Genomic DNA, 144,179 nt, shown 5'->3' with positions numbered 1-144,179 from the left:
TCGTCTGCTGATGGCCAGTCTGGGGAACGTAGACATTCACAAAGTGAAGTACCTCGACCCACTGGCTCACCGTCAGTGCAGCAACCGGACTGGCACTGGCTCCTTGACCCCCATGATCTCCGGCTGAAAATGTGGGGCCAACAAGATAGTCTCCCCGCCTAAATGTGAGGTTGGGTGACTCATGTAGACCCTCCCCTCGCCAGTCCAGGAGCCATGTGGCTCCGTCTCCCGGAGCGGTGTGGGTTTCCTGCAGGAAGTGCGCCACATCCTTCCTGTTCCGGAGGACCGAGAATTTCTGGAACCTGTGCAGCGCGTCCCTGCTGTCTTTATTGTTAAGGCTGGCTTTGGTCACCTCCATGTCAGCAGTAAAGTGCTACCTTCTCCTTTTCAGTGCTCGGAAGGAGGAGAGGTGCGCGGGCCCCTCTGTTCCCTCAGGAGTCCGGCGAGGAAAGATTTCTGCCAACGATGCTCAGTTGTTTCCGCGTCTCCCACCTCTTTAACGTGGGTGCGGGAAGACCGGATGAACAGGGCCATGTCAGACCACCGGTCGAGGGCTGGCTGCACCTGATTTTGGCGACCGCGGTTTACACGCAGAAAATACCGCGGTACCCCTCAGGGGATGAGGGACGACTCGGTGTCGGACACGAGGGAGTCCACCGCCTCACTGCAGATGGAGCCAAAATCATCCCCCATGCGCCCCACCGAGCAGCCGTCCTCCCCCGGGCAGTCACCGACTGGGACCGAGTCCTCCGTCACATTGAGTGTGGCAGACGGCACGGTCCCACCAACGAGCCCTGGATCTGTCTCAATCTCACCCCCGGATCGTGGACAGACGGGTTCCTCGCAGGCTCCTCTTTTTTTTTTAGAATATATTTGATTGAGGCATTTATAATTTTAACATTTTAAACAAAGAGATCCAACACACACAAAATCCCCACAATAACATCCCAACTCCCCCTCCCTGCCCCATCCTTCCCGCTACCAAACACAGACCCAAATTATCCATACATTAGATTCCCTGCCCTTATTCGTCACTTCCGTGCCTCCACTACCCTCCCCGCCCCGTTCCCCCCTCCACCCTGTTGACGGTCAATTTTCCTTGAAGAAGTTTAAGGGCAGCACGGTAGCATAGTGGTTAGCATCAATGCTTCACAGCTCCAGGGTCCCAGGTTCGGTTCCCGGCTGGGTCACTGTCTGTGCGGAGTCTGCACGTCCTCCCTGTGTGTGCGTGGGTTTCCTCCGGGTGCTCCGGTTTCCTCCCACAGTCCAAAGATGTGCGGGTTAGGTGGATTGGCCATGCTAAATTGCCCGTAGTGTCCTAAAAAGTAAGGTTAAGGGGGAGTTGTTGGGTTACTGGTATAGGGTGGATACGTGAGTTTGAGTAGGGTGATCATTGCTCGGCACAACATCGAGGGCCGAAGGGCCTGTTCTGTGCTGTACTGTTCTAAAGTCGATGAACGGCTGCCACCTCCGAACAAACCCCTGTAGTGAACCCCTTAAGGTGAATTTAATTTTCTCTAGCCTCAGAAACCATGCCATATCACTAACCCAAACACCACACTGGAAGCTTCGAGTCCCTCCATCCCAACAAAATCCGTCTCCGGGAAACCAGGGAGGCAAAGGCCAAAACGCCAGACTGTCCCCCCACTCCCGGGTTCCCGGATCTTCCGACACTCCAAATATTGCCCCCTCTGGACTCGGAGTCACCCTCCCTTCCAGGACATCTGACATGATTGATGTACCATCAATTAAGAACATAAGAACATAAGAACTAGGAGCAGGAGTAGGCCATCTGGCCCCTCGAGCCTGCTCCGCCATTCAATTAGATCATGGCTGATCTTTTGTGGACTCAGCTCCACTTTCCGGCCCGAACACCATAACCCTTAATCCCTTTATTCTTCAAAAAACTATCTATCTTTACCTTAAAAACATGTAATGAAGGAGCCTCAACTGCTTCACTGGGCAAGGAATTCCATAGATTCACAACCCTTTGGGTGAAGAAGTTCCTCCTAAACTCAGTCCTAAATCTACTTCCCCTTATTTTGAGGCTATGCCCCCTAGTTCTGCTGTCACCCGCCAGCGGAAACAACCTGCCCGCATCTATCCTATCTATTCCCTTCATAATTTTAAATGTTTCTATAAGATCCCCCCTCATCCTTCTAAATTCCAACGAGTACAGTCCCAGTCTACTCAACCTCTCCTCATAATCCAACCCCTTCAGCTCTGGGATTAACCTAGTGAATCTCCTCTGCACACCCTCCAGCGCCAGTACGTCCTTTCTCAAGTAAGGATTCCGAAACTGAACACAATACTCCAGGTGTGGCCGCACTAACACCTTATACAATTGCAACATAACCTCCCTAGTCTTAAACTCCATCCCTCTAGCAATGAAGGACAAAATTCCATTTGCCTTCTTAATCACCTGTTGCACTTGTAAACCAACCTTCTGTGACTCATGCACTAGCACACCCAAGTCTCTCTGAACAGCGGCATGCTTAATATTTTATCGTTTAAATAATAATCCCGTTTGCTGTTATTCCTACCAAAATGGATAATCTCACATTTGTCAACATTGTATTCCATCTGCCAGACCCGAGCCCATTCACTTAACCTATCCAAATCCCTCTGCAGACTTCCAGTATCCTCTGCACTTTTCGCTTTACCACTCATCTTAGTGTCATCTGCAAACTTGGACACATTGCCCTTGGTCCCCAACTCCAAATCATCAATGTAAATTGTGAACAATTGTGGGCCCAACACGGATCCCTGAGGGACACCACTAGCTACTGATTGCCAACCAGAGAAACACCCATTTATCCCAACTCTTTGCTTTCTATTAATTAACCAATCCTCTATCCATGCTACTACTTTACCCTTAATGCCATGCATCTTTATCTTATGCAGCAACCTTTGTGTGGCACCTTGTCAAAGGCTTTCTGGAAATCCAGATATACCACATCCATCGGCTCCCCGTTATCTACTGCACTGGTAATGTCCTCAAAAAATTCCACTAAATTAGTTAGGCATGACCTGCCTTTTACGAACCCATGGTGCGTCTGCCCAATGGGACTATTTCTATCCAAATGCCTCGCAATTTCTTCCTTGATGATAGATTCCAGCATCTTCCCTATTACCGAAGTTAAACTCACTGGCCTATAATTTCCTGCTTTCTGCCTACCTCCTTTTTTAAACAGTGGCGTCACGTTTGCTAATTTCCAATCCACCGGGACCACCCCAGAGTCTAGTGAATTTCGGTAAATTATCACTAGTGCATCTGCAATTTCCCTAGCCATCTCTTTTAGCACTCTGGGATGCATTCCATCAGGGCCAGGAGACTTGTCTCCCTTTAGCCCCATTAGCTTGCCCATCACTCCCTCCTTAGTGATAACAATCCTCTCAAGGTCCTCACCTGTCATAGCCTCATTTCTATCAGTCGCTGGCATGTTATTTGTGTCTTCCACTGTGAAGACCGACCCAAAAAATCTGTTCAGTTCCTCAGCCATTTCCTCATTTCCCATTATTAAAACTCCCTTCTCATCCTCTAAAGGACCAATATTTACCTTAGCCACTCTTTTTTGTCTTATATATTTGTAAAAACTTTTACTGTCTGTTTTTATATTCTGAGCAAGTTTACTCTCATACTCTATCTTACTCTTCTTTATAGCTTTTTTAGTAGCTTTCTGTTGCCCCCTAAAGATTTCCCAGTCCTCTAATCTCCCAGCAATCTTTGCCACTTTATATGCTTTTTCCTTCAATTTGATACTCTCCCTTATTTCCTTAGATATCCACGGTCGATTTTCCCTCTTTCTTCCGTCCTTCCTTTTTGTTGGTATAAACCTTTGCTGAGCACTGTGAAAAACCGCTTGGAAGGTTCTCCACTGTTCCTCAACTGTTCCACCATAAAGTCTTAGCTCCCAGTCTACCTTAGCTAGTTCTTCTCTCATCCCCTTGTAATCTCCTTTGTTTAAACACAAAACACTAGTATTTGATTTTACTTTCTCACCCTCCATCTGTATTTTAAATTCCACCATATTGTGATCGCTCCTTCCGGGAGGATCCCTAACTATGAGATCATGAATCAATCCTGTCTCATTACACAGGACAAGATCTAGGACCGCTTGTTCCCTCATAGGTTCCATTACATACTGTTCTAGGAAACTATCGCGGATACATTCTATAAACTCCTCCTCACGGTTGCCTTGACCGACCTGGTTAAACCAATCGACATGTAGATTAAAATCCCCCATGATAACTGCTGTACCATTTCTACATGCATCAGTTATTTCTTTGTTTATTGCCTGCCCCACCATATCGTTACTATTTGGTGGCCGATAGACTACTCCTATCAGTGACTTTTTCGCCTTACTATTCCTGATTTCCACCCAAATGGATTCAACCTTATCCTCCATAGCACCGATGTCATCCCTTACTATTGCCCGGATGTCATCCTTAAATAACAGAGCAACACCACCTCCCTTACCATCCACTCTGTCCTTCCGAATAGTTTGATACCCTTGGATATTTAACTCCCAGTCGTGACCATCCTTTAACCATGTTTCAGTAATGGCCACTAAATCATAGTCATTTACGATGATTTGTGCCACCAACTCATTTACTTTATTCCGAATACTACGAGCATTCAGGTAAAGTACACTTATGTTGGTTTTTTTTACCTCTGTTTTGAATCTTAACATCTCCAGTTTTATTCCTTTTGTTATTACTGGGCCTATTCACTGTGCTCCCCTCATTCACTGTACCTTGTACTGTCGCCCTTATGGATTTCTGACTATGTCTTCTCTGCCTTGCACTTTTCCCCTTACTTCCTTTTGTTTCTGTCCCTGTTTTACTACCTTCCAACTTCCAGCATTGGTTCCCATCCCCCTGCCACATTAGTTTAAACCCTCCCCAACAGCTCTAGAAAACACCCCCCCTAGGACATCGGTTCCAGTCCTGCCCAAGTGCAGACCGTCCGGTTTGTACTGGTCCCACCTCCCCCAGAACCGGTCCCAATGCCCCAGGAATTTGAATCCCTCCCTCTTGCACCATCTCTCGAGCCACGCATTCATCCTATCTATCCTGACATTCCTACTCTGACTAGCTCGTGGCACTGGTAGTAATCCTGAGATTACTACCTTTGAGGTCCTACTTTTTAGTTTAACTCCTAACTCCCTGAATTCCGCTTGTAGGACCTCATCCCGTTTTTTACCTATATCGTTGGTGCCTATGTGCACCACGGCAGCTGGCTGTTCACCCTCTCCCCCCCAGAATGTCCTGCAGCCGCTCCGAGACATCCTTGACCCTTGCACCAGGGAGGCAACATACCATCCTGGAGTCTCGATTGCGTCCACAGAACCGCCTATCTATTCCCCTTACGATCGAGTCCCCTATCACTATAGCCCTGCCATTTTTCTTCCTGCCCTGCTGTGCAGCAGAGCCAGCCACGGTGCCATGAACCTGGCTGCTGCTGCCTTCCCCTGGTGAGCCATCTTCCTCAACAGTATCCAAAGCGGTATATCTGTTTTGCAGGGAGATGACCGCAGGGGACACCTGCACTGCCTTCCTACTCTTGCTCTTTCTTTTGGTCACCCATTTTCTATCTCCCTCAGTAACCTTCACCTGCGGTGTGACCAACTCGCTAAACGTGCTATCCACGACCTCCTCAGCATCGCGGATGCTCCAAAGTGACTCCATCCGCAGCTCCAGAGCCGTCAAGCGGTCTAACAAGAGCTGCAACTGAACACACTTCTTGCACGTGAAGGAGCCAGGGACAGTGGACGTGTCCCTGAGCTCCCACATCGCACACGAGGAGCATGACACGGGTCTGGGATCTCCTGCCATGTCTTAAACCCTTGGTAAACTTAAACAACTAGAATTTCAAAATAAAAATAAATAAATTAGACATTGAAAAGAAAAAGAGAGACTACTTACCAGTCACTTACCAGGGTTAAAGAGCACCTCCTCACACTCTGCACCGAATTACCTCACTGCACCAAATTACCAAGTTTCAATCTCCCACTCTGTATGAGTCTCACCCCAGATGAGTCTCCTGGAAAAGTGCTCGCTTACTGTGTGCGCTCTCTGTCTGTCTTTTATACAGACCTCAGCTAACCGATGACACAAAAAAAAACCTTAACTTCAAAGAGAATAATACAATAATTGAATGTGAGACGAGTTGCTGGACAAAAGTATGGCTTTAATCTGCTAGATGTTAGCCCTGCGGTTGATTACAGTATAAGGACGACCGCAGGGAGTACTGGGTATTTATACCCCGCCCTGGAGGCGGGGTTAACTCAGCCTCTCGACCAATCGGGGAGCCGTCACATGACTGGTCTCAACCAACCGGTCGAGAGGCACATGACCGACCAGGGCCAATGGTAAGCCGGTGTTCTGCACCAATGGCAGGCAGCTATGCTAATCATACCACCACAATGACATCTGCGAATCCCTGCCAAAATCCCCTCAGCAATCGCTTCTGCTGGTCTCGCATTAGCCCAATCTCTGCTGCCACCTGCTCCCCCGCCAGCTCCTCCAACCTCCACATCGCCTGTTCCTTGGCTGCCAGTCCCATCTCCACGCGGTCAACCACCGTCTTGATCGAGTCCACCACCCGGGCCAGGTCCTCCGCACTTTCCTTCTGCTGCTGGGTCAACGTCTCATTCAAGAAGCTCACCAACTGGTCCATCGACCACCGGGCTGCAGGGCCGGACCCTGCCCCACCTCATCCGCCATCTCCGCTTGCGTTGCCCGCTCCTCACTCGTCTCAAACAACTGGTTTGCTTTTTTCTGGGCACTTCTGATCGGCAGCTCCATAAACTGGAGGTTACTCTTTTCTGGTCTCATTCCTACACCTTTTTCCTCCAAAATCCCTGCTACAAACCGCGGTAAAGGCCACAAAAAGACCCCCAGGAGCGGGAGCTGACAAATATGCGACCACTCACTCCATGGCTGCCACCTGAATCCCTCACAGGCTCCTCTACAGGTGTCAGGCCAGAGGGAAGGAGCGGCTCAGACCCTCCCTCCTCTTGCGACGGCAGACCACCGGATAGATCCAGGAACAGCACCGGGAAAGGCTCCGGGCTGCAGATGGGGACGTCCAGCGTTGGAGGCTGGGGCGGAGAGGGGGCCCCTCCTCACCACCATCGCCCAAGGACCCTGAGGTCAGGGAGCCACCACAGCCGTCCGGCGTTGTGGAAAAGGAAAGCCTCGGGGTGCAAAATTGCACCCGGCGGAACGAGCCCTTGGGGGTCTCGCTTGTACACGGCTCCGAGGCGACCTGCTCTGGGGGCTGCGACAGGGGTTGAAAGGTGATGGACTTTGTCTAATCTCTTTCAGGGGCGCGGTGTGATGTCAATGACCAGAGGTCAGGTCTTCACTCTTCTGCACCGGGGGGGAGGGGTCATGTTTTTCTCTCCCCTCTCCAAGGAGTGGCGCCACTTGCGGGGAGGGGGGGGGGGGCGTGTCCTGCGCTAAAGAAACCTCCATCTTCGCCTCGGCCCCCCCCTTCCCAAACACTCTGCCCCCGGGTTCATGATTTGGGGGTCTGCCGCACCAGCCTGGGATCACGGGCACCACCATCCCCACCTCACCCTTGCTGACCTGCACCGAAACCCGAGGCTGAGGCGTCAATGGGCCCTGGATGAGATGGAGTGTCTGCGGTGCCAGGTGTATCAGTGGCCCCCAGGCTGGAGTTCTGGGGCGTAGGGGTCTCTAGGCTGACGGGTTCGGGGTTACCTGGAGCCAATACCCGTCTTGCCGTCATTCGGGCCTAGCAGCCTGGTGGATGCCCTCCCTCCTCCACGCTGGCACCCGATTGGCCAGTAGGCGCTGGCGTGGTGTCCCCCTGCAGGGTAGGGGTGGTAACGCCAAGGGAGGGAGAGGGGGCGGCGGTGCCAGCCACAGCCGCCTTGGTGTATGTGGTGGCTTTGGAGACGGAGCAGTTCTTCCTCACATCCCCCACTTTCTTGCAGGCGTGGCTCCGCCTACCATCCGCAGACCAAAACATGCAGGTCTCTCCGAGATGGGAGACCTTGAATAATAATGTTTATTATTGACACAAGTAGGCTTACATTCACACTACAATAAAGTTACCGTGAAAAGCCCCTAGTTGCCATATTCCGGTGCCTGTTCAGGTACACAGAGGGAAAATTTGGATTGTCCAATTCAGCTAACAAGCACGTCTTTCAGGACTTTTGGGAGGAAACTGGAGTACCCGGAGGAAACCCACTCAGACGCAGGGAGAATGTGAAGACTCCGCACAGACAGTGACCCAAGCTGGGAATTGAATCTGGGACTCTGGCGCTGTGAAGCAACAGTGCTGACCACTGTGCTACCGTGCTGCCCCCCCCCCCCTCTAATACATCCTCACGGGTCAGGAAGATGAAAGCCTGGTGCCAGAAGGTGTAGATGTGCCTGAGGGAGGCGTCCTTCAGACCAAGAGGGAGCGGCACCACCTCAGAACCAACCTCCCCCAGCAGTTTGAGGTGGGGGAGGTGGACCTCCCGAGGGAGGTAGGGCGGGACATTGCAGAGTATGCCCCTCTCGACGGTGACCTCAAGGGGGTCCACCGCCACGGACGTCCTGCCCACTGTGAGCCCCTTTTCAAGGGCGAGATGGAGCCTCTCTCAGCTATATGGAGGGTCGAGACAAGGAAAGGAAGAGAGAGTCAGGGACACAGTGAGAGGAGGGCAGCAACACAGAAAAATCGGGCACCGCAGATTGTAGGATGCCTGAGGTGGGAGACTCCTGAGATACCGGTGAAGCTGAAGGGTGGGAGGATTGGGGAGTAGAGGCAGATCTTCAGCCCAGGAGGGGGCCCAGCAAAAAACACAGTCCGTGCTCCCAGCCTAGGACGCCCACACCGGGGTAAGTGCCGCTGGTTTGCGAGGTCTTTGGCCCAAGTAGAGCTCAGCAAAAACACAGTCCGTGTTCCCACCCTGGAAAGATCACTCAATGTAAACAACCTCCTCCCTGCAGAAAGAAGCCACTTGGGGCAGCAGTGGCACACTCGTATTGTCACTACCCTAATAACCCAGAGACCCAGGATGATGCTTTGGGATCCTGGGATCAAATCCCACCAGGGCAGATGGTGAATGTATTATGGCAAAGGTTGGCATCATGATTCTGCACAAGACAGTGACCCAAGCCGGGAATCGAACCTGGGAGCCTGGAGCTGTGAAGCAACAGTGCTAACCACTGTGCTAGGTGCCACCCACAAAGGCACCTGAAACCTTTGCGCTTCAACCAAAAACTATTTTCAAAACATGAAGGCAGGAGCCACATACACTCCAACTCAGGCTTTTAACTCTTTACTGCACCAAATGTTTATAATACAATGGGCAGGATTCTCCCATTGTCCAACGCTGAAATCGGGAACGGCGATCAGGTGGACAAAGGCTCCTGACGCCGAAATCGCGGCAGGCGGAGGTTTGACTCCAGGTCACGGTGCTTCGCCCCCTTCAAATCAGCGTCACCAAGACGCGCACCTCTCTGCCTTTCTCTCACACACTCCCTCTCTCACACATTCACTCTCTGCCTTTCTCTCAAACACTCCCTCTCTCACACATTCACTCTCTGCCTTTTTCTCACACACTCCCTCTCTCACACATTCACTCTCTGCCTCTCTCTCACACACTCCCTCTCTCACGCATTCACTCTCTGCCTTTTTCTCACACACTCCCTCTCTCACACATTCACTCTCTGCCTCTCTCTCACACACTCCCTCTCTCACACATTCACTCTCTGCCTTTCTCTCACACACTCCCTCTCTCACACATTCACTCTCTGCCTTTTTCTCACACACTCCCTCTCTCACACATTCACTCTGCCTTTCTCTCGCACACTGCCTCTCTCACACGTTCACTCTCTGTCTTTCTCTCGCACACTGCCTCTCTCACACGTTCACTCTCTGCCTTTCTCTCACACACTCCCTCTCTCACACATTCACTCTGCCTTTCTTTCACACACTCCCTCTCTCACACATTCACTCTCTGCCTTTCTCTCACACACTCCCTCTCTCACACATTCACTCTCTGCCTTTCTCTCAAACACTCCCTCTCTCACACATTCACTCTCTGCCTTTTTCTCACACACTCCCTCTCTCACACATTCACTCTCTGCCTTTCTCTCAAACACTCCCTCTCTCACACATTCACTCTCTGCCTTTCTCTCGCACACTGCCTCTCTCACACATTCACTCTCTGCCTTTCTTTCACACACTCCCTCTCTCACACATTCACTCTCTGCCTTTCTCTCACACAATCCCTCTCTCACACATTCACTCTGCCTGTCTTTCACACACTCCCTCTCACGCATTCACTCTCTGCCTTTCGCTCACACAATCCCTCTCTCACACACTCCCTCTCTCCCTCTCACATACACACACACATTAACTCACACAATCTCTTACATACTCTCAGAATCTCACTCTCTCCTTCTCTCACACTCTCTCTCCCTCTCACACACAGACACACACACACTAACACTCCCAATCTCTCATATACCCCCACTCCCTCTTTCTCTCACACACTCACTCTCTCCCTCTCACTTACTCACTCTATCCCTCTCACACACACTCTCTCCCTCTCATACTCACTCCCTCCTTCTCTCACATACTCACTCTCTCCCTCTCACACACTCATTCTCTCCCTCTCTGTCATAGACCTACATTCACTCTCTCACCCTCTCACCCTCTCATACTGACTCACTCGACATCTCCTGCAACAGAGGATCTAACCATCGCCTCTTGTTAGTCAATGGCATTACCATCGCTGAATCCCCCCACAATCAACATCCTGGGGGCTACTATTGATCAGAGACTGAACTGAACGAACCACATTAATACTGTGGCTGCCAGGTGGTCAAAGACAAGGAATCCTTTTTATAAAAATATAATCAGAAATCAAATCAAGCCAACAGGGCTGCAAATAACCAACCCATCAAAATACTCCACCAACCAACCCCCCACTTCCCAACTCCCCAGCTTCCCAACTTCCCCACTTCCCAACTCCCCAGCTTCCCAACTCCCCCACTTCCCAACTCCCCCATTTCCCAACTCCCCCACTTCCCAACTCCCCCACTTCCCAACTCCCCCACTTCCCAACTCCCCCATTTCCCAACTCCCCCACTTCCCAACTCCCCCACTTCCCAACTCCCCCACTTCCCAACTCCCCCATTTCCCAACTCCCCCACTTCCCAACTCCCCAGCTTCCCAACTCCCCCACTTCCCAACTCCCCCACTTCCCAACTCCCCAGCTTCCTCATTTTAACCCTCCCACTGCTGAATCATAGAATCATAGAATTTACAGTGCAAGAGGCCATTCTACCCATCGAGTCTGCACCGGCCCTTGGAAACAGCACCCTACCCAAGCCCACAGCCCCGTAACCCAATAACCCCACCTAGTAACCCCACCCAACCTTAGGTTTTCTCGAAGAAGTCGATAAACGGCTGCCACCTCCATTCAGACCCTTCCACAGACCCCCTCAAGACAAAGTTTATTTTTTTTGTCCTGTGAAATACTGCCAGGGCACTCACCTACACCCCCAGTTTCGGGGGTCCCGTGTTCCTCCATTCCAACAATATCCATCTCCGGGTTACCAGGGAGGCAAAAGCCAAGACATCAGCTTCTCTCACCCCCTGGAATCCCCAGTCTTCTGACACGCCAAAGATCGCCACCTCTCGGCTCGGAACCACCCTTACCTTACCTCTGACATGAAATCAGCAAACCCCAGCCAGAATCCCCCAAGCTTCGGACATGCCCAAAACATGCGGACATGATTTGCAGGCCCACTGCACACCTATCCTTCACCCCTTCAAGAAACCGGGTCACAGTCATATGTGCCCTGTGTACCACCTTAAACTGGATAAGGCACAGTCTAGCGCACAACGACAATGCATTCACTCTCCTCAGGGCATCCTCCCACAACCCAGCCTTCACCCAGCCTCAAACATCCTACCCGAGTCTTCCTCATTGCCCCTATCGAGGCTCCCTCCCAATCCATCAGTTTCTTGTAAATTTCCGATACTTTCCCCTCCCCTACCCCTGTTCTTGACACCATCGTGTCCTGTAGCCCCTGGGGTGGCAGATGAGGAAAGGACGGTACGGGTCTCCGAACAAAGTCCCTTACCTGCAAATACTGGAACCCATTCTCGACAGGCAGTTCAAATTCCTTGTCCAATTCCTGCAGGCTCTGAAAGCTGCCATCAATACGCAGATCCCAAACCGCTCAATCCCCGCCCAATACCACCCCAAAGTCCCCCATCCAGCCCCTCCCCAGAGCAAACCGATGATTCCCGCAAATCAGTGCCCAAACCAAGGCTCCCTCCAGCCCCAGGTGCTGCAGCCACTGTCCCCACACCCTCAGGGCCGCCCCCACCACCGGGCTTGTGGAGTACCTGGCCAGAGAGAACAGCAGAGGCACCGTCAACAGTGCCCCCAAACCCGTGTCTTTACAAGAGGCTGCGTCCATCCACTCCCCCTACCCACCTCTGCACCATAGCTGTGTTCGCTGCCCAGCAATAATTCCTGTGGTTCGGAAGTGCTGACCGCCCTCCCCCCATCCCCCCCCCCACCCCTTCCCGCCCTGTCCCCCTGTCCCCCACCCACCCCGCTCCAGAAGCATCTTTTTCACCCGTGGAGCTTTACCCTCCCAAGCAAACCCTGAAATCACCGCTTTCACCCTCCTAAAAAAAGCCGAAGGAGTGAAAATCTGGAGGTTCTGGAACATAAACAAGAACCTCGGGAGGACCGTCACCATCACTGATTGTACCCGTCCTGCCAATGACAGCGGGAGCACATTCCACCTCCAAAAATCTCCCTTCATCTGTTCCTCCAGCCGAGCCAAATTCAGCTTGTGCAGCTGAAACCACGCCCACGCCAACCGAATGCCCAAACAACTACAGAAACCACCCCCCTCCAACCAGCTCCCAGTAAGACAAAGTTAACTTTAGCCATTGAAACAGCCCCTTATTGCACATAACACTACTTATGCAAACCAGCACGAAAGTGATTTTCAGCAAATCACCACTACAATACTCTCCAAGGATTCAGTGTATTTAACTCACCTCGTCTTTGTTCCTTGATGAAAGTCCAAACATCGTCTGGTGTTTCGAAATAAAAATCCCGTCCTCATATCTGACCCACAGACGGGCTGGGTACAACATCCCGAACTTCACCCTTTCTTAAAGAGGGCCGTTTTTTCCCAATTAAACCCAGCTCGCCTCATGGCCAAATCCGCGCCCAGGTCTTGATAAATGCGCAGCTCACAATTCTCCCACTTGCTGCTCCGTTCTTTCTTGGCCCACCGCAGAGCGTGTTCCTTGTCCAGGAATCAGTGCAAACGTACGACCATTGCCCTTGGCGGCTCGTTCACTCGGGGCTTCTTCGCGAGGACACTATGCGCTCTATCCACCTCCAACGGCCGAGGGAATGCCTCAGCCCCCATTAACTTCTCCAGCATGTTTGTTACAGAGGCCCTCACATCCCTCACTGCCTTCAGGAAGGACGATGATTCTCAGATTCTACCCCCTGGACCTGTTCTCCAGGTCCTCCAGCTTCTCCTGCATTCTTTTCTGGCGGTCATTCATCATCTCCACCTTGGTCTCCAGCAAGGTATTCCTCGTGCTCGGACACCTTTTTCTCCACCTCCTAGATCACATGTCCGTGGGTTTATTGATTCTGCACCGATCGAAGCCTTGATCGGGTCCAGTGTGTCCTTCTTTAGCTTGGCGAAGCATTCTTCAAAAAACCTCACCAGCTGTTCTGTCGGCCACTGTGCCGTCTCCCCACGGCCCTGCTGCTCCGCCATGCTTTCCCGTGTTTCCAGCTCATGAGTACATAAGAACTAGGAGCAGGAGTAGGCCATCTGGCCCCTAGAGCCTGCTCCGCCATTCAATGAGATCATGGCTGAGCTTTTGTGGACTCAGTTCCACCTTCCGGCCCGAAACCATAAACCTTTAATCCCTTTATTCTTCAAAAAACTATCTTTATCTCGAAAACATTTAATGAAGGAGCCTCAACAGTTTCACTGGGCAAGGAATTCCATAGATTCACAACCCTTTAGGTGAAGAAGTTCCTCCTAAACTCAGTCCTAAATCTACTTCCCCTTATTTTGAGGCTATGCCCCCTAGTTCTGCTGTCACCTGCCAGTGGAAACAACCTGCCCGCATCTATCCTATCTATTCCCTTCATAATTTTAGATGTTTCTATAAGACCCCCCTCATCCTTCTCAATTCCAACGATTACAGTTCCAGTCTACTCAACCTCTCCTCGTAATCCAACCCCTTCAGCTCTGGGATTAACCTAGTGAATCTCCTCTGCACACCCTCCAGCGCCAGTACTTCCTTTCTCAGGTAAGGATACCAAAACTGAACACAATACTCCAGGTGTGGCCTCACTAACACCTTATACAATTGCAGCATAACCTCCCTTGTCTTAAACACCATCCCTCCAGCAATGAAGGACAAAATTCCATTCGCCTTCTTACTCACCTGTTGCACCTGTGAACCAACTTCTTGCAACTCATGCACTAGCACACCCAGGTCTCGCTGCACAGAAGAATGTTTTAATATTTTATCATTTAAATAATAATCCCTTTTGCTGTTATTCCTACCAAAATGGATAACCTCACATTTGTCAACATTGTATTCCATCTGCCAGACCCTAGCCCATTCACTTAACCTATCCAAATCCCTCTGCAGACTTCCAGTATCCTCTGCACGTTTTGCTTTACCACTCACCTTAGTGTCATCTGCAAACTTGGACACATTGCCTTTGGTCCCCAACTCCAAATCATCTATGTAAATTGTGAACAATTGTGTGCCCAACACTGATCCCTGAGGGACATCACTAGCTACTGATTGCCAACCAGAGAAACACCCATTCATCCCCACTCTTTGCTTCCTATTAATTAACCAATTCTCTATCCATGCTTTAACCTTAATGCCATGCATCTTTATCTTATGCAGCAACCTTTGGTGTGGCACCTTGTCAAAGGTTTTCTGGAAATCCAGATATACCACATCCATTGTCTCCCCGTTATCTACCGCACTGGTAATGTCCACAAAAAATTCCACTAAATTAGTTAGGCACGACCTGCCCTTTATGAACACTGCTGCGTCTGCCCAATGGGACAATTTCCATCCAGATGCCTCGCTGTTTCTTCCTTGATGATAGATTCCAGCATCTTCCCTTCTACCGAAGTTAAGCTAACTGACCTATAATTACCCGCTTTCTGCCTACCTCCTTTTTTAAACAGTGGTGCCACGTTTGTTAATTTCCAATCCGCTGGGACCACCCCAGAGTCTAGTGAATTTTGGTAAATTATCACTAGTGCATTTGCAATTTCCCTAGCCATCTCTTTTAGTACTCTGGGATGCATTCCATCAGGGCCAGGAGACTTGTCTACCTTTAACTCCATCAGCTTGACCATCACTACGTCCTTAGTGATAGCAATCATCTCAAGGGCCTCACCTGTCATAGCCTCATTTCCATCAGTCACTGGCATGTTATTTGTGGCTTCCACTGTGAAGACCGACCCAAAGCACCTGTTCAGTTCCTCAGCCATTTCCTCATCTCCCATTATTAAATCTCCCTTCTCATCCTCTAAAGGACCAATATTTACCTGAGCCACCCCTTTTTGTTTTACATATCTGTAGAAACTTTTACTATCTGTTTTTATATTCTGAGCAAGTTTACTCTCATAATCCATCTGCTCGCCTCTTTGTCAAACTTTGTCTTCTCACATGGCCACTTCTGGTCCAATTCCTAATACACTGGAGGGGGATTTCTCCTGACTGTCTCACACTTCACCAATTTATCTAATAAAATTCAGAAAACACCGGGGGAAAAAGGTCCAAAAATCCATCACAGGCGGGAACTATCAAATGTGCGACCAACTCCTCCATGGCCGTCACTGAAAGAATGGAAATATTTCTAAGTGTGTGTAAGATCTCTTATTCTTTCTTCTAATAAGAGAGTTGATGGTCTGGTTAATTGGAGGTGTCCAAAATATAACTTCATTGCCAATTATCCACTTTAATACACTTGCATAAGAATTTAGAAACAAAAGATCAAACAATATATTAGTTGGTTAAATACATGGCAAAGGAATGCATCATAAAGCAAAAAGAAATTACTTTGAAACAAATGAATAGAATGATTCAAGAATTTAGGAAGGCAGAAACTTGGGAATGGGTCCTTGATCACGTGGTCTTACTTTTAAGGGAATCCTTATCTATGGTCTAGTTCCTCATTGACTCTCGTTGGTTTCTAATTCATAGTTGAGACCTCCTGGTTCGTTCAAATAGATGTCAGTTACTCAGAGGACAATTTATTAATCAGACATTGGCCTTTACTTAAGATTGACTGGTATCAATCAGGAATAATTCAGTGTCTACGTGCGCCACTTTACTAGAATGGGATTCTCATGCCACAGCTAGCCATCAATCTTGCTGTAACTAATTATTTTACACATTCTTATTACTAAATGCACTGGAATACAATGGTCTATTCGTTTATATGAAACATTCGTCGAAACAATGTCTGAATTTCTGCAGACATGACCCTAAAGTTCAATAGTTTATTCATTACCTGAATCAATTGCTATCTTTTCACTGTCATGGCCTTTTGAATAATTCCATTCTCCAGCTATGCACTCAATCAGTATAAAGACATCAAATAAATCAATGGCTCAATAAATCAATAACCTATCAGTGTGGAAGTGAATGGGAACTGCCATGAGTTCCCCGACGCTCGGCCGTCACCACAATAAAATGTTAATTGATCCACTTAACGAGGCCCCATGGGCATCTCCCTCTCCTCACTCTTTTACACACTCATTCACTTCCTCTCATAGAGACTCACACTCACTCTCTCCCTCACATATACAATCTCACACACTCACACTCTCCCTCTCATATACACTCTCACACACTCACTCTCTCCCTCTCATATACACTCTCTCACACTCACTCTCTCCCTCTCATATACACACTCTCACACTCACTCTCTCCCTCTCATCTCCACTCTCACACTCACTCTCTCCCTCTCATATACACTCTTACACACTCACTCTCTCCCTCTCATATACACTCTCACACACTCACTCTCTCCCTCGCTCACTCATTCCCCACAGACTCATTCACACACATTCATTTGTTTCCTTTCTGCACAATCTCTCCTTCACTCTCTCCCTCAGTCAAACGTTCACTCTCACATTCTCCCTCTCACACATTCACTTTCCCCTTCTCCCTCACACTCACTCTCTCCCTCATTCTCATTTGTTTCCTTCCATACCCATTCTCACTCACTTTCCCTTTCACACACATCTTCTCCCCTTCTCCCACACTCACTCTCTCCCACTCTCAGACAAATATACAATCTCGCTCTGCTTTTCTCTCACATTCACTTTCTCAGTCATTTTCTCTCTCTCTCACACACACATTCATTATTTCTTTCACACACTCTCTCCCTTTCTCTCACACTCTCCCTCCTCTTCTCTCACTCACATTCATTCTCTCCCTCCCTATCTCTTTTGCATACTCCCTCTCTCATACATGAACAATCACTCCCTCTCACGTTTTCCCTCTCACATTTTCCATCCCTTTCTCTCACAGTCACTGTCTCCCTCTCATACATAATCACACCCTCCCTCTCTCACTCACTCTTTCCCTCTCTCCTCCACACAATCTCTCATACACATTCACTTTCCCTTTCTCACTCCCTCTCCCTCTCAGACACACTGTCACGAACACTTTCCTTTTCTCTCTCACACACTCATACAGGATCACCAGCTCACACTCGTTTGCTTTCTCACACTTACTCTCCTTTCTCTCCCTGTCACTTCTGTCACTAACATTCGCCTTTTCTGTCTCTCACACTTTCTCCCTTTCTCTCTTACATACACTGGGTTGGATTCCCCGTTTGCCGGCGGTGAAATCATGAAACGTGATTGGGCGGAGAATAGTCTTCGACGCCAAAATCGGCGGTGGGCATATCATTAACGGGCCTGACACCCGGGGCCTCCGAGATTCACCTCTTCCAATGGGCCACGTTCCCGATGACGTGGTTGACTTGTGCTCGAAAGAGTCGTGAACCTGGCGTCGTAGCTGTTGAGTGAGAGAGAGAGGAGGTAGTGACTGCGGACTGCCGGCCTGGACTTGGCCGTGCTGGCTGCGGTGGGGCCTCCTGCCTGGGCCAGGGGAGGGGAGGAGGAGGAGGGGGACAGCTGAGCAGACGGGGTGACCCCCCACATGACTGGGGCGGGGTCCAGGCACCAACCACCATTTTGCCGGCCTTCTGCCCACATGCTGACCACCCACCTTGGCCCCTGGTTCCACACAGTGGCACCGGCCGTATGGGTGCACCCACCCCGGTGTCATAATATCCACTCATGTATATAATGGACTGCAGCCAGGCAGTGATTGACATACAGGATGACCAGTAAGCACACGACACAGTGCAGCCAATCAGCAGACAGGACACTACCACTATAAAGCCAGAGGGCACTAGGTTTCCCGCTCTCTCTGGACGCAGCCACTGAGACAGTCAGAGTCCATTAGATAGCAAGTGCAAACACCATGCGGTAGCTAGTAAGTCTGGTCAGGCTACTGCTAGGTCTCCAGTCAATTCAGTACAGTGTCGACCCACAGCTGAATGTTTGTCAGTTCTGTAGTTGAATAAAACAGTGTTGGATCTTCTCCAGTGTTAGACTGTTTCTCGCTTCCCTGCATCGAGTGCAGTCCACATCAAACCAACCTGCCTAACACATCATGGTACCAGAGTGTTACTGATCTTGACGGACCTACCTTGAGTGAATCAGCGTCGACCAGCGAGCAGTCATCCGGTGAAATGGAAAACATCCATCCGCCTCCGCAGCTCCGCATCTCCGGCAACCTCGGCACCAATTGGAAGATCTTAAAGCAAAAGTTCCTCTTGTACATCGAGGCCTTCGATCTGGAAGCAGCATCGGATGCCAGGAAGATAGCGCTATTTCTCTCCACCGCGGGGATCACGCCATCCACATCTACAACTCTCTTACGTTCACTGAAGGTGAAGACAAAACAAAATTCAAAACAGTCCTGCTGAGGTTCGACAGCCACTGCGATATTGAGGTGAATGAGAGCTTTGAACGGTACGTTTTCCAGCAGAGGCTTCAGGATAAGGATGAACCTTTTCAGTCCTTCTTGACCCATCTCCGCCTCCTAGCGCAGTCATGTAACTATGACTCGACGGCTGATTCCATGATTCGGGATCAGATTGTTTTTGGGGTTCACTCCGACTCCCTTCGGCAGCAGCTCCTGAAAGTCAAACAGTTGACCCTCCCTGTCGCTATCGAGACGTGCGTTGCCCATGAGCATGCTAAGAATCGTTACTCCCACATCAGGGCGGCAGAGACTGCAAAGCTGGCCTCCCACCAGGCGGAATGGGTGCCGGCCATCGCACAGATGCAGGGCCTGAGCATCGAGGACAGTGGCCATTTTGCGTACTTTTCCCGGGTCCCTGGGCATGCGCGCCATGACCGACTGGACGACGAGACCGGCAACCAGACTGCGCAGGTGGGTACGTCAACCGACTGCACTGCACATGCGCGATGGTGCATGGAACGCGCTGACGTCAGCGTCATGGCGTGTCCGAATTGTGGCTCTGCCCACTTAAAGCAACAATGTCTCGCAAAAGACCGCCGGCGTCTACAGTGTGGCAAGCTTGGCCACGACGCAGCCCTTTGGAGATCTGCTCCACCGCTCAGCAGCCAGCGATCCCAGCTGAGGTGCAGAAGCGTCCGCTCAATACAACAAAGCATGCCTGATTCCGCTCCCGACAGCCCAACAGACCCTAATGCTGAGTGCCTCAAGTCCCCATACCGCGTGGGCATCATAACTACACATACGCTGCCTTCCACCACAATGGCGAAATGCCTCTCGATCCTCAGTGTGGATCCCGACGGCAAGTGGTGTGATGTCCTCACAGTTAACAAGGCTCACATCCGATTTAAACTGGACACCGGTGCATTGGCGAACCTCATCTCAAAATCCAACCTCGGCACTATCCGCACCAGACCAAACATTCTTCCACCAGCCTGCCAGCTCCTTGACTACAATGGCAATGCCATAGCTGCCAGTGGCTCGTGTCAACAAGGGGTATCCAATAAGGCGATCAAGGCAACACTGCGGTTTGAAATCGTCGGGCCTGACAGAGCATCCCTGCTCGGTGCTCCGGCCTGCAAACTCCTGAACCTGGTTCAGCGAGTCCACACCATGTCATCATCACCGGCGACGGCCTCGTCTGATGGAAATTTGCAAGCCGACATAGATGACATTATCACGCAGTACCATAGCGTATTCAATGGAATGGGCACGCTGCCATATTGATATAAAATCCTGCTCAAGCTGAACGCACCCTGTCATTCATGCACCACGCCGGGTGCCGGCACCCCTCAAGGATTGTCTGAAGAAGCAATTACAGGACCTCCAAGACCATGGCATTATATCGAAGGTCACAGAGCCAACAGACTGGGTCAGCTCCATGGTCTGCGCAATGAAGCCGTCAGGGGAACTCCGCATTTGCATTGACCCGAAGGATCTGAACCGCAACATCATGCGGGAGTATTACCCGATACCAAAATGTGAAGAGCTGACCAGTGAGACGGCTCATGCCAAATTCTTTACTCAACTGGACGCCTCAAAGAGTTTTTGGCAAATACAGCTGGACACGTCCAGTCGCAAGCTGTGCACATTCAACACCCCGTTCGGTCGCTACTGCTACAACCGGGTGCCCTTTGGCATCAGATCTGTCTCCGAAGTATTTCACCGCACCATGGAGCAGATGATGGAGGGCATCGAGGGGGTACGAGTATACATTGCCGACATAATTATCTGGTCCACAACGCCCCAGGAACACATCGCTCGCCTCAAGACGGTATTCCAGAGAATTCATGAACATGGTCTCCAGCTCAACAGGGCCAAGTGCTCATTTGGTCAATCGGATATTAAGTTTCTAGGTGACCACATCTCGCAGTTCGGCGTGCGGCTAGATGCTGACAAGGTCTTGGCAATCAAAGCCATGAAGACCCCGGAGGACAAGAAGGCGGTCCTCCACTTCCTCGGGATGGTCAACTTTCTCGGGAAATTCATTCCCAATATGGCATCCCACACCACGGCCCTCCGCCATCTCGTCAAGAAGTTGACGGAATTCCAGTGGCTGCCCACACATAAAGAGGAATGGCGTGAGCTGAAAGCAAAGCTCACCACAGCTCCGGTTCTAGCGTTCTTCGACCCAACCAAGGTAACCAAGATATCAACTGATGCAAGCCAGGACGGCATTGGGGCGGTGCTCCTTCAGCGAGATGACGCCTCGTCCTGGGCTCCAGTGGCATATGCCTCCAGGGCCATGACGCCCACTGAGCAACGGTACGCTCAGATTGAGTGTCTGGGCCTTGTGACAGGGATAGTCAAGTTTCACGACTACGTTTATGGCCTGCCAAAATTCACGGTAGAAACGGACCACAGGCCTCTAGTCCACATAATCCAGAAGGATTTAAATGACATGACACCTCGGTTACAGTGAATTGTTCTGAAACTACGCCGCTACGACTTCAAACTCGTCTACACGCCAGGCAAAGAGCTGATTGTTGCAGATGCCCTATCCAGGTCCATTACCTCACCGTGTGAACAAAGTGACTTCATCTGCCATATAGAAGCGCAAATGCAGTTGTGTACCACCAACCTTCCGACCTCTGACGAACGGGTGGTCCAAATTTGTGAGGAGACGGCCAAGGATCCTCTGCTGCAGCGTGTGATGCAGCACCTTACCAATGCCTGGCAGAAGGGACAATGTCCCCAGTTCTATAACGTAAAAGACGACCTGACGGTGGTGGAGGGAATCCTTCTGAAACTCGACAGGATCGTAATTCCTCAGAGCATGCAGGCTATGCTGCTGGATCAACTCCATAAGGGTCACCTTGGGTCAAGAAATGCCGACGCAGAGCTCGGGAGGCAGTCTATTGGCCGGGCATCAGCCAGGGCATTGCTGACACGGTCCTCAACTGCCCCACCTGTCAGAAGTTTCAACCAGCTCAACCCAAGGAAACACTGCAACGGCATGAGATCGTGACCTCTCCGTGGTCCAAAGTAGGTGTAGACCTTTTGCACGCCAAGGGACGTGACTACGTACTCCTGGTCGACTACTTTCCAGTTACCCAGAAGTGGTGAAACTGTCCGACCTCACGTTGAAGGCGGTACTCAGAGCCTGCAAATAAACGTTCGCCAGGCATGGGATACCGCTCACGGTAATGAGCGACAACAGCCCTTGCTTTTACAGCCAGGAATGGTCTGATTTTGCACAGTCTTACAACTTCTGTCACGTCACCTCCAGTCCCACTACCCTCAGTCAAACGGGAAGGCCGAGAAAGTGGTCCATATTGTAAAGCGGTTGCTGTATAAAGTTGCAGACTCAGGCTCCGACTTCAACCTGGCACTGTTGGCATTCAGGGCAACACCACTGTCCACTGGGTTGTCTCCAGAACAGATGCTCATGAATCGCACTCTGAGGACCACAGTTCCAGACATCCATGTTCCAGACCTTGACCACCTCACGGTCTTATAGAAAATGCAGCAGTCACGAGCCCAATAGAAGGCCACATACGATGCTCATGCCACGGATCTATCCGAGCTGGCCCCAACTGATCATGTTCCTGTCCAGTTGCCTGAGGGCGGCTGGTCAGCCCCAGCTGTTGTGATCAAACAAGTGGCCCCGAGATCGTTCCTTGTCCCCATGGCTGATGGCTCCCTGCTACGGCGCAACAGACGGGCACTGCGGAGAGTTCCACAGCTACCTGACCGAAGTGCCCCACCGCCTAAGATTTTTCCTCTGGATGTACCCTGGCACGAGGCCACTGATCCACCAGCAATCCTGCCGGCCCCCGCGACCACCGCGATGTCAGTGATCCCGCCTATCCACGTGCAGGCGGCTCCTGATCCACCTCTGTGGCGACCGACAAGAATTTGTCGCCCATCACACAGACTGAATCCTTTAGTTGAACTTTTGTACATTTTGTGACTTCATCAATTTATCCTCTGTAAATATTGTTTTGTTTGCCATGTATCTGCACTATAGACACATTCCCATGTATGTACGTTCATTTAGCACCTTTTGTATATAGTCAGGCATATGTATATATATATATGCACGCCAACCTTAGCATTTATTTATCTAAAAAAAAGGGGAGATGTCATAATATCCACTCATGTATATAATGAAGTGCAGACAGGCAATGATTGACACACAGGATGACTAATAAGCACACAACACAGTGCAGCCAATCACCAGACAGGACACTACCACTATAAAGCCAAAGGACACTAGGTTTCCCATTCTCTCTGGACCCAGCCTCTGAGACAGTCAGAGTCCACGAGCTAGCAAGTGCAAACACCATGCGGTAGCTAGTAAGTCTGGTCAGGCTACTACTAGGTCTCCAGTCAGTTCAGTATAGTGTCGACCCACAGCTGAATATGTTTGTCAGTTCTATTGTTGAATAAAACAGTGTTGGATCTTCTCCAGTGTTAGACGACATTGCCAACCGGGGCCACCATGTATCCCATGGAACCTGGCTGGACACGGGGGTATGCACCATGCTAACATGTTGGCCTTCCACTCCCTGCAGACAATGGCGTTTGGCGTTCAACCAGCAATGCTGGCTGCCATTGTGGTAGCTGCAGCTCTGCGAGATGCCCTCCAGCCGCATGAGTGGAAACTGCTCAGAGAGGAGGGAGGAGCTGTAGCAGCGGAGCAGGCAGCAGCGGAACAACCAGCAGAGGACCGGACTGCAGAGGAGCGGGCTGCACAGGAAGGGGCTGCACAGGAAGGGGCTGCAGATGACTGGGCTGCACAGGAAGGGGCTGCAAAGGAAGGGCCTGCAGATGACTGGGCTGCACAGGAAGGGGCTGCAGATGACTGGGCTGCACAGGAAGGGGCTGCAGATGACCGGGCTGCACAGGAAGGGGCTACACAGGAAGGGGCTGCAGATGACCGGGCTGCACAGGAAGGGGCTGCAGATGACCAGGCTGCACAGGAAGGGGCTACACAGGAAGGGGCGGCACAGGAAGGGGCTGCACAGGAAGGGGCTGAAGATGACCGGGCTACACAGGAAGGGGCTATAGAGGTGCAGGTGGTGGCCACACATGTTATGTTCCTTGTACTGTTCTCCAAGATAGCCAAAGTCATAGTGTTCACAAAGAACATAGATCTATATGTTAACACCAAAGCTATTTTATTTTACACTATTTGTAATGGTTCGCCAACTCTACTGAGTAACAGCTGACAAAATAATAGTAATGAATCTATCTTACAGTAATTAATTATTTCTTTCTAATACAACCTACCCTCTAACTCAACCTCACACTAACCTTCTACATCAGCTTCTCCCAGAATGCTTAGAAACGTAGCCTTTTATAAGACTACTCAGTGTTGCCATCTAGTGTTGATATACATCAACATCATCTAGTTAACCCTTTACTCTTCTTAGATTATACAAATCATTACAATACAGGGTGGATGGCCGGCTGCCCACAGGCCGAGGATGAGGAGGAGGTGCCAAGGTGGCGCGGCATCAGGCCTCACGGTTACCGGCACGGCCTGTCATTCGAGGACCTGCCGGACCGGGCATGCCATCAGAGACTCTGGCTGAAAAGAGTGACACTGCGACACATCTGCCAAATGATGGCACACCTGGCATCGTGGGTGTATGGGGGAGGACACACGCTCCTGGTGACCGTCGCCCTGAACTTCTACGTGACGAGGCTCTTCCAGTCGCCAAGTGGGGCCCTCTCCTGGATCTCACAGAACTCGGCACACAGGTGCACCCACACCGGCACGGAGGCCCTATATGCCCAGGCGGAGCAATACATCCACTTCCATATGGACCAACCCCACCAGAATGCCCGGGCATTGGGGGTCGCTGCCATGGCCGGGGTGCCCCAGGTCCAGGGGGCGATAGAGTGGATGCATGTCACCCTCTGGGCACCTGTGGATATCAGGCCGCTCTCCACTAACCAAAGTGGGGATCACTCAAAAACATCCAGCTGGCTGTGGCCATCTGCTGCACATTGTGGACCTCTGCGCCCGAGACCTGAGAAGTGTGGACAACTCCTTCGTCCTGGCACACTCAGAGATTCCTGACATTTCGAGGGGCACCCCACCCCCCCTCCCCCCACTCCTGGCTGAGGGGTTGGCTCCTAGCGCCAGTTCACACTGTTGCCGTGACACCCGCCACAACCCACATCCCCTCAGCCACACCCCTCTAACCCCTCACCCCCTCAGCCACACCCCTCTAACCCCTCACCCCCTCAGCCACACCCCTCTAACCCCTCACCCCCTCAGCCACACCCCTCTAACCCCTCACCCCCTCAGCCACACCCCTCTAAACCCTCAGCCCCCTCAGCCACACCCCTCTAACCCCTCACCCCCTCAGCCACACCCCTCTAACCCCTCACCCTCAGCCACACCCCTCTAACCCCTCACCCCCTCAGCCACACCCCTCTAACCCCTCAGCCACACCCCTCTAACCCCTCACCCCCTCAGCCACACCCCTCTAACCCCTCACCCCCTCAGCCACACCCCTCTAACCCCTCACCCCCTCAGCCACATCCCTCTAACCCCTCACCCCCTCAGCCACACCCCTCTAACACCTCAGCCCCTCAGCCACACCCCTCTAAACCCTCAGCCCCCTCAGCCACATCCCTCTAACCCCACACCCCCTCAGCCTACATGCCCCTTACCCCCCCCTCTCCCCGCTGTCTAATCATACATGTCGTTCTGTGCCTTATAGGGCCTGCCGGAGGTGAGGCTGGTCCATCCGGAGTCTCCGGTCCCAAGCCAGTGCCAGAGCCAGTGCCCCCCAGACAGCCGAGCACTGACGGGGAGAGCAGCGCGAACACCAGCCCTCCGCCCGGGATACAGGACACCCCGGAGATCGGGTCGGAGGAGGACATGGACATTCCATCACAGCTGTCTCCAACACCCTCCACCATCCCAGAGACTATCACCTCAGTTGGGCACTTTAGTGAACAGGCCCCTGGGACACTATCTGGTGCGCATCACACATTTCATCCGGTCCAGCAGGTGGAGGTAGGAGCAGCCGAGGGGCTGAATGGTCAGAGGGCAGGCCGGACCCAGGAACCAGCTGCCGTCCAGACAGGTCCCGGGTTTCTGCAACATCCAGTCCCAGTCACGTGGCAGGTCATAGAATCATAAAATTTACAGTGCAGAAGAAGTACATTCGGCCCATCCAGACGGCACCAGCCCATGGAAAGAGCACCCTACCCAAGCCTACAACTCCACCCTAACCCCACACCTCCACCCTATCCCTGTAACCCCACCTATATTTGTGTGGGCACTAAGGGGCAATTTAGCATGGCCAATCCACCTAACCCGCACATCTTTGGCATGTGGGAGGAAACAGGAGCACCCGGAGGAAACCCACGCAGGCAAGGGGAGAACGTGCGGACTCCACACAGACAGTGACCCAAGTCGGGAATCTAACCTGTGGCCCTGGAGCTGTGAAGAAACTGTGCTAACCACTGTGCTACCATGCTGCCCTGAAGCAGTCAGAGAGCCAGGGACTATAAGAGGGGATGACGGCGAGCATCCAGCACCTGAAGGCGCAGGTGGAGGAGTCCATCCACCTGCAGGAGCAGGGGGTGGTGCCGGTAACGCATGACCGGTACCATCCAGGCCGATGCCACACAGGTGGCATCCAAGGAGGAGGCATTGGGGGCTCTGGATCAGCATGTCCAAGGCCTGGGGCATTCTGTGTAGGAGGTAGCCAAGGCCCAGGTTAGGTCTGCCCTCTCACGGGCAGCCATGTGCCAGAGCCACCTGGACGTTGCAGCGGCGTTCCTCAGCATGGCCCAATCACAGCAGGCCATGGCTGGGAATGTCGGCGGCATAGTCTAGGCACTGGCCAGCATGGCCCAGTCACAGCAGGCCATGGCTGGGAACGTCGGCGGCATTGTCTAGGCACTGGCCAGCATTGCGCAAACACTGGGCGGGACGATGCAGTCCCAGAGGAAGGTGGCCCAGTCACTGGCTCCTGTGGCACAGTCGCAGAATTACGTGGCGCAGTCCCAGACCGCGATGGTCCACTCCCTGTGCTCCATGGCCACGAGCACGCAGACCCCGGTCGAGACCAGAGCAGGCCTCCAGGACTGACAGCGCCAAGTGGCAGGGGGGCCTCAGGGTCTGGCTCCGCCAGCACCCCTGACCAATGGAGTAGGCCGGGGGCCATCGGGCACCCCGAGGAAGGAGGAGGTGATCGGTCTGTGCCAGTGACTCCCACAGGGGAGGCGCCAGAACACCGCAGCACCTCGCACTCCCCCATCTTTTCCCCGGTTCATCGGGTGAGCAGCGGGCAGCATCATGCCACGCGAGATGCCCGAGCAGCGGCCGGTCCCATCCAGGCCAGGTTGCCCCAGGAGACACGTGCCAACGGGGACCCTTTCTGCAGGGCAGGTGCCACAGCAGACCGCCTCAACTCCTGCTGTACCATCTGGGGAACCACCTGGGGGTAGTGTTATGGCCCGTAAGGCCAGAAAGGTAGACACCAGTTAGGTTGGCACGAGTGCAGGGGACAGCTGAGTTACAGGGGCTTGGGCAGGCATTGTCAAACTCGGGGGCACGACCCGCGGGTGGGTCGGGAGGATCGCGGAGCCGTCCATCTCGGCGATCCCGATCGCACAAATCTGCGCACAACAGCTGCAGCAGCCGACTATTAATAACGCCGGCTGCAAGAGGCCTTCAAAATGGCTGCGACATGTAAAGAAAATGAGGCCGCACTGTGCATGTCTGCCCGATCATCGGTGCGCACGCTCAATGCAGACGGTTTTTAAAAAAACGGTCACAGCTTTTTGTTTTACAAGTTCGGAGGGGGGGGTTTATTCATTTATTTTATTCATTTTATTTTTATTTTTCTCATTTATTTTATTCATTTCATTTTTTTTTCAAGTTCGGTGGGGGGGGTGGGGGGGGGGGGGTTTTGAAAAAATTTTACAAGAAAAAAGTGCAGAACTTTGGACAGATGGAGACTCTATACTTTCCCACACCAGATGGCTTCACCTTCATCCAACAGGTTCCATTGGAGGAGCGTGTACGAGGGCTGAAGGGACCCAAATTCATTGCCTCCATTTTTGTCAGCAGCAAACAAGATGAGAGAAAATGGTGGGTCGCACAGGTCATCCAGCGTAGGCCGTGAAGGTCGAATGGCGTGGGTCGCGGAGGTCGGCTAGGTTGGGTCCCGAAGGTCGGCCGGGTTGGGTCCCGAAGGTCGGCTGGTGTGGGTCGCGAAGGTCGGCTGGTGTGGGTCGCGAAGGTCGGCTGGTGTGGGTCGCGAAGGTCGGCTGGTGTGGGTCGTGAAGGTCGGCTGGTGTGGGTCGTGAAGGTCGGCTGGTGTGGGTCGCGAAGGTCGGCCGGGTTGGGTCGCGAAGGTTGTCTGGGTTGGGTCCCGAAGGTCGGCCAGTTGGTAAAAATGGGTCCCTGAAAAAATGATTGAAAAACACTGATCTTGGGCACAGACTGTGTATATAATTCCGCACAATAAACACCTGTTAACACCGTTACAACCTGCCTCGGTGATCTGACTGATGGGTATGGGGGTGGGCTGGCCGTGGGGAGGGGGGACCAGTGCAGGCCCTGTGGGAGGACCGTGCTCCCCACCCACAATCCCCCCCCCCCCCAGCCCTTGCCCCGACCATACCCAGTACCCCCACCTGAGGAATCCGAAGGGACCGTGTGCTGCACTGGCCAGCTCGTATGCAGGGATCACCCAGGTGAAAGGCGCTGCTGTGGGCATGAGTCATACAATGTGGAGCACCAGAGCTCATCGCAGAGCAGGCTGTCATCATCCTCCAATCCATGCACCAGACCCACTGTCACTGCCAACCCAGGGCCCCCGGCTTGTAGCGCCGCAGGAATGTACAACGGAGGGGTGCGCAAGTAGACGGTTTGGCGGTGTGGGAGGTGAGGGGGTGTGGGTCTGGAATGTGGTGTTCGTGTTCCTGGTCAGCACCCCCACACCTCTCCATTCCCTCCCTCCTAGTCGGTGAACCTGGAGACGATCAGGATGTTCCATGCGTGTGGACCCTGGTGATAGTGTTGTGCGGCCTCCCCTGCCTGTCCGGGCCCCACATCCTGCTCATCGTCCCCATCCCCCCACATAATCCTCATCAGACAAGGCCTCCCCTTCCTCCTCATCCTCCTCCTCCAACACATTGCCCCTTTGGTGCGCAATGTTGTGGAGGGTGCAGCAGGCCACCACAATGTGGGCGGCCCTCTCAACATCATACTGGAGGGGTCCTGGCACCTGAAGGACATCTTCAGGAGGCCGAAGCACCGCTCAATCTCACTCCTGGTCACTGTTTGGGCTTTGTTGCAGCGAGTCTATCGCCATCTGAACCCGGGCATCCCAGCGACGACGGTGAACCCCACTGCCCGGGCATCCTGGTGGGCTCGGTCAACATGGAACTGGATGTATTGAGGCGCCTGGGCAGAGAGGGCCGGCGTGACATTGCAGATGCACCTGTGCACTGAGGTCTGAGAGATTCCAGACAGGTCCCCACCCGGCAACTGGAAGGACCCCGTTGCATAGAAGTTCAAGGCGACCGTCACCTTGACGCTCACCCACAGAGGGTGTCCTCCCCCATACCCCCACGGTGCCAAATGTGCCATCTTCTGGCAGACGTGTCGCACTGTCTCCATGCTCAGCCGGAGTCTCCGATGGCATGTCCGGTCCGGCAGGTCATCGGATGACAGGCAGTGCCGGTACACATGAGGCCTCTAGAGGCACCTCCTCGGCCTGTTGGGCGGCCGGCACTCCAGCTTCTGCGGCTGCCACCTGCACCTCTGTAGCCCGTTCCTGTGCAGCCTGCTCTGCTGCTGACCACTCTGCTGCTGCAGATTCCACCTCCTCGCCAAGCGGCCCCCACTCATGCAGCCGCAGGTCATCTTGCAGAACTGCGACCATCGCCACGCCGGCCAGCATGGCTGGTTGAACGCCAATGTCTGCAGGGGGTGAAAAGGCCAACATGTTAGCATGGCACATATTCATGTTCCCAGCCAGGTTCCATGGGCTGCATGGTGGCCCCGGTTGGCAATGCGGGCTCCGCCCATGCATGTCCCTCCCCCATTCCTGCCCGGTCGGTATCCGGCATCATCAGTGCCCCCAGTCCTGGCGCCCGTCCCTGCTGCCAGGGGTACCATAGGCTGGCACTGCCCACACTGGAGGCTGCCTTGGCTGTGGTCCTGGGTGGTCCCCCAGTGAGTGGCAGCCTGTTGGGCTGGGCGGCGTGCTATGGCAGGGATGGGCACACCCTTATGGCCGGTGTCACTGTGTAGAACCAGGGTCCGAGGTGGGTGGTCAGTGGGTGCACAGCACCATGGCCTGAGTAGTGGCGGTCGATGCCTGGGCACCACCCCGGTCCTGTGATGGGTCACCCCTGCTGCTCGGTCTGTCCCCTCCCATGCTCTCCCCGGCCCTGGCAGGGTGCCCTCACCGCAGCCAGCACGACCGGAGTCCGGGTTGGCAGCTCCCAGTCCTGGAGCCCGTCCATGCTGCCAGGGTTACCTTTGGCTGGCGCTGCCCTCATTGGGGGCTGCAGTGAATGTTGCCCTGGGTGGTCCCCCGGTCGATGGCAGCAGTTTGGGTGGGGTGTTTGGGGTGGGGCACGCTGTGGCAAAGGGTGGAGTGCATGGGTGTCACTGTGTAGAACCAGAGGCCGAGATCGATGGTCAGTGTGTGCAGCAAGATGGCCACTGTGTTGGTGGTTGGTGCCTGCCTCAGTCCCGTGGGGTGGTCACCCCAGCTACTTGCCCCACTTGCCCTGGAAGGGGCTCCCCACCACAGCCAGCACGGCCGGTGTCCACGCCAGCAGTCCGCAGTCACTCCACGCCATATCCTACCTCCTCTCTCTCCCTCAGCAGCCACAACGGCAGGTTCACGACGTTTGAGACCCAACTTGGCCCATCAATGGTGATGAATCTCAGAGGCCCCGGAGAATAGGGTTTCAGGCCCGCTAATGATCTGCCTACCGTACTTTAGCCCCACCGAGCGAGTGATGCGTGTACGCCATTTTTGGGGTGCCAGAGCATCCCGATTTGGCATCAAACCGGCAGCTACCACAATGTTGGCGTCGGAAGCTATTCTCCGTCCAATCGCGTTTCATGATTCCGGCATCAGCAAACAGAGAATCCAGCCCTTTGTCTCAAAATCGGAAAATCCAGCCCACTATCTCTCCCAGATTCTCATCCCTTTCTGGCACTCACACATTCACTCTCTCCCTTACTCTCGCACTCTCACATATGCAATCTCACTCTCCCACTTTCAGTCACTCACCCTCATGCACACAATGTTTCCCTCTCATATACACAAAACTCAATCCCTCATACTTACTCACAGAATCACTTGTTTCCTTTCTCACGTGCACAGCCCCTTTCTCCTCCACTCTCTCCCTCTCAAGGCACACGTTCACTCTCACTTTCTCTCTCCCTCACATCTCCCTTTCTCATACTCTCCCTCTCACCCATTCACTCCCTCACAAATTATCTCTCCCTCATCCTCTCCGTCACTCTCATTACTCTGTCCCTCACACTCCCTCATGGACTCACTCACACACACACACTCACTCGTTTCTATTCTCTCTCCTCACATTCTCTACAATTTCTCTCATACATACCTGCACTTTCTCAATCACATACAATCTCACTCTCCCTCCCCCACGCACTCCGATATACATACTCACACTTACTCTATCTCTCTCACTCTCTCTGACTCACTCACATTCACTTGTTTCCGTTCTCACATCCACCACTCTTCCTTTCTCTCACTCACACTCTCCTTTTCTCACTCTTCCGCTCTTTCTCTTACTGTCATATTCACTCTTGTCACACGCACCTTCCCTTTCTCCATGCTCTTTACCTCTCACTCTCTCTATCTCACTCTCCCTGCTCTCACACATTCATTCTCTCATACTCTCCGTCTCACTGTGGTGATCCAACCACTGTATATATGTGTGCTTGCAGTTGGGGGATGTATGGCCGTACCTGTATTACAGGTTTCTCCGGTAAGCCCCTGCCGGCTAGCTCCGCCCACAGGGAGCTGTACAAATATTCGTAAGGTTCACGGAGATGCCATTCTACAGCTGCCGCCGGAGGAATAGCATCTCACTGTAATAAAGCCTCTCTTGTACTTTACTCGCGTCTTTGTGTACAATTGTTAGTGCCACACTCACTATTCTTACACTCACTTTCCCCCTCACACAAATTCAGTCTCTCTCCCTTCCTTTCTCTCACATGCACTCATTTTGTGGCACACACTGACTCTCACTGTCACACTCACTTTCTCCCTCTCACATTCTTGTCTTTCACACACGCTCTCACAATGAAGCTCCCTTTCTCACTCTCCCACGCACTCTTTACCCCTTACACAATCATTCTCCCCCTCACACAGTCACTTTCCCTCTCTTTCACACGCTCACTCTCTCCCACTCTCGATTCTCTCTCTCTCAAGGCCGGTTGATTCCACCGGGCCCTTTAAACTTTACTGCTTTACAGCAGCTGGTGGAGTAAAGAAGGGCACATGGTCTCCTTGAATCTACTGGAGCTGGAGTACTCTGGGGATTGCGAAGACTCTTCCGATGCAGACTCCATGTTACCCCACAGTTTGGAGGCTTCAGTGCAGTTTTCAAGAGCAGGAAAGTGAACATTAAAGTTTTGCAATATCAGTCATCACTTTCCGATGCTCGTTGGGAATTCCAGCCCATTCGTTGTCAAATAAATAACTCATTGACAATCAGATCACAAAATTTCATAACATTTCAATAACAATGAACATCAACACAGATTTTATTTGGACAAATATAGACACAGATTAAAGATTTCAAAATAATTGAAATACAATAGATTAATACAAATTAAAGCACATTTTGACCAAACAAACTTGAGTTAAATAAATTACACATTTCAACACATTCAACTTTTCAATTGTCAAACAGTTTCTGCTTCAAATTTTATTAACAATTTCTTCAAATTTCAAAACAACAACAGAATTTTATTGATCATGTCATGATTAAATATTGAAAAGTTCATGTGGGGAGGAGGTGTTTGAACAAAGTAACTGGGACCACAGTCCACAACACGGGACAGTTTTCAACACTTGCAGCAGCAACAAAAGTAGTTACATTTTCAGTGGTTACATTTATTACCATATATTTAGTGATTGACACCTTTACCAACACAGATTTCACCAGACTGCAGCAGGACAGCATTGACCCCAGTGACCTTTCACCATCAGAATGAAGAGGTTATGACATGTCGGTAGGATAAAGATTCTTGCAAATGTAACACATTCTGCAGGTGCTGCAGTTTATATCAGAGGGAACATTTAAAAAGCTCAAACTGACAACACAATTTCAGAGAGGATCTGACATTAGGCTGGAACAACTGAGTCCCAAATGTTCCAACCTCAATGGAAATCACCTAATATTCCAGCATTAACCACACAAAATCATCATAAGGAATAAACGGTTGGCAATCGCAATAATAGTAATGTTTGAGATAAGGTTGTCCAAATATGAAAACATATTCAAAAATGAACAAAACTATAAATTATTTACAGTTGCCTTCATTAGGTTTCAAAACATTTTCTCAGGTGCATTTTAAAAGCTGCTGAATCTTTGAAGACTTTCCCACACTGATGACAGGTTTCATAACAAGTGTGAGCTTTCAACTGATATCTGTAAACAAAGCTGTCTCCACATTCAGGACATTTATAGGGTCTCTCTCCTGTGTGGATCCTCTGGTGTCTATGGAGGCTCCCTGATTCTGTGAAACTCCTCCCACATTCAGGACATTTATAGGGTTTCTCTCCTGTGTGGATCCTCTGGTGTCCATGGAGGCTCCTAGCCCGTGTGAAACTCCTCCCACAGTCAGGACATTTATAGGGTCTCTCTCCTGTGTGGATCCTCTGGTGTCCATGGAGGCTCCCAGCCTGTGTGAAACTCCTCCCACAGTCAGGACATTTATAGGGTTTCTCTCCTGTGTGGATCCTCTGGTGTTTATGGAGGCTCCCAGCCTGTGTGAAACTCCTCCCACATTCAGGACATTTATAGGGTCTCTCTCCTGTGTGGATCCTCTGGTGTCCATGGAGGTGCCCTGATTCTGTGAAACTCCTCCCACATTCAGGACATTTGTAGGGTCTCTCTCCTGTGTGTATCCTCTGGTGTTTATGGAGGTGCCCAGCCTGTGTGAAACTCCTCCCACATTCAGGACATTTATAGGGTCTCTCTCCTGTGTGGATCCTCTGGTGTCTATGGAGGCTCCCTGATTCTGTGAAACTCCTCCCACATTCAGGACATTTATAGGGTTTCTCTCCTGTGTGGATCCTCTGGTGTCCATGGAGGCTCCCAGCCTGTGTGAAACTCCTCCCACAGTCAGGACATTTATAGGGTTTCTCTCCTGTGTGTATCCTCTGGTGTTTATGGAGGCTCCCAGCCTGTGTGAAACTCCTCCCACATTCAGGACATTTATAGGGTCTCTCTCCTGTGTGGATCCTCTGGTGTCCATGGAGGTGCCCTGATTCTGTGAAACTCCTCCCACATTCAGGACATTTATAGGGTTTCTCTCCTGTGTGGATCCTCTGGTGTTTATGGAGGCTCCCAGCCTGTGTGAAACTCCTCCCACATTCAGGACATTTATAGGGTCTCTCTCCTGTGTGGATCCTCTGGTGTCCATGGAGGTGCCCTGATTCTGTGAAACTCCTCCCACATTCAGGACATTTGTAGGGTCTCTCTCCTGTGTGTATCCTCTGGTGTTTATGGAGGTGCCCAGCCTGTGTGAAACTCCTCCCACATTCAGGACATTTATAGGGTCTCTCTCCTGTGTGGATCCTCTGGTGTCTATGGAGGCTCCCTGATTCTGTGAAACTCCTCCCACATTCAGGACATTTATAGGTTTTCTCTCCTGTGTGGATCCTCTGGTGTCCATGGAGGCTCCCAGCCTGTGTGAAACTCCTCCCACAGTCAGGACATTTATAGGGTTTCTCTCCTGTGTGTATCCTCTGGTGTTTATGGAGGCTCCCAGCCTGTGTGAAACTCCTCCCACATTCAGGACATTTATAGGGTTTCTCTCCTGTGTGTATCCTCTGGTGTTTATGGAGGCTCCCAGCCTGTGTGAAACTCCTCCCACATTCAGGACATTTATAGGGTCTCTCTCCTGTGTGGATCCTCTGGTGTCCATGGAGGTGCCCTGATTCTGTGAAACTCCTCCCACATTCAGGACATTTGTAGGGTCTCTCTCCTGTGTGTATCCTCTGGTGTTTATGGAGGTGCCCAGCCTGTGTGAAACTCCTCCCACATTCAGGACATTTATAGGGTCTCTCTCCTGTGTGGATCCTCTGGTGTCTATGGAGGCTCCCTGATTCTGTGAAACTCCTCCCACATTCAGGACATTTATAGGGTTTCTCTCCTGTGTGGATCCTCTGGTGTCCATGGAGGCTCCCAGCCTGTGTGAAACTCCTCCCACAGTCAGGACATTTATAGGGTTTCTCTCCTGTGTGTATCCTCTGGTGTTTATGGAGGCTCCCAGCCTGTGTGAAACTCCTCCCACATTCAGGACATTTATAGGGTCTCTCTCCTGTGTGGATCCTCTGGTGTCCATGGAGGTGCCCTGATTCTGTGAAACTCCTCCCACATTCAGGACATTTATAGGGTCTCTCTCCTGTGTGTATCCTCTGGTGTTTATGGAGGTGCCCAGCCTGTGTGAAACTCCTCCCACATTCAGGACATTTGTAGGGTCTCTCTCCTGTGTGGATCCTCTGGTGAGTACGGAGGCTCCCCGCCCGTGTCAAACTTCTCCCACATTCAGGACACTGAAACAGTTTCTCTTCTGTTTGGATCTGATGATGCTGGTAAAGACAATTTGATTTTATAAATTCCCTCTCCTGCGCAGATTGTGTGAACGATCCCTGCTCAGTTCGGTGACCATTGCTGGAAAGAGAGTTTTGGCCTGTTGTAATATGTTCCATGGATTCTGGATGCCTTCTGATGTGTTTGTGAAGGAAATCTGCAGTGGTAAATCCAACACTGCAATGAGGGCAAGGATGGCACTCATCTTGTTCCCCTGCTGGAGAAGAAAGAAGGACAATTGTCAGTGTGATGAAACATCGAGAAGTTTCTTTTGGAGATAAATTCAGGAATGTGTGGAGATTGGGGTGGAGGGTTCAGGGGTTTGCATTCTCACATCCAAGGCAGAGCTTGTGGGTCATGTCTCGCTCAAGAGACATTTGTCTGTAATCCAGGACAGTGCAAAGCTTCAGTGAAGGAGTACAGCACTGTCAGAGGTCCAGTCTCTCAAAGCGTGCTGAACTGCACATTGCGTGTGCATTAAGGTGGACAACATCAAACCCATGGCTCAATATAAAGAAGTGCAGGATGTTGTCCTTGTGTCAAATCAATTATCTTATCGCTGTTGTTGGGACCTTGCTGTGTATCAGCTGAGCTGTTCTATTCACTTAAATAAGAACAATGATTGCACTTCTAAAAGTAATAGATTGTATCGAATGAAAATTGGGACATCCCATGTGATTCTAACAGGATAATTCCTTCTAAACTTGAAAACCTCCTGCCCCAGGAAAGGAAATTCCCACATGAGGATAGCGGTCTTTTCCCTGGTCCCTCAAATTATCCATCCATCCTGCAGCAATTCCCGTGGTGAACGGGACCAGAAGATTTCCGGCACTGTGGATACAAACTCTTACAGACTGACCTCTGCTTCCAACTGAGGAGAATTGACACAGCAACAACTCACTGTTTTGGGATCAGGAAAGGAACACTTGCTGAATTGCTCTTTTCCCAGTACAACGGGTAACTACACTGCCTCACCTAACATCCAGATAGAGATGCAGAAACCCAATGAACCAAACATAACATTAAGCTGAATCTCAAGATTTCAACTTCTTTCTCAACCCTATTACAACACAAAAATCACATTCAGTTCATTATCTTATCCTCTGGTTAACAAACAGCCGATCTGTGGATAGTTTCTCCTGAATTACTCGATCACAACCTCAAATAACTTTTTTTATTAAAAAATAATTTTTATTCAAGTTTTTTAATAACAATAACACATTTTCTCCCTGCAAATTAAAACAAACAAGGCGTGTTCCCACACCAAAACAAGAAAAGAACTCCCCCCCAAAATAAATAATAACAAATAGCAATACAAGAAAGAAGAAAATAACATAACAAACCCGTGCCACAAAAACAAACCCCCAAACCCACCCCCCCTCCCCCGCCGGTTGCTGCCGAGACCGACCACTCTCTACCCCATCGCCAGGAAATCGAGAAAGGGCTGCCACCGCCGAAAGAACCCCTGTACCGACCCCCTCAGGGCAAATTTCATCCTCTCCAACTTGATGAACCCAGCCATGTCGTTGACCCAGGTCTCCGAACTCGGGGGCTGCGTATCCCTCCACTGTGATAGAATCCTGCGCCGGGCTACTAGAGACGCAAAGGCCAGAATGCCGGCCTCTCTCGCCTCCTGCACTCCTGGCTCCGAAGCCCCCAGCCCGGCCTGACCCTAGACTTAACCACTTCCGCCAAAATCCCCGCCACCCCCTTCCAAAACCCCTCCAAAGCCGGACATGCCCAAAACATATGGGTGTGGTTTGCCGGGCCACCCGAACACCTCCCACACCTGTCTTTCCCTCCGATAAACCGGCTCATCCTTGCCCACGTCATGTGAGCCTTATGCAGCACCTTCAGCTGAATTAGGCTGATCCGTGCGCAAGAGGAGGAAGAATTCACCCTCTCCAGGGCGTCCGACCACGTCCCACCCTCAATCTCTTCCCCTAGCTCTTCCTCCCATTTCGCTTTGAGCTCATCTACTGAGGCCTCCTCCTCCTCCTGCATCAGTTGGTAGATCGCCGAGATCTTCCCTTCCCCGACCCACGTCCCCGAAAGCACCTTGTCCTTCACCCCCCTTGGCGGCAGCCGCGGAAACTCCTCCACCTGCCTCTTAACAAAGTCCCTGACCTGCATATACCTAAAAGCGTTCCCGGGGGGAGGTTCCACTTCCCCACCAGCTCCTCCAGCGTCACGAACTTCCCATCCAAGAAGAGGTCCCCAAACTATCTGATGCTTGCCCTGTGCCAACTCCCAAATCCCCCACCCGTTCTCCCTGGCGCAAAACGGTGATTGCCCCGTATCGGGGCCCAAACTGAGGCCTTCACTTCCCCCCCTATGCCGCCTCCACTGTCCCCAGATTTTGAGGGACGCAACAACCACCGGACTCGTGGAGTACTTTGCCAGGGGGAGTGGAAGTGGGGCCGTCACCAAAGCCTCCAGACTCGTACCCGCACAGGACGCTACCTCCAGTCTCTTCCATGCGTCACCCTCCCCTTCCGTCACCCACCTGCGAATCATCGCCACGTTCGCTGCCCAATAATATCCACACAGGTTGGGCAGCGCCAGACCCCCTATCTCCCTTCTTCGCTCTAAAAATACCCTCCTTACTCTCGGGGCCTTCCGTGCCCGCACAAACCCCAGAATCGTCTTATTCACCCTTCTGAAAAAAGCCTTCGGGATCAATATGGGGAGGCACTGGAAAAGAAACAAAAACCTCGGGAGCACCGTCATTTTAACCAACTGGACCCTGCCCGCCAACGAGAGCGGCAGCGCATCCCACCTCCTGAACTCCTCCTCCATCTGCCCCACCAGCCGCAAAAAGTTAAGCCTATGCAAAGCCCCCCAGGTCCTAGCCACGTGGACCCCAAGATACCTAAAGCCCCCCTCAGCCCTGATCAACGGGAGTTCACCTATCTCCCTCTCCTGACCCCCTGGGTGCAGATCAAACAGCTCGCTTTTCACCACATTGAGCTTATATCCCGAAAAGTCCCCAAACTCCTCAAGTATCCTCAGCACCTCTGGCATCCCCTCAGCCGGGTCCGCGACATACAGCAGCAGATTATCTGCAGACAGCGACAACCGGTGCTCCCCCCCCCCCCCCCCCCCCCCTCGCACAATCCCCCTCCAACTCTTCGAGTCCCTCAGCGCCATGGCCAGGGGCTCAATTGCTAACGCAAAGAGCAGGGGCGACAAGGGGCACCCCTGCCTCGTCCCTCTGGAAAGCCGAAAGTCCTCTGACCTCCTCCCATTCGTCCCCACACTCGCCACCGTGGAGCTGTACAGCAACCTCACCCAGCTAATGAACCCCTCACCAAACCTAAACCTCCGCAACACTTCCCACAGGTAACTCCACTCCACCCTATCAAAAGCTTTCTCCGCATCCATGGACGCCACTATTTCTGACTCCCCAGCCACCGGCGCCATCATCATAACATTCAGGAGCCTCCGCACGTTGGCATTCAATTGTCTCCCCTTTACAAACCCTGTTTGGTCCTCATGGATCACCGCCGGGACAGTGATCACCGACAGGCTCTTACCCACCAAAATTGCCACCCCACGGTTCTTTGCATCAAGCCCCGAGTGAAACACCTGTCCCACCCAACTTTTTCTTAGCCTCACCTGATCCGTAACCCTGAGGTGCATCTCCTGGAGCATAGCCACATCCGCTCCCAGCCCCCTCGAGTGAGCCAAGACCCAGATCGCTTCACCGGACCATTCAGCCCCCTCACGTTCCATGTGACCAACCGAACCCGAGGGGCCGTCCCATTCCCTCTACGCCGATCAGCCATAGCCCTTCCTCAGCCCACCACGTGCCCAGGGAACCCCCCAAGCCCGCTCCCCATGGTGGCAAACCCCCTCCCAACCCCCCCTTCACCATTGTGGTGAATGTGATTCACACCGGATTATAATCTGTATATACATATGTCTGTATTGTAAGTGCAGTTGCACTACCTGACCACCATGGGGAGGAGCTCTGGGACTGCTCGAGAATTGTACTGGGCTTCTCCCTTGGCTCCGCTCAGGACTCCTCCCCCTGGAGCTGCTGTATAAAGATCAGTGCCACATGGTCAGCCGGCCAGTTCACCGAAAGTTCAATGGCTAACAGGCTGGTTCTGATGTGAGTATATTAAAACCGCTATTCTAATCCTACAAGCACGTGTCTGTAGAATTGTTGGTTCCAACAACCATCCATTTCCTCACAGTCCCCGCAGCAACAACCCGGCACCCCCCTTCCTCCTCCCCCCCAACCCCCCCCACTCCCCCCCAAGCTAGGCCCCCCCTAGCTGCGTTACCCCCAACATTATGCCTCCGTAAGTCAGCTGACTTCTGCTGACCCCGGCTACTCCCGCCATAGGCACAAACCTCCCCCCCCGGATGCAACACAGCCACCAATCCCTCCCGACCAGCGCCGGTCCCGCCCCCAATTCCTCCGGCGCGGGAATAAAGCCCGCGCTTCCAACCCGAGCCCCGCCCCTTGACCCAACACGCGGGAAAAAGACGGACACATGATCCATCGGGATCCCAAACTACTCCCCAACCCACCAGTGAAAAAAACAAAAAAAGCACCACAATAAATAACCAACAGCCCCAAAGAAACCCCGAAAGAACCCAAATAACCATAAAATAGCGAAAACAAACAGGAAACAACCATCAGCAAACACAGCCAATATAGGCGAAAGGATACCTAAGAGGGCAAAGCCTCCAAACAAAGTACATTTCCCCCCAATCCTCAATCCAAATCCAAGTTCTCAGCCTGGACAAAAGCCCAGGCCTCCTCCGGAGAGTCAAAATAGAGCTGGCGGTCCTTGTACGTGACCCAGAAGCGAGCCGGCTGTGGAAGGCCAAACTTCATCCCCTTCCTGTGGAGCACTCCTTACGCACGATTGAAGCCAGCTCTTTTCCTCGCCACCTCCGCGCTCCAGTCCTGAAAAATCCGAACTTCCGTCTTCTCCCACCTGCTGCTCCTCTCCTTCTTCGCCCACCTCAACACGCACTCCCGATCAACCAAGCGGTGGAAATGGACCAGCACCACCCTGGGCGGTTCATTCGGCCTGGGCTCCCGCTGCAGCACTCGATGGGCGCTTTCCAGCTCCAGGGGACCACGAAACGACCCCGCACCCATCAACGAATTTAACATTAGGACCACATGGGCCGCCAAATCCGAACCTTCCAGCCCCTCCGAGAGGCCCAAAATCCGTAGATTCTTCCAGCGGGAGCGGTTCTCCATCTCCTCCATCCTCGCCTGCCATTTCTTGTGCAGTGCCTCGTGCGACTCCACTTTCACTACCAGGCCCAAAAGTTCATCCTCATCTCCGAAGCCTTGTGCCGCAGCTCCCGAATCTCCACGGCCTGAGCCGTCTGAGTCGCCACCAGCTTGTCCAGCGAGGCCTTAAACGGCTCCAAAATCTCGGCTTTGAGCTCCTTGAAGGTGCGCTAAAGCAGCTCCTGCTGCTCCCGCGCCCACTGCTGCCACGCTGCTGCTGCTTCCCCGCCTGCCGCCATCTTCCTTTTTCTGCCTCTTGCCTTTCTCTGTGGTAATGCCGACTTCTGGACCGCTCCACTGCGAGTCCAGTCCATCCACCGGCCGCTGGGCACTCTGGCTGTGTTTCCCCCCGGGGGAAAGTCGAAACAGCGTCGTTGCGGGCTCTTAAAAGAGCCCGAAATTCCAAAACAAACGAGAGCTGCCGAACGTGTGGCTTAGCTCCGCATTGCCGCCACCGGACGTCAACCGCAAATAACTTTGACTATCACAATTAAATTTCTTCTTGACCTTCATGCACTAAGGAGAAAGATTTTAGCCTTGTTACGCACAAGTGAAGTTTCCCATTTCTATTTCCGTTCTGGTAAACCTCTCCACACACTCTTCAAAACCTTGTCATCAGTTGGATTTCGGCGGGAGCTGGGACACATCAGCTGGTGAGTAGATTTGTAAATTTCATTGCAGGAGCAGCGGCCAGCCATTGGATACCGGCAGGTGCTGAGCCTATCGGGAGGTGAGTTGTAAGTTTAAATTACTTACCTTTGCAGGAAACAGGAAGTTTGTCCCCTGGACTTCTGGAAAGGTTTACCCCTCCCTAGTCAATAAATTCTGGTGGAGAGGAAACCCGAGACACTACACGTGTAGTGTCTCCCACCCGCCCTCCTCCTCTAACCTAATAATAAGACCCATTGGGGTGAGCAGGTGAGTGCCTTATTACATTATTATTTTTCTTTTTCTTATTTGTTAACCAGAACTAGGTTGGAAAAGACTATAGCAGAGGTATCCAAGTTTTTTTTTAAACTGAAATTTATACAAAGTAATAAAGTAATTAACTAATCAGAGATGGCTGGGCAGGTGATGTGCTGTAGCTGTATGATGTGGGAGCTGGCTGTTCCCCTTGTGAATGGCAATGACCACATCTGCAGCAAGTGTTGGTTGCTGGAAGAACTCCGACTCAGAGTTGATGATCTGGAATCTGAGCTTCAAACACTGCGGCACATCCGGGAGGGGGAGAGTTACCTGGACACTTTGTTTCAGGAGGCAGTCACACCTGGGAGATTAAGTAATTCACATTCAGTAAGTGATCAGGGACTTCAGAGTGTGACTGTAAGTGAGGCAGGCAGGGGGAACCTGAGTTCAGGAGTGCAGGAGCCTCAGCCCTTGACCTTGTCCAACAGGTATGAGACTCTTGCTCCCTGTATGGATGAGGAAAAGGGCTCTGGACAGGATGAGCCAGCTGACCACGGTACCATGGTACAGAAGGCCATTCAAGAGGGGGGAGTAAAAAGACAAGTAGTTGTTATAGGGGATTCTATAATTAGGGGGACAGATAGTATCCTATGCAAGCCGGATCGGGAGTCTCGCATGGTGTGTTGCCTGCCCGGTGCCAGGGTGCGGGACATGTCTGACCGGCTTAAAAGGATATTGGAGCGGGAGGGGGGGATCCAGTTGTTGTGGTCCACGTTGGGACTAACAACATAGGTAAAGCTAGGGTGGAGGACCTGTTCGGGGACAATCAAGCACTAGGAAGAAAATTGAAATACAGGTCCTCAAGGGTCATAATCTCCGGATTACTGCCCGAGCCACGTGCCAATTGGCATAGGGATAAGAAAATTAGGGAAGTAAACACGTGGCTAAGGGATTGGTGTGGGAAAGAGGGATTCCACTTCATGGGACATTGGCATCAGTTTTGGAACCGGGGGGATCTGTACCGTTGGGACGGTCTCCACCTGAACCGATCTGGAACCAGTGTTCTAGCGAAGAGGATAAATAGGGTGGTCAGTAGGACTTTAAACTTCTGAGTTGGGGGGAAGGGAAAGTGAAAGCGACAGGGAGCATGGAGTTAAATGGCAAGATACGCAGGAGGATAACATGTAGGCAGGTGGATTTAAGCTTGAGGCAGACTTGGAATGCAACAAAAAGGAAGGATAACTTTGGACATCTTAGGACTTCCAATATCTGTAATGATAAGAAAGTTAGCATTAAGGCACTTTACCTGAATGCTTGTAGCATTTGTAACAAAGTAGACGAACTAATGGCACAGATCATCGTGAATGATTATGATGTGGTAGGCATCACAGAGACATGGCTGCAGGGGGTTCAGGACTGGCAGTTAAACATCCAAGGATATACAACCTGTCGAAAAGACAGGGAGGTGGGCCGAGGGGGTGGGGTTGCCTTGTTTCTGTGTGGGTAGAATTGAGGAACCACAAAGGCAAAAAAACCATAATGGGAGTTATGTACAGACCTCCTAACAGTGGTCAGGACCAGGGGCGCAACATGTACCGGGAAATAGAAAAGGCATGTCAGAAAGGCAAGGTCACGGTGATCATGGGGGACTTCAATATGCAGGTGGATTGGGTAAATAACGTAGCCAGTGGATCCAAAGAAAAGGAATTCATGGAATGCTTACAAGATGGCTTTTTGGAACAGCTTGTCATGGAGCCCACAAGGGAGCAGGCTATTCTGGACCGAGTGCTATGTAATGAACCAGACTTTATAAAAGATCTTAAAGTAAGGGAACACTTAGGAAGCAGCGATCATAATATGGTTGAGTTCAGTCTGCAGTTTGAAAGAGAGAAGGCAAAATCGGATGTAATGGTGTTACAGTTAAATAAAGGTAATTACGAGGGCATGAGAGAGGAACTGGCGAAAATCGACTGGAAGCAGACCCTAGTGGGGAAGACAGTAGAGCAAAAATGGCAGGAGTTTGTATGCATAATTGAGGACACTGTACAGAGGTTCATCCCTAAGAAAAGAAAGATTATCCGGGGAGGGATTAGACAGCCATGGCTGACAAAGGAGGTCAGGAAATGTATCAAAGAAAAAGAGAGATCCTATAAAGTGGCCAAAAGCACTGGGAAATCAGAAGATTGGGAAGGCTACAAAAACAAACAGAGGTTAACAAAGAGACAAATAAGGAAGGAGAGGATCAAATATGAAGGCAGGCTAGCCAGTAATATAAGAAATGATAGTAAAAGTTTCTTTCAATACATAAGAAACAAACGACAGGCCAAAGTAGACATTGGGCCAATTCAAACAGATTCTGGAAGGCTAGTGATGGGAGACGAGAAAATGGCTGGAGAACTTAATAAGTACTTTGCGTCTGTCTTCACAGTGGAAGACATGAGTAATATCCCAAAAATTATAAAGGGTCAGGGGGCTGAGTTGAGTATGGTTGCCATTACAAAAGAGATGCTGCTAAAAAAGCTAAAAGGTCTTAAAATTGACAAATCTCCTGGCCCCGATGGGCTACATCCTAGAGTTCTGAGGGAGGTGGCTGAAGAAATAGCGGAAGCGTTGGTTGAGATCTTTCAAAAATCACTGGAGTCAGGGAAAGTCCCGGACGATTGGAAGATCGCTGTTGTAACCCCCTTGTTCAAGAAAGGATCAAGACAAAAGATGGAAAATTATAGGCCAATTAGCCTAATCTCGGTTGTTGGTAAAATTCTAGAATCGATCGTTAAGTATGAGATTTCTAAATTCTTGGAAGAGCAGGGTCGGATTAGAACAAGTCAACATGGATTTAGTAAGGGGAGGTCGTGCCTGACGAACCTGTTAGAATTCTTTGAGGAGGTGACAAGTAGGTTAGACCAGGAAACCCAGTGGATGTGGTCTATCTGGATTTCCAAAAGGCCTTTGATAAGGTGCCACACAGGAGGCTGCTGAGTAAGGTGAGGGCCCATGGTGTTCGAGGTGAGCTACTGGCATGGGTTGAGGATTGGCTGTCTGACAGAAGGCAGAGAGTTGGGATAAAAGGTTATTTTTCGGAATGGCAGCCGGTGACCAGCGGTGTCCCACAGGGTTCAGTGTTGGGGCCGCAGCTGTTCACCATATATATTAATGATCTGGATGAAGGGACTGGGGGCATTCTAGCGAAGTTTGCCGATGATACGAAGTTAGGTGGTCAGGCAGGTAGTGCTGAGGAAGTGGGGAGGCTGCAGAAGGGTCTAGACAGTTTGGGAGAATGGTGCAGGAAATGGCTGATGCAATTCAACGTGAGAAAATGTGAGGTCTTGCACTTTGGAAAAAAGAATCCAAGCATAGACTACTTTCTAAATGGTGAGAAAATTCATAATGCCAAAGTACAAAGGGATCTGGGAGTGCTAGTCGAGGATTCCCTAAAGGTAAACATGCAGGTTGAATCCGTGATTAAGAAAGCGAATGCAATGTTGTCATTTATCTCAAGAGGGTTGGAATATTAAAGCAGCGATGTGCTACTGAGCCTTTATAAGGCTCTGGTTAGGCCCCATTTGGAGTACTGTGTCCAGTTTTGGGCCCCACATCTCAGGAAGGACATACTTGCACTGGAGCGTGTCCAGCGGAGATTCACACGGATGATCCCTGGAATGGCGGGTCTAACATATGAGGAACGGCTGAGGATCCTGGGATTGTATTCATTGGAGTTTAGAAGGTTAAGGGGAGATCTAATAGAAACTTACAAGATAATACATGGCTTAGAAAGGGTGGACGCAAAGAAACTGTTCCGTTAGGCGAGGAGACGAGGACCCGTAGGCACAGCCTTAGAATTAGAGGGGGTAAATTCAGAACAGAAATGCGGAGACATTTCTTCAGCCAGAGAGTGGTGGGCCTGTGGAATTCATTGCGGCGGAGTGCAGTGGAGGCCGGGACGCTAAATGGCTTCAAGGCAGAGATAGATAAATTCTTGATGTCGCGAGGAATTAAGGGCTACGGGGAGAATGCTGGTAGGTGGAGTTGAAATGCCCATCAGCCATGATTGAATGGCGGAGTGGACTCGGTGGGCCGAATGGCCTTACTTCCACTCCTATGTCTTATGGTCTTATAGATCCTTTCTAAACTGCGGTTCCCAGATTTCTATTCTCGTCCACCCTGAACAGTGGTTTACAAAGGTAAAGGTTTACAAAACGGGTGCGGTGGAATGGAGAATTCCGTCCCAGGTCTCTGTTCCTGCATTCCCTTGCACATTGTCTCATTTCATTTCTATTGCTTCTCCTCACAGTTTCCTGACTGAAATTTAATCTACTCTGTGTGTCTTTCCATTGCACCACTCTATCGACATCTTCCTGAGACTTTATTCCTCATCTTCACTATTTACTTTATTTTCAAGCTTTGTGTCAGCTGTAAACATTGATATGATCTTCCCTTTACCCACGTCCTGGTCATTGATTTGTATCAAAACGGTCAGGAGTCCAAACACAGTCCACTGGGTGAAACACGTGTAATTGGCTCTAGCTTGTTGAGCAGCCATTCCATTCGGCATTACTCTCTGCTTCCTCTCCTCTAATCTATTTTGTATCTACTGTACAGCTGCAACATTAACCCAACAGACTTCAATTTATCAACAAGTCAAGAAGAGACATTTTATCACATTGATATTCTTACAGGACACAAAAAAACTTTCACTAAAGTTCCCAGTCCTGGTCAGTATCCTTACATTTTGATTCTTGTTTTGCTGTCCACATTGTCGTCCATGTGATGCCAAGTTCCTTTGCATATTCATCACCGTACCAGACCAGCAGCTCACACCGAGGAGGAATAGGCTTGCAGCTCCTGTAATAAATTTTCCCTTGCTGCTGGAAGGCTACAAGGTTCTGCTCCTCTTCCTTTCTGGCACAGTTAACAAATCTGGGACAAGAGAAGTGAATACAGAACTGGTGAAAGCTCAGTTCAAAATGTGGCATGAATACAGAATGAGAGACATGTTCGTAGAGTGTGTTCGACTGATGGGGCGTACCTCCAGCTATTGCCAAATTTCAACTTTAAACACGCTGTCAGGAGACATCATTCAGAGAAGACCAATTAATCCAGTGTAAATATTAAAATAATCACCTGAATGTTTCTGGGCAGATGGAGAAGGAGTTTAGAGGAGGGGGGTCGATGTGCCCTGCAATATGTTCATGGTTTCCTAGTCCTCCTGCTGCGCTCTTCAAAAAAAATCCCAGTATTTTGCAGCAATCATTTGTCAGGCACCATGTCAAACACAGAATAAGGGACAAGGATACCTTGGTGGGATGTTTCTTTGGAAACCATGACACTGCCCAATTCCCTTCATTTCCCCAAAACTCTGATCGATGCGCTTGTTTAAATTCAAAGGTCCCTGTGCCTCGGATGTGTAAAATAAGTTATTAGGAAATCTGCACAAAGGTAAATCAATGCTGTTTCTTGGTAATGTTTGATTGGATGTGATCTACCGGCTGCGCAACGCGGCCGGTAGATCCCGGGAGAGGCCTCCCTCAGGCTTCCCAGCAGCCTTTGCATCTTGCGGGATATACTCAAGTCCCGCAAGGCATCAAATTTAGAATCCTGTCCAAAGGGGGTGTGATCAAACAGCGCAAGTGTAATTAGACTTTACACCCACTTAGGCCAGTGTGGTAGTCACCACTGATTGTATAATAGTTGTAACGATGATTATTAGAGGTAATACGGTGAGGCTCCTGTACTATAGGTACGGGGGTAAGTCCCTGCGTGCTGGCTCCGCCCAGTAGGCAGAGTATAAATGTGTGTGCACAACCGAGCTGCTTCCATTCTGGTAGCAGCTGCAGGAGGCCACACATCTCTGCTTAATAAAGCCTCGATTACTGTCGACTCTCGTCTCAACGCAATTGATAGTGCATCAATTTATTAAGCAGAGATATTAAAGCAATGGAACTTTGTATCAAGCCTGATCGCCTACAGCTGCACACTCAAGCAGTCAATATCACGGCGGCCTTCGACCACTGGCTAGCTTGCTTCGAAAGCTACCTCTGATCATCGACCGAACAACCCTCGGACGCACAGAATCTCCAGGTCCTTTATTCACGGGTGAGCTCTGATATTTATCCTCTTATCCAGGATGCGCTCACTTACACGGAAGCAATGGGGGGCTTAAATACTACTTCTGCGGGCAGACCAAACACCCCCGGCAGCGCTGCCCGGCGTGGAGTGCAACCTGTAAGGTCTGCGGAGAGATGGGACGTTTTGCTGCGGTGCGCCGGGCCCGATCGATCGAAGCAGTTTCTAGCCCTAACGATCCTACACCCACCATGTGCAACCCGTGGGCGCCACCATCTTCCTCCCAGCAGACCACATGCAGCCCATGGGCGGCGCCATCTTTAACGCCGCCTGCCATGGGTGCCGCCATCTTCGCCACCATTTTGGATGGCACCCCAGGACCCCTGCTCGTGGGAACTTCGTCCGGTTGATTATCGCCTGCCACCAACACCGACCAGCCCAGGGCATACCAGCACCAGCTTACCTCCATCATGCTCGACCAGTGCCGGCCTCACAACCTCGCAACCGCGACGACGATGGTGAAAGTCGATGGGCACAAGACTTCCTGCCTTCTTGACTCTGGGAGCACGGATAGCTTCATCCACCCCTCTACGGTAAGGCGCTGCTCACTTGCGGTACACCCCATTACCCAGAGAATCTCCCTGGCCTCCGGATCCCATTCCGTGGAAATCCAGGGGTACTGCATCGCCACCCTCATCGTCCAGGGCATAGAGTTCAGCAACTTCCGACTCTACGTCCTCCCCAACCTTTGCGCTGCCCTGTTACTCGGCCTGGACTTCTAGTGCAACCTCCAAAGTCTAACTATGAAATTCGGCTGACCCCTACCACCCCTCACTGTATGCGGCCTCACGATCCTTAAGGTCGACCACCTTCCCTGTTTGCAAACCTCACCCCGGATTGCAAACCCGTCGCCACCAGGAGCAGACGGTACGGTGCCCAGGACAGGACCGTCATCAGGTCGGAGGTCCAGCGGCTGCTGCAGGAAAGCATCATTGAAGCTAGCAACAGTCCCTGGAGAGCCCAAGTGGCAGTAGTTAAAACTGGGGAGAAACACAGGATGGTCATTGTTTACAGTCAGACCATCAATCGGTACATGCAGCTTGACGCGTACCACCTCCCACGCGTATCTGGTATGGTCAATCAGATTGCACAGTACCGGTCTTCTCTACAGTGGACCTGAAAGCTGCCTACCACCAGCTCCCCATCCACAAGGCGGACCGCCAATACACTGCGTCCGAAGCAGATGGCCGCCTTTACCATTTCCTTCGGGTTTATTTCGGCGTCACTAACAGGGTCTCGGTCTTCCAACATGAAATGGACCGAATGGTTGGCTGGTACGGACTTCGGGCCACCTTCCTGTACCTGGATAATGTCACTATCTGAGGTCACGACCAGCAGGACCACGACGCTAGCCTCCTCAAATTTCTCCACTCCGCCAAACTCCTTAACCTCACGTAAAATAAAGAGAAGTGCGTGTTCCGCACCAAACGCTTAGCCATCCTTGGTGATATTGTGGAAAGTGGAGTTCTAGGGCCCGATCCCGACCGCATGCGCCCCCTCATGGAATAGCCCCTTCCTCACTGCCCCAAGGCCCTGAAACGCTGCCTGGGGATTTCTCCTATTATGCCCACTGGGTCCCTAACTATGCGGACAAGGCCCGCCCACTCATTCAGTCCACAGTTTTCCCCCTGACGGCTGAGGCCCACCATGCTTTCAACCGCATCAAGGAAGACATCGCCAAGGTCACAATGCATGCGGCCAATGAGGCTCTCCCTTTTCAGGTCGAGAGTGATGCATCGGATGTCACTCTGGCCGCCACCCTCAACCAGGTGGGCAGACCCGTGGCATTCTTTTCCCGCACCCTCCATGCCTCTGAAATTCGGCAATCCTCTGTCGAAAAGGAGGCCCAAGCCATCATGGAAGCTGTGCGGCATTGGAAGCATTACCTGGCTGGCAGGAGATTCACTCTCCTCACTGACCAACGTTCGGTTGCCTTCATGTTTAACAACAGGCAGGATCAAAAACAATAAAATCTTAAGGTGGAATATCGAGCTCTCCACCTACAACTACGAGATTTTGTATTGCCCAGGGAAGCTCAACAAGCCTCCCGATGCCCTATCCCAAGGTACAAGTGCCAGTGCACAAGTGGACCGACTCCTTGCCCTACACGATGGTCTCTGGCACCCAGGGGTCACCCGGTTCTTTCACTTCATAAAGGCCTGCAACCTGCCCTACTCCATTGCAGAGGTCAGGGCTGTCAGCAGAGACTGCCAGGTCTGCGCGGAGTGCAAACCGCACTTCTACCGGCCAGACAAGCGCACCTGGTGAAGGCCTCCCGCCCCTTTGAGCGCCTCAGCATGGACTTCAAAGGGCCCCTCCCCTCCACCGACCGAAACACGTACTTCCTGAACGTGGTCGATGAGTACTCCCGATTCCCCTTCGCCATCCCATGCCCCGATATGACGTCTGCCACGGTCATTAAAGCACTCAACAGCATCTTCGCTCTGTTTGGTTTCCCCGCTTAAGTCCACAGCGACCATGGATCCTCCTTTATGAGTGATGAGCTGCGTCAGATCCTGCTCAGCAAGGGCATTGCCTCGAGCAGGACGACCAGCTACAACCCCCAGGGAAACGGGCAGGTGGAGAGAGAGAATGGGACGGTCTGGAAAGCCGCCCTGCTGGCCCTACAGTCTAAAAATCTCCCGGCCTCCCACTGGCAGCAGGTCCTCCCCGACGCGCTCCACTCCATCCGATCACTACTCTGCACTGCAACTACTGAAACCCCCCATGAACGTCTCCTTGCCTTCCCCAGGTAGTCCACCTCTGGGGTTTCGCTCCGAACAGGGCTGGCAGCTCCTGGACCCATCCTCCTCCGCAAGCGCGTGTGGATCCACAAGGCGGATCCATTGGTCGAAAGGGTACAACTACTCCACGCAAACCCGCAGTACACCTACGTGGCGTACCCCGACGGGCGCCAGGCCACAGTCTCCCTCCGGGACCTGGCACCAGCTGGTACCCCACCCACCACCTGACTCCCTCCTCCTCCGGTTTCCCCGGCGCCACCCACTCTTCTCCCAACGCAGCTCACTACAGCCCCCGCCTCAGGACGATCCATCCTCCCACTGGTTCCACCCGGGAAAAAAGACGAGGACCCAACCCTCTCCCGGAGCCACAGGCGACCAAGTCGGCGCCCGCATCAACATCGGGACCGAGGCACTCACAGCGAAGGATCAAGGCACCCTACCGGCTGAATTAGTAAATTCTTCACCAAACTGTAAACTTTAACTTTTCACCAAACTGTAAATTTTTCCACCATCCCCGCTGGACTCTTTTTCTAACAGGGGGTGAATGTGGTAGTCACCACTGATTGTATAATAGTTGTAACGATGATTATTAGAGGTAATACGGTGAGGCTCCTGTACTATAGGTACGGGGATAAGTCCCTGCCTGCTGGCTCCGCCCAGTAGGCGGAGTATAAATGTGTGTGCAGAACTGAGCTGCTTACATTCTGGTAGCAGCTGCAGGAGACCACACATCTCTGCTTAATAAAGCCTCGAATACTCTCTACTCTCGTCTCGTCGTAATTAATAGTGCATCAGCGAGCTTACCTGGTATCCACCAGCCTCTAGGGATTTCCCGGTCTCCCCAGGGAGGCTGAAGCCAGGCGCCATTCAGTACTGGTCCACACAAACGTGGACCATATGAAACAACACCTGAGAGGTCTCGCGGGCCCTCGGAGGTCCCTGTGTGGTCAGGGATAGTGCAGGTGGTTCCCTGGCCCTTCTCCTGGAATATGAGCACATTGACACTGCCCAGCTGTCATTTGGCACTGCTATCCTGGCATTGCCTTGCCAGCAGGAGCACCTCCTGGGTGCCAGTGCAAGGGTGCCCAGATGGCATTGCCAAGGGTCAGGATCTAAGGCAGGGCCATGCCCATGAAAGGGGAGTATGAAGGATGAGAGGGGTGCAGAGCAGGTAAGTAGGGGCCTCTGGGAGGTTGGGGGTGTGGCAGGTGTCCTGGAAAGGAGAGCCTGTACGGGGTTGCAGGGGTGTCTGAAGAGGGGGGCCCTGAGGACCCCAGAGTGGGGTGTCCTCACTTGGGGGAGTATAGCATAATGCCCATGTGTGTGGGGGTTGACACTGCCCATGGGTGGAGTGTGCAAGGGACGCACACGCTCACCGAGAGGTCTGGGCACCCTTTCAAAATGGCGACCTGATCTCTGAGTTCAGCTCCTCAGTGCCAAAAGAAATTCTCAGGGCACGATCTTCCGGCATCGTTACGCTCTTGCTCAAGCGAAACAAAGCCAGTGAATAGCGGGCGAGGCCAAAAATGAGAACCGCACCGGGCGCCAAACAGCTTGAGATGCAACCGGCCCGCTCCCGTCGGCGAAATCAGGATCTCACCGTAGCGAGGCAAAAAACAATTTGCACCACTTGAGCCCAATTTCCATACAATTAACGAGAGCCACCCCATATCCAACAGCCTCCTGTCATTCAGCAGCCTCCCCAGCAAGTACTCACGCTGGCGTCGATTAGTACTCCTTTTGAAAAACGTGAACTTGGCGGAAGGGTTTCTGTGGAGAGCTGAGGAGGTGAGTAGCCATGATTGTTCGCAGGCAAAGAGCCCGGGGTGCTGGGTTTGCTTCCCCTCTGCTCGGTGGGGAGTGGGGGACCCTTAGCTGGGGGCGAGGGATCCTCACAGAGGTGGCACCATAGGAGGATGGGGAGATGTCTGGAGAGATGGGCCAAGGGATCTGACGTCGGTCCGCATTGCCGAAGAAAGTGATAGAGACATACTGGTAGTGCACTGGTGTTTAATGTGTTTTATAATTCCCCACTGTCCCGAAGGTGCTGGACCCCCCCCCCCCCCCCTCCCCACCCCCTATCTACTTCCCACCCACTACCCCATCTCCCCCGGTGCCCTCAGTGATCGTCAATGTGCTTGGCTCTCCTCGCTCTACCACTACATCTAGGTGTTCCCTAGGATGCACATAAGAGATGAAGGCAGCCAGCTGCCTACCTTGTCCCGTGGCATTCAATGCCCCTGGCGGGTGCCCTCTGGGGCTCTGAAGGCCTCGGTGCACTTGTCGGTGGCACAAGTACAGCCGTGCTGTCCTGTTAAGTGTACTGGCTGTGAGACGCGGCCTCATTAGAGGGGTGGAACACGGCGGAGGTGGTAGCCAGCGCCGCCACTCTATAGGATGGTCAGCACCCACTCCTCCCGCTCAGTGTGCATAGGGCCCTGGGGCTTCACCTTCGGACGGAGGGGCAGCTGGTTCGAACCCCGGCTGTCCCTGTATAAACTGGCTCTGCCAGCCCTGGTGGTTCCCTGTGGTCTGCACCAACATGTCGCCACACTTGGCAATACTCCTCAGTGACTGGGACATGCTCTGCAGTGCCTTGGCAATGCCTACCTGCGACTGGGACAACCTCTGCAGCACCTCGGCCATGCCCATTTGAGAGCGGGACATGTCCTGTAGAACCTTATTAAGGTCGGCATGATACTGGGTGACATGCCCTAGCGAGTCAGACATTCTGCCGAGACACTCAGCCATGGCCATCACCGACTGCGCGACTCCTTGGACACCTTCACTAATGGTGCCGGCAGGAGAGTACTTCCGGTTGGCGAGCGGAGCGGTCAAAAAAGAAAGGGCTCCTGCAGGTCAACGGGATCGGGGCTTTCTTTCAGGGGGCCTCCGCAACGGGAGGAGGGGGGGAAAAAAAAAATTCAAAGCCCCCCCCCCCCCCCCCACGGCACCAGAATGCAGGTCAGGAGCGGAGCAGCAGCGGCCCGGACCGAAGCGGGACCGAACCTGCAGAGAGGAGGGAACGGAGGAGCGACCAACGACCCAGCCACCCCCACCAGGAGAGCGCGGTGTGCAACGAGCGGCGGCCCAGACCAAGCAGCGGGGACAGAGCAGCAGGGACAGAGCAGCTGGGACAGAGCAGCAGGGACCGAGCCCCCCCCCCCCCCCCCCCCACAACCGGCAGTGACCACCAAGAGGCAAGAACAAAGAGGCGCTGAGGGAGCATCAGCAGGTAAACAAGGCAGAGGCGAAGGCAGACATAGAGGCCGCAGTGCAGGCAGCAGTGACCAGGGCCATGACAGAGGTGCAGCAGGCCCTGGCCAGACTTGAGGAGAAAGTGGATGCCCAGGGGGAGAAACTGGAAGCCCAGAGGGCAACCATTAAGGAGCTGGAGAAAGCAGCGACTGATATGAGCGACCGGGTCACGGCCCTGGAGAGGGAGGTGACGAGACTGGGCACAACACAGAGGAGCCTGAAGGGCAGAGTAGACGACCAGGAAAACCGCTCGAGAAGGCAAAATGTCAGGATAGTGGGCCTGCCAGAGGGGATCGAGGGTAGAAACCCGACAGCATACGTGGCCGAGATGCTGGGCAACTTAGTGGGGAGGAAAACCTTTCCCAATCCACCAGAAATGGACAGAGCACACCGGTCGCTGCGCCCGAAGCCCAAGGCAGACCACCCGAGAGCAGTGATAGCTAAACTGCACCGGTACCAGGATAGGGAAACAATCCTGTGCTGGACCAGGAAAAAAAGAGCCAGCAAATGGGAAGGACACGCCATTAGAATTTATGAGGATGTTGGGGCAGATCTAGTCAGGAGACGGGCAGAGTTCAATAGAGCGAAAGCAGCTCTTCACAGGAGCAACGTGCGTTTTGGTATGCTGTACCCAGCGAAACTCTGGGTCACATACCAAGAAAGAGAATACATCTTTACAGCCCCCGCTGAGGCAAACATGTTTGTCGAGGAACACGGGCTGGAAAACTACCAGCGAGGGTAGGGATGAGGGGCCCCTGGCAAGGGGCAACAACACGCCGACCGGGGGAGTGAGGCAATGCCAGCCCCCCCCCGCCCCAGCCGCGGCAAAAGCACCCTGAGTAAAGAGTAAACCACTGCCCGAGGGAGCGCTTCAGGTGGGAGACCAGGCCCCAGCACGAGGGAACGAGAGTAGTGGAGAAGGGAGAGCAAGCGAGAGGGGTGCAGGGTAGGATGGGGGAAGAGTGGGCAGAAAACCGCAGAGGCCAGGCAGGGGAGAAGCGAGACAGTAACTCTCGAGAGGGGGGCCACCATACTAGCAGGAAAGCTAGCGCCGGGGGCATGCAACAAAGCAGGGCCGCAGCGCGCCCCCAACAGGGGGGAAGGCGCCAGGCAAGGGATGGGGGGACCGCCCATCAGAGTCGGGAGAGCAAACGGGGACAGGAACAGGGGAAAGAGGGACAAAGAAGGGGTAAACGGGGGAGGAGGGAAAAGGGAGAGACCGGGGGCGGGGGTACACAGGGAGCAAGAGACCGGGGAGGGGGGATGCAGGGAAGGAGGGACAAACGAGGCTAGAAAAGGAACAGGGCCACAACCAAGGGCTCGAAACAAGGAACTGCTGCAAGCACCCACCCAGTACGGTCTCTGGGCGAAGGGAGACCCCAGAGTGCAGGGGACTACCCACGTGGCGGACACACAGTGGGCGGTCATGGCGGGTGCCCCCGGGACAAGGGGAAACCCCGGAGCGCAGAGACCCGCCCGCATGGGGAGAGCAGTGACAGCGGCCATCCTCGCCCCCTAACAAAGGGAAACCCCGGAGGGCAGGGGCACGTCCACCAGATAAGTATGGTAAATCCCACAGGAGTGAGGGGCAGAAGCCCCCCACCAGGATAGCCACCTGGAACGTAAGAGTCCTCACCCACCTAAGAAATATGAGGGCCGACATGGTCTTCCTCCAAGACACACACCTGCACACCTGAGAGAGCAGGACCGACTGCGGGTAAGAAAGGGCTGGGTGGGACAAACCTACCATTCCTGCTATGGGACAAGGGCCAGGGGGGGTGCCGATATTGATCGGCAAGCGGATGATGTTTAGGGCGACAAAGTCAGTTACGGACCCGGGGGGACGGTACGTCATGGTCAGAGGGGCCCTGGATGGGGCACCAGTGGTACTAGTCAACGTGTACCCACCCAACTGGGATAACACGAGCTTCATCAAGAAGACCATGGCAGAAATCCCAGGCATAGCGACGCATCGACTAATCATGGGGGGGGGGGACTTCAACTGTGTAGAGGATCCAAAGACAGACAGATCAAACCCCAAAACGGGGAAAACCTCAAACATGGCAAGGGAACTCAGTCACTTTATGGAGCAGATGGGAGCGGTGGACCCCTGGAGGTTCGCCCACCTGGGGGAGAAGGAATTCTCCTTCTTCTCCCCAGTACACAATGTATACACCAGAATTGACTTTGTGGTGGGGAAAATGGTGCTTCCAGGGATAGACAAAGTGGAATACTCCGCAACTGTGATATCAGACCACGCTCCACATTACATGGACGTGCGGCTAGAGACAGGCAGGGCCCAACACCCCACATGGAGGTTGGACGGTGCCTTACTAGCTGACAAGGACTTCAGCGAAAGGATAGTGCGGGACATAGCAGAGTACACGGAGAACAACCAGAACGGGAAGGTCTCACCCTACACGTTCTGGGAAACGCTGAAGGCCGTACTAAGAGGGGAAATCATTGCTTTCAAAGCGCGAAGAGATAGGGAGAAAAGGGTGGCTAGGCAGCAGCTGGTCGACTCCATACTGGAGGTAGACCGTAAATACTCCGAGGCCCCGACCGTAGAGCTCCTGGCGGAGAGGAAAGAGCTACAAAGGAACTTTGACCTGCTCTCCACCAGGAAAGCAGTGCACCAACTCCGCCAGGCGCGTGGGACCCTGTACGAACACGGAGACAAAGCCAGCCGCCTGTTGGCACACCAGCTGAGAAAGCAGGCAGCCACCAGAGAAATTGCCCAAATCAGGGTTACCAGAGGCATGTTAGAAACGGAACCAGAAAAGATTAACAAAACCTTCAAGGCCTTCTACCAAGAGCTGTATACCTCAGAGCCCCCAAGCGGGGAGTCTGGGATGAAACGGTTCCTTGATGGACTGGACATTCCAGTCGTGGGGGAGGGCAGAAAACGGGGCTTGGAAGCACCACTAGCACTGGGAGAGATCATGGACAGCATTAGCTCCATGCAGGCGGGGAAGGCGCCGGGACCAGACGGATTCTCGGCAGACTTCTACAAAAAATGTGCGACAGTGCTGGCCCCGCACCTGCGGGAGATGTTCACAGACTCGCTAGCTAGGGGCACACTGCCACCCACGCTAGCACAGGCCTCAATCTCGCTGATACCTAAGAAAGACAAAGACCCAACGGAATGTGGGTCATACAGACCCATCGCACTGCTGAACGCAGACGCAAAAATACTGGCCAAAATCCTAGCCAAAAGGCTAGAAGACTGTGTACCTGAGGTGGTCACAGAGGACCAGACAGGCTTCGTCAAAGGTAGACAGCTTACCTCGAACATCAGGCGCCTGCTGAATGTGATAATGACCCCCTCCGGGGAGGGGCAGCACTAAAGGGGCTGCCGTTTAAACAAGCCCGACACAAATTCCACTACCTGGGGATCCAAATAGCCCATGACTGGAAAGGGATCCACAAATGGAACCTCACCAGTCTGACGGAGGAAGTAAAAAAGGACCTGCAAAAATGGAACACACTCCCACTCTCCCTCGCGGGGAGAGTCCAGACAATCAAAATGAACGTACTGCCCAGGTTCCTCGTCCTGTTTAGATCCATTCCGATCTATATCCCCAAGGCCTTTTTCAAAGCGCTGGACAAACTAATCATGGCGTTCGTATGGGGGGGGGGGGGGGGGGGGGGGGGGGAAATGCTTGCATCCCAAAGAAGGTCCTACAAAAAACAAAATCCAGGGGGGGCTAGCCCTCCCAAACCTACAATTCTACCACTGGGCGGCGACAGCCGAGCGAATAAGGGGATGGATCCAGGAGCCAGAGGCCGAGTGGGTGCGCGCGGAGGCCTCCTGCGTGGGGACCTCCCTCCGGACCCTCGCCACGGCAGCACTCCCATCCCCACCCAAAAAGCACTCCAGCAGCCCGGTGGTGATAGCCACCCTCCAATCCTGGAACCAACTGCGGCAGCAATTTGGCCTGACCAAAATGTCGGACAAAGCTCCCATCTGCAACAACCATAGGTTCACACCAGCACTGACTGACACCACCTTCAAAAGGTGGGGGCAGGACGGAGGGACACTGACAGTCAGGGACCTATACACGGACGGCAGGATCACAACACTGGACGGACTGACAGAGAAATTTCAGCTAGCCAGGGGGAACGAGCTAAGGTATCTGCAGCTTAAAAACTTCCTACGAGAGGAGACAAGGACGTACCCACAACCGCCGCGACAGACACTACTTGGAAGAACTACTGGACGCAAGCATACTAGACAAAGGAAACTGTAGTGACATGTATGACCGACTGATAGAAAGGGCCGACAACGTACTGGACGCGACAAGAAAGAAATGGGAAGATGACCTGGGGATTGAGATAGGGTGGGGACTCTGGAGCGAAGCACTGCATAGGGTCAACTCCACTGCCACGTGCTCAAGGCTCAGACTGAAGCAGCTAAAAGTGGTACATAGAGCCCACTTAACAAGAACCCGTATGAGTAGGTTCTTCCCGGAGGTGGAGGATAGATGTGAATGGTGCCAAGTAGGCCCGGCCAACCACGCCCACATGTTCTGGTCTTGCCCCAGACTTGTGGAGTACTGGACAGCCTTCTTTGAGGCAATGTCCAAAGTGGTGGGGGTGAGGGTGGAGCCATGCCCGAAAGTGGCGGTCTTCGGGGTCTCGGTCCAGCAGATCTATTCCTGGGGAGGAGGGCAGACGCCCTTGCCTTTGCCTCCCTGATCGCCCGCCGTAGAATCCTGTTTGACTGGCGGTCAGCAGCACCACCCAGAGCTGCACACTGGCTGTCTGACCTCTCGGAGATATGGAGAAAATCAAATTCGCCATCCGAGGGTCAGACAACGGCTTCCACAGAACGTGGGAGCCATTCACGCGACTGTTCCGGAACCTGTTTGTGGCCAACAAGCAAGAGGAAGAATAGCCAGGTAGCCAAAAATCAGGGGAAAGTAGTCAAGAATCAGGGGAAAGTAGCCGAGGCATGAAAGGGAGAGATAGACCGGGAGGGAGGGGGACAGCAAAACCTGAGGAAAGAAAGGTGAACCACGGGGGGGGGGGGGGGGGGGGGGGGGGTGAGCCGGAAGGAAGGCACAGGATACCAGAACGTGCATGGCATCTCCAGGAGCGGGGAACGAGGAAAATAAAGACAGAGTACGGGAGGAGCAGCAGAAGCGGAGGCGAGCGCGAGGCAGCAGCGAGATCCGTCTGGGAGAAGCAGGCGACAACAACACGAAACACAGCCAAGTATCGCACACTGTAATTACCTCCCCGGCACACAAATGTATATTTGCCTCCCCAATCCCCCCCCCCCCCCAGAAAATCGTTGCCTACTTACGTAGTGTAAATAATTTTTGACAGGTGTACAGAGCTGCCGCTGTCGAGCTGGTGCACAATACCCTACCAGTTATTCTATTTCATTTTTTATTGTTTTTTTTTTACTATGTATTATTTTCCTCTCTTTGATATGTTCGGGTGTGCCTTTCTCTTCCATATATGTGTGTATATATATGTTTCTTATCTTGTGTACATAACGGTAAATATACCTTGTTCAAAAATCCAATAAAAAAAACTAATGGTGCCGGCATCATGCACCAGGCGCGGAACCAGAGCAGAGTTGGCATCGATGCGAAGCATTACCGGCAACATCTCCGGTGCCTGTAGATCTGGGACTCCTCCAATCGGCCATGGACCTACTGGAGTGACACTGACATCGCTCTCTGAATGTCGCAGTTGCTCCCTATTGTCTCAATCAGCTCCAGGTAACGCTGTACCACCGGCTCAGCATCAGGCTGGGACCCAGCTGGGTCCTGGGATCTCGCAATCCTCTGACTGCTGTCTTACCGGGGTTCCTTCCTCCACCTGATGTGCATCACCAGCAGTATGGTACTCACCAGACTGCCCCAGAAGCCTGACCGCTAACATGTCTCACTGTGGTGTGTGTATCAGCGCTGGTGGATGGTGGGGATGACAGCTGTGCCGCTGATGTACCATCAATTGAACGCGAGACGAGTTGCTGGACAAAAGTATGGCTTTAATCAGCTAGATGTTAGCCCTGCGGTCGATTACAGTATATGGACAACCGCCGGGAGTACTGGGTATTTATACCCCGCCCTGGAGGCGGGGTTAACTCAGCCTCTCGACCAACTGGGGAGCCGTCACATGACTGGTCTCAACCAACCGGTCGAGAGGCACCTGACCGACCAGGGCCAATGGTAAGCCGGTGTTCTGCACCAATGGCAGGCAGCTATGCTAATCATACCACCACAGCCGCGACTATAATGTTGTCCTCCGAGGTGGTCTCTTGGGAGGCAGGAAAGGGTGGGCCCGTCCAGGATGGGGCGGCGCCGTCTGCTGTGGGACCGTCGGGAGAATGGACATGTGGTCAGCGGGAGGGTATGCTCAGTTAGTAACGCAATAACAACTCACGTTAGATAGGTCTTCCAGGTGGAGCCTCGAGGTTCCTCACCTCTGCGGTGTCTGCCAGCCTCCACGTGGGTGACCGCCCTGTCCTCGACCACCCTGGTCGCCACCAAGGCCCGCTCCTCGAAGGAGGTGAGTATTGTGAAATCCGGCATACCTCCGCCAGTCTGGGCCCTCTCCTGACGATTATGGGAGAGCTTTCCTGAGGAGACGCAGAGGGGGCATCATGAGCAACATGTGTGGTTTACAGTGGTGGGAAAGGGGCTGTGAAAGGAGGTTTGGCGGGGGGGGGGGGGGGTTGAAGGGAGAGGGGATGGAGGGAAGTTTGGGGTTCGCATGGGAAAAGGGTGGTTTATGCTCCCTTGGGGTGTTGAGGGGGAGGGGGCCAGGGGACATTGGCATCACTCGTGCTGCCCAGTGTAGGTCGTCGACCTTTTTCGGCACTGAAGGCCAGTCCTCCTTGTCACACTCCCCAAACTCACAACTGCTGCCACCTCATCCCAGGCAGCACTGGCTGCCCTGTGGCTGACTTTCCTGGACCCTGGGGGGGAACAGGACATCCTTCCTGGCCTCCACAGCGTCTCGGAGCCTTACCAGATCTGCATCCTCGAATCTTGGCGTTGGTCTCCTCGGTGCCATTGTTGCAGAGCCGGATGAAGAAGGGGTACTCGTGGCTCAAGCCAGTTTCCCCCCCCCCCCCCCATTCCGATGTAAATCCCAGGGTGCTCTGAGCACCGACCAGGAGGAGGGGGTGCACCCACGAATTCCACTTGCCTGACTATGGCGCGTCTCGCAGGCAGAAATTGGTACAGTGCAGCAAGGCGAGGCATGTGCCACCAGCAAATGCGCAGTGCCCTCCAGAACCATAGGACACCCGTCGGGCATCGAGGGCTAAGGGACGCGGTAAACAGCTGGTTGCCTCCACCTCTGATGTGCATCCTGGGGTCACACCTAGACGCAGCAGTAGAGCACGGGACGCTAAACAGATCGAGATCACCAATGGGGCACTGGTAGTTGGGAGTAAGGGATGGGATAGGAGGGAAGTAGGGGTAGTGGGAAAGGGTCATGGCGGGGGAAGGGTGTGGGGGTATGGGAGGATTGGGGTGACTAAGGTGGCATTATCGGGAGATCAGGGCAGTTGGGGACACTTCTGTACACCATTGAAGTCTGTTGGCCTCGATCAGGATGGCACCTCTGGCACCTTCTTCTGCAATTGGGTCCGAGTACCAATCCCATGCCCCATATCCCCAGTCATGGGGATCCTCAGCTCCTCCCCTACCCTCCAGACACACCATATACAGGTGATGAATGTGAGCAAGACCTCAGCAGACAGGCAGAGGTCAGGCTATGGCATAGATTGAGGAGCACCAGCGCTCAGCACTCTGCGGGCCATTATCATCCCCCTTCCGTCCACCGTGACCTGTTGATACAATCCCACCGCCCTGGAATATTGTTACACCAACGCTGAGAGGGTGGGAAGTGGGGGTGGGGCGCGGGGAGAGTATGGAAAAGGGGGAGAGGGGGATGGCCGAGGGGAAGAGTGGTGAGAGGGGGAATGTCTACCGGAGCCACATCCCATGTGAGGTGGGTGAGGATGAGGGCATCTCTGGACCTCCAGGCTTTCCGGACCCTCGCCGCTCATTGGCTGGTCCCGCGGGTCCTCCCTGGGCTCATCATCCAGCCCACCCTTGTCCGCCGCCTCCTTATCCTCCGCCTTGGAGATGGCCACATATTCCAGCCCCTAGACCTCCAGCACATGGCCCAACAGCTGAGTCAGGTTGTGGAGGACACAGCAGACCACCACAAAGCTGTAACGCTCCGGGGGTGTACTGCAGTGCACTACCAGAGGGAAAGGCATTGGAATCGCATTTTGAGGAGTCCAATGCACCGCTCAATGACAGTCCAAGTGGCTGCATAGGCATCGTTGCGCCAAGTCTCCACATCGGCCATCAGCCTCCGTACTGGCGTCACAGCCAGGTCCTCAGCGGATTCCCTTATCCCCTAAGAGCCAACCTGCCATCCTGCGGTGGTCCTCCAAGAGGCCGGTGATGTCCGACTGCCACAGGATGTAGCTGACATGCACACTCCCTGGGAAGAGTGCACATACGTGTCTGATCTTCATGTGGTGGTTGCACATGAGCTGGATGTTCACAGGGAGTGGAACCCCTTCCTGTTGAGGTCGGGCATCCCAGACTATCAGGTGCATGCAAGGCAACATGCGTGTCCTCTATTAGCCCCCTTAAGTCCGGCGATGGAGCAGAATCCTGCTGCCCGAACATCCTGTTGGGCTTGGTCCATGTCAAAGTTGAAATGGTTTTCTGCCTGGACAAGCAGGGCATCTGTGACCTCATGGATGCACTTGTGGGCTGTAGCTTGTGAAATGCCTCGCATGGCCTCGCTTGAGCCCTGGAAAGATTCTGAGGTGAAATGTTCAGGGCTGCGGTAACCTTCACGGCCACTGGGGTGGGTATCCTACTCCTCCACGTGGTGCCAAGTCTGCAAGGACATGGCACAGGTGCTACATCATCCTCTTGTTGAAGTGGAGCCTTCTGCGGCACATGCTGTCCGTCATCTGTTTGAAAGGCCAGTGACGTCTGTACAAGTTCTGCTATTTCGGGCCTCCCCCTCTGGGTATCTCCCTTACCTGCTGGGTGGCCGGGACCTCAGGCTATGGGGCAGTGCCCTGCATATGTGCCGCCACCTCAAGTGTCTGTCGACTCTGCCATGGCTGTCTCCTCCGGCCTGCCAGCAGCACCACTAGGGCAAGTTCCGCGGGGTCCAAGATATCGTACATCATGTGTAATACCTGTAAGGTATTAGAGAGGGTGCAAGAACAGCAACCAGCGATATTTTCCACCCCGGGACCCTCCATTCCTCATTTCATCTCTTCCCCAGCCCTCCCTGCATCGATACGCGCGGCTCACACACATCCGGTCGCAGTAGGGGGCCCTGCTCACCGGACCACAGGCCTTGTACCCCAGACAACATTACCTAGACCGGGTGCTGGTCCCCTCCCCGGTTCATGCCGGAGTATACTCGGTGGTGTTCGGATGCTGGCCGCTGCATTCTAGGTGTTCAGGCACAGTGTCCATGCATCAAGGTCTCATTGGGATGCTGGGCAATAACTCCCACATGCTACATAGCAGGCCTACCCACTGGAATTGGGATGTGCGAAGGCATAATAATAATAACCTTTATTGTCACAAGTTGACTTACATCAAAACTGCAATGAAATTACTGTGAAAAGCCCCTAGTCACCACATTCCGGCACCTGTTCGGGTACAGAGGGAAAATTCAGAATGTCCAAATTACCTAACAGCACATCTTTCAGGACTAATGGGAGGTGTCATGTGCGAGTACCTTTAACAAATGGGTGTTTAACGAATAACTGTCATGGATGTACCTTTAAAAAATGGGTGTTTATCAATAGCTCTTGGAGGACCACCGCAGGATGGCAGGTTGTCTCTTAGGGGATAAGGGAATCCGCTGAGGACCTGGCTGTGACGCCAGTACGGAGGCTGATGGCCGATGTGGAGACTTGGCGCAACGATGCCTATGCAGCCACTTGGACTGTCATTGAGCGGTGCATTGGACTCCTCAAAATGCGATTCCAATGCCTTTCCCTCTGGTAGTGCACTGCAGTACACCCCCGGAGCGTTACAGCTTTGTGGTGGTCTGCTGTGTCCTCCACAACCTGACTCAGCTGCTGGGCCATGTGCTGGAGGTCTAGGGGCTGGAATATGTGGCCATCTCCAAGGCGGAGGATAAGGAGGCGGCGGACAAGGGTGGGCTGGATGATGAGCCCAGGGAGGACCCGCGGGACCAGCCAATGAGCGGCGAGGGTCCGGAAAGCCTGGAGGTCCAAAGATGCCCTCATCCTCACCCACCTCACATGGGATGTGGCCCCGGTAGACTTACATCAACACTGCAATGCAATTACCGTAAAAAGCCCCTAGTCACCACATTCCGGCACCTGTTCGGGTACACAGAGGGAAAATTCAGAATGTCCAAATTACCTAACAGCATATCTTTCGGGACTAGTGGGAGGTGTCATGTGCGAGTACCTTTAATAAATGGGTGTTTATCGAATAGCTGTAGTAGATGTACCTTTAAGAAATGGGTGTTTATCAATAGCTGCAGTGATGTCAGAGTGGAGTGTGGGTGGAGCTGGGCTGTCTGTCTGCTTTACTTTTGCTTTGAGCAGGCAGCCACAGGGTGTGTTTGGTTTTGTTTTGAGAGCTGGATAGCTGCAGGTAAAGCAAGTAGCTGTATAAGGATCTCTCTCTGCAGTCTAAACACTGTCGCCAGATCATTTGAGGATTTCAAAGTGATAACTGTAGTAGTGAATGTAAATCTGATCTCTGTGTTAAAAAGGGTTTGTTATCTTAGGGATGTTGTAAGGAAAGATTAAGGGTTACTTATAGAATATTCTATCTGTGGGGATCATTGGTGTTGATAATTGTTAAGATGTTTACTGTTGGTTGATAAAGTGTTAATTGGTTTCATAAATAAATATTGTTTTAATTAAAAAGTATTTTAGCTCAGGACTTCCGGTGGCGGCGATGACGCAGGAAGCCGCACATTTGGGAGCTCCCGTTTCAAACTGACTTTTTGGCTCTTTACAGAGCCCAAAAGGGAAATTTTTCAACGTCTCCCGGTGGGAGAAGGTGTGCTGATCGACATTCCCCGCAGTCCATGACTCGAACTCGAAGTGGAAAGGGGGAAAAAACGGCAGCAGCTCCCCAGAAGAAACGGGGGAAGGAATCCAAGATGGAGGCCGGCGGAGCTCCAGAGGAGTGGAAGCAGTGGGCCCTGGAGCAACAGGCTGCTCTCCTGCGCTATTTTGCAGACTTCAAGGCTGAGGTACTGAGCTCTCTGCTGGAAACGAACAAAAGGCTCTCGGAGATTCAGACGACCCAGGGTGCTGCCATCAAGGAGTTGCAGGCGCAGGCCACTGAACGAGAGGAAGAGGCCTGGATCCTCGTGAGTAAGGTGGAGGGACATGAGGCGCTTCACAAGAAGTGGCAGGAACGCTTCGAGGAGTTTGATCACCGCATGAGGTGGACAAATCTGTGGATCTTGGGCCTTGCGGAGGGGCTGGAGGGGTCGGACCCGACAACCTACGTGGCTGCGATGCTGAACTCGCTAGTGGGGGCCGGGTCTTTCCATCTGCCCTTGGAGCTGGAGGGAGCACAGAGTACTGGCCAGGAAGCCTAAGGAGAATGAACCCCCGCGTGCGGTGCTGGTGAGGTTCCACCGGTTCAGTGATCGGGAGTGTGTGCTGCGCTGGGTCAAGAGGGTGAAGAGCAGCAACTGGGAGAATGGGGTAGTACGGATCTACCAGGATTGGAGTGCGGAGGTGGCTAAGCGGCGGTCCGGGTTTAATCGGACGAAAGAGGCACTTTACAAGAAGAAGATTAAGTTTGGAATGTTGCAGCCTGCGCACCTGTGGGGAACTTATTCGGACCGGCATTACTATTTTGATTCCCCGGAGGAGGCGTGGGCCTTCGTGCGGACGGAGTAACTGGACTTGAACTAGGGGTTGGGGGTTGCGGGGTCGGTTGTGATACTTTATTACTGGATTCTGCTGTTCCCATGTTCTCTTTTTTTGTACTTTTACAATTTTGATATAGTTATTTATGGGGGTGTTGTTCTGTTATGTTTTTTGCTGTGGGGCATTGTTTGAGTTTTGTATCTTGCGGGGAGGGTTGGGGGGGTTTGTTGTATTCTATGTCGGGTTGGTGTATGGAGTGGGGCTGGTATTTAGGCGCTGCGTCAGAAGGGTGTGGTGGGGCAGTGCGAAAGCGCGGGCTTCCCTCCAGTTTCCCGCACTGCGGGGCTGGGGGGAGGAGACGATGACGGGGGGGAGGCGGGGCCTTAACTGGTTCTTCCCTGCACTGGAGCGGTGCCTGGAGGAGGGATAGGATGGGGGATGATCCTACTTTGCGAGGGGTCGGGTTATTGGCGGGAGTTTCCGGGGTCAGCAGAAGTTAGCTGACCCACAGAAGTACAATGGAGGACGGTTCGCGGCTAGGAGGGTTCCTAGCCTGTGGGGGGGAAACGGGAATACCGGGTTGCTGCTGGCAGGGTCAGAAAGGAGCTGGTGTGGGCCGGGGGGACAGAGGTGATGTGTTGTCGCCGTGGGGACTGAGTCGGGCAGGGGGTGCTGTCCTGAGGCGGGCAGTTGACGTGCTATGGCTAGTCGACGGGGGAGGGGGGGCGGGACGCCCTCTGATCCGGTTGGTCACCTGGAATGCAAGAGGATTGAATGGGCCGGTGAAGCGGTCGAGGGTACTTGCTCATCTGAGGGGGCTAAAGGCAGATGTGGCAATGCTTCAGGAGACCCACCTGAAGGTGGCGGACCAGGTCCGTCTGAGGAAGGGATGGGTGGGGCAGGTTTTCCATTCTGGGTTGGATGTGAAGAACCAGGGAGTGGCGATTCTGGTGGGGAAAAATGTGTCGTTTGAGGCATCGGAGGTGGTGGCGGATAAGGGGGGTAGGTATGTTATGGTTAGGGGCAGGCTACAAGGAGAGAAGGTGGTACTTGCTAGTGTGTATGCCCCAAATTGGGACGATGCGGGCTTTATGAGGCGTATGTTGGGACGGGTCCCGGATCTGGGTGCGGGAGGTTTGACCATGGTGGGGGACTTCAATACGATGTTGGATCCTTCACTGGATTGGTCCAGCTCTAGGACGGGTAGGAGGCCGGCAGCCGCCAAGGTACTGAGAGGGTTTATGGACCAGATGGGTGGGGTGGATCCATGGAGGTTTGTGAGGCCGAGGGCACAGGAGTACTCTTTTTTCTCCCATGTACATAGGGTCTACTCTCGGATAGACTTCTTCGTGGTGAGTAGGGGACTGATTCCGAGAGTGGAGGAGGCAGATTATTTGGCCATTGCAATCTCCGACCACGCTCCGCATTGGATGGAATTGGAGATGGGGGAGTTGCGGGACCAGCGCCCGTTGTGACGGTTGGATGTGGGGTTGTTGGCTGAGGAGGAGGTGTGTAGGAGGGTCCGGGCAAGTATTGAGGGGTACCTCGAGGTGAATGATACGGGGAGGTTCAGGTGGGGGTGGTCTGGGAAGCCCTGAAGGCAGTGATTCGCGGGGAGCTGATATCCATCCGGGCACACAGGGAGAGGAGCGAGAGGAGTGAGAGGGATAGACTGGTGGGAAAGATGCTGGAGGTAGACAGGAGGTACGCAGAGGCACCAGAGGAGGGACTGTTAGGGGAGAGGCGCAGCCTGCAGGCTAAATTTGATTTTCTGACCACTAGAAAGGCGGATGCACAGTGGAGGAAGGCACAAGGGGCAATGTACGAACATGGTGAAAAGGCGAGTAGGATGCTGGCTCATCAGCTCCGCAAGCGGGATGTGGCTAAGGAAATTGCTGGAATGAGAGACAAGAGTGGGAATGTGGTGCGGAAGGGGGTAGAGGTGAATGAGGTCTTCAAGGACTTTTACGGGGAACTGTACCGGTCGGAACCAACGGGGGAGAGGAGGGGAATGGAGAGGTTCCTCGACGGGCTTTCTTTCCCGAAGGTGCAGGAGGAGCAGGTGGAGGGGTTGGGGGCGCCGATTGAGCTGGAGGAGCTAGTTAAGGGGATCGGGCAGATGCAGTCAGGGAAGGTACCGGGGCCGGATGGGCTCCTGGTGAAATTCTATAAAAAGTTGGTGCACCTAGTGGGCCCTTTGCTGGTGCAGATACTTAATGAGGCGTGGGAAGGGGGGACTTTGCCCCCGACGATGTCGCGGGCGCTGATCTCGTTATCTTAAAGAGGGACAAGGACCCCCAGTAGTGCCCATATCTCTCCTCAACGTAGATGCCAAGGTGCTGGCAAAAATCCTGGCCACCCGGATAGAGGACTGTGTGCCAGGGGTTGTACACGAGGACCAGAGAAGTTTTGTGAAGGGAAGGCAGCTGAACACGAATGTGCGGAGATTATTGAATGTCATCATGATGCCGGCGATTGAGGGGGAGGCAGAGATAGTGGTGGTGATGGATGCAGAGAAGGCCTTCGATAGAGTGGAGGTACTTATGGGAGGTGTTGGGGAAGTTTGGATTTGGTGAAGGGTTTATTAGATGGGTGAGGCTGCTATATGAGGCCCCGATGGCGTGCGTGGCCACGAATGGGAGGAGGTCGGAGTACTTCCGGCTTTACCGAGGGACCAAGCAAGGTTGCCCCCTGTCCCCCTTGTTGTTTGCATTGGCAATCTAGCCGCTGGCGATGGCGTTGAGGGATTCAGAGAGGTGAAGAGGTTTAGTGCGAGGTGGGGAGGAACATAGGGTGTCGTTGTATGCCGATGACCTGTTACTGTATGTGGAGAACCCGGTGGGAGGGATGCCGGGGGTGATGGAGCTGCTAGCTGAGTTTGGGACCTTTTCAGGTTATAAACTAAATTTAGGCAAGAGTGAGGTGTTTGTGGTGCACCCTGGAGACCAGGAGGAAGGAATTGGTAGGCTCCCGCTTCGGCAGGCAGGGGAGGGTTTTAGGTACCTGGGGGTGCAGGTGGCCAGGGACTGAGGGGACTCTTCACAAACATAATTTCACCAGACTTGTAGATCAAATGGAGGAGTAGTTCAAGAGGTGGAACATGTTGCCATTGTCGTTGGCGGGGAGGGTGCAGTCTGTCAAAATGACGGTGCTTCCGAGGTTCTTGTTCCTCTTTCAGTGCCTGCCCATCTTTATCCCCAGGGCCTTCTTTAGGAGAGTGACTAGCAGTATCTTGAGCTTTGTGTGGGCACATGGGACTCCGAGAGTGAAGAGGGTTTTCCTGGAGCGAGGGCGGGAAAGAGGCGAGTTGGTGCTGCCCAACCTTTTGGGGTACTATTGGGCGGCCAATGTGTCAATGGTGCGTAAATGGGTGATGGAGGGGGGAGGGGCGTGGAAAAGAATGGAGATGGCGTCATGTAGAGGTACGAGCCTGGGTGCCACGGTAACGGCGCCGCAGCTGCTCTCCCCTAAGAGGTTTACCACGAGCCCGGTGGTGGCGGCGACCCTAAGAATCTGGGGACAGTGAAGACGGCCGGGGGGGGGGGGGGGGGGGGGGGGGGGGGGGGGAGAGAGGAGGAGAGAGAGAGAGAAAGAGAGGGGGTGGGGGGTTGTTCCTAACTATAGTTTCTATTTTGTTTTTTTTGCTACGGTTGTGTAACAACAATGGGTTAACTTAAGTTGTTGTTAATATGTTGGATTGTTCACTGAGGAGGGGCGAAGGTTTATGATTGCTGTTATTACTGTTATCGTTGGTATTTTAGTATGGTTTGATGTTGTTGTGTAAATTTAAAAATTTTCAATAAAAATTATTTTTTTTAAAAAAGTACTTTAGCTCTCTGTGGCACCACACCTATAAAGTAGGCCCATGTGTTCCCCATAACCACAATCCATTCAAAGTTATGGGTCAGGTGAACTCCATGATACCATTTGGGGTTCTATAAACTCTGGCCCGTAAGAGAAGAAACCGGAGCGCCTGGATGGTGAAAGCGGGGAGACTCCACTCCTGTTGGATCTTGCGAGACGCTGCGATGCAAATCCTGCCCACAATGGATCACTTTTTTGCAACTCTACACATTAGAGCGAGGCAGTAAGAATCACTCTAATGTGCAAATTCCCGAGGTACCTGAGGCTTTGGGGGTTCAACCCTTTCGCCTCAGAAACCTCGGCTGAGCACCGTTCAGCACTGGTCCCCACAAACGGGGACCAGAGGGAGAGGTGCTCGGAAGGTCCCCCAGCGGATCAGAGGCCCATAGCCGTATGCCCTTCGGGAAGTATGGTGCGAGGGCAGCATGGTGCCGCAGTGGTTAGCACTGCTGCCTCATAATAATAACCGCTCATTGTCACAAGTAGGCTTGAATGAAGTTACTGTGAAAAGCCCCTAGTCGCCACATTCCGGCGCCTGTTGGGGAGGCTGGTACGGGAATTGAACCCGCACTGCTGGCATTGTTCTGCATTACAAGCCAGTTGTTTAGCCCACTGTGCTAAACCAGCCCCTGAATGGCGCCGAGGTCCCAGGTTCGGTCTCGGCTTGGGGTCACTGTCCGTGTGGAATTTGCACATTTTACACGTGTTTTCATGGGTTTCACCCCCACAACCCAAAGATGTGCAGGTTAGGGGGATTGGCAGTGCTAAATTGTCCCTTAATTGGAAAAAATGAATTGGGAACATAGAACATAGAACAGTACAGCACAGAACAGGCCCTTCGGCCCTCAATGTTGTGCCGAGCCATGATCACCCTACTCAAACCCACGTATCCACCCTATACCCGTAACCCAACAACCCTTAACCTTACTTTTATTAGGACACTACGGGCAATTTAGCATGGCCAATCCACCTAACCCGCATATCTTTGGACTGTGGGAGGAAACCGGAGCACCCGGAGGAAACCCACGCACACAGGGGGAGGACGTGCAGACTCCACACAGACAGTGACCCAGCCGGGAATCGAACCTGGGACCCTGGAGCTGTGAAGCATTTATGCTAACCACCATGCTACCCTGCTGCCCCAAAACTCTAAAAAAAAATTTAAATAAAGGGAAGGATGGTGCTCTGGCACTGGTGCCACGTGGGTACCCTGGCAGTGCCAGCCTGGCATCCCGGCGATGCTAGCCTGGCATCCTGGTAGTACCACCTGGGTGCCAGCCTAGTCCTACCTAGGTACCCAGGTGGCATTGCCAACTGGCATCGGCACTGCCAGGGTGCTAGGTTAGCACTGCCAAACTGGCAAGCTGCATTCGCGATGAGCTGGGGTTGTCCAGCATGGATGTTGGGCGGGTGGGTGGGGGGCAGGGACCCTCACATTACGTTTGGGCTTGGTGGGAGGAGGTCGTCGAGGATTATTTCGGGGCGTTGCAGATCGGGTTTGTGTTTTTAAATGCCATCCTGAACCCTCGCTACAATGGGGAATCCTGGCGGATGGAGCTCCCCACCTTACAAAACGGGGCTATGTGAGGCCTCAGCTGCGCATTCTCCGTTCAGGCCCCTTATTCAACGCGTGTCACGTTGAATTGCTCTGTATTTCTCGGCACTGTGGGTGCTGGGAAACACACGGCTAAATGCTCTGGCTGGGGACTTTGTTTCCTTTTGGGTGAATCGTGCCCTAAGTGTCATTTGATAGCAGTGGGGAACTCGCCGGCATAGTTCATAGAATTTACAGTGCAGAAGGAGGCCATTCTGCCCTTCGAGTCTGCACCAACCCTTGGAAAGAGTACCCTACTTAAACCTACACCTCCTCCCTATCTCGTAACCCAACCTAATCTAAATTTTTGGACACTAAGGGCAATTTAGCATAACTAATCCACATAATCTGCACTTCTTTGGACAGTGGAAGGAAATCGAAGTACCTGGAGAAATCCACGCAGGCACAGGGTGAAAGTGCAAACTCCACACAGACAGTAACCCGAGGACAGAATTGAACCTGGGACCCTGGAACTGTGAGGCAACAGTGCTAACCACTGTGCCTCCCCATTATCCCCAATCAAGTGTCCAACATCCCCACCCAATGCTCATAATCCCCATACCAGTGGCCATCATCCCCACCCAATGCTCATCATCCCCAATCCAATGCTAACCATTCCCAATCCAGTGTCCATCATCCCCCATCCAGTGTCCATCATCCCCAATCCAATGCTCATCATCCTCAAGCCAGTGCTCATCATCCCCAATCCAGTGCTCATCATCCCCAAACCAGTGCCCACCATCCCCACCCAATGCTCATCATCCCCAATCCAGTGTCCATCATCCCCAATCCAGTGTCCATCATCCCCATGCCAGTGCTCATCATCCCCAAACCAGTGCCCATCATCCCCACCCAATGCTCATCATCCCCAATCCAGTGTCCATCATCCCCAATCCAGTGTCCATCATCCCTAATCCGGTGCTCATCATTCCAATCCGGTGCTCATCACCCCCAATCCAGTGTCCATCATCCCCAATCCAGTGTCCATCATCCCCAATCTAGTGCTCATCATCCCCATGCCAGTGCTCATCATCCCCAATCCAGTGCTCATCATCCCCAAACCAGTGCACATCATCCCCAATCCAGTGCTCATCATCCCCAATCCAGTGCTCATCATCCCCAAACCAGTGCCCACCATCCCCACCCAATGCTCATCATCCCCAAACCAGTGCCCATCATCCCCACCCAATGCTCATCATCCCCAATCCAGTGTCCATCATCCCCAATCCAGTGTCCATCATCCCTAATCCGGTGCTCATCATTCCAATCCGGTGCTCATCACCCCCAATCCAGTGTCCATCATCCCCAATCCAGTGTCCATCATCCCCAATCCAGTGCTCATCATCCCCATGCCAGTGCTCATCATCCCCAATCCAGTGCTCATCATCCCCAAACCAGTGCACATCATCCCCAATCCAGTGCTCATCATCCCCAATCCAGTGCCCATCATCCCCAAACCAGTGCACATCATCCCCAATCCAGTGCTCATTATCCCCAATCCAGTGCTCATCATCCCCATGCAGTGCTCATCATCCCCAATCCAGTGCTCATCATCCCCAAACCAGTGCCCATCATCCCCAATCCAGTGCTCATTATCCCCAATCTAGTGCTCATCATCCCCAATCCAGTGCTCATCATCCCCAATCCAGTGTCCATCATCCCCAATCCACTGTCCATCATCCCCAAGCCAGTGCTCATCATCCCCAATCCAGTGCTCATCATCCCCAAACCAGTGCCCGTCATCCCCACCCAATGCTCATCATCCCCAATACAGTGTCCATCATCCCCACTCAATGCTCATCATCTCCAATCCAGTGTCCTTCATCCCCAATCCAGTGTCCATCATCCCCAATCCAGTGTCCTTCATCCCCAATTCAGTGTCCATCATCCCCAATCCAGTGTCCATCATCCCTAATCCAGTGTCCATCATCCCTAATCCAGTGCTCATCATTCCAATCCAGTGTCCATCATCCCCAATCCAGTGTCCATCATCCCCAATCCAGTGTCCATCATCCCCAATCCAATGCTCATCATCCTCAAGCCAGTGCTCATCATCCCCAATCCAGTGCTCATCATCCCCAAACCAGTGCCCACCATCCCCACCCAATGCTCATCATCCCCAATCCAGTGTCCATCATCCCCAATCCAGTGTCCATCATCCCCATGCCAGTGCTCATCATCCCCAAACCAGTGCCCATCATCCCCACCCAATGCTCATCACCCCCAATCCAGTGTCCATCATCCCCAATCCAGTGTCCATCATCCCCAATCCAGTGCTCATCATCCCCATGCCAGTGCTCATCATCCCCAATCCAGTGCTCATCATCCCCAAACCAGTGCACATCATCCCCAATCCAGTGCTCATCATCCCCAATCCAGTGCCCATCATCCCCAAACCAGTGCCCATCATCCCCAATCCAGTGCTCATTATCCCCAATCCAGTGCTCATCATCCCCATGCCAGTGCTCATCATCCCCAATCCAGTGCTCATCATCCCCAAACCAGTGCCCATCATCCCCAATCCAGTGCTCATTATCCCCAATCTAGTGCTCATCATCCCCAATCCAGTGCTCATCATCCCCAATCCAGTGTCCATCATCCCCAATCCACTGTCCATCATCCCCAAGCCAGTGCTCATCATCCCCAATCCAGTGCTCATCATCCCCAAACCAGTGCCCGTCATCCCCACCCAATGCTCATCATCCCCAATCCAGTGTCCATCATCCCCACTCAATGCTCATCATCTCCAATCCAGTGTCCTTCATCCCCAATCCAGTGTCCATCATCCCCAATCCAGTGTCCATCATCCCTAATCCGGTGCTCATCATTCCAATCCGGTGCTCATCACCCCCAATCCAGTGTCCATCATCCCCAATCCAGTGTCCATCATCCCCAATCCAGTGCTCATCATCCCCATGCCAGTGCTCATCATCCCCAATCCAGTGCTCATCATCCCCAAACCAGTGCACATCATCCCCAATCCAGTGCTCATCATCCCCAATCCAGTGCTCATCATCCCCAAACCAGTGCCCACCATCCCCACCCAATGCTCATCATCCCCAAACCAGTGCCCATCATCCCCACCCAATGCTCATCATCCCCAATCCAGTGTCCATCATCCCCAATCCAGTGTCCATCATCCCTAATCCGGTGCTCATCATTCCAATCCGGTGCTCATCACCCCCAATCCAGTGTCCATCATCCCCAATCCAGTGTCCATCATCCCCAATCCAGTGCTCATCATCCCCATGCCAGTGCTCATCATCCCCAAACCAGTGCACATCATCCCCAATCCAGTGCTCATCATCCCCAATCCAGTGCCCATCATCCCCAAACCAGTGCCCATCATCCCCAATCCAGTGCTCATTATCCCCAATCTAGTGCTCATCATCCCCAATCCAGTGCTCATCATCCCCAATCCAGTGTCCATCATCCCCAATCCACTGTCCATCATCCCCAAGCCAGTGCTCATCATCCCCAATCCAGTGCTCATCATCCCCAAACCAGTGCCCGTCATCCCCACCCAATGCTCATCATCCCCAATCCAGTGTCCATCATCCCCACTCAATGCTCATCATCCCCACCCAATGCTCATCATCCCCAATCCAGTGTCCATCATCCCCAATCCAGTGTCCATCATCCCTAATCCGGTGCTCATCATTCCAATCCGGTGCTCATCACCCCCAATCCAGTGTCCATCATCCCCAATCCAGTGTCCATCATCCCCAATCCAGTGCTCATCATCCCCATGCCAGTGCTCATCAGCCCCAATCCAGTGCTCATCATCCCCAAACCAGTGCACATCATCCCCAATCCAGTGCTCATCATCCCCAATCCAGTGCTCATCATCCCCAAACCAGTGCCCACCATCCCCACCCAATGCTCATCATCCCCAAACCAGTGCCCATCATCCCCACCCAATGCTCATCATCCCCAATCCAGTGTCCATCATCCCCAATCCAGTGTCCATCATCCCTAATCCGGTGCTCATCATTCCAATCCGGTGCTCATCACCCCCAATCCAGTGTCCATCATCCCCAATCCAGTGTCCATCATCCCCAATCCAGTGCTCATCATCCCCATGCCAGTGCTCATCATCCCCAATCCAGTGCTCATCATCCCCAAACCAGTGCACATCATCCCCAATCCAGTGCTCATCATCCCCAATCCAGTGCTCATCATCCCCAATCCAGTGTCCATCATCCCCAATCCACTGTCCATCATCCCCAAGCCAGTGCTCATCATCCCCAATCCAGTGCTCATCATCCCCAAACCAGTGCCCGTCATCCCCACCCAAAGCTCATCATCCCCAATACAGTGTCCATCATCCCCACTCAATGCTCATCATCTCCAATCCAGTGTCCTTCATCCCCAATCCAGTGTCCATCATCCCCAATCCAGTGTCCTTCATCCCCAATTCAGTGTCCATCATCCCCAATCCAGTGTCCATCATCCCTAATCCAGTGTCCATCATCCCTAATCCAGTGCTCATCATTCCAATCCAGTGTCCATCATCCCCAATCCAGTGTCCATCATCCCCAATCCAGTGTCCATCATCCCCAATCCAATGCTCATCATCCTCAAGCCAGTGCTCATCATCCCCAATCCAGTGCTCATCATCCCCAAACCAGTGCCCACCATCCCCACCCAATGCTCATCATCCCCAATCCAGTGTCCATCATCCCCAATCCAGTGTCCATCATCCCCATGCCAGTGCTCATCATCCCCAAACCAGTGCCCATCATCCCCACCCAATGCTCATCACCCCCAATCCAGTGTCCATCATCCCCAATCCAGTGTCCATCATCCCCAATCCAGTGCTCATCATCCCCATGCCAGTGCTCATCATCCCCAATCCAGTGCTCATCATCCCCAAACCAGTGCACATCATCCCCAATCCAGTGCTCATCATCCCCAATCCAGTGCCCATCATCCCCAAACCAGTGCCCATCATCCCCAATCCAGTGCTCATTATCCCCAATCCAGTGCTCATCATCCCCATGCCAGTGCTCATCATCCCCAATCCAGTGCTCATCATCCCCAAACCAGTGCCCATCATCCCCAATCCAGTGCTCATTATCCCCAATCTAGTGCTCATCATCCCCAATCCAGTGCTCATCATCCCCAATCCAGTGTCCATCATCCCCAATCCACTGTCCATCATCCCCAAGCCAGTGCTCATCATCCCCAATCCAGTGCTCATCATCCCCAAACCAGTGCCCGTCATCCCCACCCAATGCTCATCATCCCCAATCCAGTGTCCATCATCCCCACTCAATGCTCATCATCTCCAATCCAGTGTCCTTCATCCCCAATCCAGTGTCCATCATCCCCAATCCAGTGTCCTTCATCCCCAATTCAGTGTCCATCATCCCCAATCCAGTGTCCATCATCCCTAATCCAGTGTCCATCATCCCTAATCCAGTGCTCATCATTCCAATCCAGTGTCCATTATCCCCAATCCAGTGCTCATCATCTCCAATCCAGTGCCCATCCCCTTCCTGCCGCCAGTTGGCAGGAAAAACCTGCCACAAATGTGCTTAGAAATTTTTGTGTTAAATCCCACCCCAAGTGTGGGCTAAACCGGAGAGAAATTTCTCGCACCCAACTAAGTGACTGAGTGCTGGATTCTTCCCACCCCGCCCGCCGTAAGAACGCCACGATCGGTACACCGACATTGGAAAAATCCACTGACCTCAGCTGGGGTTCTCTGGTCGCCGGGCGAAAGCGGTCGGAGAATCCCACCCTAAACGTCGTTTCACAGCAGTGGGAAACGCGCTGGCAGATCTGGTGGGAAACTCCCTGCAAAACCCACCGTAAATGAACTTTAAAAATTTTTCTGTTAAATTCCACCCAATGTTGCCACAGCCACCCAGACTGTGAGGCTGTCTGGCTGTTGACCAGATTCTCTTGCGGCAGCTGAGGAGTGTGAAGCAACGAAGGAGACATTGTGAGACAGAGGGAGAGCTGAGGAAATCAGTCCAATCGACTGGAGTGGGCTGAGGGTGATTATTCAGGCCGAGGAGATTGGTTGGGGCCAACTTTCTCAGATCCTGATGATATTGTATCAGTCTTCCCTTACCTCATCCAATTTGAATTAGATTCATCCTTTGCATCAATATACTCAAAATCTTGTTTGCCTTTACTGATCTGCAGAAAGATATTTTAATAAAAGGATTGGAAACTTCAAAGTTAGAAAATCAATTTTACCTTTATTTTAGCAAGAGGTCAAGCTGAACATAAATTGTAAAAAGCTAGTCTTGGCCTACCACTTCTTTCAGTAAAGCTTAAACAAATCCTTTTCTGTTTTCTGTGACTATACTTTGAATTAAAAAGCTTAGAGCTCCATAAAAGCAACAAACATAGAAGTGGTGAACACTCTCAAGGAGCTTTGCAAAGTGAGGAATGATCCCTGAATTAAGTCAAGTCCCTGCTCTCTGTCATGTTGCCATCTCTTCCACATCTTCCTCCTAACATTAGCTTGGCCCGATCTAACCATTTCCCACTCAGCTGCCTCAAGGATCTAATCCATTGCTCCCCAAATGAATTCAGTTTCCCAACATGGGGAAATCATCAGGTTAGTTTTGAAAACATGCAATGTACCCGTCATCTACAGACCCATGAAAGTCACAACTCAGCCAAAGACCCAATAATCCTGACCCCAATATCATCTTCCTCATGTGTCTGTGAAGATGTATGAATAAACTAAATGGAGGGAAGATGGAAAGCAGAGATGGAAGAGAAGGAGATGGTGGAGAAGAACTGGTTCAAGGACAGAGGAAGAGGAGGGAGCAGAGAAACAGAGGGAATCACAAAATCAGCTGAGGTGAGAAAAAGTTGCGAGCAGTGAAGTGAGAAGTGAAAAAAAAAATAAGTTGGTCTACATGGAGAGAGAAAAGTGGGTTTTAGTTTGATTTAGGTTTGTTTGCTTTCTTGCTTCTTGTTGGCGGTGTCTGCTGCTCAAAGAGTTATTTGGTTACTACCAGGCCTCCAATGAACATACCCAGTAATAGTAGACTTCAGTTTTGAACAACTCTACAAGTTTTGAGGCCAGATCAATATGAGAAAGATCAGAGCGAAACTGATTTTGTCTTCAATTGTTTTCAACTCATCAATTGCATCCAGTAGCAACCAGGAACAGAAACCTGAAATAAATTATTGAAATTGCATTCAAAAAGGGCCGCACGGTGGAGCAGTGGTTAGCACTGACGCCTGCAGCGCTGAGGACCCAGATTCAATCCCAGCCCCGGGTCACTGTCTGTGTGGAGTTTGCACATTCTCCGTGTCTGTGTGGGTTTCACCCTCACAACCCAAAGATGCGCAGGTTAGGTGAATTGGCCGCGCTACATTGTCCCTTAATCGGAAAAAAATATTGGGTATTCTGAATTTATTTTTGCATTCAAATAAGGCCTGAACTTTCTTTTCAAACAAGTAAGAAACTTGAATACCATTTTCAGAACTTACCAACCATGAAAATCCACTGATAGCAGCTGATTCTTCATTTGATACGACTCCTTCATAGGGTCCAAAGTGAACTCCTTTGGGAATAACCTTCCCTTCATTCCACACACCAAGACCAGCATTTCGAATTTTTGAGGTTGCAATGCTGAGACCCTCTGGAAGGGATAAACGTGCTCTGTCTGGTTGGCTGAATTCAACAACCGCGTCCTTGATGAATACTGGAGGGCCATGCACAGGGCATTCTTCAATAAAAAATGTCTCGCAGTCTTCACAAACTATCAAAAAATAAATATAATTAAAGATGAATACGTTCGTTATTTAGGTTTCTTGACGCGGCTGGTGGACCGGAGAATGCTACCCATGGTCTTTATCGTTTCATTAGAATTCAGTCTGCCAATAGAAGTAGGATCTTTCTGTGATTTATCAGATGCTGAAAGTAACTGGGCACCTTCCTTACTGAAAATTACACACAGTGCCAGTCAGATCTTCCCCACTCTGTTGTACACAAGATTCTGTTCTGGGCAGTATGTTCAGTCCTTCATTCCACCTGTGAGACCCTCAATAACATCTTTTTCAGTCTAACTTGGTGAAAGAAACTAGCTATTTCTTGTAGTTAAAAGAGGGTTAATTAATAAGTTGAATTAATAATTGACTTAAAAAGCTCAATCAGAAACCATTTAAAATGGATTCAATCATGACTGTGCAAAATGGATATTTCTTGCCTTTGCAAAATGGACATTGTTTGCTTCTGCAAAATGGATATCTGTTTGCAAGGAACAACTCATAACGAGCTGAGCAAGTGCAACATTTCCAATGAAGGTCAGGTTGACATGAGAGTTCATATGAGCCTTCCATTGTCCAAAAGAAGGAATCAAAGACAAAGTGCATACCAGTGCAATAAGAACAGATTTTACATACCAATACACACTAAAGAATTTGAAGATGCAACATGACTGATAATTCCAAGTTAATGTTGCATATTGAAGATTGACAACCCAATCATCAAATCAAATGTATTGAAGACCCATCCAAACCAATCAGCATATTATAGGGGCAGGAATAGATTGACTTAGACTGATAAAAAATTCCTAAAAAGATAATAGTTTTAGGCTATTATTTCTATTCTAGAATCATCCTATACATTTTGCCTAAGAATCTGCTATCTTTGTTTCAAATTCTCCATTTCTTGTTCTAACCTACGCAGCTGTTTTGCATCATGCAAAGAAACCATTACTGCTATTGTACTTTGAATTCAAGTCATTCTGTAAATTACTGATGAGAATCTGATTCTCAAAACAGTCTTTTGTAGGCAAGGGCTGAACTGAGAACCTTGTAAATTCTGTAACAAGTATTTCTGTTTTAATCGATCAGTAAATACCAAATAAAATTACTTGGCACCCGAAACGGATAGACAAGATTCTGCATTGTTAGTTGCATGGTCGACGTTACTTAATATATGCAATAACAGGAAAGTGCAGATCTTACACTTAGTTTTCGAAGATGTAAAGACACAGACACAACCAACATGCTGACAACAAGAGATTCGGGAAAGAGCCAGAGAAAGATAAGGGGAGAAAATACTCACTCTGCCTGGGTAAACACCTGTAATTTGTTTAATGTAAAGTTAGAACCAGACAATGATCAAATGTAAATTATGCCTTTGTCTATGTGATCTATAATGTATAAATATTACTTGGTTTCTCAGTTCGATAGAGCCAGCTCCACAGATTTTTTTCTGAGATTGTGCTCTCTCAACACATTGGCTAATAAATGTTTGTTCTGTACCAGGGCCTCCTGAGATTATTTTGGTTAATAGTCTGCTCCACAAAAATAGCAAAGGAACTTTGAATGTGGCGAGTGAATTTCAAAGAAGCGTGGTGATCATAATGCAATCAGGTACGCAATTCTAACCCCCCCCCACACACACGCCGGTTGAGAGAATCGCTGGGGCGCTGGGCGAGTCCTGCCACGCCGCTCCAGCACCGGGGGGGGGAGGGGGGGGGGGGGGGGCTCAAAAGAGTCTGGCCCACGATCGGAGCCCACCGATTGGCGGGCCGGCCTCTCTAAAGGAGGACCTCCTTTCCTCTGCCGCCCTGCAAAATCAATCCGACATTTCTTGCGGGGCGCCCGCGGAGAGGACGGCAACCATGCATGCGCGGGATGGCGCCGGCCAACTGCGCATGCACGGGTGACGTAATTTATGCGGCGCCGCTTTTACATGGCGCCAAGGCCCAGCGCGCGTAAATGACGTGGCACCGCTCCTCGCCCCCCAGGGGTGGGAGAATAGGGGGCAAGGAGCAGCCTCTGACGCCGGAGTGAAACACTCCGGTTTCCACTCCGGCGTCGGGACTTAGTCTCCCGATGGGAGAATCTTGCCCCAGATATCATTGGTACCAATGACATAGGTAATAGAAGGGATGAGGATTTAAAACAGGAATTTAGGGAGCTAGGGTGGAAGCTGAGAGCCAGGACAAACCATGTTGTCATCTCTGGTTTGTTGCCGGTGCCACATGCTAGTGAGGTGAGGAACAGGGAGAGAGTGCAGATAAACACGTGGCTGCAGGGATGGTGTAGGAGGGAGGGTTTCAGTTACCTGGATAATTGGAACACATTCTGGGGAAGGTGGGACCTGTACAGACAGGACAGTTTGCACCTGAACCAGAGGGAACTATTATCCTGGGAGGGAAATTTACTACGGCTCTTCGGGGGGGTTTAAACAAATTTGTCAGGGGGCTGGAAAAACGAACTGTAGTCCAAAAACCAGTGTTGAGAGTAGTGTGGTACTGAGGAGGGTATCAAGGTCGCAGGCGTGTCCCGGCAGTCAGAAAAGTGGGTTGAAGTGTGTCTACTTCAATGCAAGGAGCATCCGGAATAAGGTAGGTGAACATAGAGCGTGGATTGGTACTTGGGGCTACGATCCTGTGGACATTACGGAGACATGGTTAGAACAAGGACAGGAATGGTTGTTGGAAATACCGGGGTATAGATGTTTCAGTAAGAGTAGGGAAGGTGGCAAAAGAGGTGGAGGAGTAGCATTGTTCATCAAGGATAGTTTAACAGCTGCAGAAAGGCTGTTTGAAGGGGATCTGCCTACTGAGGTAATTTGGGCCGAAGTTAGAAACAGGAAAGGAGCGGTAACATTGTTAGGAGTTTTCTATAGGTCTCCAAATAGTAATAGAGATGTGGAGGAGGAAATTGCAAAAAAGATTATGGATAGGTGTAGAGGTCTCAGGTTAGTCGTCATGGGTGACTTTAACTTTCCAAATATTGACTGGAACCTCTATAGGTCGAACAATTTGGATAGGGCAGTGTGTGCAGGGGGGTTTCCTGACACAATATGTGGGTAGGCCGACAAGAGGGGGGGGGGGGCACATTGGATTTGGGACTGGGTAATGAACCAGGCCAAGTGTTAGATTTGTTTGTGGGAGAGCACTTTGGAGATAGTGACCACAATTCGGTATCTTTCACTATTGCAATAGAGAGGGATAGGGCCATACGGTAGGGTAAGGTTTATAATTGGGGGAGGGGTAATTATGATGCAATTAGGCAAGAAATAGAGAACATAAGGTGGGAACAGAAACTGTCAGGGAAAGGCACAAATGAAAAGTGGAGCTTGTTGAAGGAACAAATACTGTGTGTCCTTGATAGGTATGTCCCTGTCAGGCAGGGAGGAAATGGCTGAGTGAGGAAACCATGGTTCACAAAAGAGGTTGAATGTCTTGTCAAGAGGAAAAAGGACGAGTATGTAAGGATGAGAAAACAAGGTTCCGTTGGGTCGCTTGAGGGTTACAAGGTAGCAAGGGATGAGCTAAAAAAAAAAGGGCTTAGGAGAGCTAGGAGGGGGCATGAGAAGTCCTTGGCAAGTCGGATCAAGGAAAACCCCAAGGCTTTTTACTCTTATGTGAGAAATACAAGAATGACCAGGGTGAAGGTAGGGCCGGTCAAGGAAAGTAGTGGGAACTTGTGCATGGAGTCAGAAGAAATAGGAGGCGTTGAATGAATACTTTTCTTCGGTGTTCACCAAGGAGACGGGCCATGTTTTTGAGGATGAGAGTGTGATACAGGCGGGTAGGCTGGAGGAGGTAGATGTTCTGAGGAAGGATGTATGAGCAATTTTGAAAAACCTGAGGGACGACAAGTCCCCAGGGCCAGATGGGATATATCCAAGGATTCTTTGGAAAGCAAGGGATGAGATTGCAGAGCCTTTGGCTTTGATCTTTGGGTCCTCACTGTCCACGGGGATAGCGCCAGAGGACTGGAAAGTGGTGAATGTTGTTCCTCTGTTCAAGAAAGGGAATAGGAATGACCCTGGTAATTATAGGCTAGTTAGTCTTACTTTGGTGGTCGGTATGTTAATTGAAAAGGTCCTGAAGGAAAGATGCAGCTTAATCCAGGATAGTCAACACGGATTCGTGAACGGTAAGTCTTGCCTCACAAATTTGATTGAATTCTTTGAGGAGGAAACTAAGTGTGTAGATGAAGGTAGAGCAGTTGATGTTGTATACATGGATATTAGTAAGGCGTTTGATAAGGTTCCCCATGGTTGGCTCATGAAGAAAGTAAGGTGGGGATGGAGGGAAATTTGGCCAATTGGATAAGTAACTGGCTATCACATAGAAGACAGAGGATGGTGATGGATGGAAATTTTTTAGACTGGAGACCAGTTACCAGCGGTGTACCACAGGGATCAGTGCTGGGTCCTCTGCTATTTGTGATTTTCATCAATAACTTGGAAGAGGGGGCTGAAGGGAGGGTCAGTAAATTTGCTGATGACACCAAGATTGTTGGAGTAGCGGATGAGGTGGAGGGCTGTTGTAGGCTGCAAAGAGACATTGATAGGATGCAGAGCTGGGCCGAGAAATGGCAGATGGAGTTTAACACTGATAAGTGCGAGGTGATTCATTTTGGTAGAAAAAATTTGAATGCGGATTACAGGATCAACGGCAGGGTTCTGAGGAATGTGAAAGAACAGAGAGATCTTGGGGTTCATGTCCACAGATCTCTGAAGGTTGCTACTCAAGTGGATAGAGCTGTGAAGAAGGCTTATAGTGTGTTAGCGTTTATTAACAGGGGGCTTGAGTTTAAGAGCCTCAGGGTTATGCTGCAACTATACATGACCCTAGTGAGTCCACATTTGGAGTATTGTGTGCAGTTCTGGTCACCTCATTATAGGAAGGATGTGGAAGCATTGGAAAGGGTGCAAGGGAGATTTACCAGGATGCTGCCTGGTTTGCAGGATATGTCTTATGAGGAAAGGTCGAGGGAGCTCGGGCTTTTCTCTTTGGAGCGGAGGAGGATGAGAGGCAACTTTATTGAGGTTTATAAGATGATGAGGGGGATAGAGTGGACGTTCAGACACTATTTCCTCGGTTGGATGTAGCTGTTACAAGGGGGCATGACTATAAGATTCAGGGTGGGAGATATAGGAGGGATATCCGAGGTAGGTTCTTTACTCAGAGAGTGGTTAGGGTGTGGAATGGACTGCCTGCTGTGATAGTGGAGTCGGACACTTTAGGAACTTTCAAGCGGTTATTGGATAGGCACATGGAGCACACCAGAATGACAGGGAGTGGGATAGCTTGATCTTGATTTCGGACAATGCTCGGCACAACATCGAGGGCCGAAGGGCCTGTTCTGTGCTGTACTGTTCTACGTTCTATATTACTTCCTCTGGATTACAGTTTTATTATTTGAATGAAGCTAACACAGAGCCAGTTACAAATGTTTATCTAAACCTTGAGACAAATCACACTTGGACCTAGAGCCAATTTACAATTTATACTATGCTTTGAATTATATGATTTTCTAACCACATCCCTTCCAATACTGAAGACTCCATACTTAATTCTTACAGTAATTGGATAAATGTAATAAAATGTATTCAAATACATGGGGCTGGTTTAGCTCACTCGGCTAAATCGCTGGCTTTTAAAGCAGACCAAGCAGGCCAGCAGCACGGTTCGATTCCCGTACCAGCCTCCCCGGACAGGCGCCGGAATGTGGCCACTAGGGGCTTTTCACAGTAACTTCGTTGAAGCCTACTCGTGACAATAAGCGATTTTCATTTCATTTTCATTTCAATAGAAATGAGTCAATATTCCTTAAAATCAGAGGCCTTTAGTTTACAAAAGAAGTCAGATTCTATTGTATTACATTTCAGAATAATAACCCATAGTTTAGGATAATTTTTGTGATTAAGGTAATGAAGAATTAGTGACAGGCAAGCACATGTTTGCACTCCTTTCCTGCCACAATGCCATGTTCATTGTTATTGCAATGCCCTGGTTTACCAAGGCCTAATGTCATCACACCAAATCTCCCAATAAATTCGTCCTGAACGAAGGATTGGATATACTTTGTACATACACAGGTAGTCATCATCACAAAGTTCCCTTTCTTCAGTGTAAACCTTTCTCTCTCTGTTTCTCAAACTGTATCTTCTACTTTCAGTCTCTTTGATCACTTGTTCATTTGTAGATCCCAAAGTGTTTCCAGAACAAACAACTGTGAAATAAATAAAAAAGATCATGAACAGAACTTGAATAAATTAAATGTAATTCTTGGTGCATGTAAAGGTTGTTGTTTGAATGATAAAGAGAACAAAGAACATACAGTGAGGAAGGAGGCCATTCAGCCCATCGAGTCTGCACCGACCCACTTAAGCCCTCACTTCCACCCTATCCCCATAACCCAATAACCCCTCCTAATCTTTTTTGTTCACTAAGGGCAATTTATCATGGCCAATCCACCTAACCTGCACGTCTTTGGACTGTGGGAAGAAACCAGAGCAGCCGGAAGAAACCCACGCAGACACGGGGAGAACGTGCAGACTCTGCACAGACAGTGACCCAGCAGGGAATCGAACTTGGGAGACCCTGTCGCTGTGAAGTCACAGTGCTATCCACTTGTGCTACCATGCTGCCCAGCGTCTGCCAATTCTGAAGATATTTATATACTTCAGCAAGACACGGAATTAATTTATTTTCAGTCACTGCTGCAGTGATCACATTGTCACGTCAAGCATTTATTCATCCTTGAAACGTCCTCAAATATACTTTACTGAAATCCTTTATGCCAGGACAAATACCATCATTGGATTAACTACAAGCACCACTTCTCCAAACCAAGGTACCTGTTTTTCTGTTGATCTTTTTCACAGAAACAATCTCTTTCTTATCTGTGACTGTGTCATTCGGGAAGCCCAGAGTTCCATCATTTTTATCCTCTTCTGAATGGAATGTAATCGACGATGGAACTTTTTGGTTCTGAAATGCAGAATGCCCAGAGTTTTTGAATTGCTACAGAGATTATATGGAAAACAAAGTATTTATCCATATTCCTCTCCGTTATTTCTTGTATTATGGAGCAGGATTTAGAGAACACCAAAGTGTATGTCCAAAGATGTGCGGGTTAGGTGGATTGGCCATGGTAAGTTGCCCGTAGTGTCCTAAAAAGTAAGGTTAAGGGGGGGGGGGGGGGGGGGGGTTGTTGGGTTACGGGTATAGGGTGGATACGTGGGTTTGAGTAGGGTGATCATTGCTCGGCACAACATCGAGGGCCGAAGGGTCTGTTCTGTGCTGTACTGTTTTATCTATGTTCTATGTATCATGGAGTTCCCCTGACCCACAACTTTAACTAGAATTTGGTTATGGGGAGCACAAGGGCCCACTTTACAGGTGTGATGCAACAGAGAGCTAAAGTATGTTTAAAATAAACTAATGTTTATTCTATGAAACCAGTTAACATTTCATAAACACACAGTAAACATTTTATCAACTACAAACACTGATACTTTCCCAAATACAATATTCTATAGGTAACCCTGAATAACTTCCCCAAACAACATCTGTAAGTTAAATCCTTTTAAAACAAAGACAGCAGGAGGCCAGAGTGTGAAAGGTGCTGCTACAGAGGGGAAGGCAGGCAGAGGGTTTGGGTCTTCTGAACCTGATGTACTACTACTGGGCGGCGAATGTGGAGAAGATGCAGAGCTGGGTCAGAGGGGTTGATTCCCAGTGAGTCAGAATGGAGGAGAGTCAGTGCAGGTGGTTGGGACTGAGAGCAATGGCAACAGCGCCTCTCCCGATAGCTCCGGTGAAATACTCAGGGAGTCCAGTAATAATAACTTCATTGAAAATCTGGAGGCAGTTTGGCCAACACTTCGGGTTGTGGCAGGGTCAAGGGAAATGCCGATTCGGGGGAATCACAGATTTGAGCCAGGGAGGTGGGATGGAAATTTCCAGAAATGGGAAGAGAAGGGGATTAAGATTTGTTTCTTAGGGGTCGGTTTGCAGGATTGAAGGAGCTGGAAGCGAAGTATGGGCTGGAGCAGGGAGAAATGTTTAGATACATGCAGGTTTGGGATTTTGCCAGAAAGGATATACAGAGCTTCCCGGAGGAACTGGCCTTCACATTGCTGGAGGAGGTGCTGACGACAAGGGGACTGGAGTAGGAGGTAGTGTCAGCGGTGTACGGAGCTATTTTGGAAGAGGATAAGGCACCACTGGAAGGGATCAAACCAAAGTGGGAGGAAGAGTTGGGAGAGGTTATAGAGGAGGGGGTCTGGTGTGAGGTGCTCCGGAGAGAAAATGCCTCCACCTCATGTGCGAGGTTGGGGCTGATACAGATGAAGGTGGTATACAGGGCACACCTCACGAGGGTGAGCCGATTCTTTGAAGGAGTAGAAGATGTGTGTGAGCATTGCGGGGGAGGCCCCGCTAATCACGTTCATATGTTTTGGTCTTGTTCAAAGCCAGAGGATTACTGGAAGGAGGTTTTTAGGGTAATCGCCAAGGTGGTGCATATGAAACTGGACCCGGGTCCCCGGGAGGCCATATTTGGAATGTCGGACCAGCCTGTGTTGGAAACAGATGCGGAGGCAGATATCGTAGCCTTCGCCTCGTTGATCGCCCGAAGGCGGATCCTGTTGGGATGGACAGCAGGCTCTCCACCCTGTGCCCTGGCGTGGCGGGGTGATCTATTGGAATTCTTCACTCTTGAGAAAGTTAAGTTTGGACTGAGGGGAAGGACGGAGGGGTTCTGCACGTCATGGGCATTATTTATTATGCACTTTCAAGAACTGGATAACATCGAACATTAGTTGGGGGGATGGGTGGGAGTGGAGGGGGGCTGTGTGCATTAAGGGAGACTATGGGTAATCCCTGAATCCTTTTTGTCATTTGTTTATGTAAACATGTGGGCTAATGTTTGGGGGTTGGTGGGAGGATGTGATCATTGTTATTGTTTTGGGGATTGACATATTTGTTTCTGATTATTGTTTATTGTTGGTGGGTGTAAATTTGGGAGAAAATTTGGAAACGGAGAAGAAAAATATTTTTAAAAAATAGACAGCAGGTTTAAATGCTCTATTATTATATATCTTTACGGTAATAATATTCTGGTATACACTCAGATTCCTCTTCAGTGTATGCTTTCTCATACATCTGTTTTATTTCTATATCTTTCTGTTGTAACTCCGCCAATTTAAAAATATCAGCCTCATCCTTCAACTGTTCTTCTTTTTTTCCAACCATCTGATCAAAAATTGTTTCTGATAATTGAACTTCAACTTTATCTTCACTATTTGATTTCTCCTCTTGTCTTAACCTGTGAGTTTGCAACCATGTTACTAAACAATCCGAAAGAATCCCAGCATATTCGTCCTTCAACACTTCAGTTGTCTTATTTTCCACTGGCTATCAACCACAGTAGGCATCACTCCCACCTGCGATCCAACTATATAATTACCCAAGATAAATCGTATTCCTGAACCAGATAGTTTCTCTATTACTCCTACAACCACTTCACTGGACTTTCCAACCTTACCTTATATAATGGAATACTATTCTTCTTACCCTGAATTCCATATATCACCACCTTTTCTGGAAATATTCTTCCCAAACTACATAACTCCTCATCTCTTACCATTAAAGATCGACTAGCTCCCATATCTCTTAAAATTGTGACTTATCTACCTGCTCCTCCTGAGACACATGAGTAAATTTTACCCACCCAAGTAAATTCTTTAAAGAGGTCTGGCAACTTCTTATCAATCACCTCTTGATCAGGTTGTACAATCTTTTGCATCTCCTTCACTTCACTTGCGATTTCCTTTACCACTTTAATAAACCCCACTGTCTTATCATGTTTTGCCACATCAGCCTTCCCCCTGCTTTTATTCAATCGCACCAACGATTGAACAAACGGGGGCAGCAGGGTAGCATGGTGGTTAGCATAAATGCTTCACAGCTCCAGGGTCCCAGGTTCGATTCCCGTCTGGGTCACTGTCTGTGTGGAGTCTGCACGTCCTCCCCCTGTGTGCGTGGGTTTCCTCCGGGTGCTCCGGTTTCCTCCCACAGTCCAAAGATGTGCGGGTTAGGTGGATTGGCCATGATAAATTGCCCGTAGTGTCCTAATAAAAGTAAGGTTAAGGGGGGGTTGTTGGGTTACGGATATAGGGTGGATACGTGGGTTTGAGTAGGGTGATCATGGCTCGGCACAACATTGAGGGCCGAAGAGCCTGTTCTGTGCTGTACTGTTCTATGTTCTAACACTGTGACTTTACATGGCCTAGTTTATTACAGTGAAAACATTTGAAACTTTTCATTTCTCTTCCATCCTCCTGGAATTCATTTTTAATCCGAGGTACACTCTCCTTATTATCTCCCATCAGATCTCCTTTACCTCTACAACTTGAGAATTTCTTTTCCCCAGTTTCAATCACTTACAGGCTGAAACTGATATCGGAAACCAAGCTTTGATTTATGAACTAATTCACAATCATCTGCCATTTCTGCTGCTGACCTCGCAGTTTTAACCCTCTGCTCTTCCACATGAGTTCTCACTGCATTAGGAATTGAATTTTTAAACTCCTCAAAAAGTATAATTTCTCTGAGTGCCTCATACCTTTGGTCTATTTTCAAAGCCCTTATCCACCTATCAAAGTTACTTTGTTTGATCCTTTCAAACTCCATGTATGTTTGACCAGGTTCTTTCCTTAAATTTCTAAACCTTTGTCTGTAGGCTTCAGGCACTAGTTCATATGCACCAAAGATGGATTTTTTCACCTCCTCATACTTCCCAAATACCTCCTCTGATAGTGATGCAAACACTTCACTAGCCCTACCCACCAGCTTTGTTTGAATCAGTAAAACATCAACCACATGACGTGACCATTTCATTTGTTTAGCCATCTTCTCAAATGAAATGACAAAGTCTTCTACCTCCTTCTCATCAAACCTTGGCAATGCTTGGGCATGTTTAAATAGATCCCCACCAAGCCTTCGACTATGACGCACTTTCTCTTTATCCTCATCACTGTCCTCCAACTGTAAGTTTCCCTTTACGTCCGCCACTTTTAACTGACTGTCATGTTTCATGGCCATTTTCTGAAGTTCAAACTCTCTCTTTTTCCCTTGCCTCTCTCTCTCTCTTTCTTTTTGTTCTGCTAGGGCTATCATTTCTTTATTTCTTTCTTCTCTCTCCTATTTTTCTCTGATCTGTATCTCCCTTTTCTCTCATTTCCTATTCAAGCTGCTTTAATTATTTTTCATGTTCAAGCTGCTTGATTTGGAAGTCAATTTTTGCCATTTCTACTGAGTGAGATGTATCTCAAATAATTTTAAATGCTCAGCTAGCACCTTAAGTACCTCTTCTTTTTGTGTACTATCAGGTAATGCTAACTGCAAACTTGTTTGCCAAATTTAAAAGCCGTTTTTTAGTCTTTGTAAGGTACTGCATGTGACCTTCTCCACCCCCATAAACTTTCGAGTCTCTCAAAGAGCCATTGCCCACAACATACTCTCTAGAACATAGAACATAGAACAGTACAGCACAGAACAGGCCCTTCGGCCCTCGATGTTGTGCCGAGCAATGATCACCCTACTCAAACCCACGTATCCACCCTATACCCGTAACCCAACAACCCCCCCCTTAACCTTACTTTTTTTAGGACACTACGGGCAATTTAGCATGGCCAATCCACCTAACCCGCACATCTTTGGACTGTGGGAGGAAACCGGAGCACCCGGAGGAAACCCACGCACACACGGGGAGGACGTGCAGACTCCACACAGACAGTGACCCAGACGGGAATCGAACCTGGGACCCTGGAGCTGTGAAGCATTTATGCTAACCACCATGCTACCGTGCTGCCCATCTACTTAAACTGGTATACTACACCTGAAAAGCAAACACAAATATTCTCACCCCTCACTGGCTTTAAGTTCATTGAGCCAATCCAATCACAAAAAATAGGCTTTTATCCTGGACGAGCCCCCAATTTATTTTAGCTTGTAGAGAGAAAGCTCATAATACAGCTGCTTGCTTTGAATGCAGCTCTCCACCTCTGAAAACAAAACTAAAAACGCACGGCAGCTGCCAGCTCATAAACGAAAGTAAAAGACAGACAGCTGAGCTCCACCCACACAATGACATCACTGCAGCCATTTGATAAACACCCATTTCTCAAAGGGACTCTCACATGACAGTTGTATCACATTTGATAAAGAAATGTCCCCAAGATCCATTTAAGAAAATCAGTCACTCCTCCTGCAGCACTAAGCCACACATTTCAGACGGCTCCCATGTTTAATACCACCCTCCTGTATTCTCTTCACTGAAATGTAGCTAACCCAAGCACAATCGCTAAAAGAGAAGTACTATTGTCCAATAAACATCATTGACTTCTATCTGAGGTACGAACGCAACCAAGAATGTCTTCATTCTGGGGAACCTCGCACTATCTGAATGAAAGCACATCTGTAATTTGTACAAGGCAATTAAAAATGAGAAAAAACCCATAATTGAGTGTTACCTATATGAGTAAATAATAATCAGATACTATACAAGGTTTTCTTCTATTCTCTCATCTTTTCTGAAGGAATGAAAATATGTTCCCTAGATGCTAATTATCCTTCATTGGCTTGTTCAAAACTGTACACAACAAGAATTAACAGGAGAATCAGGACTCTGGAAGCATGATGTTTGAGCTGGATCATGGATCATTTCAACATTGCACATAACCTTATTTCTCGAGTAGAGATCAAGACATCGAAAGAGCAGTGACCCTGGTTCAGCCCAGCAACTTTGAGATTTCAGTGATGTAGCAGTGATCATTGAGTTTGTCCTTGTGAACACTGCTGTGCAGTCTCATGGAAACAAAGTTAACGTCCATCGTCTAACTAATTTGCAGATATTCCAAACTGCTCACAGATTTTGGGAGGATTCATCCATCAAGCACATTAAGAAATGTTAATTTACGGTGGGCTCGATTTAATGGAAAGGTTTCTAAGTGTGGTAGCGAGTGTGGTAGCGAGCTTCCTGACGCTCAGACTAGCGGGGCTGTCACCGACCCTGGGCTCCCAATGGTACGCCACAGGACGCGATAGACAGAAGGCTGCCTTCAACTCTGATGTGCATCCTGGGACACACCTAGATGCAGCGGTAGAGCATGGAACGCTAAACAGGTTGAGGATCACTGAGAGGGCCTTGGAAAGGGGTGAAGGGGGTAAAGGGTGAGAGTTGGGGGAGGGATCGGCAGGGGTGGGGAAGGTGGACGACACCATTAGGGCTAGCGGCAATTGGGGACACATATGTTTGACATTATCATGAATGTAAAGAACTGTAAGGGTTAATGTTATGTCCAAATCAACCACTAAAGGGAGCTAGATGTAGAACTATATAAGGCATTGTTGCTGAGCCTTATGGGTGAGAGGTTGAGGAGAAAGTGAGAGGACAGACTGGTGGAAAGATAGTGTGAGTGAGAGCAGATCATAGTTAATAAAACAGTGTAGAGATTAGTAGTAGATGAGTGTAGATTATATGTTTATTATCGACTGTGTATCATATAGGAGTAAGTGTTGGATCTAATCAAGTAGTTGTTGGAACCAACAATTCTACGGACACGTGCTTGTAGGATTAGAATAGCGGTTTTAATATACTCACAACAGAGCCAGCCAATTAGCCATTGAACTTTTGGTGAACTAGCCGGCTGACCATGTGGCACTGATCTTTATCCAGCAGCTTCCGGGGGAGGAGTCCTGGGCAGAGCCAAGAGAGAAGCCCCGTACAACTCGAGCATTACCAGAGCTACTCCCCCTGGAGGACAGGTAGTACAACTGCACTTACAATCGACACATGTATATACAGATTATAATCCGGTGTGAATCACATCCACCACATGTGAAAAAAATCGAGTCCAGCGGGGGGGGGGGGGGGGGGGGGGGGGGGGGGGGGGGGGGGGGAGTGGTGGTGGTGGCGGTGGTGGCTCACAGAGTTAGTCTGTCCGGTGGATGAATTGTTCTTTTCGATCTGCGGAGCACCGGGGTTGCAGCCTCTTCCGGTGGCTGTTGAGAGCTGGGGTACGATGGCAGACTCCGGGGCGGGTCTCGTCCGAACTTTATATACCTCTGGCTCGACCGGAGACGGGCTGGTTCTGGCACGTGGAACCGGTGGGGTGAGCTTGCGGAATCGGGGGCGCGAGGGGGTGGCAGCATAGGGAACGGGGTAAGGGGTTCCTCAGCGGGGGTGGGGGGGGGGCTGGATCCAGCGGGTGCCAGGTCCCGAAGGGATACTGTGTCCTGGCGACCGTCCGGGAGCTCCACAAATGCGTACTGGGGGTTGGAATGGAGGAGGTGCACCTTTTCAACAAGGGGCTCAGTTTTGTGCCCACTGATGTGCTTCCTCAGGACCGGGCCTGGTGTCCTCAGCCACGCCGGAAGTGAGACTCCCGTGGTAGTGCCCCTAGAAAAATGAAGTGTCGCTCGTGAGGGGTTTGATTTGCAGCTGTACAGAGGAGGGATCTGATTGCATGGAGCGCGTCTGGGAGGACTTCTTGTCCCCTTGTTCAAGAAGGGGAGTAGAGACAACCCTGGTAATTATAGACCTGTGAGCCTTACTTCGGTTGTGGGTAAAATGTTGGAAAAGGTTATAAGAGATAGGGTTTATAATCATCTTGAAAAGAACAAGTTGATTAGCGATAGTCAACACGGTTTTGTGAAGGGTAGGTCATGCCTCACAAACCTTATTGAGTTTTTTGAGAAGGTGACCAAACAGGTGGATCAGGGTAAAGCTGTTGATGTGGTGTATATGGATTTCAGTAAGGCGTTTGATAAGGTTCCCCACGGTAGGCTTTTGCAGAAAATAAGGAAGTATGGAATTGAAGGTGATTTAGCGGTTTGGATCAGTAATTGGCTAGCTGAAAGAAGACAGAGGGTGGTGGTTGATGGCAAATGTTCATCCTGGAGTTTAGTTACTAGTGGTGTACCGCAAGGATCTGTTTTGGGGCCACTGCTGTTTGTCATTTTTATAAATGACCTGGAAGAGGGTGTAGAAGGATGGGTTAGTAAATTTGCAGATGACACGAAGGTCGGTGGAGTTGTGGATAGTGCTGAAGGGTGTTATAGGATACAGAGGGACATAGATAAGCTGCAGAGCTGGGCTGAGAGGTGGCAGATGGAGTTTAATGCAGAAAAGTGTGAGGTGGTTCACTTTGGAAGGAGTAACAGGAATGCAGAGTACTGGGCTAATGGCAAGATTCTTGGTAGTGTAGATGAACAGAGAGATCTCGGCATCCAGGTACATAAATCCCTGAAAGTTGCCACCCAGGTTAATAGGGCTGTTAAGAAGGCATATGGTGTGCTAGCCTTTATAAGCAAGGGGATTGAGTTTCGGAACCACAAGGTCATGCTGCAGCTGTACATAACTCTGGTGCGCCCGCACCTGGAGTACTGCGTGCAGTTCTGGTCACCACATTATAGGAAGGATGTGGAAGCTTTGAAAAGGGTTCAGAGGAGATTTACTAGGATGTTGCCTGGTATGGAGGGAAGGTCTTACGAGGAAAGGCTCAGAGAATTGATGTTGTTTTCGTTAGAGAGGATAAGGCTGAGAGGTGACTTAATAGAGACATATAAGATAGTCAGAGGGTTAGATAGGGTGGACAGTGAGAGTCTTTTTCCTCGGATGGTGATGACCAACACGAGGGGACATAGCTTTAAATTGAGGGGTGATAGATATAGGACAGATGTCAGAGGCAGTTTCTTTACTCAGAGAGTAGTAGGGGTGTGGAACGCCCTGCCTGCAACAGTAGTAGACTCGCCAACTTTAAGGGCATTTAAGTGGTCACTGGATAGACATATGGATGAAAATGGAATAGTGTAGGTCAGATAGGCTTCAGATGGTTTCACAGGTCGGCGCAACATCGAGGGCCGAAGGGCCCATACTGCGCTGTAGTGTTCTATGTTCTATGTTCTTGCCATTGGGAGACTTGGACTTTTCTAAACCGGAGGGTCAGTAGGACGGTCTTCCAGACCGTCGTGTTCTCCCTCTCCACCTGCCCGTTCCCCCTGGGGTGGTAACTGGTAGTCCTGCTCGAGGCGATGTCCTTGTCGAGCAGGTACTGATGCAGCTCGTCGCTCATAAAGGACGAACCCCGGTCGCTGGGCACATAGCTGGGGAAACCGAACAGGGTGAAGACACTATGCAGGGCCCTAATGACTGTGTGGGAGGTCATATCAGGGCATGGAGTGGCAAAAGGGAATCGGGAGAACACGTCGATGATGTTGAGGAAATAAATGTTCTTGTTAGTGGAGGGGAGTGGCCCTTTGAAATCGATCGCAAGGCGTTCAAAGGGCCTAGAAGCCTTGACTAGGTGGGCCCTGTCTGGTCTATAGAAGTGCGGTTTGCACTCTGCACAGATCGGGCAGTCCCCGGTGACTGCTTTTACCTCCTCATTGGAGAAAGGCAGGTTTCGGGCTCTGATGTACTGGGCGAGCCGGGTGACCCCTGGATGGCAGAGGTCAACGTGGATGGCTTTCAGACGGCTGATCTGCGCGCTGGCGCATGTCCCGTGGGAAAGGGCATCCGAGGGTTCGTTGAGCTTCCCCGGTCGATATTTAATATCATAACTATAGGTGGAGAGTTCGATCCTCCACCGAAGGATTTTATCATTTTTTATTTTTGCCCCTTTGCGAGTTGTCAAACATAAAGGCAACCGATCGGTGGTCGGTGATGAGGGTGAACATCAGGCCTGGCGCGCCGCAGCTGACAGGGGAAATTGTGTGGCCTTAAAGAGTGGGTAGGCTTTGTCCGCATATTGAGGGACCCACTGGGCGTAGTAGGAAAAGAAACCCAAGCACCGTTTGAGGGCCTTGGGACAATGAGGGAGGGGGAGTTCTAAGAGGGGGCGCATACTGTCCAGGTCTGGGCCCAGGACTCCGTTTTCCACGACATAGCCGAGGATGGCTAGTCTGGTTGTGCGGAAAACGTATTTCACCTTGTTTTCAGTGAGGTTTAATTTCTGAGCCGTCTGGAGAAAACGGTAGAGGTTGGCACCGTGGTCCTGCTGGTCATAGCCGCAGATGGTGACATTGTCCAAGTACGGAAACGTGGCCCGCAGCCCGTACTGGTCCACCATTCGGTCCATTGCTCGTTGGAACACCGAAACCCCGTTAGTGACGCCGTAGGGGACCCGGAGGAAATGGAAGAGGCGGCCATCGGCCTCGAATGCCGTGTAGTGGCGGTCCTCTGGGAGGATTGGGAGCTGGTGGTATGCAGACTTCAGATCCACCGTGGAAAATAGCCGATATTGGGTGATCTGATTTACCATGTCTTCAATCCTGGGGAGGGGATACGCGTCAAGGAGCGTAAATCTATTTATAGTCTGACTATAGTCGATAACCATACGGAATTTTTCCCTGGTCTTGACGACCACCACCTTGGCTCTCCAGGGGCTGTTGCTGGCTCTATGATCCCCTCACTGAGAAGCCTTCGGACCTCCGATCGGATGAACACCCTATCCTGCAGGCTGTACCCGCCTGCTGCGAGTGGCTACGGGTTTACAGGTGAGGTTGGCAAAGAGATGAGAGGGGGGTACAGCAACGTGGCTAGGCTGCAGATAGTGAGTGGGGGTAGGGGTCCGCCGAAACTGAGGGCGAGACTCTTGAGATTACAATGGAAATCAAGGCCTAATAAGAGTGGGGCGCAGAGTTCGGGCAGTACGTAGAGCTGGCATTTGGCATAGCTAGCACCTTGGATTGTGAGCGTTGCGGCGGTGCGCCCTTGGATCTGGACAGATTGATAGAATAGCCCTTTCCAGAAGCCTGAGACCCATCTGGATGGCAGCTAGACCCTGGGGTCTGGCTGCCTCAGACCGTCCACCCCCTCGAGAGTTCCTACCTCCACCTGATGGACTGCAGCACATGCATGGTGCATGCCAAATAGTGCCCCAGGAACCTTTTCACTAATTTGTCCAACTGAGGTGAGTGTCTCTGGGAGTTTGGAGGGTGTTAGTGATAGCTGTGGCAGGAATTCAGTGTCGTTCCCCAGACGGGTGCACCGGGATGTCTCGGGCTGGCATTTGGGGGTTCGTGTCACTGCCATTTGCCTCCTCGATGCAGGAACCGGCTTGGGTTTGGGGGACACCAGAAATGCCTGCCTAGTCGCCAGGGGATCCTGCAAAACACAAGACACGAAACATGGGGTGGTGTGGGGGGTTCATACCACGGGAAACTGCACCCAGGGGGGTCCAGCTTTGTTGCCTGATGCTGTCCTCTGCCTTGGGGACTGCCGTCTCTCCGGGCCCATCTGCCCCGTCCTGTGCCCACCAGTCCACAGCGGTGAGGGGCCACAGGTCTGGCAGTCCCCCTCTGGTCTTCTTTCTCCCTACAGCAATGTGTCACCTTCTCCTGGGGAGGGGCAGAAAGCAGTGTTAGGCAGTTGGACACAGGCAGCACAAAAAGTGAGCAGCTGATGGTCAGGGCGTCCGGCCATGGCTGCCGGTACGGGTGCTGGCATGTGGTGCAGGGTTGGGAGCATGCACACTGCCGGCTGTTAGGTTTCAGTCACCCTCCGGGTGAGGGGGTTACAGATGTGTGGGACGGAGGTTGTTTACAGGGGCACAGTGCTGCCTACTCACCCTGGCCGCATTGAGATGGTCGTGCAGCTTTTTTCAGCACTGTTGGCCAGACTAGTCCATGGCGCTCACGGCCTCTACCACCTGCACCCAGGCCTGTTGTGCGGAGTGGATGGTAGCCTCCTTCCTACCCCAGGGAACAGGGCGGCCCGCCTTTCTTTCACGACATCCAGCAGAATCTCCAGCTCGACGTCTGCAAACCGGGTACCGCTCTTCGTGCTGCCATCTTGTTGGCTGGCATGATTGTGTGCGGGGAGAGGAGTGCTGATAAGCGGCTGCAGCTTGTCAGCCTCTCAAGTGGCAATCCTGAGTCGGGCGAATCAGACACCGTTTTTCATTGGAATCGATCGTGTTCCACATGGCATTGGTGCTAGCCCATGAATGGATCATGAATTGCTCCGGGACCGACGCCAATTTACTTGTCGTTGAAGTCTGCCAATTCAATTGCGGAATCAACACTTAGTTTCTGAAACAGAGTATCCCACCTGTGATCTTTGTGCTATGGTGGACTAAAAACAAAGCTGGACAATCCTAAGAGGCACCACCTCGATTACATCACCCCTCATATCCAGGCAAGTTCACTCAGCTTCCGATCAGAGAAAAACTAACAAATGGAATAGAACAAAGAACAAAAGAAAGTACAGCACAGGAACAGGTCCTTCAGCACTCCAAGCCTGCGCTGACCATTCTGCCCATCTAAACTAAAACCTTCTACAATTCCAGGTCCATATCCCTCTATTCCCATCCTATTCATGTATTTGTCAAGATGCCCCTGAAACGTCACTATTGTCCCTGCTTCCACCACCTCTTCCGGTTGCGAGTTCCAGGCACCCACTACCCTCTGTGTCAAAAACTTGCCTCGTACATCTTCTCTGAACCTTGCCCCTCACACCTTAAACCTATGCCCCCTAGTAATTGACCCCTCTACCCTGAGAAAAATAGAAGACAAATTCATGGCAATGCATTTAATTCAATTCTAATGACAAGACTGGGATAAACATGGGAAAAGAGAAATTCAGAATTCAGGTCACAGAAAGAATGATCAGGAACTGAACGAGTCGCCTGGGTCAGACAACAGAAAGAAAATGAAATCAAATAATTTATGACATTTAGATAAGGACTTTGTACAATTCCACAGAGAGGATCAGCTAGATGGACCAAATAGTCTCTCTGACATTATTATTTGTCATCCCATTGACAATTTGGGGAGCTCACCCACTCCGTACTGACAGTATTAATGTGACTGACCAGCTGAACCTTCCCCATCTGAAGCTGCAATAAATACCCGGACCCAGCATTTTCTATCTGGTTTCCATTTCAAATCTCCCCATGATCTTACCTCGGATTTCCCCTGTTCAGACACGGTCTTCCCCTCTCCACTATCTGTCCCGTCACTCTTAGCTTTACCCATCTCCTTCCTCAGGTCAGGCACCTTATTCACTCGACCTCTCGCTCAAATTTCTGTGTCCAGGTCTATCCCTCAGTCTTTTCAATGGCTGTGTGCCGGATCTATTGTTTCTCCCTTTTCTTGTTCCCTCACAGTCTGAAATGAAGGGCAATCTCAGTTAAATACTCTCCTACCGGCAGCAGTTCATAATGTTTCTGGGACTAATATCTGAAGCTGTCTTTTCTTCTGACTTTCCCTCAGGCTAATACCACCTCAGTCTCTTTCTCAGTAAAAGTAAAGGTGGCAGCTCCTGTTGTCCGTCAGGAAATTTTAGTTCCTTTTCTTGACTGAAGCAAATGATGAAATATCAAAAATATTTCTCTGAATTATATCACTTTAAATTCTAACTGAAGCTGTCCTCAGTATCTCCTATGAATTGAGAATGATCTTCTCCCTCTGCCACACTCTGTTCAATATCTCTGCCCAACCTCACACCTCCAGCCTCCCCCTTTTCTGACTATCGTCCGGCGGCTCCGCCTCTATTTATACCCCCGGCCCCTCCCTGAAAGACAGCTCCAGCCTCGCGCTTGCCTCTTCTTGACGCCTTGTTGTGAAGCCCTCGCGCTCCGCCTCTGGGCACGTGCTGCGCGTGCACTCTCCATCTGCCGGCGCTCGAGCCACCGTCCAACCGTCAGATTGAGACGCTCCGATTGATGGAGCGCGATTCACGTGCCCCCCTTCCAGGCCGGCGAGTGGGAGGTCCGGCTATAAATAAAGGCGGCGTCGCTGTGTGAACGGCGATGTTGCAGGTTTGGCAGGGGATTAAGGTAGGTGTTTGCAAGGGAGAGATCATTGTCAATAATGGCCAACTTTTAGCTCAAATTCTCAGGGATTAGAATTCAAAACAAAAAGTTGGAATAATTAAAGCCAGATTCAACCTGAAATCATTCACAGGAACAGTTTAAATGTGATAAACAAGAGCAGGATATAATAATTGATAGAAAATAAAACACGTTAACAAATAATTTACAATAACATTTTTTAAATTGTATTGAAAAATGTAAATTGATAAATTAGAAGAAAATCTATTTCAGAATTGATCTTCCTCTTCTCCAAGTAGGAACATTAATTTGCAATAAGTTTCTGTTGTGAGGATTAAAGCTAATCTCATTTCATAGAATTTACAGTGCAGAAGGAGGCCATTTGGCCCATCGAGTCTGCACCGGCCCTTACAATGAACACCCTACTCAAGCCCACGTATCTACCCTATCCCCCTCACTCCCACTTACACTTTTTGGACACTAAATGCAATTTAGCATGGCCAATCCACCTAACCCGTGTCATGATATACACCAGTGTATCAGTGCAGACACGTGCGGATGGACACACGCAGGGACCAATCAACATGCACAAACACTGCAGCCAATCACCAGTTAGAATACACACACTGTAAAGGCAGAGGGCACCACGGTTCCGGCTCATTTTGGGTGCTGCCTCTGATTGTAACAGGAACTCATCCAGCCCAGCACAGACTCACAACACATGCTGAGAGAATCAACTGGTTCGGACAAGGCTTAGGTCTCTTAAGTTAGCATCATTCAGACCCACAGTCATCGTGTGTTAGTTAGTTAGAAGTAGTTAATAAAATTGAGTTGAACCTTCATCAGTGTTGGAAGTGTCTGTTCATCTCTCAAGTCTACACTAGCCAACATGACATGATACCAGGAGTTGAGGGATGCCCGCACATCTGAAACCTACCTTTCAGTGATCTGCCTTCCACCAGTCTCGCACCATCCTACAGAATGGACTCCGTTCGCCCGCCGCCGCCTCTCCGCATTGCCGGGTATCTGGGCTCAAACTGGAAACTTTTCAAACAGCACTTCCAGCTGCACCTCGAAGCCAGGGACCCGGAAGCTGCCTCGGACGCAAGGAAGATTGTCGTAATCAATATTTTCCCCGTTTCTGGACTGTGATAGAAAGATTCAAACAATGTTCGTTAGGTAAGCAAAACTAAGCTTTATTTACGAACTACAACTGCTAGCAGTATGGCTGAGACTTGGAGTCGGAAGGCAGTCAAGTACAAACTGCTGGTTCCCTTCCAAGTCTGGACATTACAGAAAATAGGTAGACATTTATACATTATAAAATCAAGATAACATGAATACAGCTTGGTCAGGAATTTGATCAAAAGTAAAACATATGTAATAATCATTAAAATGGCATCACCTTGCTGACCTTTAGAGGACTCGGGGTCTCATATCATTATCTTGTCTTTTAGTGCATGTTTAAGAAACGGAGCAGATTTGTTTAAGTATCGAAAAGAACTATTTCTAGTTTATCTTGTGTATTTAGAGTGCTCTGGGGTGTGACGACTGAGTTTTTATCCGAGTTTAGAGTCAGCACGTTTTTGGGTCAAGTTGACCTTGGCTGCTTGTATTTGTGCCTTAGGTTATGCGAAGTCAGTTTAAATTTCATTGTACCAAGAAACTTGACTAGTTTTCCCATCATGCCATTATTTGCTTCGCACAATACCACAGATTGCTCTCTTCCTTTTCACAGCCGATGACCACGCTCTGCACATTTACAACTCGCTCACCTTCGATGAGGGGGAGGACAAATCAAAGTTCAAGACCATAATTCTGAAGTTTGACAGCCACTGCGCGGTCGAGGTCCATGAGAGCTTCGAGAGATACATGTTTCAGCAGCGAATTCAGGATAAGGACAAGCCTTTCCCAGTGGCGTGCAGAGGGGGGGGGGGGGGGGGGGGGGGGGCGACGGTGCATTGGCCCCGGGCATCCATTGGATGGGGTCATCCAATCAGAGAAGGAAAAAAAAAATTTTTTTTTAAATTTAGATTACCCAATTATTTTTTTCAATTAAGGGGCAATTTAGCGTGGCCAATCCACCTACTCTGCACATTTTTTGGGTTGTGGGGGCGAAACCAACGCAGACACGGGGAGAATGTGCAAACTCCACACGGACATTGACCCAGAGCCGGGATCGAACCTGGGACCTCAGTTCCGTGAGGTGGTTGTGCTAACCACTAGGCCACCGTGCTGCCCCAGAGAAGGAAATAAGATAGTAATTTTAAAATTTCAGCGGTGATAAATCAATTTTTGGAGGCTCACCACACTGCAGAGGCAGTTGTTAGCCCTTTATTCCTTTAACATGGTATACCCTTTCTGTCTAGAGAAAATGGTCCTTCTCCCCATCCCCCCACACGCATGCGGATGATGTACGTGGTGCAACCATCAAAAGCAACAAGCAGACGTGGCTGTTCGTTCCTGCGTTTCCTCGAGTCATAACTCGTCTTTTCTTCAGCTTTTTGTGCATCTAGATTAGTTCTTTTACCTACTCAGGTCAGTGAATAGCTCTAGAACAGGTGCAACTACGGTTTTGTATAGGTTTTTTGGCGATATTTAATGAAATATTTACGTGGGATGTAGTAAGAGTGAAGCCTGGATGATCAGAGGACTGCTGTGGCATTTAATCTCGAAATAGGAGACATTTATTCCTTAACATGCTAATATTCGAATACAGATACCACTAATTTGCAAGTCTATGATATAAATTGCACAAAATTATCAGTGGAGAATCAGTGTGAAATAATTTGATACGAAGGAACAAAGAAATGAAATATGGTTTATCCGTCTGCAACTGACCGATTGTTTACCATTTTCTTCCCATTTTCTCATGCGTCTTACGGTTTTTGAGATAGAAAATGAAATGTTACGAGTATTTCGTGTACAACCGAGTGGAGCACAGAACAGGAAAAAAAAGAGGGCCAGAGTCGAAGAAGAGTCCCATCAAAGAGGGGCATTAGATGCATGGATAAAAAGAAGTAAAGAAGAAGTAGGAGAACCTGGAGAAGTAAAAGATGATGTAGGTGCAGAGAAGGATTTTTCTGATACGGATTCAGCTCGGTCAGAACATAATACTCTCTCTCCTCAGTCTCGTTGTCAGGAGGATGATCCATGTGAAGAAAATAAAGAAGATATTTGCATATTTTTGCAAAGAAGCGATTTTGGCTGTTTGAAGAAAGCGATTCCAGATCATTTGAAGATGACAATATTACAACATGGCCCTGAAAGATATCAGAATAAAAGTGGTCCATTTGCTGAGAAGGATGGGAGATCATTTTCCAAACAGTGGTTTGATAAAGTTTCCACAAACGGAGAAATTGTGGAGAGAAAATGGTTGTTATACTCTCCATATCGGAAAGCATGCTACTGTTTTGTTTGCTTTTGTTTTCAAAGGAGCATTTGTCGTCTGTGTCAAACTTTGGAAAGGAAGACGGTTTCTCCACTTGGAGAAAATTAAATCCAACAATACCTGACCATGAGAAAAGCCCTTCTCATAGAGCTCACATGAGGGAATACCTGAACCTTGTAGTTCGACTCCATCATTCAACTACGATAGATGCTGAACTTCAACAGCAAATGTCTGCTGAAAAGAAAAGATGGAAAGCTATAACTGAACGGATTGTCGAGGTTATATCCTTTCTGGCAAAACAGAATCTGGCCTATTGTGGACATCGAGGAGAAGGAATATCTGGGTTATCAGAGCCAGGGGAGACAGTCAGTGAAAATACAGGAAACTTTCTAGCAACAATCAGACTTTTGGCCAAATATGATGACATCTTAGCAAAACACTTGCAGAGAGGGAAAGAGAAACCAAAAAGTGTCACCTACTTGTCCAACAGAATTCAAAACGAAATAATCAATCTTCTTGGTGAAACTGTCAAGAAAAATATAATTTCCGAAATTAAGGACGCAAAATATTTTAGCATAATGCTGGATTCAACTCCAGATATTGCCCATGAAGATCAGGTTTCTGAAATTCTGCGTTACGTTCATATTGATGAAAACTGAAAATTAGAAATAAAGGAGTCATTTCTGGGATTTTTTCAAGTCAACAAGAAAGATGCAGTCAGCCTGGTAAATAAAATTCAGGAAAAATTGGAAGAAGACAAAATTTCCATGAATGACTGTCATGGTCAAGCATATGATAACGCAGCAGTTATGGCTGGAGTGAGAGGAGGTGTTCAACAAAAAATTCTTGAAGTTAACCCAAAAGCTGTGTTTGTGAACTGCGAGAACCACAGCCTCAATTTGGCCTGTGTCCATGCAAGTGAGGTGCAACCTGTTGTTGTTACATTTTTTGGCATTCTAGAAAAACTCTACTTTTTTTTCTTCATCTACTTCTCGTTGGGAAGTATTAAAATCATTTGTCACTCGGAATGTGAAAAGACAGTGTGACACAAGATGGAGTTCCAGCCATGATGCTGTGCAAGTAATCCACGAAGAGTGTGACAACGTTATTGCAAGCCTTCAACACCTGCTGGAAGGAGAATTTTCAAGGGAAGCTAAATCTGATGCAGGATCGCTGCTGAACTCTATTCAACAGTTCCCGTTTATAGCTTTATTAAATTTTTGGTACTCAGTTTTATCATCAGTGGAAAAAGTCTCAAAACGTTTGCAGGATCCGAAAATGGGGTTCCATGAAGCTTCTTGTGATCTGAGAGGACTTATTCATATCTTGAATTTGAAGAATGACGAAATTATCCACAATGCAATAGATTTAGCCAATGAATATTGTGAAAATTGGGGAATACCAATTGCACGAACAAGGAGGAGAAGAAGAATGCCTGGAGAGTCAGCAAGGGATAGTGGACTGACGGCACAAAAAGAAATGAATAGAGTAATGGTAGAGATTGTGAACAGATTAAAAACTGAAATTGAAGACCGCAGTGTCCGTCTTCAAAGACTCAGTGACCGATTTTCTTTTCTTCTGAACTTGAATTCAGTAGTGATTGAAGATGAACAAGAAAGAGAGAAATTAAAAAAGGAATGTTCAGACTTTGCAAATTATTATGACAATGATGTGGTTGCAATTCAGTTATATGACAAAATTATTGATTTTGTGATGCTCCTTCGAGCTGGAGGGAATAGAGTTCCCCCTGATCCTAAAGATGCTCTGGAGTCTTTACTGCAGTATGGGAGGGATGTCTTTCCGACGCTGTGTGTTTCATACAGATTACTGCTTACAATCGCATTTTCAGTCGCAAGCTGTGAAAGGTCATTTTCAAAACTGAAATTAATAAAAACATATCTGAGGTCTTCTATGTCACAGGAGCGACTGACCAACCTGGCTTTAATAAGCATTGAAAAAGAATTTCTCACAGCTGATGTAAAAAGTGAAGTAGTTCAGGGGTTTTGTGACAGGAGGTATCATTTGGGGAAAAGAACTTAATAAATTTGATTGATTTATATTAAAATCGAATAAAGCGTTTATTTCATGTTTCATTTGTGTTTATGTATTCAAAATGTTTTCCTTTCTCATAATATTTCTCAGTATATTAGGCCTTATACTTGAGTCTTTGGGGCATACAATCAAGATTTGCCCCGGGCATCACCAGACCTCTGCACGCCACTGGCCTTTCCTGTCCTTCATTACCCACCTCCGCGTCCTTGCGCAGTCCTGCAACTACGGGTCCACCGCTGACTCCATGCTCCGTGACCAGATTGTTTTTGGTGTTCAATCTGAGCCCCTGCGCCAGCAGCTACTAAAAATAAAGCAGCTCACTCTCTCCACGGCCATTGAGACCTGTGTACTTCATGAATATGCCTCCGCGCGCTACTGCATCCAGGCTGCTGAAACGGCGCGGCAAGCCCCTTACGAGGCAGAACGGGTCCAAACGATTAAATCTTTTCGCTCTGGATCTGAATGATGGCGGCTATTTCGCGCGCTTTTCATGGAGTCCCGCGCTTACACGCAGCGAGCGTGCTGATGTCACAGACCGCTTGGCGCAGGTGCGCGATACGCTGGATCGCCCCGCACGAACGTCCCAACACTCCGGCGTGCGGCAACTGTGGCTCCGCCCACTTAAAGCGTCAATGTCTTGCGAAGTCCCGATGCTGCCTGCAGTGTGGCAAACGAGGCCACTATGCTGCAATGTGCAGATCTTCCATGCCTGCTGTTTTTCGAAAGGTCCACCGAGCCCCACTGAGACATCAGGGCTATCCAGCCTGCCATCGATGAACCTACTCTAGACCTTAATTCCGACTGTGCCTGCAATGACCCACAGGTCCCGTTCCAAATCGGCACAATTACTACGAACAGGATATCCCCCAAGCGTGGCACTGAACCCGTCCACGTCCACAGAATCAGCCAGGATGATGAGTGGTGTGCCACCCTTACGGTCAACCGGTCCCCTGTCAGGTTCCGCCTGGACACTGGCGCTTCTGTCAATCTCATCTCGTCTGATTTTCACAAGCTCTGCGTACAGCCTGCTGTCCTGCCATCTACCTGCAAATTGCTAGACTACAATGGCAATGCCATCGCTGCCAGCGGCTCCTGCCGCCTTGAGGTGACACATAGTGCTCACACAGTCATTCTCCCGTTCAAGATTGTTGCTGCCTCAAAAGCCTCCTTGCTTGGTGCTCAGGCATGCAAGCTGCTCCACTTAGTGCAGAGAGTACACTCTCTCTCTCTTCAAGCGATGTGTCTGCATCCTCTGACACAGACTTCAGGGCGCAACTCGACTCCATCATCCAGCAATACGATGACGTTTTCGATGGCATGGGCAGGCTCCCGTACACGTATAAAATCTTACTCAAGCCTAACGCCACGCCTGTCGTTCACGCACCTCACAGAGTCCCAGCACCCCTCAGGGACCGCCTCAAGCAACAGCTCCAGGACCTCCAGGACCATCCAGCAGAGGGCAGTAGAGCGGAGCAGGGGCCTGTCAGGAAGGTGAGTGTAAACCTTTAAATTCACTTATTTACAGCGGGAGCGGCCTCTGGATTTACGGCGGGAGCAGGGGCCTATCGGGAAGGTGAGTGCCTGTACACAAGTCGGGCAGTTGCTAAACCCGTGACACTACACTTGCAGTGTCCCCCACCCTTCCACCTCTTCTAACCTAAGGGGTTGAGGGAATATCAGGTAAGCTCTTCCTTTCTTTTCTTTTTTATCTAGGGGGATGGCAGGGAAGGCAGTACAATGCTCCTCCTGCAGAATGTTTGAGGTGAGGGATGCCACCAGTATCCCTGCTGATTTCATCTGTGGGAAGTGCACCCAACTCCAGCTACTCAAAAAACCGTGTTAGGGAACTGGAGCTGGAGCTGGATGAACTTCGGATCATTCGGGAGGCAGAGGGGGTCATAGAAAGGAGCTTCAGGGCGGTAGTTATGCCAAAGAATAAAGATAGATGGGTGACGGCGCGAGGAGCTGGGGGGAAGCAGTCAGTACAGGGACCCCCTGTGGTCGTTCCCTTTAGTAACAGGTATACCGCTTTGGATACTGTTGGGGGGAACGACGTACCAGGGGTCAGCCATGGGGTACAGGTCTCTGGCACAGAGTCTGTCGCTGTTGCTCAGAAGGGAAGGGGGGAGAGGAGAAGAACATTAGTCATTGGAGACTCCATAGTTAGGGGGATAGATAGGAGATTCTGTGGGAATGAGAGAGACTCGCGGTTGGTGTGTTGCCTCCCAGGTGCCAGGGTCCGCGGTGTCTCAGATCGTGTTTTCGGGATCCTTAAGGGGGAGGGGGAGCAGCCCAAAGTCGTGGTCCACATAGGTACCAACGACCTAGGTAGGAAAAGGGATAGGGATGTAAGGCAGGAATTCAGGGAGCTAGGGTGGAAACTTAGATCCAGGACAAACAGAGTTATTATCTCTGGGTTGTTACCCATGCCACGGGCTGGCGAGTCGAGGAATAGGGAGAGAGAGCAGTCGAACACGTGGCTGCAGGGATGGTGCAGGAGGGAGGGTTTCAGATTCCTGGACAATTGGGGCTCATTTGGGGTAGGTGGGACCTCTACAAACGGGATGGTCTACACCTGGACCAGAGGGGTACTAATTTCCTGGGGGGGAGGTTTGCTAATGCTCTTCGGGAGGGTTTAAACTAGTTCAGCAGGGGTTTGGGAACCTGAATTGTAGCTCCAGTACACAAGAAGCTGAGAGTAGTGAGGTCATGAGTAAGGTTTCAAAGTTGCAGGAGTGTACCGGCAGGAAAGAATGTGGTGTAAAGTGCGTCTACTTCAATGCCAGGAGCATCCGGAATAAGGTGGGTGAGCTTGCGGCATGGGTTAGTACCTGGGACTTCGATGTTGTGGCCATTTCGGAGACATGGATAGAGCAGGGACAGGAATGGTTGTTGCAGTTGCTGGGGTTTAGATATTTCGGTAAGCTCAGGGAAGGTGGTAAGAGAGGGGGAGGGGTGGCATTGTTAGTCAAGGACAGTATTATGGTGGCCGAGAGGACATTTGATGAGGACTCGAATACTTGAGGTAGTATGGGCTGAGTTAAGAAACAGGAAAGGAGAGGTCTCCCTGTTAGGGCTTTTCTATAGGCCTCCGAAAAGTTCCAGAGATGTAGAGGAAAGGATTGCAAAGATGATTCTGGATAGGACCGAAAGTAACGGTAGTTGTTATGGGGGACTTTAACTTTCCAAATATTGACTGGAAATACTATAGTTTGAGTACTTTAGGTGGGTCCGTTTTTGTCCAATGTGTGCAGGAGGGTTTCCTGATGCAGTATGTAGATAGGCCAACGAGAGGCGAGGCTGTATTGGATTTGATACTGGGTAATGAACCAGGACAGGTGTTAGATTTGGAGATAGGTGAGCACTTTGGTGATAGTGACCACAATTCGATTACGTTTACTTTAGCGATGGAAAGGGATAGATATACACCGCAGGGCAAGAGTTATAGCTGGGGGAAAGGCAATTATGATGCAATGAGGCAAGACTTAGGATGCATCGGCTGGAGAGGAAAACTGCAGGGGATGGACACAATGGAAATGTGGAGCATGTTCAAGGAACAGCTACTGCGTGTCCTTGATAAGTATGTACCTGTTAGGCAGGGAGGAAGTGGTCAAGCGAGGGAACCATGGGTTACTAAAGCAGTTGAAACACTTGTCAAGAGGAAGAAGGAGGCTTATGTAAAGATGAGACGCGATGGTTCAGTTAGGGCGCTTGAGAGTTACATGTTAGCTAGGAAGGCTCTAAAGAGAGAGCTAAGAAGAGCCAGGCGAGGACATGAGAAGTCTTTGGCAGGTAGGATCAAGGATAACCCTAAAGCTTTCTATAGATATGTCAGGAATAAAAGAATGACTAAGGTAAGAGTAGGGCCAGTCAAGGACAGTAGTGGGAAGTTGTGCGTGGAGTCCGAGGAGATAGGAGAGGTGCTAAATGAATATCTTTCGTCTGTATTCACACAGGAAAAAGACAAAGTTGTGAAGGAGAATACTGAGATACAGGCTACTAGACTAGAAGGGCTTGAGGTTCATAAGGAGGAGGTGTTAGCGATTCTGGAACATGTGAAAATAGATAAGTCCCCTGGGCCGGATGGGATTTATCCTAGGATTCTCTGGGAAGCTAGGGAGGAGATTGCTGAGCCTTTGGCTTTGATCTTTAAGTCATCTTTGTCTACAGGAATAGTGCCAGAAGACTGGAGGATAGCAAATGTTGTCCCCTTGTTCAAGAAGGGGAGTAGAGATAACCCCGGTAACTATAGACCAGTGAGCCTTACTTCTGTTATGGGAAAAGTCTTGGAAAGGTTTATAAGAAATAGGATGTATAATCATCTGGAAAGGAATAATTTGATTAGAGATAGTCAACATGATTTTGTGAAGGGTAGGTCGTGCCTCACCAACCTCATTGAGTTCTTCGAGAAGGTGACCAAACAGGTGGATGAGGGTAAATCAGTTGATGTGTTGTATATGGATTTCCAGTAAAGTGTTTGCTAAGGTTCCCCACGGCAGGCTATTGCAAAAAATACAGAGGCATGGGATTCGGTGATTTAGCAGTTTGGATCAGAAATTGGCTAGCTGATAGAAGACAAAGGGTGGTGATTGATGGGAAATGTTCTGACTGGTGTCCAGTTACTAGTGGTGTACCACAAGAATCTGTTTTGGGGCCGCTGCTGTTCGTCATTTTTATAAATGACCTGGAGGAGGGCATAGAAGGATGGGTGAGTAAATTTGCAGGTGACACTAAAGTCGGTGGAGTTGTGGACAGTGCAGAAGGATGTTACAAGTTATAGAGGGGCATAGGTAAGCTGCAGAGCTGGGCTGACAGGTGGCAAATGGAGTTTAATGCAGAAAAGTGTGAGGTGATTAATTTTGGAAGGAATAACAGGAAGGCAGAGTACTGGGCTAATGGTAAGATTCTTGGTAGTGTGGATGAGCAGAGAGATCTCGATGTCCATGTCCATAGATCCCTGAAAGTTGCCACCCAGGTTGAGAGGGTTGTTAAGAAGGAGTACGGTGTGTTAGCTTTTATTGGTAGAGGAATTGAGTTTCGGAGCCATGAGGTAATGTTGCAGTTGTACAAAACTCTGATGCGGCCGCATTTGGAGTATTGCGTGCAGTTCTGGTCGCCGCATTATAGGATGGATGTGGAAGCATTGGAAAGGGTACAGAGGAGATTTACAAGGATGTTGCCTGGTATGGAGGGAAGATCGTATGAGGAAAGGCTGAAGTACTCGAGGCTGTTTTCGTTAGAGAGAAGAAGGTTAAGAGGTGACTTAATTGAGGCATACAAGATGATCAGAGGATTAGATAGGGTGGACATTGAGAGTCTTTTTCCTCGGATGGTGATGTCTAGCATGAGGGGACATAGCTTTAAATTGAGGGGAGATAGATATAGGACAGATGTCAGAGGTAGGTTCTTTACTCAGAGAGTAGTAAGGGCGTGGAATGCCCTGCCAGCAACAGCAGTGGACTCGCCAACACTAAGAGCATTCAAATGGTCATTGGATAGGCATATGGACGATAAGGGAATAGTGTAGTGGGACTTTAGAGGGGTTTCACAGGATGGCGCAACATCGAGGGCCGAAGGGCCTGTACTGCGCTGTAATGTTCTATAATAGAGATATCCTCAGCGTGGATTTCAAAGGGCTCCTCCCCTCTACCGACCGTAACACGTATTTTCTCAGTATGGTCAATGAGTACTCCAGATGCACAATCAATTGCACAAAGACTTGAGTTGTGCGCGCCTGGATACAGCTGAGTTAGATGCAACTGAGGCTTTATTGCTCTCAGATGTGTGGCCTCCCACAGCAGCTGGTAAAATGGCTGCAGCATGGGGGACACACATATTTATACTCCGCCTACTGGGCAGAGCCAGCAGGCAGGGACTACCGGTGGATCTCTAGTACAGGTCCTACCATACATCACCTAATAGAGGTGCAACAGTGGTTTACCACATTAACCCCCTGTTAAAATTGAGTCTGGTGGGGTTGGTGGAGAACTACATACAACAAATGGATTTTATTTGCAATATTCGAGAGAGGAAAAAAATGTCTTTTGAAGTCCAGTGGACCAGTTAGAGGTTTAACCGGTCCGGGTCCTTGATATTCCGCTGGGAGGGACATTGTTGGCGGTGATGTCGATGCTGGTCTGATGCTCGGTAATTCCGGGAGCGTGCCAAAATCCTCTTCATCCTCGGGCGTGGGCAGGGGGAGGATGGATGGTCCAGGGGGGTTGCTGCTGGGAGCACCGGGGGAGTGGAGGGTGGCGCCGGGCCGGAGGGGTGTGTGTATGTGGAACCTGCTTGATTGAGGGTGGCGGCTCGGGCGACGTCTGATGCATCACTCTCTACTTGAAAGGGCAGTGTCTCGTCTACTGCGTGCATCCCGGCCTTAGCGATATCGGCTCTGATAAGAGCGAAAGCCTGTTGTGCCTCGGCTGTCAGGGGAAAATGGGTGGATTGTATGAGTGGGCGGGCCTTGTCCGCATAGTTTGGGACCCACTGGGCGTAGTATGAGAAGAACCCCAGGCAGCGTTTGAGGTCCTTGGGGCAGTGGGGAGGGGGAGCTCCATGAGGGGGCGCATGCGGTTGGGATCGGGCCCCAGAACTCCGTTCTGGACCACATTGCCGAGGATGGCTAAGCGGGTTGTGCTGAACACGCACTTCTTGTTGTAGGTGAGGTTGAGGAGAGTGGTGGTGTGGAGAAATCTGGCAAGGTTGGCATCGTGGTCCTGCTGGTCATGGCCGCAGATGGTGACGTTGTCTCTGTACTGGAAAGTGGCCCACAGTCCATGCCGGTCGACCATTCGGTCCATCTCCCTTTGGAAGACCGAGACCCCGTAAGTGACGCCGAAGGGAACCCTGAGGAAGTGATAGAGACGACCGCCCACCTCGAAAGCAGTGTATGGACGGTCCGATTTACGAATGGGGAGCTGGTGGTAGGTGGATTTGAGGTCTATCGTTGAGAAGACCTGATACTGCACAATCTGATTGACCATATCAGATATGCGTGGGAGGGGGTACGCCTCGAGCTGCGTCTACCGATTGATGATCTGGCTGCAGTCCACGACCATTCTGTGTTTCTCCTCAGATTTAACGACGACCACTTGGGCTCTCCAAGGGCTGTTGCTGGCTTCGGTGATGCCTTCCCGATGCAACTGCTGGACCTCAGACCTGATGAAGGTCTTGTCCTGGGTGCTGTACCGTCTGCTCCTGGTGGCAACGGGCTTGCAACAGGTCGTGGAGTGCTGTCGGTGTCCCTGCCCCGTGGGGAAGGCAAGATGGCGGAGCCTGAAGATCCTGCAGGGGACAAAATGGCAGCGCCCATCGGCCGCACGTTGCAGGGTGTGGACAAGGTGGTGGCACCCATGGGCCATACGTTGTGGGGCTGGACAAGATGGTGGCGCCCATGGGCCGCACGTGGACTGAGGGGGGGAAGATGGCATCGGCCACTGGCCATGCGTGGCCCTGGGAGGTGACGATGGCGGCGCCCACTGGCCACGCGTGGCCCCGGGAGGTGACGATGGCGGCGCCCACTGGCTGCACGTGGTCCAGGACGAAGATGGTGGTGCCCATGTGTATAGGTCAGGGGGAAGGGGGCAATAGCGGCGACTACGTGGGCCTGGCACACCGCGGCGAAGTGCCCCTTTTTGCCTCAAGCCTTGCCCTTAGGGGTTGGTTTAGCTCACTGGGCTAAATCGCTGGCTTTTATAGCAGACCAAGCAGGCCAGCAACACGGTTCGATTCCTGTACCAGCCTCCTCGGACAGGCGCCGGAATGTGGCGACTAGGAGCTTTTCACAGTAACTTCATTGAAGCCTACTCGTGATAATAAGCGATTTTCATTTTTAAAAAATGTTTTCAAACGGCAGTGCGGGCCGGGCAGCGTTGGCGGGGGTGTTTTTACTGGCCGCAGAAGTAACATCGGGGACCTCCGGGGTGCGCGGGTTGGCGTTTGGCACAGGTGTACTGGCTGGGTAAAACCCCGGCTGGGGCGGCCGTCTGTGGGGTCCACGAGGGATAGGAGGGGTGGGCCGCGCGGCCGGAGAGGTAGGCCTGAGTATTACGTGAGGCGACCGTCATGGGCAGTGCTAGCTTTTTCATCTCAGCTAGGTCGAGCGTGGCCCCTTCTAGCAGAATTTGGCGTATGAGATCAGACCTAAACCCCGTTACAAACGCATCGCGCATAATAAGGTTGGAATGTTCGGTGGCCATAACGGCCTGACAGCCACAGTCCCGGACGAGTGGGATTAGGGCCCGCCAGGAGTCTTCTATCGACTCACCAGGGAGATGAGAGCGAGTGGCGAGTACGTGCCTGGCGAAGAGTGTGTTCGTTTTCTGTGCATAGTTTTCTTTGAGGAGCGCCATGGCGTCTGCGTAGTTCGGGACGTCCTGGATCAGCGGAAACAAGTTGGAGCTCAAACTTGAGTACAGGATCTGTATCTTCTGAGCCTCCATCGGAGGGGTGGTCGCTGAGTTGATATAGGCCTCGAAGCAAGCTAGCCAGTGATTAAAGTCCTTTCTGGCATCGCTTGAGTGCGGATCCAGCTGCAGGCGATCTGGTTTGATTCGGTGGTCCATCTTTCAGAAAATTTTTACTGCGATAAATTGATGCACAATCAATTGTACAAAGACTAAGGTTGGATACAACTGTGGCTTTATTGCAGTAAGATGTGTGGCCTCCCACAGCAGCTGGCGAAATGGCTGCCGAATAGAGGACATGCATATTTATACTCCTCCTACTGGGCGGAGCCAGCAGGCAGGGACTACCGGCGAATCTGTAGTACAGGTCCTACCTTACATCACCTAAGACAGGTGTAACAGTGGTTCACCACAAAACCCAAAACCCCCAAGGTGGGGATAAGGTAATGGTTAAGGTGCTTCCCGGGCGGGCAGGTTTGAAGTCCCGATGGGTAGGACCCTGTGGGGTGATTGTTGCAGGAGATACCTGTGCCCTGATAGATATGAGAGGCTTGCCGAGGTGGAAACATTATACACAAGTAAAGTTATATAAATAACCAAAAGGTGATTAATGTTCCCCTGGCTGGTGGGGTGAATGTTATCTTTAATCCAGTTTCCTCCTTCCTTTGATGACCCTTACGAGTTCCAGGGAGGCACCAGTGTATGTAAATGGGGATTCCAGTTTGCGCCCGGGGCAATCCATTCAGCTTCCCTTAGGGGGAACCAACGAGTGGATAAAGAAGCCAGACACCTGGATTGTGGACCGAGTGACCCCTGTCAGCCACTGGACATGAGACATCACGCCGATAGGGCAGCACGGTAGCATGGAGGGCAGCATGGTGGTTAGCACAATTGCTTCATAGCTCCAGGGTCCCAGGTTTGATTCCCGGATGAGTCACTGTCAGTGTGGAGTCTGCATAGAGCATAGAACAGTACAGCACAGAACAGGCCCTTCAGCCCTCGATGTTGTGCCGAACAATGATCACCCTACTTAAACCCACATACCCAACAATCCCCCCCATTAACCTTACACTATGGGCAATTTAGCATGGCCAATCCACCTAACCCGCACATCTTTGGACTGTGGGAGGAAACCGGAGCACCCGGAGGAAACCCACGCACACACAGGGAGGACGTGCAGACTCCACACAGACAGTGACCCAGCCGGGAATCGAACCTGGGACCCTGGAGCTGTGAAGCATTGATGCTAACCACCATGCTACCATGAGGCCCATGATCTCCCCGTGTCTGCGTGGATTTCCTCCGGGTGCTCCGGTTTCCTCCCACAGTCCAAAGATGTGCAGGATAGGTAGATTGGCCATGCTAAATTGCCCTTAGTGTCCAAAAGTGCCCTTAGTGTTGGGTGGGATTACTGGGTTATGGGGATAGGGTGGAGGTGCGGGTGTGGGCTTAGATAGGTTGCTCTTTCAAAAAAAAAGAGCCGGTGCAGACTCGATGGGCCGAATGGCCTCCTTCTGCATTGTAAATTCTATGACTCATCCCTGGTAGTGAGAAGCAAGGGGAGCTGGTTTCGCAGGATAGCATGGTGGAGGTCAAGGGCCGCGGGGAGATGGCGCAGTGGTCGAAGGAGCAGCTGGTGAAGTTTTATTGAGGATTGCTTCGGCAAGCTGGAAAAGGACACACTGCACCCGAGCAAGGCTTCAATTGATCAATTAGTCTTGAATCAGGAGACCCAGGGGAAGGTAATACGGGAGATCGAACAAAGGTTATCCTTTATCGACCAGGAGAACTATATAACCGTGCTGGAGGACAAGGCGGAGGTGCTGGATGATCGCCAGAAGAGGATGGAGGAGAAGCTGGAGGACCCGGAGAATAGGTGTAGGAGGCAGAAGCTCAGAATCGTCGGCCTCCCTGAAGGCAGTAAAGGATTGGATGCGAGGGCCTATGTGACGGGCATGCTGGAGAAGTTGATGGGGGTCGGGGCATTCCCTCGGCCCCTGGAGGTCAATAGAGCGCATAGTGCCCTTGTGAGGAAGCCCAGGGCGAACGACCCGTCGAGGCCCATGGTGGTACGTTTTCACCAGTTTACAGATAAGGAGCACGTCCTGCGGTGGGCCAAGAAAGAATGGAGCAGCAAATGGGAGAACTGTGAGTTGCGTATCATCAGGACCTGGGAGCGGAGCTGGCCAAGGGACGGACTGGGTTCAATCGGGAAAAGGCGACCCTCTTCAAGAAGTTCGGGATGCTGTACACAGCACAGCTATGGGTTACGCTCGAGGAGCGAGACTTTTATTTTGAGACGCGGACGATGTATGGCCATTCATATAGAAAAGAAGCTGGAGACGATTTAAAGGACACTTAAGTTGTGGAGAAGTGTTGTAGCGGTGGCTCGTAATACTGTCCTGGTTTTTCAAAAGAAAAGAGATTTTTTGTAGTTCTGGGGGAAAGTATGGGCTGCAGTAATGGTTGTGGGGTGCTTTGCCTTGCAGGGACTTGATGCGGAGGGGGAAAGGGTCTTCAAGTTAGAACTTTTCTTTGGGAGACTGGATTTTGCCTTAAGGGACTGTCTCTTCACTGGTTTCTGTTAATTGCATCTTTTTGTTTGTCTGTTTTTGTTGCTGTTTACTCACTGGGGAATGTGATGCTGTTAATAGGTTTATTCATGTGGGGGGGGAGAGGTTCAAACAATAGGGAGACAGACTGTTTGGCACCAGGGGCGGGGTTATCAGGGTCAGCATGGTTCAGCTGACTCTCGGAAGCGCAGTGGAGGGTGAGCAAGTGTTAAGATGGTACTTGACCTGGGAGATGTGGGTTCTGGTGCTGTTGGTGGGGGGTGGAAAGGGGGGGAGAGACTGCTTTGCTGACAGTGGAGGAACTATTGTCGGGGAATAAATGGGAGATCAGATCGGCTGCTGCTCATGGGGGTACTCGGGGAAGCAGGAGGCACGGGCTGGGGCTGGCCTAAAAAGGGTGATGGCTAGTCGTGGGGGGGGGGGGGGGGGGGTGTTGTGGGGGAAGCCCCCATACAGACTGATTATGTGGAACATGAGAGAACTGAATGGGCGGATCAAGAGGGCTCGCGTATTCGCGCATTTAAGGGAACTGAAGTCAGACGTGGCTACGCTGCAGAAGATGCATCTTAAGGTCATAGGCCAGACGAGATTGAGGAAGGGTTGGGTTATCCAGGTGTTCCACTCAGGACTGGAGACCAGGGGGTAGCAATGTTGATTAGTAAGCGAGTGGCATTCTAGGCTGGGAGAATCGTGTCAGGTAAGGAGGGTAGGTGCATAATGGTGAGTGGAAGGTTGGAGGGTGTACGAGTGATACTCGTGAACATATATGCTCCGAATTGGGACGACGTGGAGTTTATGAGGCGGGTGTTAGATAGGATCCCGGACTTAGAGTCGCATAGCCTGATCATGGGGGGGGGGGGGGTCTTTAACATGGTCATTGATCCGGAATTGGATCGGTCAATATCCAGGTCAGGGAGGAAGCCAGCTGTGGCAAAGGAATTGAAGGGCTTTATGGCACAGATGGAGTTATAGACCCATGGAGGTTTATATGGCCGAGGGCGAAGGCGGTTTTTTTTTCTCACACCTGTCATTATATACACATCAGTATATAATGGTGCAGAGACAAACACTGACTGACACACTGCAAGACCAATCAACACACACAACACAGCAGCCAATCACCATTTGGAGCACGCTCACTATAAAGCCAGAAGGCACCAGTTTTCCCGTTCATTCGGGATGCAGCCTCTGAGAAGGACAAAGCTCACAGCTTGTAGCACAGATCTTTACCATGTGCCGATAGTCTAGACTGGTCAGGATAGGCATAGGTCTTCAGTTTAATCTAACATAGTGTCGACCCACAGTGAAAGTATGTTCAACAGTTCTTAGTTTAATCAAATAGTGTTGTACTATTTCAAGTGTTGGTAGCCTGTAAGTGTTGGTGGCGAGGGAGATTGGTAGAGTGAAGAATAGGGACGGGAACATGGACTTGGACCTGGCGGGGTGAATGTAGTGTTTGAAGAATTTTACAGTAAATTATATGGGTTGGCTGGTGTGGAAGAGATGAGGCAATTTTTGGATAGTTTGGAGTTTCCGAGGCTGGAGGAGACCTGGTGGAGGGTTTGGGAGCCCTAATTGAGAGTGAGGAAGTTATCAAGGGGCTGGAGGGGATGCAGTCAGGCAAAGCTCTGGGGCCGGTCGGCTACCCGGTGGAATTTTATAAGAAGTTCTCAGAGATATTGAGCCCACTGCTGGTGATGACGTTTAATGAGGCTAGAGAGAAGGGAATCCTCCCCCCGACAATGTCATACTCCTCGATTTCACTTATTCTTAAACAAGAAGAACCCTGAGCAGTGTGGGTCATATAGGCCGATCACGCTTTTGAATGTAGATGCCAAGTTGTTGGCTAAGATATTGACCACATAGAAGACTGTGTTCCAGGGTGATTGGGGAAGACCAGACGGGATTCATTCAGGGCAGGCAGCTCAAGGCTAATGTGCGAAGGCTTCTAAATGTTATTATGATGCCCTCAGAGAGAGGAGAGGCGGAGGTGGTGGTAACGATGGATCCGGAGAAAGTCTTTGATCGGGTGGAGTGGGAGTACCTGTGGGAGGTACTCGGAAGATTTGGGTTTGGTGAGGGCTTTATTGGCTGGGTGTGGTTGCTCTGCCAGGCACCTGTAGCGAGCGTACCTACGCACCGGCTGGAGTTGGGATATTTCAAATTACATCGAGTGCAAGGGTGCCCCCTCTCCCCGTTACTGTTTGCTCTAGCTATAGAGCCACTGACCATGGCGTTAGGAGCTTTGAGGAACTAGCAGGAACTGGTTTGGAGGGGGTGGAGCATTGAGTCTCGCTCTATGCAAACGATTTACTTATGTACATTTCGAACCTGCTAGAGGGGATGGGAGAGGTCATGCTGATCTTGGGGAAATTTGGTAGTTTTTTGAGGTACAAATTGAACATGGGGAAGATTAAAATGTTTGTGATTCAGGTTAGAGGGCAGGAGGAGAGACTGGGGGAGCTGTTGCTTGGAATGGTAGGGAAGAGCTTTTGCTATCTGGGAATCCATGCGGCCCGGAAATGGGGGGCACTGCATAAGCTTAATCTATCCCGGTTGGTAGAACAAATGGAAGGGGGCTTTAAGAGATGGGACATGCTCCCATTGTCACTGGCGGGGAGGGTACAGACAGTGGAAATGACGGTCCTCCCCAGATTTCTGTTTGTTTTTCAGTGCCTCCCCATCTTCATCCCAAAAGCCTTTTTCAAACGGGTGAACAAGATCATCTCGAGCTTTGTATGGACGAATGAAACCCCGCGGGTGAAGGTAATGTGGTTGGAACGTAGTCGGGGGGAGGATGGGTTGGCGCTGCCGAACTTCTGCAACTACTACTGGGCGGTTAACATCGCTATGATTCGGAAGTGGGTAATGGGGGAGGGGACGGCATGGGGAATGGTTGGAGACGGCGTCTTGTAAAGGCACCAGTCTGGGGACATTGGTAACGGCACCTCTGCTGTTATTGCCGCCCGGTACTCCACAAATCCGGTGGTAGTGGCGGCTCTGAGGATCTGGGGGCAATAGAGGAGCCATAAAAAGGTGGAAGGTGCGTCAGTCTGGACTCCAATTTGCAACAACCACAGGATTGCACCAGGCAGGCTGGATGGCAGGTTCCAGAGCTGGCAGAGGGCAGGAATTAGAAGGATGGGGGATCTATTTATATAAGGGAGCTTTCCCAGCTTGAAGGCGCTGAAGGATAAATTTAAACTGCCACCACGGAATGGTTTTAGATATTTGCAAGTGTGGGACTTCCTGAGAAAACAGGTGTTGGCCTTTCAGCTGCTGCTGCCACGGGGGATACAGGAAAGAGTAGTGTCCGGTACCTGGTTGGGGGAGGGGAAAGTGTCGGATATCTACCTGGAGCTGATGGAGGCGGAGGAAACCCCGGTGAAGGAGCTTAAGGGCAGGTGGAGAGTTAGAGGCAGGTCTATGGGCGGACGCCCTCAGCAGGGTCAGTTCTTCCTCTTCATGTGCCAGGCTGAACCTAATACAATTTAAGGTGGTCCATCGGGTGCATATGATGGCAGCGAGGATTAGCAAGGTTTCGGGGTAGAAGATAGATGTGTGAGGTTTGTGGGAAGCCCAGCAAACCATGTCCACATATTCTGGGCATGCCCAAAGCTCAGAGGGTTTTGGCAGGAGTTTGCCAAGGCAATGTCCAAGGTGCTAGGTGCGTGGGTGGCGCCGAGTCCAGAGGTAGCGATCTTTGGAGTGTCAGGAGACCTGGGGTTCAGGGAGTGAAAGAGGCCGACGTTTTGGCCTTTGCCTCCCTGGTAGCCTGGAGACGGATCCTGTTAATGTGGAGAGACTCGAAGCCCCCAAGTGTAGAGACCTGGGTTAGTGACATGGCTGGGTTTCTCAGGCTGGAGTAAATAAAGTTTGCCTTAAGCGGGTCAACGCTGGGGTTCTCTCGGAGGTGGCAACCGTTCGTCGACTTTTTCGGGGCAATTAAAATGTCAGCAGAAGCAGTATTCCAAGTGGGGGGGTAGGGGGGAGAGGGCAGGTGGATGGGTGTGAGATGGTTGTGGTGTGTGAAGACTGGGTCGGGTGGGGGAATGTTTATTTTACTCTGTCAATGTTATTATTATTGTTTTTATTATTGTTATAAAAATTTGCAAATACTTTAATAAAAATATTTTTTTTTAAAGAAAATTTAATTTGTACAAGGTGACAAATAAATGTTCGGATTCATCCTGAATGTTAAATCCTTGATGTCTGAACGAACAGCCACTCGCAGGTCTCAGGCTACGTTATTAATCTCATTCTTTGCTTCCTAAGTGGGTGTCATTTCAACTTCGGAGTCAGGCATAATAAGGTCACAGTGTGAGATCTTATTCTTGATCACTTTCTTTCTCTCGCCCTTGAGTGGGGTGATCTGTGCAGGGGGAAAATTAACTTCTTTGTTTTTGTTTTCTCTGTGACACTTACCACTTGCAGATCATGTCACTCAATATCATTCAAAATAACATCATGCGTGGACTTAAAATATTCTCCAGTTCTCCAATCATCTGTATCCATCCTCTGGATACTCCTCACCAGGTTTACTTGCTACCAGGCCCTCACTTGTTCCTATCCAAATAGTTTACCCTGTCCCTTCAATTGTGCCCATTTTGACAGGTATCAGTGTGTTTGATTCTATCCCAATTATTTTAAAGTCTGTTTCACTATGAGGTATGTGTTAGGGCCTTGCCTGGTGGCCAGAGAATCAAACTCTTAAATAAAAGCATAAACAAGGACACAAGCATTACCTTTTTTAAAAAAAAAAAATTTTTATTGAAAAATTTTGAATTTGTACAACAACATCAAACCGTAATAAAATACCAACAATAACAATAATGATAGCAATCATAAACATTCGCCCCTCCTCAATGAACACAACATATTAACAACAACTTAAATTAACACAATGTTAAGTTACATAATCGTAGAAAAAAAATAGAAACTATAATAAGGAACACCCCCTTACACCCCCCCCCCTCCTCCCCGGGTTGCCAAGATACCTACCTTTGAGCCAGGAAGTCCAGAAAAGGCTGCCACCGTTTATAGAACCCTTGTATTGATCCTCTCGGGCAAATTTGACCCTCTCCAATTTGATAAATCCCGCCATGTCACTGATCCAGATCTCCACACTTGGGGGCCTCGCATTCTTCCGCTGCAGCATGATCCGCCGCCGGGCTACTACGGACGCAAAGGCCAAAACACCGGCCTCTTTCGCCTCCTGCACTCCCGGCTGCACCGCAACTCCAAAAATCGCGAGTCCCCACCCTGGTTTGACCCTGGATCCAACCACCCTCGACACCGTCCCCGCCACCCTCTTCCAGAATTCTTCCAGTGCCGGGCATGCCCAGAACATATGGGCATGATTCGCTCGACTCCCCGAACACCTGGTGCACCTGTCCTCACCCCCAAAGAACCTACTCATCCTAGTCCCAGACATGTGGACCCGGTGCAGCACCTTAAATTGAATGAGACTAAGCCTCACACATGAAGAGGAAGAGTTGCCTCTCTCCAAGGTATCCGCCCAAGTCCCGTCCTCTATCTGTTCCCCAAGATCCCCCTCCCATTTAGCCTTCAGCTCCTCCACTGACGACTCCTCCATCTCCTGCATTACCTTATAAATGTCAGACACCTTCCCCTCTCCGACCCACACCCCCGAAAGCACTCTGGCCATCGCCCCCCGCGAGGGCAACCTGTCGCCTAGCAAACGCCTTTACCTGCAAGTATCTGAACATGTTCCCTTGGGGGAGCCCAAATTTATCTTCCAGTTCCCCCAGGCCCACAAACCCGCCAATAAACAGGTCCCTCAATTTACTAATGCCCACCCTTTGCCACCCCCTAAATCCCCCATCATTGTTCCCCGGGATGAACCGATGATTTCCACCCAATGGAGCCTCCATCAAGCCCCCTGTTTCCCCCCTATGACGTTTCCACTGTCCCCAGATTCTTAGGGTCGCCGCCACCACCGGGCTCGTGGTATACCTCTTAGGAGAGAGCGGCAACGGCGCCGTTGCCAAGGCACCCAGGCTCGTACCTCTACATGACACCATCTCCATTCTTTTCCACGCCGCTCCCCCCCCCCCCCCCCCCCCCCCCCCCCCCCCCCCCCCCCCCCATCACCCATTTATGCATCATTGACACATTGGCCGCCCAATAGTACCCCAAAAGGTTGGGCAGCGCCAGCCCGCCTCTATCCCTCCCTCGCTCCAGGAAAACCGTCTTCACTCTCAGAGTTCCATGTGCCCACACAAAGCTCAAAATACTGCTAGTCACTCTCCTAAAGAAGGCCCTGGGGATGAAGATGGGCAGGCACTGAAAGAGGAACAAGAACCTCGGAAGCACCGTCATTTTGATGGACTGCACCCTCCCCGCAAACGACAATGGCAGCATGTCCCACCTCTTGAACTCCTCCTCCATCTGATCTACAAGTCTGGTGAAATTATGCTTGTGAAGAGTCCCCCAATCCCTGGCCACCTGCACCCCCAGGTACCTAAAACTCTCACCTGCCCTCCTAAGCTGGAGCCTACCAATTCCTTCCTCCTGGTCTCCAGGGTGCACCACAAACACCTCACTCTTGCCTAAATTTAGTTTATAGCCTGAAAAGGTCCCAAACTCAGCTAGCAGCTCCATCACCCCCGGCATCCCTCCCACCGGGTCCGCCACATACAGTAACAGGCCATCGGCATACAACCCTATGTTCCTCCCCACCTCGCACCAAACCTCTCCACCTCCCTGAATCCCTCAACGCCATCGCCAACGGCTCGATTGCCAATGAAAACAACAAGGGGGAAAGGGGGCAACCCTGCATGATCCCTCGGTAAAGCCAGAAGTACTCCGACCTCCTCCCATTTGTGGCTACACACGCCATCGGGGCCTCATATAGCAGCCTCACCCATCTAATAAACCCTTCACCAAATCCAAACCTCCCCAACACCTCCCATAAGTACCCCCACTCCACTCTATCGAAGGCCTTCTCTGCATCCAGCGCCACCATTATCCCAGCCTCCCCCTCAATCGCCGGCATCATGATGACATTCAACAGTCTCCGCACATTCGTGTTCAGCTGCCTTCCCTTCACAAACCCTGTCTGGTCATCGTGTACAACCCCTGGCACACGGTCCTCTATCCTGGTGGCCAGGATTTTTGCCAGCACCTTGGCATCCACATTGAGGAGAATATGGGCCTGTATGAATCACACTGCTGGGGGTCCTTGTCCCTCTTTAAGATTAACAAAATCAGCGCCTGTGACATCGTCGGGGGCAAAGTCCCCCCTTCCCACGCTTCATTAAGTGTCCGCACCAGCAAGGGGCCCACGAGGTCCACAAACTTTTTATAAAATTCCACCGGGAACGCATCCGGCCCCGGCGCCTTCCCTGACTGCATCTGCCCAATCCCCTTAACCAGCTCCTGCAGCTCAATCGGCGCCCCCAACCCCTCCACCTGCTCCTCCTGCACCTTCGGGAAAGAAAGCCCGTCGAGGAACCTCTCCATTCCCCTCCTCTCCGCCGTTGGCTACGACCGGTACAGTTCCCCGTAAAAGTCCTTGAAGACCTCATTCACCTCTACCCCCTTCCGCACCACATTCCCACTCTTGTCTCTCACTCCAGCAATTTCCTTAGCTGCATCCCGCTTGCGGAGCTGATGAGCCAGCATCCTACTCGCCTTTTCACCATGTCCGTATACTGCCCCTTGTGCCTTCCTCCACTGTGCCTCCGCCTGTCTAGTGGTCAGCAAATCAAATTTAGCCTGTAGGCTGTGCCTCTCCCCCAACAGTCCCTCCTCTGGTGCCTCTGCGTACCTCCTGTCTACCTCCAGCATCTTTCCCCCAGTCTATCCCTCTCACTCCTTTCGCTCCTCTCCCTGTGTGCCCGGATGGATATCAGCTCCCCACGAATCACTGCCTTCAGGGCTTCCCAGACCATCCCCACCTGGACCTCCCCCATATCATTCACCTCGAGGTACCCCTCAATACTTGCCCGGACCCTCCTACACACCTCCTCCTCCACCAACAACCCCACATCCAACCGCCACAAAGGGCGCTGGTCCCGCACCTCCCCCATCTCCAACTCTATCCAATGCGGAGCATGGTCGGAGATTGCAATGGCCAAATAATCTGCCTCCTCCACTCTCGGAATCAGTCCCCTACTCACCACGAAGAAGTCTATCCGAGAATAGACCCTATGTACGTGGGAGAAGAAAGAGTACTCCCGTGCCCTCGGCCTCACAAACCTCCATGGATCCACCCCTCCCATCTGGTACCTTGGCCACCACCGGCCTCCTACCCGTCCTAGAGCTGGACCGATCCAGTGAAGGATCCAACACCGTATTGAAAACACCCCCCCATAATCAGACCTCCCGCCTCTAGATCCGGGACCCGTCCCAGCATACGCCTCATAAAGCCCGCATCATCCCAATTTGGGGCATACACACTAGCAAGTACCACCTTCTCTCCTTGTAGCCTGCCCCTAACCATAACATACCTACCCCCCTTATCCGCCACCACCTCAAATGCCTCAAACGACACATTTTTCCCCACCAGAATCGCCACTCCCCGGTTCTTCACATCCAACCCAGAGTGGAAAACCTGCCCCACCCACCCCTTCCTCAGACGGACCTGGTCCGCCACCTTCAGGTGGGTCTCCTGAAGCATTGCCACATCTGCCTTTAGCGCCTTCAGATGAGCAAGTACCCTCGACCGCTTCACCGGCCCATTCATCCTCTCACATTCCAGGTGACCAACCGGATCAGAGGGCGTCCCGCCCCCCTCCCCCGTCGACTAGCCATAGCCCGTCGACTGCCCGCCGCAGGCCAGCACCCTCCGCCCGACCCAGTCCCCACAGCGACAACACCTCACCTCTGTCCCCCCAGCCCCCACCAGCTCCTTCCTGACCCTACCAGCAGCAACCCGGTATTCCCCTTTCCCCCCCTCCCTTCCCCCCCAGGCCGGCGCGCGTAAAATGTTCCCCGCGCATGCGCAGGATGGCGCGGCCCAACTGCGCATACGCAGGTTGGCATGGCGCCCATTTGGAGGCCAGAATAGATCGTGCCTGGGCCTTGTTCACGCCATTGTGAAACGCGACGGCGTTCACGACGGCGAGGATACTTGGTCTGTGGAGTGGAGAATCGCCCCCAATATGTTCCCACAGTATATTTTTCCACAATTTCAATATTTAGATTGAGTTTTAATATTTCCCCACGTGGAGTTTCCCAAAATGATGGCACGTTTCAAAACAAGAGTGAGCTTTCAACCAATAGTTATGAGCCACGTTCCCTCCATTTTTAGAACATTTATATAGCCTCTCCTGTATGGTTCCAAGCATGTTTATGGACATGCTCTGACAGTGTGAACCACCAACCATATCCAGTAATTGAAATGGTCTCGCTCCTGTATGGATCCACTAGTGTCTCTGTAACTGAAAGATTTTGCACATTCCGTACATTTATATGGCCTTTCTCTAATGTGGATCCGATTATGATCATGGAGATCCCCAGCGTGTGTGAAACCCTTTCCACATTCAGTACATTTAAAGCGTTGCTCTCCTGTATCTACTTGTGTATGTAGAGGCTCTTTGACATTGTGAAACTTTCTCTACATTCAGCATATTCACATGTCTTCTCTCCTCTGTTGGTCTGCTGATGCAAGTGGAGATCATCTGATTTTATACAGTGCCTCCCCTGGACAATGGTGTGAACTACAAAAGATCTTTTCCGCTGGAAAGAGAGCATCGCCCTGTTGAAATGTATCCACTGGATTCAGGGTAGCTTCTGATACGTTCGTGAGGAAATTCCACAGTACATACAACATTGCAATGAGGGCAAGAATGATACTCACGTTGTTAGCCTGCTGCAGAAGAAAGAAGGAACATTGTTAGTGCAATAAACATTCAGAAGTTTCTTTTGGAAATACAACTTGAGAACGTGTGGGATTGGGTGGAGGGGTCAGTATTTTTGTGCTTTGTGAGCCAGTGTATGATAACCTCTGTTAGCCTTGGCTCAATAATTTGTATTTACACGTTACGTCAAAATTTATGGTTTCAAATCTGGTTCCAGAGATTTGTGCATGTAATCCAGACTCATGATTTAATGGCTCACTGAGGGAGTGCTGCACTGTCAAAGGCAACATCTTTGAAGCCGTACCCACCCATATTCGTGTCTGCATGTTAAGATAGACAACAACAATCCCATGGCTTGATAGAGGAAGAGCAGGGAGATGTCCGAATATCTATTTAGCCATCAACCAACACAACAAAGTCAGAATATTTGATCAGGTATATATTTGCTGATTTCTTGGATCTTGCTGTGTGCGCTATAACCATTAAATTATACTCCCTTTACCCATGTCTGGGTGATTGCTCCATATCAAAAGACAGGAATCCACAAAACAGTCCACAGGGTGAGCAACAGTATAATTGGTTCCAGTCTGATGAACAACCATTCCATTTGACACTTCCCTCTGTTTCCTGTCTCTCAACCTATTCTGCATCCGTGCAACCACTGCTCCTTTAATCCAACAAACTTCAATTTGACTAACAAGTCTAGTATGTGGCAATTTAGCAAATGCATGTTGCCAGTATAACATGACATAAATTATTATTTTGTTAAAGTTCTCATTTTTGGTCAGAATCCTTACATTTTGGTTCTTGTTCTACCCAACCATTTGATGCCGACTTCCTTTACATATTCATCACCGTAGCAGACCAGCAGCTCACACCGAGGAGGAATAGCCCAACAGGTTCTGGAATAGATTTTGCCTCGGTTCTGAAAAGCTGTAAGGTTCTGTTCCTCTTCCTTTCTGGCACAGTTAACAAATCTGGAATGTAATACTCAACTGGTGGATACGCATTTCAAAATGTTGCATGAGTACAGATTGTAAAACATTAGTGTAATGTGTCAGAATGACAGCGTATATCGCCATCGCATTGCCAAATGTGAGCTTTAAACATGCTGTCAGGAGACGACATTCAGTGGAGACCAATCAATAGATTGGTGATATGAAAAACAATCAGCTTGCAATTTACAATTAGGTGGATAGGGATTATAACTGAGGGGTTCAACTGCCTGTAAATATTGTTTCCCAGTCGTTACAACACCCTGGGTAAGTGCATAGTGAATTCCAGCCACACGTGCTCGAGTCACAACACAAGTGAATTAACCAATAATTCTTACAGAAATATCCAAAGTAGTTGACCCTTGGCTGCCCAATAATTACAATCACCAGGTTTGTAAGTTTAAACATGATTCCTGTTTATTTATACCAAGAACTAGCGTGAAATACGCAGTAAGTACAATTGTATAACGACAAGCTAATACCAATTACCCACTTTAGGGCAGCATGGTAGCACAAGTGGCTAGCATTGTGGCTTCACAGCACCAGGTTCCCAGGTTCGATTCCCTGCTGAGCCACTGTCTTTGCGGAGTTTGCACGTTCTCCCCGTGTCTGCGTGGGTTTCCTCCCACAGTCCAAAGACGTGCAGGTTAGGTGGATTGGCCATGATAAATTGCCCTTAGTGACCAAAAAGGTTTGGAAGGGTAATTGGATTACGGGGATAGAGTGGAAATGAGAGCTTAAGTGGGTCAGTGCAGACTCGATGGGCCGAATGGCCTCCTTCTGCACTGTATGTTCTATGTTCTTAACAGCTCCACACTCTGCCCATACAAATAAGACAGACAAATGCGGGGGTGGGGAAAGGGATGAAAAATAATAGGGATTGTTGGAGAAAAACTTGGTGTTTCTGAATTATATTTGGACCTGCAAACTGCTTGATGTACTTTCTGTGTCTTCTGTTGAGAATAGCAGTCCTCTGCGCAAAACAAATGACTCACAACGAGGTGCATCCTTCGAGACAATGGACCATTGATGAACTTTGCCCAATGTCTGCATTTGTCAGCTATCAAGACTGCAAGAGGAAGAGGCCCTTGGTGACAAACTAATGACCATTCATGGCATGGACTGAGGTGCTGAAGGAGTGCATGTTGCTGCATGTATAATGAATTGTGACGCGAATAGAGCTGAATAGCTGTATGTAAATGCGATTACAAACTAATTCCGCCCTTTGAATATGTATATTAACCCCGTGTGAACTCTAGCAAAGTATGAAGGTGCGCTGACAAAGACTGTGGAGCCTAAGGCCTTTCTCCCAGAGCTCTGATATAATAAACTGCTTCTTTATTCATTCAAAGGTCTGCGTGTGAAAGTCAAATGATAAGAGTCTTTGATTCAGATGGTGTTTCTTCAACGCACTTCCTTCACAGCAAACTTACTGATCAAAGTCTCTAGTTTACAGCTGGTATTGGTCTTCTTTGTCGAGTCATTCATTCAGGATCCTGGCAGTTTAGAAAACATAGTATCCACAAGCAGCAGGCTTGTCGGGCGACGTTATTTCTCATTAAACTGGGCCTTCAGCTTGAGGTTCGTAGTCCAGCCTCTATCTTTCAGGAAAGAGAGTTGGTCGGTTCTGGGCTCTGCCTGTGCATCGATTCATCCAGACTGTCTGCAAGTTCAGAAACAGAGCCTTTCTAAAGGAGAGGATTGCAGGTCCTTTCCTGGCCTGCCAAGATCAAAGCTGAAACCAAACTCAATCCTTGGAGCTCTGAAAAACATTCCAGTTGCATCAGATCCAATCAGCCCCTGTTACCAGGCAGAGCCCAGCCTTTTGGGCCAATTAATTGGCCACCAACCAAATAATTCAAACCAAGTCCCAGCCAAACTCTGTCATTGGTGTTGGTCTGTCTATAACTACAGTATGAACCAACTCAGACGAGCACTCATTGCAGAATTGAGCAGTTTTACTGAGCAAAATGATGTTGTGTGAATTTGCTTCATCACCTGTCCAAATTTCTGACACAAAATTAGCTGAAATCCTCTGCTTGAATTAAAGGCACAGCCACTTGCCTCCAAGAAATGTCCATTAAACATCCATTAATCAAAAATGTAATGGCAAAACTAAAAGAAAGGGGAAATAATGAAATATACAGGGAAAAAACAGGAAGGAAGTTTTCTTGCTGCAGTTTCGCTTTTTGGATATGCCCAATGTTTTGGAGCAATGCTTTAATCATGCACCCTATTAAACACATGTAAGTGAATAAGGGATGTTTCTTCAGAACCCATCACACTTTTCCCACACCCTTGACCTCCCCAAAAAAAAACACGGTGCAATATGCACTTGTTGCAATTCAAAGGCTCCTGAGCTGCAGCTGTGCAAAACTCACCTTTTGGAAATTTGTATAATTGTACAGGATTTGTTTTGCTGATTTAACATGTTATCAAAATCACTGAAATTAAGGGGCTGACTGGCAGGAAGTCATGTGGCATCAGGGCACAGCCCAGGAGTGCAGAAGATGGAAATTATTCAAACCTCAAAGAATTAACTTTATTTTAGACAGTGATCAAGCATAAGAACATAAGAACATAAGAACTAGGAGCAGGAGTAGGCCATCTGGCCCCTCGAGCCTGCTCCGCCATTCAATGAGATCATGGCTGATCTTTTGTGGACTCAGCTCCACTTTCCGGCCCAAACACCATAACCCTTAATCCCTTTATTCTTCATAAAACTATCTATCTTTACCTTAAAAACATGTAATGAAGGAGCCTCAACTGCTTCACTGGGCAAGGAATTCCATAGATTCACAACCCTTTGGGTGAAGAAGTTCCTCCTAAACTCAGTCCTAAATCTACTTCCCCTTATTTTGAGGCTATGCCCCCTAGTTCTGCTGTCACCCGCCAGTGGAAACAACCTGCCCGCATCTATCCTATCTATTCCCTTCATAATTTAAAATGTTTCTATAAGATCCCCCCTCATCCTTCTAAATTCCAACGAGTACAGTCCCAGTCTACTCAACCTCTCCTCATAATCCAACCCCTTCAGCTCTGGGATTAACCTAGTGAATCTCCTCTGCACACCCTCCAGCGCCAGTACGTCCTTTCTCAAGTAAGGAGACCAAAACTGAACACAATACTCCAGGTGTGGCCGCACTAACACCTTATACAATTGCAACATAACCTCCCTAGTCTTAAACTCCATCCCTCTAGCAATGAAGGACAAAATTCCATTTGCCTTCTTAATCACCTGTTGCACTTGTAAACCAACCTTCTGTGACTCATGCACTAGCACACCCAAGTCTCTCTGAACAGCGGCATGCTTTAATATTTTATCGTTTAAATAATACTCCCGTTTGCTGTTATTCCTACCAAAATGGATAACCTCACATTTGTCAACATTGTATTCCATCTGCCAGACCCGAGCCCATTCACTTAACCTATCCAAATCCCTCTGCAGACTTCCAGTATCCTCTGCACTTTTCGCTTTACCACTCATCTTAGTGTCATCTGCAAACTTGGACACATTGCCCTTGGTCCCCAACTCCAAATCATCAATGTAAATTGTGAACAATTGTGGGCCCAACACGGATCCTTGAGGGACACCACTAGCTACTGACTGCCAACCAGAGAAACACCCATTTATCCCAACTCTTTGCTTTCTATTAATTAACCAATCCTCTATCCATGCTACTACTTTACCCTTAATGCCATGCATCTTTATCTTATGCAGCAACCTTTTGTGTGGCACCTTGTCAAAGGCTTTCTGGAATCAAAGGGCTCGTCCGGGATTTGAACCCGGGACCTCTCACACTTTCCTGCGGCACAAACCCCGAAGCGAGAATCTTACCCCTAGACCAACGAGCCGGTAACAAGCGCAACATAATAGGAGCTACATGCGCAACATGAATGGTAATAGTCTGGTACTGTTAAGACATTTTAAACATTTTGTGTGTCCTGTGTTCTCTTTTTACCCCATCCTGCTGTCTGCTTGGATCTGCAGTCTTTTGGTTAGCTGCTACAACATTACTGCACCATTTGGGATTCGTGTTAAGCTGCAGATTTTAGGCAGAGCTGGAACACCCCTTCTCTTATGGACTGACCCAAAATGTCCCTTTAGAGTCTGTGGCAGACCCCGTGTTGACGATGTGATTGACTTGGCCGTCAGCCAATCAGTGAGTGTAGGATTTGCTGCCAGCTCCTATTGACTCACCTGCTGAAGGAGCTGCAAGCTAGTGATTCCAAACAAACCTGTTGGACTTTGACCTGGTGTTGTAAGACTTCTTACTGTGCCCACCCCATTCCAACGCTGGCATCTCCACATCATAGCTCCTATTATGCCTGTAATCAGCAGGGCCAGTCAGAGACTTTCAGAAAGATCACAGATATCCTTCACAGTTCCATCTTTTGTTTCAATTGTGTGAAGGAAGCCAGCCAGTAAGGAGCTTGAAGACTCTCTCTCTACTTCTCTCTCTCTGCCAGATGATTTCAAGAAACATTTGAGCTAAATCTATGGAGACTTTCTTATACAAAAGACAGAGAGAAAACAGACCTGAACAAGTGATCTCTGGAATGAGAAAGTGCCAGCCGTTTTCCACAGGTCGGTAGCATTCTAACACCGTGCTTCAGAGGGCTGAGAAGAGCTCGAATCGAAGCTTAAACTGAGAATATTCCTTAAAGTGCATTCAGTGTTCCTGTGCTGAGTTCATAGAATCATAGAATTTACAGTGCAGAAGAAGGTCATTCAGCCCATCGAGTCTGCACCGCCTCTTGGAAGGAGCACCCTTCTTAAGCCCATGCCTCCACCCTACCCCCATACCCAGTAACCCCACCCGACCTTTTTGGACACTAGGGACAATTTATCATGGCCAATCCACCTAACCCGCACATCTTTGGACTGTGGGAGGAAACCGGAGCACCCGGAGGAAACCCACGCAGACAGGGGGAGGACGTGCAGACTCCGCACAGACAGTGACCCAGCCGGGAATCGAACCTGGGACTCTGGAGCTGTGAAGCAACTGTGCTAACCACTGTGCTGCCGTGCTGCCCAAACAAAGGAAATAAAAACCGTGTTTATTCAGAAAGGCAACTGTAATTATTTTACAGGGAGACAAAAGCTCCATCTGATGGTAGAAGAGCAGAAGTGCACTTATCTGAACAACCTGTGCATCCAACATCTGGTGGTCAGTGATGCTGGGGCCTGAACACCCTGTACATGGCTCCATCTGGTGGCAGAAAGAAGGAACTGCGCCAACCGGAACTTCTTGCGTGCATCTGCTCCCTGAGGCCGCAACCAAATATAGAACAGTACAGCACAGAACAGGCCCTTCGGCCCTCGATGTTGTGCCGAGCAATGATCACCCTACTCAAACCCACGTATCCACCCTATACCCGTAACCCAACAACCCCACCTTAACCTTACTTTTTAGGACACCACGGGCAATTTAGCACGGCCAATCCACCTAACCCACACATCTTTGGACTGTGGGAGGAAACCGGAGCACCCGGAGGAAACCCACGCACACACGGGGAGGACGTGCAGACTCCAAATTGGTGAAGATTCCCCTTAAACCTTTCCCTTTAATCCCCATTTTTTAAATCCTTGCCAACCGTGTCTGTGTGGAGGGTGGGACTGGGTTTTGTGAACCGGTAGATTGATAGACCATTGTTCTGTTATTTCCTACATATTCATGTTTTCTTATTATTATTAATGAGAAGTTTGTTAATATTTTACTTATAAATCTGGTGTCCGTAACTCATTGGCGTCAAGGATTAAAAGTCTTTGGAAAACACAAAGTATTGGTTAATTCACTTATGTTGGGACCGGATCCGGGGTTTGGGGAGCTGGAACTGAAAGCAAAATCACCCAGGGTGTTGGAACAGTACAACTGCTCTCTTGCTTTTAAACACAACACCCCCTTTCCCTGCTTCCTGTAGTTGTGGGTTTACATTCAATTAAACGGCAGGGATTGAGATGGGGTGGCACTGGACCGACAATCACAGAATCAAGGTGATAAATAGTTGTAGGGAACTTTGCAAAGTCAGGAAAGATTGTTTAACCAAGGTAAATTCACAATGCTATTACCATGTTGAAATTTCTCTGAATTTGAATTCAAGTGGTGTGAAATGATAGCTGCATAATTGCTTTGGAGCGCAAATGATTTTAAATGAGTGCAAATGAAAGCTATTCAACATAAGTACTGTCAAAGCTTTCAGCTGACGCTCCCAGTTTGTCAGGAAACAAGACAAACTGTGATTTTGTAAACAAAACTTCTGATCCTATTGCCAGATATAAAAGGATATAGTCAATCTAGGCTGAGTTGGAGGGAGAGAAAAGAGCTGACATTTTGAGTCCAAATGACCCTTTGTCAAAGCTTCCAAAATCCTCTATAGATTGCCAAGATGACCCCCCCCCCCCCCCCACTCCAACCCTATCACCAACAGCACCCCCTCCAACAACGAGAAGGGTGATACCACAGGAAAATTTGGAAAAACCTTTTTTGCAAAATCCGCACCTACATATACCGAAAACCTCCCTTCGCAGGACCCCAAACTTCTCCCCCAATTTCTCCAAACTCACAAACCGTGCTTCTAGGAATAGGACCTCCATTTCCATTCGACCTGCTCCTCCCATTTCCGAAATCTAGCTTCCATCCTCACTGGCTCAAACCCATGACTCCCTCATGGATCAGCATCAACTTTAACCCCGTCCCTAACCTAAAGGGGGCGATTCTCCGCACTCACGACGGGTCGGAGAATGGCGGGCGTCGCAAATTTTTACGGCGATGCTGGTCCGACGCCCTCCCGCTATTCTCCGAACCCCGCACAAACTCCGAGTCGCCATTCCCGCCAAACGCCTCCATCACGCCCCGGACACGACCTGAATCGCTACAAATTGCCCCCCCTGCTATTCACCGGCCCGGATGGGCCGAAGTCACAACATCATCGCGCACTGTTTACACGGCGTCAAACACACCTGCTTTTTAAGTTCGTCAACCAGTCGTGCTGGCTGACGACTGCTTCCAGGAGCTCAGCGCACCGCTCAGCGCACCGCTCAGCGCACCGCTCAGCGCACCGCTCGAGTCTGGCCACAACGGGGAAGGCATCCCTGGGAACGGGAGGGGGGTCCAGAGCGGGGGGGAGTGGGGGAGACGGAGGGGGGGGAGTGGGGGAGATAGAGGGGGGGAGTGGGGGAGATGGAGGGAGGGGGAGTGGGGGAGATGGAGGGGGGAGTGGGGGAGATGGAGGGGTGGAGTGGGGGAGATGGAGGGGGGAGTGGGGCAGATGGAGGGGGGAGTGGGGGAGATGGAGAGGGCAGTGGGGGAGACGGAGAGGGCAGTGGGGGAGACGGAGGGGGGAGTGGGGGAGATGGAGGGGAGGAGTGGGGGAGATGGAGGGGGGAGTGGGGGAGATGGAGGGGGGAGATGGAGGGGGAGTGGGGGAGATGGAGGGGGGGAGTGGGGGAGATGGAGGGGGGGAGTGGGGGAGATGTAGGGGGAGTGGGGGAGATGGAGGGGGGAGTGGGGGAGATGGAGGGGGGGAGTGGGGGAGATGGAGGGGGGACTGGGGGTGTTGGAGGGGGGGAGTGGGGGAGATGTAGGGGGAGTGGGGGAGACGGAGGGGGCAGTGGGGGAGACGGAGGGGGGAGTGGGGGAGATGGAGGGGGCAATGGGGGAGACGGAGGGGGGGGGAGTGGGGGAGATGGAGGGGGGGAGTGGGAGTGGGAGTGGGGGGGATTAGGTAGAGAGTGAGCGAGTGAGCCGTCCAACCCCGTAACAAAATGTCTGCCACCATGCCATGGTGTGCCGGTCACGAGGACACGGCCGCTGGTTCCCCTGTGGCTTACGGCCACAGGCCACTGACGCACCCGTGAGGAGGCCATAGTTTACTGGCCGTTGGATGCAGAAAGTGACCAGGGGTTAGGCTGCCCGCGTGTCAGCAGCGCAACCAGGCCACCGGGACACACAGGTATCCCGTGGCTGGCGGCTGCCGAATTCTCGACTAACCTCCATCTAACATGTCCCGTTTCTCTGCCCCCACCACCCTTCTGTAGGTTAGCACAATGTACGTGAACAGAACGGCTATGTTCTGCGCAGTGGTCGGTGCCGTTGCACTGCATTTGGCGATGCAGCAGCATCCACACCCACAACCCGCAGTGGATGCAGGGCCAGCTGCAGCAGCAGAGGGAAGGGCCGAGGAGTTGCAAGTCGTCGAGCAGCATGGGGAGGAGGAGGAGGAGGAAGAGGAAGAGGAGAGAGTGAGGGTGCAGCCACGGCGCCAGAGGCGACGACCAAGGCCGAGGGTGTACCGTGTCCGGGTCTCATTCCTAACAATGACGGACATCACCTGCAGGAGGAGACTCCGGCTGAGTAGGCAGATGGTGATACATATCTGTCACCTCGTGGCGCACCTCACACCACATGGAACGGGGGGAGGACACGTGATCCCGGTTGCCATCAAGGTGACGGTTGCTCTTAACTTCTATGCGACCGGCTCCTTCCAGTCTCCGAGCGGGGACCTCTCCGGGATCTCCCAGTCATCGGTGCACAGGTGCATCCGGGATGTGACCGATGCCCTCTATGCCATCGCGGACCGCTACATCACCTTTCCCGAGGACCAAGCAAGTCAAGACTCACGACCTCGTGGATTTGCCAGCGTGGCCGGGATACCGAGGGTGCAGGGGGCAATCGATTCTGTTCACGTCCCCATGCGCCCGCCTGCAGGGGACAGGGACGTGTTCACAAACAGAAGGGGAACATACTCCATGAATATCCAGGTGGTATGCGACCCCCACATGAGGATCATGAACGTCTGTGCAAGGTTCCCAGGGAGTGTGCATGACTCCTACATACTGGCGCAGTCGTTCATCCCTGCGATGTTTGAGGGACGTCCCCCCCCGGCTGAGGGGCTGGTTGCTAGGCGACAGGGGTTATCCGCTGAGGTCTTGGCTGATGACGCCTATACGGAGGCCTCAGACCAATGCGGAAACACGATACAACGAGGTCCATGCAGCAACCAGGGGTGTGGTGGAGCGCTGCCTTGGCCTCCTGAAGATGAGATTCAGGTGCCTGGACCGCTCCGGAGGGGCCCTGCAGTACCAGGCCGACAGGGTCGCTCGCATTGTTGTGGTCTGCTGTGCGCTGCACAACATCGCGATGCAGAGGGGAGATGACCTGCTGCAGGAGGCGGAGGGAGAAACCAGTGGCAGTGGTGCCAGCACAGAGGAGGAGGAGAGGGAGGAGGAGGAGGAGGAGGAGAGGGAGGAGGAGAGGGAGGAGGAGGAGGAGGAGGAGGAGGCTGGCGGAGTGGCGGACGCAGCACGCAGACACGACCCAGGTGCTGGTGATGTCCAGGAGGCGGCACGACGGACCTGGCGAGGACGGTGGGCATGCGACGCCATGGTGGCAGCACGGTTCACACATCGCATGTGACGTCCCCGCTGAACACCAAACCACCACCTGCATTGCTAGTCGTACAGAGGGTCAACACACAACTTCCACCACCACAAACCCCCCCCCCAACCCCTCTCAGTGTACACTGCTCCACTTAGACATCACCCTTACCACTGGGTCCAGACGGTATGGCACAACATTGATGGCTGTGTCAGCGGGTGTGATCAGTGCCATGTGGAATGATGACAGCCCGCTCTGCGAAGAGCTGTGAGCTCAGAATCGTTAGAGAGAGTCTGACCCATGGCAATAGCTGAACCATCCACCTTGGTGGCCGCTGAGATCGTCACTGACACTCTAGCACATGCCCGCGTGGGCTAGCTGTGGGAGGGGGTGGGGGGAGGGGCAGGGACTGCACACCCGGCACTGAAGTTTCACCGCTCGTCAACCCCAGCGACACTCGGTCACCATCACGATTCCTGTGGCTGTGGAACAATCACACGGTATTACAAATAAGGTGGAACAGTGCGTTTAATGTTAACAATTATTTACAGGTGCCCTAGACCCTACAACTAAACTTACTTGCAGCTGGAGCTTGTTAATTAGTTAATTGCATTAGGCCAGTTTTTAGAAGCTAAAGTCACAGTATAAATAGGAGCTAGTTACAGTGCAGACTTTGTTTGCACTGAGTGCTGAGCTTGTGGCATTTGAGTGCTACAGTGAGAGTTTGGTGACTGAGGGAGTGCTGAGCTTGTGGCATTTGAGTGCTACAGTGAGAGTTTGGTGACTGAGGGAGTGCTGAGCTTGTGGCATTTGAGTGCTACAGTGAGAGTTTGGTGACTGAGGGAGTGCTGAGCTTGTGGCATTTGAGTGCTACAGTGAGAGTTTGGTGACTGAGGGAGTTAGGTGAGGAGGGAGTAAGGTGCTCCTTACATTTCATTTCATTTCCTATATTTATCAAAGAGCGTGAAGGGAGCCAGGAGTTTAGAGTACAGCTGACTGGAAGTAGAGTCGGAGGGCGGAGGTCCAGTTGGTCCACGGGGCAGCTAATTTTGTAAAGTAAGAGGGGATGGAGGCTAGGGCAGTTGCATGCTCCTCCTGTAGGATGTGGGTGGTGAGGGATACCACTGGTGTCCCCGCTGACTATACCTGCGGGAAGTGCACCCAACTCCAGCTCCTCAGAGACCGTGTTAAGGTACTGGAGCTGGAGCTGGATGAACTTCGGATCATCCGGGAGGCAGAGGGGGGTTATAGAGAAGAGTTACAGGGAGGTAGCCACACCAAAGGTACTGGACAAGAGTAGCTGGGTTACAGTCAGGGGAAAGAAAACTAACAGGCAGACAGTGCAGGGATCCCTCGTGGCCGTTCCCCTTCAAAACAAGTATACCGTTTTGGATGCTGTTGGGGGGGATGACCTACCAGGGGAAGGCCCCAGCGGCCAGGTCTCTGGCACTGAGTCTGGCTCTGGGGCTCAGAAGGGAAGGGGGGAGCATAGAAAAGCAATAGTAATAGGAGATTCAATGGTTAGGGGAATAGATAGGAGATTCTGTGGTCGCGAGCGAGACTCCCGAAAGGTATGTTGCCTCCCGGGTGCCAGGGCTAGGGATGTCTCTGATCGTGTCTTCAGGATCCTGAAGGGGGAGGGTGAGCAGCCAGAAGTCGTGGTGCACATTGGTACCAACGATGTAGGTAGGAAAAAGGGTGTGGAGGTAATAAACAAGTTTAGGGAGTTAGGCTGGAAGTTAAAGGCCAGGACAGACAGAGTTGTCATCTCTGGTTTGTTGCCGGTGCCACGTGATAGCGAGGCTAGGAATAAGGAGAGAGTGCAGTTGAACACGTGGCTGCAGGAATGGTGTAGGAGGGAGGGCTTCAGGTATTTGGATAATTGGAGCGCATTCTGGGGAAGGTGGGACGTGTACAAGCAGGACGGGTTGCATCTGAACCAGAGAGGCACCAATATCCTGGGGGGGAGGTTTTCTAGTACTCTTCGGGAGGGTTTAAACTAATTTGGCAGGGGAATGGGAACCGGATCTGTAGTCCAGCAACTAAGGTAGACGATAGTCAGGACGCCAAAGCACATAGTGATGCAGTGGGGAAGGTAACAATGACAAAGGAGAGTACTTGCAGGCAAGGAGATGGGTTGAAGTGTGTATACTTTAATGCAAGAAGCATCAGGAATAAGGTGGGTGAACTTAAGGCATGGATCTGTACTTGGGACTACGATGTGGTGGCCATCACAGAAACTTGGATAGAGGAGGGGCAGAAATGGTTGTTGGAAGTCCCTGGTTATAGATGTTTCAACAAGATTAGGGAGGATGGTAAAAGAGGTGGGGGGGTGGCATTGTTAATTAGAGATAGTATAACAGCTGCAGAAAGGCAGTTCGAGGGGGATCTGCCTACTGAGGTAATATGGGTTGAAGTTAGAAATAGGAAAGGAGCAGTCACCTTGTTGGGAGTTTTCTATAGGCCCCCCAATAGCAGCAGAGATGTGGAGGAACAGATTGGGAAACAGATTTTGGAAAGGTGCAGAAGTCACAGGGTAGTAGTCATGGGCGACTTCAACTTCCCAAACATTGAGTGGAAACTCTTTAGATGAAATAGTTTGGATGGGGTAGTGTTTGTGCAGTGTGTCCAGGAAGCTTTTCTAACACAGTATGTAGATTGTCCGACCAGAGGGGAGGCCATATTGGATTTAGTACTTGGTAATGAACCAGGGCAGGTGATAGATTTGTTAGTGGGGGAGCATTTTGGAGGTAGTGACCACAATTCTGTGACTTTCACTTTAGTAATGGAGAGGGATAGGTGCGAGCAACAGGTCAAGGTTTATAATTGGGGGAAGGTAAATACAATGCTGTCAGACACGAATTGAAGTGCAGAAGTTGGGAACATAGGCTGTCAGGGAAGGACACAAGTGAAATGTGGAACTTGTTCAAGGAACAGGTACTGCGTGTCTTTGATATGTATGTCCCTGTCAGGCAGGGAAGAGATGGTCGAGTGAGGGAACCATGGTTGACAAGAGAGGTTGAATGTCTTGTTAAGAGGAAGAAGGAGACTTATGTAAGGCTGAAGAAACAAGGTTCAGACAGGGCGCTGGAGGGATACAAGATAGCCAGGAGGGAACTGAAGAAAGGGATTAGGAGAGCTAAGAGAGGGCATGAAAAATCTTTGGCGGGTAGGATCAAGGAAAACCCCAAGGCCTTTTACACATATGTGAGAAATATGAGAATGACTAGAGCGAGGGTAGGTCCGATTAAGGACAGTAGCGGGAGATTGTGTATTGAGTCTGAAGAGATAGGAGAGGTCTTGAACAAGTATTTTTCTTCAGTATTTACAAACGAGAGGGGCCATATTGTTGGAGAGGACAGCGTGAAGCAGACTGATAAGCTTGAGGAGATACTTGTCAGGAAGGAAGATGTGTTGCGCGTTTTGAAAAACTTGAGGATAGACAAGTCCCCCGGGCCTGACGGGATATATCCAAGGATTCTATGGGAAGCAAGAAATGAAATTGCAGAGCCGTTGGCAATGATCTTTTCATCCTCGCTGTCAACAGGGGTGGTACCAGAGGATTGGAGAGTGGCGAATGTCGTGCCCCTGTTCAAAAAAGGGAATAGGGATAACCCTGGGAATTACAGGCCAGTTAGTCTTACTTCGGTGGTAGGCAAAGTAATGGAAAGGGTACTGAGGGATAGGATTTCTGAGCATCTGGAAAGGCATTGCTTGATTAGGGATAGTCAGCACGGATTTGTGAGGGGTAGGTCTTGCCTTACAAGTCTTATTGAATTCTTTGAGGAGGTGACCAAGCATGTGGATGAAGGTAAAGCAGTGGATGTAGTGTACATGGATTTTAGTAAGGCATTTGATAAGGTTCCCCATGGTAGGCTTATGCAGAAAGTAAGGAGGCGTGGGATAGTGGGAAATTTGGCCAGTTGGATAACAAACTGGCTAACCGATAGAAGACAGAGAGTTGTGGTGGATGGCAAATATTCAGCCTGGAGCCCAGTTATCAGTGGCGTACCGCAGGGATCAGTTCTGGGTCCTCTGCTGTTTGTGATTTTCATTAACGACTTGGATGAGGGAGTTGAAGGGTGGGTCAGTAAATTTGCAGATGATACGAAGATTGGTGGAGTTGTGGATAGTGAGGAGGGCTGTTGTCGGCTTCAAAGAGACATAGATAGAATGCAGAGCTGGGCTGAGAAGTGGCAGATGGAGTTTAACCCTGACAAGTGTGAGGTTGTCCATTTTGGAAGGACAAATCTGAATGTGGAATACAGGGTTAACGGTAGGGTTCTTGGCAATGTGGAGGAGCAGAGAGATCTTGGGGTCTATGTTCATAGTTCTTTGAAAGTTGCCACTCAAGTGGATAGAGCTGTGAAGAAGGCCTATGGTGTGCTAGCGTTCATTAGCAGAGGGATTGAATTTAAGAGCCGTGAGGTGATGATGCAGCTGTACAAAACCTTGGTCAGGCCACATTTGGAGTACTGTGTGCAGTTCTGGTCACCTCATTTTAGGAAGGATGTGGAAGCTTTGGAAAAGGTGCAAAGGAGATTTACCAGGATGTTGCCTGGAATGGAGAGTAGGTCATACGAGGAAAGGTTGAGGGTGCTAGGCCTTTTCTCATTAGAACGAAGAAGGATGAGGGGCGACTTGATAGAGGTTTATAAGATGATCAGGGGAATAGATAGAGTAGACAGTCAGAGACTTTTTCCCCGGGTGGAACACACCATTACAAGGGGACATAAATTTAAGATAAATGGTGGAAGATATAGAGGGGATGTCAGAGGTAGGTTCTTTACCCAGAGAGTAGTGGGGGCATGGAATGCACTGCCTGTGGTAGTAGTTGAGTCGGAAAATTTATGGACCTTCAAGCGGCTATTGGATAGGTACTTGGATTAGGGTAGAATAAGGGAGTGTAGGTTAACTTCTTAAGGGCAGCACGGTAGCATTGTGGATAGCACAATTGCTTCACAGCTCCAGGGTCCCAAGTTCGATTTCGACTTGGGTCACTGTCTGTGTGGAGTCTGCACATCCTCCCCGTGACTGCGTGGGTTTCCTCCGGGTACTCCGGTTTCCTCCCACAGTCCAAAGATGTGCAGGTTGGGTGGATTGGCCATGAAAAATTATCCAAAATTCTATGATTAACCTAGGACAAAAGTTCGGCGCAACATCGTGGGCCGAAGGGCCTGTTCTGTGCTGTATTTCTCTATAAACTGTGCCCTTCACCCGTGCCAACTTACTCAGTGTCTATCTTAGTTGCCTTACGGGCCCTAACACTACGTCTACGTGAGTCCCCAGATGATACAGCAGGAGTGGAGGAGGACTGCTGCGAATCGCCCTCTTCGACTTGTTTCTCCTTCGGCAAGCGTTTCCTGGGGCGACCCGGCCTTGATGGGCCAGGCTGCTCTGCGGGCGTCTCGGGTGACATTGTGCCACCCTGCTCTGCCTGCTGCCCACCCGCTGCACCAGGGATGGGACGGGGGGAGGCCGGGAATTCCGGGACGTCCCGTGATGGACTTAATGGGACGGGCCCTGAAACCTCCTCCTCCCTCGGGGAGCCCGGTGGCTCCCGGGCCTCACTTTGGGACAGAGGTGCGAGCGGGGAGGTGCCCCGTCGCACCACCGACACCTGGTGCTGCCAGTCCTGGAGGCCTGCAACGGTATCCACCAGGATCCAAAGGTTTGCAGACACGGAGTCCAGGGAGTTAGACATTCCCGCCAGGGACTGTGCGACCTCAACCTGTGTGTGCACGACGCCATCCAGCACATGTGTCAGGCGGTTGATGCTCTCGGCGACTGACTGCTGCGACTGGCCAATGACCTGGTGAAACTGGGCCAAGGCCTGCAGGGCGCCGGCAATGTCGTTTTGCCTCTGGCACATTGCTGCCTGTGAGAGGGCAACCCTGTCCAGGGCCGAGGATGACGCGTGCACATTAACCCCAACGCCTTGCATCACCTGACCCATTGCCTCCACCGCGGATGCCATCCATGCAGTGTCGGACTGGGTCACTGCCAAGAGCGGCACCACTCCCTGCTCGTGCATGCGGTTCGACTCCTCTAACAGTCTGCAGAGTCTGGAAGGCAGCCCTCATCCCGTCATTGTTTCCCTGGGTTTCTTGAGGCATCGGCTGTGCGGGTGGGTTGAGAAACTCCAGGAACTCCGAAAACGTCTGGGAGCCAGCTGCATCCTGGGCCTGGTCTGGCCTCCGTGAGTCCGGGCCCTCGGTTGCTCCGACCTCCACCTGCTGTACCTGCTCAGCTGTGATGTGCGAACCAGACTGTGACCCAGGAGACTCATCACTAAATAGGCCCGCCGGGGTGAGTGTCTCTGGGATGATGGATGTTGTGGGAGATAGCAGTGCCGCAAGCCCGATGTTGTCGCAATTTAGCGCCTCCTCAATGGTGTGGGGCCGCTCAGAGTCCGGAGGGTTATCGCTGGCCATTTCCGTGGCTTGTGGTCTCGCCACCCTCTGGGTGTCCTGATCCGCAGATTGGGTTGGGGAGGATGGGACTCCCCGCTGATCAGGCACCCTCTGTCGTGCGGCCCCGGGTGAGGTGGCGGCAGATGCCTGTGTCCGTCTGCAGCCAGACGGCCCTGGTCGTTCGGCATCACGTCCTAGGGAAGAGAATGAGACAGGTTATTTAGATTTGCTCGGCAGGCCACTGGACGGTCCCAGTGGGCAGCGTGTGAAGGGACAGAGGATGGGGGAGGTATCCCAGTGGGCAGGGTGTGTGAAGGGATAGAGGATGGGAGAGGTATCCCAGTGGGCAGGGTGTGTGAAGGGACAGAGGATGGGGGAGGTGTCCAAGTGGGCAGGGTGTGTGAAGGGACAGAGGATGGGGGAGGTGTCCAACTGGGCAGGGTGTGTGAAGGGACAGAGGATGGGGGAGGTGTCCAAGTGGGCAGGGTGTGTGAAGGGACAGAGGATGGGGGAGGGGTGGGTGTTTGTCAAGGAGGGTTGTCTCACTTGTTGCAGCTCCGCCAACCTCGCATAGCGCGACATCCCGGGTGCCAGACCCCCCAACAAGGTCCAGTGCCCTCTGCTCAAAGGTGGTGAGGGGGTGCAGGTTGGGCGAACTCCCTCCAGTCTTGTGCCGCTCACGGGTGGTGTGAGCGGACTTGGCCTGTTGGGGGAGGGTACATAGGTAGATCATTACAATACGGCAGGTATCAGCAGTCCGTTCAGATACTGGCACAGTTTGGGGGTCAAGTTGTCATAAGACCATTGCATCTCTCCACGGGGCCAGAGCGCTGGGTCTGTGACAACTTTGTGAACCACCCTCAAATAACTCTGGCCCAATCCCCCTCCACCCCCCGTGCCAGGGGGGGAGGTGGGTGATTAAGTAAAGGGGGGGGAGGGACGTTTGTGACCAGGGGGCACCTTCTTGGCACTTACCCTGGC

General features: G+C 50.8%; 1 protein-coding gene, 1 long non-coding RNA gene and 1 other non-coding gene across 3 annotated transcripts; 1 reads left to right on the top strand and 2 right to left on the bottom strand.

Moving 5' to 3' along the window:
- Nucleotides 1-32,977: 32,977 nt before the first annotated feature.
- Nucleotides 32,978-99,826, bottom strand: LOC119974496 (zinc finger protein 420-like). The gene is made up of 7 exons (XM_038813435.1): nucleotides 99,291-99,826; nucleotides 86,174-86,306; nucleotides 85,408-85,545; nucleotides 79,045-79,316; nucleotides 77,663-77,730; nucleotides 46,837-47,027; nucleotides 32,978-36,158 (listed from the first exon to the last, which is right to left on the bottom strand). The coding sequence occupies exons 1-7, from the start codon at nucleotides 99,360-99,362 to the stop codon at nucleotides 33,664-33,666; spliced, it is 3,369 nt and encodes a 1,122-aa protein (XP_038669363.1). The 5' UTR covers nucleotides 99,363-99,826; the 3' UTR covers nucleotides 32,978-33,663.
- Nucleotides 99,827-102,677: 2,851 nt separating this feature from the next.
- On the top strand, nucleotides 102,678-128,726 carry LOC119974499. Its single transcript, XR_005462512.1, has 4 exons — nucleotides 102,678-102,697; nucleotides 119,257-119,349; nucleotides 126,628-126,845; nucleotides 128,372-128,726. It is a non-coding gene; the product is annotated as an uncharacterized LOC119974499 (long non-coding RNA).
- A 2,444-nt stretch (nucleotides 128,727-131,170) lies between these two features.
- trnap-cgg lies at nucleotides 131,171-131,260 on the bottom strand. The gene is given in 2 exon segments: nucleotides 131,171-131,206; nucleotides 131,225-131,260. It is a non-coding gene; the product is annotated as a tRNA-Pro (tRNA).
- Between the last annotated feature and the right edge of the window lie 12,919 nt (nucleotides 131,261-144,179).

This window comes from Scyliorhinus canicula, chromosome 12 (genome assembly GCF_902713615.1).
Source record: "Scyliorhinus canicula chromosome 12, sScyCan1.1, whole genome shotgun sequence".
Lineage (NCBI taxonomy): Eukaryota > Metazoa > Chordata > Chondrichthyes > Carcharhiniformes > Scyliorhinidae > Scyliorhinus > Scyliorhinus canicula.
This window is presented reverse-complemented; position numbering and strand designations above follow the sequence as displayed.

Excerpts from the sequence above, each read along its gene's own strand:
- LOC119974496 (XM_038813435.1), bottom strand. The coding sequence starts at position 99,362 with ATGGGTAAAGCTAAGAGTGACGGGACAGATAGTGGAGAGGGGAAGACC. Across the intron at positions 79,317-85,407 it reads TTGTGATGATGACTACCTGT|TTTGTGAAGACTGCGAGACA; the intron begins GTATGTACAAAG and ends ATTTTTTGATAG. Across the intron at positions 47,028-77,662 it reads TCTAATTCAAATTGGATGAG|ATTTGTTAACTGTGCCAGAA; the intron begins GTAAGGGAAGAC and ends CTCTTGTCCCAG.